Genomic DNA, 144,179 nt, shown 5'->3' on the forward strand with positions numbered 1-144,179 from the left:
CGTCAACTTTATCCTTGTATTTGACTATGTACAGAGCTCCACTGCTTTTTGAATAGGCTTATGCTATGCTATAGAAGTGTGATATACATGCACATACATTTCTTAATTCAGAACAAGGACGGAATGGGGCACGATCAGTCTTGCCAAAAATGAAGTGTTAATCAACTTGGAAGTTTGCTTTTATGGTCCACTCAGGTCTGACCCTTTGGGGACTGTCAAGAGCCTTGGAATTAAAGTGAGGTATTAACTTAAGATGGATGTCCAGGTCTCAGCCGTTGCGTCGGTCTGTGCCTGCCAGATGTATTAATCTTTCTCTAACCCGTTCCTATACCAGATTAGCATCAGATGACAGCCATGGCAGTGCTCAGCTCTTGTCTTATTTACTGCAATGCTTGTTGTTTTGGAACTAACAATGCCCCTTTGCATTGCATTCAGTGTCTTCAAAATCAGCCAGCCAGTCTGGCTACTCTCTCTCCTTGTATATGAGGGATCTTTTTCTCAACTCTGGAACACTTTACTCCTTGGAATTAAGACCAATCTCATCTTAATTTTAGGAAACATAAAAACCTTTTTTGAAAGAATAACTCTGCTCCTGGCTTTTAGCTCTTTCCTTTTTAGGTCTTGCCTGCAACAGCGTGTGTGATGCATGCACTCTCGCTTGAGAGATATTGTATACAACAAGGCCCATTGCTTAACAATAGTTGATTTCATTGACACTCTTATTTACTGCCTTCTAATTGGCCAGCATGTGCATGCTAGCTTCACTTCCTCTTCTTTCTTCTGGAGCATGGGTCAAGTACTAATTGCTTCAGCTTGAATGCAGTTCTTCAGCGACTGCACTGTGATTGACATACAACTTTTATTTTTTCTTCTTCGCTGATTTGTAGCTATGTTTTACAATGATACACACACTTCAAGGTCTTTTTCTCCTTTGAAATGGATGTTTATAGTGACAACAAATGTTGTCTGCTTTTACTGTGACAACAGATGTTATCTGCTTCCAAATGTATTTTCACTAGGACAAGGACAAAGGTATAATCGCTTTCTTTATGTGACAGGATTTTTTGCCAAATGTCATATTTTTTTCTTTTTCAAGCATGGTGAGATTAACTGATTGGCTCAGAATCACAGGGGTGTTGGGTATTGGCAAAGTCAATAGGTCTCGCTTTTGAGACCATTGTCTTCACCATTGCTTTTTGTTCATGCTGTACAGCATGGGAATTGCCAACTATAGCCATACTGTATCACACAGTGGCTGCTGTGTAGCATGGCTAAAAACAATAATAATTGACAAAAGAGGACTATGATGCATCCAGGACTAATAGACTTTATAAACCAAAATGTACATTAGCCCATGCTGTATTTTATGTATGCTAGTTTTAGCCACACTGCACAGCATTAATGCTGATGTACAGCATGGCTACAAAGCATTGGCAAAGCCAATAGTTCTCATAGACGAGACCTATTGCCTATTGACTTTGCCAATGTTTGTTCCTCTTGCTAGGTCCGAGAGTCATTCGGGGATAAGACCACTAAATAAAACTCCAATAACATAACGAAGTAAAAAAAAATACAAAAGCATACATAAAACGGGTGATGGAATAAACAGGACAACTGGGGAAAATTAAAGTGTCAAAGAAGTATGGAGCGAAAAAATAGACAACATTGAGAGGTAAAAAATTTGAAGTAACGCCACTGATTTATGTTTTTCAAGAATATGAGATACATGCATTATAGCAGCCTTGCCCGCTTGAGGCACTGGTACAATGAATAAGTCAGTATCTTCCCGCTTCTTGGCCTCTCGAAGGCACCAACAAGTGCTGATATGTGATTATCTCTGTTCTAGCCATTCTGATGCAACAGTGGCCCTGTCCTACACATGACTGTTTTTTTCTGGCCATAAGAGCCATTTTGAGCACAAAGATTGACCTGTATTGAAATCTACCGCATTTCTACGAAACAATACGAGCCGCTAACCTGGCATGCGAATGACTCTTCTCCTGTCCTACCAGCCTTTTTGGTACTATGGCCTGACGTGTGACTGAATATCAGCAGGAGGCAAGGCTGACATGTGAGATTCCCCACAGCCTTTAGTAGCCCTCGGCATGGTGTGGCAGAGATATCCCCATCCTTACTTTCCAGGCCTAGGCACTAGTTCGCCAGAGATCTCCAGCTGTGCTAACAAGCTTGCCTGGATTTCAGTACTGAATTCGACGAGTCGATATCTTGGTGGTAAAATGTCATTTTGGAAATCAGGTATTCATGCAACTGCTTTCTGTCTTCTGAAGCACACGGAGGAAGACAATCTTGGAAAGGGGAACGTGTTCATCATGTGCTCTCCCTGGTCACGCACCCCACCTATGTATGAAGCTGCATGAAACCCTTCACCCTGCTCTTCTGAAGTGGTGGCCTGGGCCCAAGTGGACAGTGTCACCCTATTATTTATAGAGAGAAGACCTCTTCCCCTCAAGAGCAGAGCCACAGGAGGAGATGACAGTGCGTCCTGTATTGTCAACTGGAGTCTCTTCTTGACCTAGAAGAAAGGAAAAAACATCAAAAAAACTGAGAAAGACTGACGGGGAGCATCCTCCCTATTAAGTCTAACAAAGTATTGTACTGTGAAACACAAATACAAAGGCCATATCTCTATAGCGAAGGCATAAAATATCATATCCCTCCTTGATACAGCCAAGAATAGACCAAAACAACTATTTGAGGTAATAAATCAAGCCAACAACCATCCTCCCCCATTAAAGGCATCGAAGATACTTTGTAATAACTTTGCAGAGTTCTTTGACCAAAAAATCAAATACATCACCTTCTCCCTTCCTTCCAAAGTCAACAATATAACCAATGAGATAGTAACTTGCAAGGCACTATAGCCATAGCCCTCTTTCTCCCCAATCTCTGATGCAGATCTGCTACGAACTCTATGAAAAGTGAAACCCTCTAACCATCTCTTCATCGCCATTCCAACCTCCAACAGCAAATCCCTAGCCAAACTGCTTCCAGGGTTGTCCATTGGGACAACCCTGGTTAGCTCATCATTGGATCAGGGTACATTCCCAGACTGTCGAAAAACTGTCAATTCCTCCTCTTAAAAAAATGCCTACTTTGGACTCTAACAACTTCCACAACTTCCAACCAGTATCTACCCTGCATCTTTTAGGCAAGGTGATTGATAGTTGCCTGGCCTTTCAACTATCATCCCATATTCAGGACAACAACCTCCTCAACTCCCTTCAATCCTGATTCCATCAGGGCCACAGCACTGAGATTGCAATTCTGCAGATTGTGTACAATCCCCGCCTCATCCTAGACATGGGCAATTCCTGTCTACTTGTGCTCATTGACCTCGCTGCGGTGGTTGACACGGTTAACCAACTGGCTTTGTTAAACACCCTGAAGCATCACATTTCTTTTGATCATATGAACCTTAGGTGGTTCACTTTTTACCTAACTAACCACTCCCAAATTCTAAAAATTGGGAATGCCATCTCAGATCGAGTCTGCCTGCAACAAGGGGTACCATAAGGATCAATTATCTCTCCAACCCTTTTCAACCTCTACCACGAACTCCTCTGCACAATCCTCAGTAACTCAGGAATCCTCTACCTATATGCTGATGACTCCCAAATCTACTTGAAGGTCTCTTGCTCAGAAGACTGTACCGACTTATCCAACTCCCTGAATAGAATTTAAACTTGGATGGCTAACAACCACCTCAAACTAAACTCAGTGAAAACAGAATTTCTGCTTATCTCTCCGGAGAAAGCCAACTTGCTGACCCATGACTGGATGGATCTTCTACTGCACATGGATGCCTGCCCTTCAATTATTCAGAAAGTAAAATCTTTGGTATTTGCTCTCGACAGATGTCTGAAACTCCAGAACGATATCTCCTCCATGGCTAAGAGTGCCCGGTTCCAGCTAAGGATTCCTTCAGGAATCAGGAACCTCATTCCAGAAAATGACCTCAAATCTGTTGTCCAGGCGCTTGTGCTCTCCAGAGTCAGCTATGGAATTGCACCGACATTCCCAATGTTCACCTAGGTCTTCTCAAAGCAGTCCTACATTTGGCAGCCCCCTTTGTGATAGGGCACAAGACATTTAACCACAAATCCCTCATTCTACATACCATTCAGTGGCTTCCCACTTGCCTGCATCACTCATAAAGCCTTGCACTCCACTTTACCTTGTACCTCTCAGAGAAACTGAATATCTTGGGCACGGGCCGAGAATCACAAAATGCTAAATTGCTCCTCCTCAACCCCCCACCTACAAGCACGAGTGATACGTGAACGAATCTTTCTCCGGAAGCGGCAAAATAATATGGCACCGCCTTTCCACATGCTTTGTCACCTTCAAAAATGACCTCAAAGCTCTTCTCTTTGAAAGACACCAGGCCTATTCCCGCTTCCACCCCTGCACTTCCCCCAAGGACAGACCAAATTCAACCAGAAGAAACGATTTATGACCCTCCTGGGTAACTTTTCCACCTGTTGGTCATTGCTTTGTTTTACAGTAAATACATGTGAAAGGCTTTCTCTCATGGGTAGGCTAACCTGGTTTTCTTTCCACCTCTATTGTACATACATATTTTATATGCGTTATTTATACATTCTGCTTTATTGTAAAGCTCTCTAATGCCTGTGGGCAACACAGCTATATTCAGCTAGCAATTAGTATGATAACATGTAATGACTCCTCCCCCTGCAAATAATAAACACCCTGCATTAAAGGTCTCTTTTTTGATAATGACAATTAAATTTAGGGAAATGAATCAATGAACCACAACACACATTGCAGGAACCTAAAAAGATACATTGACGGGCAATGCAGCGGAAATTCTCACGCAGTCGAGGCAATGTTTCAGTTTTAGCAGAAATCAGCTGCAGAATCACTTCTGAGGCCCAGGTCTGAAGAAGGTACCTTTGGCACGGGTAGGACTCACAGATGACAGAGGCCAACAGCATCAGCAACATTGCAGGTACTCTTTTGTATCCCTGAGACTTCATAAAACAAGAGGCAAGTCAGCAAGCCCTTGTAGTCACTCTGGGTTCAAGTGAGATGGGTCATGGCCTTGTCCTCACAAGGCAGAGATTGGCAAACAGCAGGGCAGCTCAGCAAAGCAGAGAAGCAGTCACAGCAAAGTGGCAATCCGTAAAGCACAGCAGTCTTTACTCCAGCATAGTTCCCAGGTACAGTAGTGTACTGATTTGGTATGGTCAGCGTCCAGGTACTTATACCCAAAAATGCCTTTGATGTAGGGGGTGACTTCAAAGGAGTTCTCTGAAGTGCACAGGATCCCATTCAACCCTGTCCTTTCTGCCTGGCTATCTATGGGGGGTATTCAGCCCGTTGTGTGAGAACAGGACACAGCCTATACATTTGTAAGTGTGACCCCTCACTCCCCTTCCTGACCAGGAAAGCTATCAGAATGCAGATGAGCCCTCTGTCACACTCAGTCCTTCCTGAGTTTGTGGCTGCCTTGAAGGAATGTACAAAGTGTAGCTATCACCCAGCCCATTGGAGACAGACTGCTGGAATATAGCACCTTACATCGCATGCGTTGATAATGCATGCGATTACAACGCGGTTGTTGCAACGACCGCGTTGTTACATCGCAGTACATTGCAACACAAGTCATTACATCGACTTGCTGTAGGGGGCGCGCTGGATTTAGGAAAAGTATAATTTACTATTCCAACTCCAGTGTGTACAACAGTAGAGAAGGTGTTACAATAGTAAATTATACTATTTCTTAGGTTAGCGCGCCCCCCTACAGCAAGTCGATGTAACAACTTGCGTTGTAATATACTGCGATGTAACAACACTATCGCATTGTAATTGCATGCGTTGTACCGCATGCTGTGTATTGCCTTTTTAACAGCTGCAGGCACGCAGAGCCAAGTTACGAGCTGAGAAATGTCCGCTTTCTAAAAGTGGCATTTCTAAAATGATAATGTCAAATCCAACCTAACCACTAAAGAGGATTTATCACCACCATTTCAAAGATATGAAGTAGGATGTAGCTATTCCTTTCTGATCAGGATTTACAACTTAAAAGTGTTTTAAGGAATCTCAAATGTTAGCCTATGAGAGGAGTAGGCCTCACAGCAGTGAAAAACGAATCAAGCTGTTTGTCACTGCCAGGACATGGAAAACTTAAAAGTCCAAAGTCCTGTCTTTTAGTTAAACAGCACCCTGCCCTTAGGGTCACTTTGAGCCTAACTTAGGAGTGACTTATGTGTACTAAAATGGGAGTTTATTGCTCTGCAAGCGGGTTTGAATGCCAAGCAGTAAACTGTACACACAGGCCCTGCAATGGCAGGTCTGATACAGGTTTGAAAGGCTACTTGTGTGGGTGGCACAACCAGTGCTTCAGGCCAACTAGTAGCATTTAGAACAGGCCCTGGACATATGATATACTAATTTACAAAGGGACTGACAGGTAAACTAAATATGGTGATCAGGTATATATCAATGTCACCATGTTTTATGGAAGAAGCATGTGCATTTTAGCACAGATCAGCAGTGGTAAAGTGCCCTGAGTCCTAAAGCCAACAAAAAGAGGATCAGGAAAAGAGGAAGGGGAGAAGTTTGGGGTAACTCTGCAAAAAGGACAAATTCCAACAGTATCCATCAACACCCTTACTTTACAAAACGCAACATTCCCCAATGATAGACAATGTACATTTGTATGGCTAGGTCACATCATTTTCATTGAAATTATTTTTCGATGTGGTGGTTTTAAATTTGCCACACAAAAACATGAACTATGGGCGTGGAGTTCATTTTCAAATGCAAATATTTCCCTGTGTTTTTCATCCGAAGACCTAAGCATAAGTGATGTAGTAAACGTCGGAGAGTGCACAAAAAATCATTACTCTCAAGTGGAGATTTGCGAAGATCAATTTTTATAGAAACATATTTTTCATGGCACTGAAGCAAAATATATGTTTTACATTTTTATTTAACACTGGTTCATATGCTAAAAATATTAGACACATTTTGTTCCCCTTTTAAGTCTGGCATTAGCCAAGAACTTTTGATTTTACTAACATTTTATATATATGATATACTTACTTTAAGTGCTTTCAGCCAGCACTTTTCTCCATTGGTCTGTTGTTGTACATTCACATTTTACGTCCGTCCCCTGCCAGGGGCAATGAGTCAGCCCACTTAAATCAGTGGCTAACTTCATTGCTAGTGAGGGCAATGTGTGCTTTATAAGACTACGAAATATTTTTGCTGTTAAACAATATTTTCTTTGCATTGTTGAGGGGCCGGTAGGTTCCCTAACAATAAGGTTTTACAAAAAAACATGACATAACAAAATAAGCAATAACAAAACCAAAAGGCTGGAAGCCAATGCAAGTCTTATTAGCTTTTCCAATACTTGTTTTAAAATGGAAGATCATTTTCTTTCAAAATCCTCACCCCCCCCCCCCCCCACTTCCTGTGAAAATTGGGAATTGTACTTCATGTTCTCTCACTTACTATGTCACCCTTTCCAGGATTATTTAGATGTCTGTTTAGAACTGCAGTTAAGTCAGAATTCATCCCAAATATTTGTGAACATGGACAAAGTTGTGACTTTGACTTGCCTTGACTTTGTCTTTGCAATTTTCTTTAAATTATTTAGCGCCTTGAAGCTGGGTTTCCTGCCAGAGCAGGACTTTACAAGTAAATGAACTAAACATCATCTGTAGGTACTTGTCCTATGGCACACGCCTCCGTACTGCACCATACTCTTACTTGATGCTGATAAGTGCTGTGGTATTTCCACAAATAGCAGAAAAACCCTGGTTGTAGACAAAATCTCCACTCAAGGACATACCTAGACAAGTCTGCCAACTGGTCTTGGCCCGCACGGACCTGGTCCTGCGCCTAGAAGCCCCGACTGTGCTGCCCCTGCAACTGCTACCTCGTGAACTGTGCCATGTGCTCCTCTCTCTCACTCTTGCCTTTTTTTCTGCTCCTTTCCTCTCATTCTACGTCATTCTGTCTCTTTTATTCTTTGTGCCCGTTTGTCTCTTTCATTCCTTGTGCATCACACTCGTTGCTCTTTTCCTCCTTTATGCCCGTTCTACACTCACTCCTTTCTGATCGCTTTCCACTCACTCTTCTGCTTCGGTTCTGCTTGATTCCTTTCACCGTTTGCTCCTTTTGCCACCTCTTTTGCAGACTTCCACTCTTTGCTGCTTTTCATTCTCCTTTGCTTCTCTCTCAATGCTCCTTTTGTGCTTTCTGCTTGCTTTTTTTCTGCCCTTTTGCCTCCTTTTCTGACCTTTTGTCTCCTTCTTTGCGGCTCTCAGCCACCCCTTCCTGGGCTTCATTTACTGCCTCCCACCTCCTGCGACCCATTGCTTCTCACCATACCTGTTCTTCAAGTGCTCCAGATAAGCCCGTGTACCACTACTGCGTTCCTCCCTACTCCCAGGACCTACTTAAAAGCAACCACAGTGTTGACAAACAGCTGGCGCGTCAAAAGTGCGGTTGTCTGCTCCCACCCATGCCTGGATGGTGCCTAGCGCCATGCCTCCATGCGCAGCGGCGCTGCACCACTCAGCACAGAAGGGGCTTTCACTTGCACCTACTGTTGCTGTGCATACAAGAGCACAGCTATCACACCAAAGTCACACTCACACACACAATCCACACAAAACACAACCCCCACGCCTGGAAGCAAATACGACAAACTAACATATGCTCCTCAACACCCGTTTACTCAGCAAACATGCCACAAAAATCTGGCACATTCTGAGCAATGAAGTCTCAGACTTCCTCTTCCTCACTTAAACATGGCTCACCACGATTCAGCACCCGATATCGTCAGGGCCATTCTGTAAGGAGACAAGATTGGAATGCAGGATCACAAACATAAGCCATGAGGAGGAATCACGATCATCTACGAAGAAACTTTCAGCTACACAATAGCCACCAAGAACAACATCCCCTACATGGAGTGCCTACACTTTAAACTGCAAATCTTGCCAATGTTCACCATGAATAAAACCCTTGTTTACCACCTGTTGGATCCCAGTGCCAGTTTCATCCTCAACATCACTGACTTTGTTGCTCCTCTCATCCTCTATGGCAATGCCTACATCCTAAATGGAGACCTGAATTTCCACCTGGAGCATCGGGATAACCCCAGCTCCACAACACTCCTCTAAAGCCTTGGGAACCTTCAACTAACTCAACATGTCACTAGACCAACACTGCTGCAGGACACACTCTCAACCTGGTCTTCACAACCTTTGAAGACATCAAAATCACCACAACCATGCCCAGGGCTAGACTGGGAACCCAAAGAAGCCCTGGCAAATTTTGTCAGCCAGACCCGTATGGTGCATAGCGGGTGCAATGAGTGAGTCTGACCAATACAAAATATGGTTTCGGGGAGGGGGGTAGGTGGGTGTTCTTCTCCAAGAAAATGTGAGAAAACATGGTGCATTCGATAACACATTTGTCATTAGATATTCAAGTGTATTAGCTTTTAAGGCATATCAAATGATGAACTCACTGTGCGCCAGGATATGACAATCTTTGTTGGGGCTCTTCAATGATTCCCTTACTATCACACTCCATCAGTGCCTCTCATCTCTCTATAGCCCCTCTCTCAAATGTATTTTATTTGTTTTATAGTACCTCTCATACCAGTGTAGGGTGTCGGAGCACTTTACATCACACACACACATACAGAGATAATGAAACATACATTTGTAAATCCATGTATAGAAAATGTTACATAAGGCAAAGGGGATTACAAGGTGTAGGATTCACATTCCATCCTTTTTGGTCGGCATTTTTGTGTTTTGTGCCTGAACTAGAGAAGCACTAAACCAGGATTCAGAACATAACACATGGTTAGGGTTGACTTTAATAATAAGAATGCACTTCTACCCAAACAAACCTTTCTTAGGAACACCAGGATAATGAAAGACTGGAAAAAAATAGCAGATCTTTGATGACAGTTCATAGCTCACTGTGCAAGATTACAATTGTAACTTATGAACTTCACAGCAACAAAAGAAGCTAAATGCAGTAACCCCCTGAGCTATGCTCATAAAATATTGTTCTTTGATATGCATGGTGCACATTCTTTGCAGCAGGCATATTAACCTTCTGCTCTACCAAAGATGAGTCAAAACTGCCACTAGGCAAAACTTCCATCTCTCTCCAGCAGGTATATTAAGCACCAGAGTTAACTTGACAATTATATTGTCATCCCAAAACTCCTGAATATACAACGTACTTTGCCATTCTTTTAGAACTGCTACACTGCTTCAAAACCAGCCTGCTAAAAAAATTAGCCCTCCACCTTTCCACCCTCCCGGGGAAACGCTTGATGCCCATTACGGCCAGTGTGGCTTTGATCAGGCCGGTCATATGGGCCAACCACGCCACTGCCCATTTCCACATTAACATCCCTTGCTAAATGAAACCCATGACCAGTAACCAGGCCAAACGTAACTGAAGCAAAGTCATGGAATCAAAATGGTCCCATGCCCTGCGCACAAACCAGCCCAACCCCTCCAGCTATGTGACTTGCAATGTCAAACAACTCGACAAATGGATCACAAACTGCAACGATTCCCTGGCACCCCATAAAGACAGAAACAAAAAGAAAACTAGAAAGCAAACAAGTTGGTATGCCAATGAACTATGAGCAACTAAACAACACTGCAAGCAACTAGAGAGAAGGTGGAGAATAAATCACAAAAAAACAAAGACATCTTCAAAGCGTCTTTGAGATGATACCACCAGCAGATCAGAGAAACCAACAAGAAGGCCCTAGCAGAACACATAGAAAACAGCACCAAGAGAGCAAAGAGATCTTCATGATCGTCAAAGTCTTCACTGCACCAAACCCTACCACTAACAGATTCTCCCCCTCACAAGATTTATGCACAGATCAATCGGAAAGCTTCAGCAACAAAACTGAAACCATCTACAATAATTTCAACCCACAGTTGGATATCACCAAACTCACTGTCAGCACACCCATCGAAGACCCCAGAAACACCCTGACAGCTTGGAAAACTGTCATAAGCGCAGAGACACCCAACACCATGATATCCATGCACTCTGGGGCCCCCAAGGACCCATCACCCCAACACATCTTCAGAGTGGGCGCCTCTCCAATCAGCAAAGTTCTCATCCACATCCTGAACTCCTCCGTCACCATGGCAATGCACCAGAGACCTGGAAACATGCAGTGGTAAACAAACTACTGAAGAAAACCTCAGCAGACACTCCCTTGCTAGCAAACTTCCACCTCATCTCCCTTCTTCCTTACCCAGTAAAGGTAATGGAGAAAATTATCAACATGAAACTCACCCAACCACCTCGACATGTACCAGCTCCTAGTTGACACACAATCATGCTTCAGAGCCAACCACAGCACTGAAACAGCCCATATCGCAGTGACCGAGGACATCAGGATGTATACTCGACAGGGGAGAGACAGCGGCTTTCATCCTGCTTGCCCTTTCCGCAGCCTTCGACACAGTCTTCCACTCAAACCACATTATAAGACTTCATGAAGTGAGCACCCAGGGACCTGTCCTGAACTGGATCTGCTCCTTCCTTACCGGAAGAACCCAAAGACTCAGTCTGCCACCATCCAAATCGGAAGCCAAGAACCTCATTAACAGAGTCCCACAAGGATCATCTATCAGCCCGACCCTATTCAACATCTATATGACCCCACTGGCAGACCTCTCCAGATCACATGGCTTTAACATTCTTTCAGTTGCAGGCGATGCTCAACTCTCCCTGTTGGCCAAGAGCCCCGCAACCAAAACCAACTTTATCAGATGAATTTTCACTGTGCCAACCTGGATGAGATCAAACTGCCTAAAGCACAGCAAAGAAGAACAAAGTGGTGATTTTCGGAAAGAAGACCTCTGCATGTGACTCAATATGGTGTCTATTGCCCACTCCAGGAACCTAGCAATCATCCTCGATGACAAACTTGAAATGTCAGCCTAGGTAAATGTGGTGACCTACACCCGCTTCCATATCATGAGACTACTCTCAATTTTTTTTCAAGTGGCTTCCGGAGAACATCAGGAAAGCAGTAACATAGACCCTAATTACTAGCAGACTCATCCATGACAACACACTCTAAGCAGGGAGCACCAAACAGCTCCTCAAGAGGCTCCAAAACACGGGAGCAAGACTCATCCTCAATCTACCTCTCAGCACTCACATCTCCACACACCTCAAAGCACTTCACTGGCTCCCTATACACTAGTGCACTCAATTCAAACTACTCACAAACACAAACAAAGCATTAAACAACATAGGCCTCACCTACCTCAATGGCCGCATACACTTCCACCACCTCACCAGACACATCTGTTTTAGAGGACTCTCTCTAGCACAGGTACCCCGTATACATGAGAACAGAACTTAAGGGCCCACATTCTCCCATAGCACCCCAAAGCCTGGAATGAACTGTCACAGCACATTAGAGCCTCTTCATCACTTCTCGAGTTACTGGCTCTTCGACTAACCACCCACTAGGGGGGCCAGCCTACCTATCTGCAAATCACCTCGATGCTCTCAATGGTGATTGGTGACCTTTACAAATAGGCATTGCATAACATAAAATTTTGAGGTGTATAAAAACTTTAGAAAAGGTGTTAGAAAACGTTTTTTACGCCTGTGGAGCTAAAACCATCCCTGTGGTATGCGTTCTGCTTTCATACTATTCTGAATTCAAGCAGGTGCCATTAAAGTTCAAGTTCTAAAATGCCTTCCCTTGACAGCTAGACAATCCTAAATATAGATGTGCATGAAATAAAGATTAGCAATTTCTAAAGGCAGCAAGTTGGCTCCCTAGCAAGCTGAACTCGTAGGGAGTGATGTCACCCTCCAAGAAAACTCTGCTCCTTCCCTCCAAGCATCAGAGCTCCCTTTCTTCCTATATAATGCTACCTTGGAAACGTTCTATATTTTTATACTTTGCAGTTCTTCTAACATTTCATGACAAGTGCTCATTCAATTCAATTAAAAAATAAGTTTATTATGACCAATTGGTCTTTAAACTACACATACCATCATAACACAACTAAACGTACAATTATTAAAATGTTTTAAAACAATCAATCAATCAATCAATCAAGGAATTTGTAGAGCGCGCTACTCACCCGTTAGGGTCTCAAGGCGCTGGGGGGGGAGGGGGGGGGGTGAGGGGGGGTCGCTATTGCTCGAACAGCCAGGTCTTGAGTTGTTTCCTGAAGGCAAGATGGTCCTGGGTCAGCCGGAGGTGGGTGGGGAGGGAGTTCCATGTCTTGGCTGCCAGATAGGAGAAGGATCTTCCTCCGGCGGTGGCTTTGCGAATACGTGGGACGGTGGCGAGGGCGAGGCTGGCGGAGCGGAGTTGGCGGGTCGGTGTGTAGAATGAGAGGCGGTTGTTGAGGTACATGGGGCCCGCGTTGTGGAGAGCCTTGTGTGCGTGGGTGAGGAGTCGGAATGTGAATTCTCTTGCTGACGGGGAGCCAGTGCAGGTCCTTCAGATGGGCAGAGATGTGGCTGTGGCGGGGGATGTCCAGGATGAGTCTTGCCGAGGCGTTCTGTATGCGCTGTAGTCTTTTCTGGAGCTTGGTTGTGGTTCCGGTGTAGAGGATGTTTCCGTAGTCCAGGCGGCTGGTGAAAAGGGCCTGGGTGACCGTCTTCCTGGTTGCGGTGGGGATCCATTGGAAGATTTTTCAGAGCATGCGCAGGGTGTTGAAACAGGATGATGAGACAGTGTCTAAAACCAAAATTCATTATTTCTCATAAAACTTGTTTTTGTAATATCATGCTGAACTCCAACCAAGATGCCTAAAAATTCAATATTTAAAAAAAATACATATTATAATTCCAATCATTCAATTTGACTCTGATTGTCCCTCCATGGGCCCTTCTTACCATTCCCTTAATTCATGACAAATCTTTTGGCTTCTTGTACAAACTTTGCCAAGACAATTGCTATGTCCAAGAACTGCATGTCCGTAAGAAGCTCAATTGCTTGTATCCTTGATCTTATTCCATATTTTAAAAAAATTGGCCTTAAAATCAATTGTCGCACAGATAGCAATTTTAGGCAATCCATTAAAATATGAACACAAGTACATTGAGAATCAATCCCGCATGTACATTTACCAGTATTATCCATTAATGTATTTTTTATTTTCTCATTTGACCGTGCAGGATTAATGCCTATTCTCACCTTTAGTAATTCCAATCTCAACCAGTGATTCAGTGCGGTATCTAAATACGGATACCAACTATCATTACTCCAGCTATTTAACATAAAATGCACAGACTCTTTTTGTTTCAGGTAATTCATGTCGATTTGTTTAGATTTTTCATTTCCCAAGATTTTTAGAACACTCTTCCGTTCTTCAATACATAGTGACTCTGGGTCAATTTTTACTTTTAAGGATTCACAAATGGAGAGGAGTTTTTTTCTGGAAGCTTTTGCCCAATTTAATTCACTCTGTTGGATCTTCCTTCTGCACCAGCAAGACACTTTCTCCTCCTTTCCTGATCCTAACCGTTTCCAAAATCTACTTAGATTTACCTGGACTTGTATGTTCCATGCTGGCAATCTAGTTCTACCCTAAAGGCCTGTATCATTGATGAGTTGGGTAGAGAGAGAAGGGTTTTTAAACATTTCCCTTCCTCCTTATCCCATGAACATTTCCACCCCAAACACAATATTTCTGCCCCATATTGCATCGGCGGAGGGATAATAGCCTTAAATGCTTTCAACACTGGTCTGTGTGACATTACTCCGTAAATTCTATTAAATTTTTTCAAAACACAAATTCCTGCTAGGCCTTTGGTTTTTTGGGCCTGTAAGTGCATGCCCCAGTTCAACGCTCTATCAAACCATATTCCCAGATATTTATATTCATTAACAGTTTCCAATGTTGTCTGATCAATGAATCAGCTATATTTATGAATTTTCTGTCCGAAACACAATATTTTTGTTTTTCCATATTTACTGTTAATTGTTTGGATAAACAGTATGTCCCAAATGCATTTAGCTTTCTTTGCAGTCCTAGTTCCGTTTGATCAAAAATAACTAGGTCATCTGCATATAATGGGCAAGACAGATGCTTTCCATTTACCTTTGGACTTGCTCCTCTTACAGTATTTAATACATTTGGTAAATCAGCAAGAAAAATAGAAAATAGGAGTGGGGCCAATATGCAGCCCTGTCTTAACCCATTATTGGTTTTTATCTCTTGGGTTAAACCTCCTACTGTGTCTTTAATAACTTGTGCCTAATTTCCACTGTGCAGCCCTTGAATAACTTCTGAGAGGTCCTCAGGGATATTATATCTTTTTAATGTCTCCCATAAACATTCTCTATCAACTAGATCAAATGCTGCCCGGAAGTCAACAAAGCAGCAGTATAATCTTCCCTGCTGTTCCATCGACTTCCGAGCCACAGCCCACAATGCAAAGCAATGATCGAGTGTTGAGTGCCCCTCTTTGAACCCTCCTTGTTCTACCAGGACAATCGCATTTAGTTCAACCCATTCCTTCAATTTTTCCAGAGTTATGTTGGAGAACACTTCCACTCCGATATCTAATAGATTAATTAATCTATAACTCTTTGGGTCCTTCCTGTCCCCTTTTTTATGTAATGGCCTAATTACGGCTCCCCTCCTTGATTTTGGAATTATACCTGAGGTTAATACTGCTGAAAACATCTTTGAGAAGAATTGGGCCCACCAATTTAACTCTGTTTTAATTATTACTACGGGTAAATGATCAGGCCCTGCCGCACAAGTTAAGTTTAACCTCTTAATGGTATTCTTTACATTTTCAAGTGAATATAAAGGAATTAGATTTTTTACTACATGTTGCCTCCATGTTTTCTCCCCAATAATTTCTGGCCCGTTGCTAGATTTATATAATAAATTCAGGTGCTCCTCCCAGGAAGCTTCATCGACTTCACAACTCATAGTCCCCGGAGATCGACCCGCTGTATCTTGGATCAACCTCCAGAAACCTTTAATATTTTTGCTTTCTATAGTTACTAGTAGGGAGACCCAACATTTTTCTTTAAAACTTTTTTTCTTAGATCTCACTAACATTTTGTATTCTTTCCTTGATTTTATAAATTATTATAGCCCTCCAGATCGTATCTTAGCTTTAGCGTTCTTTCTTCCCTCCTCAGTAGCTTTTTTTCTCTCTACATATGGAGTCAAACCTTGCCGGGTTTTGCCCCCTTTTTTCGCCTTTTTTAAATTGTCAGATAAGCATAGTGCTGCCTGTTTGATTTTATCTTCAAACCATGCGACACTCATGCTCCATGCTACCTCAGAATCTAAATTTTGTTGGAGACTAGATAATTTTGCAATATATTCCTCCATCAATTTAGTAGAGAGTCTTTTTGGATAATCCATAGATTGTGGTAGGACTTTTTCACAGACTTTTGGAGGTGCTCTCACTATTTCACAATACAATGGATAATAATCACTTTCTTTACGTTTGATTACCTTAAACTATTTTACTGAAACAAAGTTCGAGGCGTGTACAAAGAGATAATCAATGGGGCACAATTGATTGCCCCTTCTAAATGTTTGTTCTGCTGGTCTGTCAAAATCGGATCTACCATTTAAACTAATTAATCCATGTGACCCTAAACATTTCCCTAACTCTTCATCTTGCTTATTCATTTTACAAATGAGAAAAAGGGCTGCCATTATCTCGTATGCGTCTACAACGTCCTTCATCCAAGGGTCCAACTTATCGGGAGCTAGCTTATGATTAAAATGTCCCGTAATAATTAGAAAATCTTTACCATATTTTTCATTTATAGATATCAGATCTTCTTTAAAGAACCCCATTTCTTTTACATATTCTTCTTGGGAACACCACTGCACATATATGTTAATCACAATCACATATTCCTTTTGCCTTCCCTGGTCCTGTAGACGTACCTCACTGACCAACATCCATTTGCAAGAGGTATTTATCAAGGACACCTTATTTATTGTTTTTGTGGAAATTAGAGTCATGATGCCACCTGATGGGTGACCAAATTTGGCTTTCGTACCCGCTTTATAAATCTGAGTAAAGCCTTCAAATACCAGGGTACTGTCGCATAGCCAAGTCTCTTGCAGACAAATTAAGTCTGCCTGACGTGATACATTTTTTACACAATCCATCTTTATTTGCTCTTTTAGACCATTAATGTTCCACAAGATTATTCTTATTCTGTGCGACGACCCATTTCCCTAATCTAATTCGCTAAAATGGCCAGATTCATTTACAGCCCACCAAGATGCATTTAAGTCTCTATCCTCAATACTCCAATTTCCGCCATTCTTATCCAGCTCGTTGTTTTCCACAACAATTTTAATTTTCTCTCTTGCTCCACATTACCCTGTTATTAGTCTAGCTTGTCTTTTTCCCAAGCCTGCATGACAATTCAAGAAACTACTATCTGGCTGATTTGCCTTTTTTATTTCCACCTCTGTTATTAATCTTATTACTTCTTTTAGTATCTCATTTTCAGCATTTATTATTGCAGATTTAATCATCCCTGAATATACTTCAACTTTTGTCAATTCCATACCCTAGCTACTTGGTAAAAATCCAACCTGCCTTAAATCATTTGATTCAATTTTACGTAGACTTGGACATTTTGAGAAGGAAAATAAAAGTTGCGAGCGATTTAACGGTGTAATTTTCTTTAGATTTTTCCTGCCCTTCAGTGCTTCCTGGGGTTTGAAGTATAACCACTGTTTATCTCTTGACTCTGTAGCTCCTAAATCTCTAAACTTTTCTTCACTTATGTCTCTGTTTGGACCATTTATATTTGCACCCCCCATTTCCCATACTTTTTGGGTTGCTTTTCACACCCATTAAGTTTAATTTTTTTTCTGACCATTTCTCTTCCCATACTTTCTCCCGGGGATTTTTTTGTGGGAACCTATTTTCTCTTATTTTCTTCAAACTTGCATCTTGGGACTTTCTTGCTTCTTCTTCCTTTCCTTTTTAGTAACTATGGAGGGGTCTCTTCCTACTGTTTTTTACATGTGATACAAGTGGTTTATCTTCTTTACACTTTGCTTTTTTACTGCCTGTTTGTTTCCCTTTATACTTCCCTGAATACTGGGTGAGTTTTCTTGACGGGAATCTAAACTTTTGCCCCCTGTAGCTCCACTGTTCATTTCTTCGCCTAATTAACATCGGTTGTTTCGATATATACACATAATGAACATGATTCAGTTGATCCAGGGCCTCTGTGTTTCCTGTGCCCCTTACTGTGGAAGTGTCAGCACAGGTCTAACCACTGCCGGCATTAAACCCCTAATGCTCATTCTCTGAGGTGCAGTGGCGGCTGGCACACCAAATATTTGGTGTGGCAACAAACCACTGCCCAGCATGCCTTTAAGATCAAGCGCCTAAGCTGTCAATCATTGATTGTTATAAACAGTGTTTATAACGAACCACGACTGAGAGTTCTGGCGTTGAGGCTGAAGGCAGGGCGAGTTACAGTGGTTGTCAATGGGAAATACATTAAAAAATTTACTTACCTACTCCGCTTGTTTGCGCGCTCCAGTCCTTTGCTTCAGTCCCATGATGCTTGTCTGAACTTGAACCAATTGAATTCTGTGCATGAATTCAGACATTGCTCTCATGCTACTGATAATGTCCAGCAGCATGAGAGCAGCTCCATGATCGGCTGGAGCGAGCTTCCTCTATGCTCCTGCAGGCACTAGGTGCGTGTGCCTACTCCCCATCCAGCTGTCTGAAACAGCTGAGTCGAGAGGTTCACACAGCGCGTGTCAAGCTAGCTGCCGCAAGACAACAAGCCAAAGTAACATGCAGAGTGTAAACTGGTGGAGTGAGCACCACTCCGCTGCTGCCAATCAGCAGCAGTGGCCCCGCCCCCGCCCCCAAATACCGGCTCGGGCTGGGGAAAGGGAACATTAAAATCATAATAATTTGAATTTATTACCATTTTATTTTTCACCTTTGTGGTGCAGGCAGCAGGGGGGCGATGCTTCTCTGCCCTAATGGAGGGGCCACTGCGGCTGAGGTGGGCCATACTTATTCAAGCCGCGAAACTGTGTGCCTTGCAACTTCTCATTGTGGAGAATCTGCCCCAAGAGCGGAGACTCCCCAAGACAGGGAGGCCTCCGCCACCAGTGCCAACGCCCTTTGTGAATCAGGCCCGGTGATTTCATGTGTACATCTGTGTGAATGTAGCATGTTCTGGATTTCGATTTCACATCCATATTGCAATAGGTATTGGTGACAATTTCTTATAGCATTAATTACCTATCAAAAGTTACTCCAAACACGTTATGGTGGAACTTTTTGTGATTTTCTTGAGGAATTTTACTTCACTTCATTTCCGTCTATAATTGACCATTACTGATGCATCCCTTAATTCCTGAGATGAGGCATACATTGTTCTAAATAAGTCCAGTCCTACCATGCTCCATTATTCTTGGATGTCGATTGGTGTTAGTGGAACACTATGGGTAGTTTGTCTTTTCTCCACTTTGTGTACACTCCGGACAGTGTACTACCCATCCTTTTACCTCTGAGTCGATTCTGGGCCACCGGTAATTCTTATTTAATCATCTTTTTGATAGGATTTTGTCTAAATTGCCTAGTCACTTGATGTGCCACAATTTCTATTGGTGAGCATAGATGCCACCAGTCAGTGTTCTCTTAAGAGCACCCGTTAGTGTATTCTAATTTTGTATTTCACCTTCCAATAGGGTTGTAAGGCGAGCTTTGTGTTTCTCTCCGTGTTCCATCCTTCCTCCATCTTGCTCATGACTAGAGACATGACCTTGTCTGACCATAACTCTTTCTTCCAGTCATCCTTCGCTATTATCGACTCTGCCTTTCCCATGCCATACGTTTTCATATTCCATTTTTTCTCTGTTTTCCAAACATGTATCCGGTAATCTAGAAATGCAGTTCACTAATATATTAATTCGTTCTGGAAGGCATTTCGTTTTTGTACTAACATTCTTGTGATCTTCGCACCATGCAGACTAGTCATTGGGCAACATTGTGTGCACCACCATGTTATATTACTTTCAATAACCGTTACTGTTCTGGCCACACTCTCTGAAGTGTGTTGTAGCCTGTACATATGCATGTGTTTCCCTCTTATTTCATGCCATACGCCCTTTCTATCTTTCTGTCCTGCTGAGTGTGTTTGAGACATGGCCTTTTATTTCTCTACTCAGTTACCTCTTCGTCTTAGAACACACCATGGGTAGTAATTGCATATCTATTGTTAGATACTGTCTTTATTAGGCAAACTGGCATACGATCTCTGCTTCCAGAACTTGTTTATTTTCTATATCAAATGCTGTAGTTTGTTCTTTTCCCCATTTTGAATTGTGTTCTTTGTTAAGCAAGATGTGTTGTGGTTCCATTATTGCGACTGTGTGAAAGGAAAACTGTAAATAGTATTCAGTGAAACCTATAACTGATCATAGCTGCTTTATATGAACTATTCCATTAAACAACTCTTGTTTGACTTGACTCCTTATCCCGAGACTATACTGACAAAGAATTCCTCCTTACCAATGGGGAATTGACACATAGCATTCTTTAGTGTTAATCCTGACTTTCCCAATTTTCAAACAGACTTTAAAGCACTCTATTATGTGAACACTCATTTGAAAATGTATCATCATGGTAATCCAGGAAGCATATTTGCCCATTAATTAGATTTCTCACTAATTTCTGCAGATACTAGCCTGAACGGTAATCTTTGGAACTGATACGCTTCGTCTAATGTTATGAGAGTTTTCACCAGTGTTGAAGTTGGATTTTATGATAGGTTTATTGAAGGTCCAACTTGCTAAAGACTCTTGTTCCCTTGAAGGTCAGCAAATTATTGTATGTGTTTGGTAAGGGTGCCTGTCTAATTAAATGTTCTTGGTGGACCACTATATAGATTTCCACTTGCCTGGCAGATATTGCTGTGCCTTCAGAGGAGTCTCTGAAATCACTCTGTGTTGAACGAGGCCATATTTCATGCAGCCATTCATCAAACTCTTTGTTTTTCAAAAAGCCAAAGATTACAAAATAGGAGCTTGCTTTTGCAAAACAAAAATCTGATGTCCGTCACATCCTGGGATTTCTCTCCCAGGGTGTAGGGATCATTTTTGTTTTAAACTTCCAGGCTTTCCATGGTAGTTCCAAACTGGAAATAAATCATCAGAATGTCTATCCTAAAAAGGATATGTGATCTGAGGTACTTTGACCAATGGCCTGATATTGTTGCAAGAAGAGATAGAGGGAGGGAGACATTAATTTGGTGGACAGGGTACACCACCACGTTTGTGGCAGAGTCCCTTGTCTGCCAAACTTTAAATATAAGCAAAATGATCCTTAGCTATTAAGTCCTTGCATCTTTATCTTGATGAGTCCAAGAAATAAAAAGTGGCCAAAACCCATCAACTTCACTTTTGCGAGGAGTTTGATGAAACGGAATAACAGAGAGAAATTGACTCTTGATTGTTTGAAAGAAGAGAGCTAAATATAATACATTTAATCATTGTGAAAATAAGGGACATTATGAAGACGTTTGAGTGCTGTGCTCTCGTTAAATAAGTACAAGGACTAATTTGGAACTTTACATTTATATTACATTCTTCAAACCATAATCTCAATAAGTAGGAGAACCTTTTAGATATCTAATGAATGATCTTTACAAAAGAATATCTTGAAGGATAAAATCAAATTGTCAATGTTTATGACCAATAGTAGAGCAATATAAAAATTAGGATAATAAATTGACAAAGTAAAAATCAAAAAAAGTTGTATTATAAAACATAAAATCATTAATGGATTACTTCTATTTATAAGCTCCAAATTGATTCCAGTAATCTATTTACATTACAATAGTTGATCACACACAGGTGCATTTGGTGTTACTGACCAGAATCCTATCTTAGCTAGAGATCTTGATCTGGTTATATTTCAGGATAACTGTCTGATCCTTCTTCAAGATGTTTTGCTGAGTATTTTAGTGAAACCAATAGCACAATGCCCTGTATCTGAAGAAATCTTACACAAAACTGAGGTTCCATTGGACAATTCCCTGTGGAATACAATTTCAAATAGGCCAAAAGAACCTTCCCATCACAACAGTGCAGGACATTTAGAAACAATTTAAAGGTTTTGTAGAAAATAGTAATGTCAATTAGGGGGAGGATTCTTCAGAGAGGTACTTGGCTAGAAGCTAAAGACGGAGAAAGCAATTGCATTACAGGGGAGATCAACAGCCTGAGAGGATGTCTCAGCCTTCCATTTAGAAGAGTTTCATATTGCTGCAAGAATGGTCACTAATGAGAGTCTGCTGTATGGACCACGATCCAAGATGCTGAAGCCATATCTGTGGATGGAAAGATGCAAATTACTGATGGTCAAGGGATGCCAAACATTCTGCATTTGTCTATGGTTTTGTGTATTTTGAAGGCATATCTCTGCAATTTATGTAAAAGGTGTGTAATTAGTGGGGCACATCCGAACCTTTTTAAGTTTTGTAACAATTTTAGGTTCTGTATTGCAGCAATTTGGTGTTAATGTATTCACAGCTTGAGGGCATAAGCAGCACAGTGCCTCTGAACAGTTCTACAACACTGATGTTCACATGACCACCGTTTGAAGATAAGGGGGGCGCTCTTTTAAGCATGGATTGATGCCATTTTCAGGGCTACGGTTACAGTACAGGGGAGACAGATATTAAGAACCTATTTAAACATTTGCATAATTGTCTTTTTTGGGGGAATGTCCTGTAGAGGGTGCTGTGGGCAGTGGCAGCAGGGGTCCATGATACTAATCCCACATCTGAGGTTAGAGGTTGGCAAATTTAACAGTTCGGATGTTTAAAGCATGGTGTTCAATCTAAATTCATAAATGCTGCTCGGAAGCCGGGCTGCGATTGGACACCAGTAAGTTGAAGTGCTTGTAGGATATCCTGCTGTTCTCAGAGTCTTAACATTGAATGTTAACGAATTCAACTCTTCATCTTGAAGGTTTCAGGTCATCTGTATTTTGGCTTCTGATAACGCTGAAGTGGTGGTTTTCCAGAAAATGGACTTGATGATGGGATCTTGGTCGAGAAGTTATGGATCTAGACACTACCAAGCCCAATACAATGCTATGACAGACACTAAGACATGTGAGGTAGTCATGGTGGTCCATAACTCCTTTCTCTTCATACTTCTGTGGAATTTTAGTACACGAGCTGAACATCATCTGCGCCAGCTTGTCACCCACGTACAACATGCACGACAGCCATTTTAGGTATCATGGTCTCCCTGTCCACGATCGATCGCCAGCGTGCTCCCCTGACCCTACGAGCATCCTCCGCGCACCCTGGCTTCCCCCCCCTCCCTCACATGGGCAAGTCATAAACCTTCTTCTTCTGCATGACTCTGTCCTTGGGAGTCACGCTCGCGCCTGACCAACACCTCCTTTCCTTTCATGAATACCCCTCTGTTGGTAAACTCTCCCTCTGCGCTTGATTGTCCACGCGGCATGAATACCTCTCCTTTGATGACCCCTTCCACCGAGTCCGATTGTCCACACAGGTCCGAGGCCATCGCCTAAGCCGGGAGATACAGTTTACTGTCCCCTATTGTATGGAGTCGCTCCTCTTCAAAGGGCCCACTATTGATCCTGGCCTCCCCACCCCCTGGGATACGATCAGGCGCACACATCCTAAGAATCGGCGGAACACTCAGCTGCGTGATAGCCCCCTCTTATTATCAGCAGGGTGAGGACCTCTATTGTGGATACATGTGGGGGTGGGTCTGACACGAGGATTACGGGGATGTTTTTTTTTTATGGGTTCACAGAGTTTTTTTTATGCAATAAAGAATGCTCACACGTCATAAACCAGGGTATAAGAGGCCAGACCTCAGAGAGGCTGTTAGAGCACCTCGAGACGATACCTTGTTGTCTGATCTGATGTGTTCTGCTCCGTCGGAATAAAAACTTCTGTTTCCTGCCTTCCAGTCTCCAGCGCCTGCCTCTTTGTTTGGTAACTAGAGTGGTATAGAGGCGGTTAACGCCGGGCAATCTTGAAACAGGCCATCAGCCCCACCCTTTTTCGACAATTGGCGTCCCAAAGCGTGGGGCCCATCAGCGACACGTGGATCCAGTGGGAGAGGTCCCGACGACAGAGTGAACGACTGCAACGATCGGGAGAGCTCCTGTCCGATAGACCCTCGTCTGACAGCCGATCATCCGAACTTCACTAGTTCTGAACAGACCTCTCTCGAGTGATCTACGGTCCTGACTGGGAACCATCAGGAGTGCCGCGAACGTCACGAAGAATAGAGGACGATCAGGCGCTGGATTCGGAAGACAGGAAACTGTCCATGCGGTCCGGGTAAGGTCGTGTAAACGCGACAAAATTACGAAATGATTGTTTGATTTGGATAATACTAGTATTACTCTTTTGTTGGTTCTTCTGGAGATTCACCGTCTGCAAACAGAGAAACAACAGGCTCTCCCTTTGCAAGCAGTGAAGGATAGGTAACGCAGACTTTTGTCCCCGTTGTAATCCGTCGTGCCTATCTTCCTCCCCCACTGTTTTCCCGAACTGTTGTTCGCGGATTGTTGTCTGGAGATTCTCTGTCTGCAAACAGGGAAGAACAAGGTCTCTCTTTGCAGGTAGAGAAAAAGTAGGTAACGCAAACTTTTAACCCGTCGTACCTACCTATTCTCCCCACTGATTGTTTGATTGACCGTACATTAAGTGTTCGGTATTGGTTCTTTTGAGGTATTCACCGCCTGCAAACAACGGAGAATAGAAATATTCTGTCTAGTCTTTGCACGCCGTGATAAGATAGGTAGTGCAGACCTTTGTCCCCGTTGTAACCCATCATGCCTATCTTCTCCCCACTGATTGGTAGCCTGTTTAGCCCGGACCGCTTATTAGAGATGAACCATCCAGCTCCACTGGAGGGCACCCCTAATAAGGACATGATCACTAAGCATGGACTAGTCGCTATAGCTTATACTAAGTTATGGCATAAATATACAAAGAAGGACCCCGAAAGTCAGTGGCCACTGATAGGTTCCTTTGATGATCATAAAATAAAAACATTAGAAATAGCGCTCCAGAAAAATAAGACTACGCCCACTATGCTCGATAGTATCGGCATGTGGCGCAAAGAAACGGAACAACAAAGAAAAAGAGAAGAAGCAAAAATAGGGAAAGAATTACGAAAGGCAGCCCACCTAGCCGCTAAGCAACTAGAAGAAGAAATAAAAGAAAGAAAGGAAGCTACACAAAAACAAGAATCAGGGTTGACAGGTCAATGTCCTGTTAGGACCCCCTCTACGCTCTACCCTGAATTGCCCTCCAAACAACGGGCGAACGATGAGTTACTGCTAGGTCCCCCAATCATCTACATGCCCCCTCCATATGCCCCCTGCCAACAACACCTGCAAGCCCTGAGTGCAAACGAGAGCGACCTTAGCGCTAGTGCACCAGCCTTCACGGCCTCCGCACCAGCCACATTAGCAACACCGCCAGATGACCCCGAGGCTAGCAAGCAACCACCAGCCAGACCAAATAGGTTGAGTAAAGATGAGCGGGATGGGATTGACAAAATAGCAAAGACACTAGTAGAACGGAAGGAGAGCGAAGAATACACAATGAACATGTATAATTCACATGCCGACAGCCACAGACGGCATTTCATTTTACGATTCAGCTACCACACCCTGAACGCATATGAGGATAGGTATAAGAGTAAGGGCCCCGCTAAACTGACAACGCTATATAGAAAGATTGATGTTGGAGATGGGACTGAACGTGATGCGATGGACCTCTTCATGCAAATGCTTGAGGTCTTCCGCCACCTCACGGAACAGAAACCAGAAGTCAAGGTTACAGTCCCTGAAACAACCGAGTCCTCAGTAGAAGTAGCCAACACTATGATGCCCATCAGAGAGGCGGCCCCTTACTGGGTTCCGCCACGTGGCAAGGGAACAAACGACGATATTAACCATGCAGATGCAAAGGGGAGGGTTGTGTACAATTGGATTTACCAACCATGGGACCGACAAGATATCTTAACCTTTAGGCAAACTCTGCCCGATTTAAGAAAGAAGCCGACAGCATTCTATACCGAATTAGGCACAGCCTTGGGTTCGACGATAATGACTTTAGCGGACATTGACTTGTTTTTCGGGTTATGCCTGACAGCTGACGTGTGGAAGCAAATCCGGAAGGCTGACCACACGGATCTGTTCGGACATACCTGGAAGCAACTCAGTGAGCTAGATAGACAGCGAGAGCCCGGAAGGAAACCAGTAAAGGACATATTAGAACTCCCAGACAAATTAGTTCAGAAGTTAAAGACACTGATCCCAGAGAAAAAGGTAGATTGGTCGGTAGTCACGGCCTGTCGTCAGAAACCCCAGGAAGATGTATCGGAATACTTCTCCCGATTCGAGACAGTGTTCTCCGACTACAGTGGCCAAGACATAACCACCGCAACCGGACAACACCTGTTTGTGCAAAATTATGTAAAGGGTCTATCGCAAGAGGTCTCCCAAAAGCTGCAGACGAGTGAGAGTAGTTGGGGGGCCTCCAAACCCGCAGCTATCCTTCAGATGGCTCAGTATTACGAGCACCAGAAGAATGAGAGTGATAGGGCATCCGAGAAAAAGAAGAAAGATTTGAAAGAAAGGGTGATGATAGCCCAGATACAAGGTATAGCAGTCGGACGGGAACCCCACAGGGGGAACTACCAATCGACCACCCCTAGAAATCCACCTCCCAAAGACCACACCCCGACACCCCACATTGGACGTAGAGACATTAGCGGGGACCAGTGTGCCTTCTGCAAAGGATTCGGTCATTGGAAATCCCAGTGTCCGGTTCTGTTAGAGATGAACAGAAATAGGGACCCCAAGGACGTAGCGGGTGGGCCGAGAAATAGGGGACAGGGACGAGGGTACACAAACGACACCAACAATGACAGACCAGGGAGATCGAACACATTTGACCGTCCCCGACAGAACCAGTATCAACTATCCGATGGTGAGAATGCCCCCGATTTTGCATAGGACTGCCAGGGGCAAGGGAGGGATCCAGTCGAGCTCTGTGTTGACCAGCAAGGTCCTTACATCACTGCTAAGGTCCTGGGTACAGAGTCTCCATTTTTGGTAGACACTGGGGCGACACGTAGTGTGTTATCGAAACGACTGATTCCAAGGGCACCCTTGTCTGACTCACACATTACATCGATAGGTTTCGATGGGACGCCCTCCACTAACCCCCTGCCCGTACCTATCTCCTTTGACCTAGATAACAACACCACTGCCACAACATTTTTGCTCTCCTCCAACTTCCCTGACGCCATTATGGGCATTGATTTGCTGAAACATTTTCGAGCTACTATCAGGTGTTCCCCAGATGGAGTCCGAGTCATCCTGTACGACAACCCGAGCGTGCCTAAATCTTACCCAACACGACACATGTACTCCCTGACTGACTGTGATCTGTCCTTGCTCGACGCCCTGCCCCCCGTACCTATGGGCCAAAAATGACTCTGATGTGTGACGAATGATGATTGACCCCATTCATATAACTGTAAGACAGGACGCCATGCTCCCGAAACTCCCACAGTATCGGATATCGCCCGAGGGCGAGAAGGCACTGGTAGCGATCATTCAGTCTCTGGTAGATGCAGGAGTGGTCGAAGAAGTGGTTAGCAATGTCTGCAACAGCTCTATCCTACCCATTGTTAAGAAGTAAGGCGAGGGAGATGAGAAAGCGTACCGCTTCATCATCGACCTGCGAGAGATTAACAAAGTGGTTGTACCCCAATACCCCGTAGTCTCAGACATCACCACCATTCTGACCCTCATCCCGTCCACTGCCACCACCTTCACTGTTATTGATCTCAAAAATGCGTTTTTCTCTATCCCCATCCATCCAGACAGCCGTTATCTCTTCGGCTTCACCCTAAAATCCCGCTCGTACCGATTTTTTAGAGCTCCCCAGGGGTACACTGAAAGTCCCAGCATTTACAGCCAGGCCCTCAAAAGACAGCTGGACGCCGTCCAGCTACCAGATGGAGTGGTGTTGATCCAATATGTCGATGATATCCTTTTGGCGGCTGACACCACCCCACTTGCCATCACAGCCACTGTCCAACTCCTACACTTTCTCGCAGAAAATGGCCACAAAGTCTCCAAAAAGAAATTACAGTTCTGCCAGCCACAAGTGACATACCTAGGCCATCTCCTGTCCAAAGAAGGGAGGAAACTTACGCCCGATCGAATCCAAACCATCCTAGACACCCCCGTCCCAAAAACACAAAAGCAAGTCCGCTCTTTGGTTGGCCTTACCTCTTTTTGCAGACAATGGTTACCAAATTTCAGCCTCATTGTAAAACCTCTACTTGCCTTGCTGGCCAAAGATGCCCCCTTCCCGCTTCCTTGGACCCCTGAGTGTCAAGCATCCTTTAAGGAGTTACGGGATGCCCTTTGTTCAGCCCCCGTCCTGGGAACACCGGATTACTCCAAGCCCTTTTCCCTCTTCACCCACGAAAGGGAGGGGTGTGCATTGTCTGTCCTAACACAGTCTATCGGTCCTAAGCAGCGCCCTTGTGCCTACTTCTCTGCCACTCTTGACCCTGTACCCAGAGCTTTGCCTGCCTGCCTTCGAGCAGTAGCTGCCGCTGCTGTCTCTATCCGTCAGAGCGAGGGAATCGTACTTTCAAACTCCTTCACCGTGTTAGTACCCCATGCGGTCGACACCCTTTTGAACCAAACCAAGACTCAACACCTGACTAGCGCACGACTGACAGGGTACGAATTGACGCTACTTGCACCCCACATCACACTAAAGAGATGCACGACTTTGAATCCTGCCACACTGTTGCCCCTGCCTGAAAATGACCCCGACGTGCCTCCCATACACGACTGTGTGACCCTCACGGACGAACAGACTAGGAGTAGAGTTGACCTCCGAGACACTGCTTTTACAGACCCTGATGGAGAGCTATGGGTAGACGGCTCATACATCAAACTCCCAGATGGCACCACTTCAGCTGCTTATGCAGTAACGACAGCCCGAACAGTAGTTGAGACAGCCCGCATCACACAATGATCTGCACAGGCGGCAGAGCTGATAGCCCTCACACGAGCATGCATCATAGCAACAGGAACCACCGCGAACATATACACGGACAGCCAGTATGCCTTCGGGGTGGTTCACCATTTTGGGCTCCTGTGGAGGGAAAGGGGATTCCTGACGTCCCACGGCACACCCATCCTTCACGGAGATCTGGTTTCTGCTTTGATTGAAGCAGTTCTCCTCCCCAAACGATTAGCGGTGATCAAATGCCAGGCACACAAGAAGGTGACAGACTTAGTCGGACAAGGGAACGCACTGGCTGACATCACTGCATGAACCACAGCTGAGAATAAGACGGTGACACGCATGTACGTGACCAGGTCACAAGCAGAGAAATGGACTGACTCTAGGGAAATGATTAGAGACATCCAGTCGGCCAGCACCCCTCACGAACTGACTGAGTGGGCACGGGTGGGTTTGAAGGACGATGAGGGCTGCTGGCGGACAAAAGATGCAAACAGATGGCTGCTGCCTGACTCATACCTGATCCCGATACTGACTATGGCACATTCCCCCGCACACATAGGATCTGCACCCATGATCGAACTCATTTCAAAGTCTGGTACAACGACAAAATCCCCGACTCAGCCAAACGCCTGGTCCAGCAGTGCCTTATCTGTTTGCAACACAACCCCGGGAAAGGAACTGTGGTGCCCAGGGGGGGGTTTGGGATCCCCGATCACCCCTTTGAGGTCCTCCAGATGGATTACATCCAGCTAGAGAGATGCCAAGGCTTGAAGTATGTACTAGTCATTGTATGTGCCTTTAGCGAATGGGTAGAGGCCTATCCAACCCGTGACAACACTTCCATGACTACTGCCAAAGTACTACTGAAAGAGTTTTTCCCTCGCTATGGCCTTTGTCGAATTTTATGGAGCGACAATGGCCCCCACTTCATAGCTGAGGTTATCCAACTAATCTTGAAAGGGTTGGGGGTGAAGCAGAGATTTCATGCAGTCTTCCACCCCCAATCCGCCGGTTTGGTGGAGCGACATAATGCCACATTGAAGCTGAAACTGTCAAAAATAGTGGCTACCATTGGACTTAAGTGGCCAGATGCCCTCCCACTGGCATTGCTATCGATGCGCTCCACTCCCACCAAACACCATTTGACCCCCTACGAGGTTGTATTCGGGCGACCGATGAACCTCTGGACTGCCCCCAAACCGACCTCCATTCATGACGTCCCGGACGTCCTACTGTCTGATTATTTGGGCAAGTTAACTAAAACGTTGCCTGTCATTCATCAAAGGGTGCAGCAGGCCATCCCCGATGCTTCCAGGGGCCCAGGCCACGACATCCAACCGGGGGACTACGTATTAGTCCGGAACTTTCAACGGGCCAAGAGTCTGGAACCCCGGTGGACGGGCCCCTGGCAAGTACTGATCACCACCCGGACGGCGCTTCGAGTGGAGGGGAAGAGGCACTGGCTGCACGCGCACCACTGCAGGAAGGTCTCCCCGACCCTGGCCACGACAGAAAACGTCAACACCCAAGAAGAGCTCCTGAACAAAGACCGGCCAGCATTGAACTGTTATCCCGATACCGAGACACTTGAACTTACAAAATTCCCTGATCCCACTGTACCATCCAGAGAAGGGTATTTCCTGCGTCGAAAGGAGGGAGCTTCGGCTAAGTAGGCCACGGACTAAGTTAAATCTCAGAACGGTGACCTAAGCACAACTAAGGGTTACCCGGAGAGAAGCTAAACGAAGTCTGTGGTTCTGCCCATTACCGAGCACCTTGAAGATGATGGAAGCGCCAGATAAGAAGATGATGGAAGCGCCAGATAAGAAGATGATGGAAGCAACCGGAAATACCCACTATAGAAACCCAAAGACTGACAATTTGCACAAATCAAAGACAATCGCCCTCTTCATTGTCTTCCTCTTCTGCCTCCTCCTCATGACCTCCTTCTGGATTCTGGAGGAAAGCACACCCGCTCATCAGGCATTTCTGCCCACTGCACAACCGACCCCCATGAAAGAGCATCACCTGATCTCCCTGTCGCCTCAGCTCCGAGAAAGGCGCAGGGAATTCTGGAACAATTCCTTCGTGCAACTGTTGCACCAACACAACCTTGCTGCAAATGCCACGAACTGCTGGATCTGCGGGTTGCTCCCGCATGCCACTGGACACTCCATCCCCTTCATCCCTTCTCCTTTCTCAGTTCACGGTTCCTGCCTCGCCTGGCTGATCCTCATGCAAGAGAGCCACAAGGAAAACGCCTCTTCCGGCCAGACAGTATCGCACTTCTACTATGGGTTTTGGCTGAACAAAACCGGAAGGACCTCTGCTCCCCTGTGTCCTGTGCCCTCGGGTGTCGCCTTCCTTATGAACATCCCAGCCAAAGAACGTGTTGAAGTGCAAGTGCTCCACAATCCAGCTAGACCCACCTTCTCTCATCTGCAGAAACAGACTGCCGCCACTCTGACTGTGGCCCTGTCCGTTATCAATGTCACAGGTCTTGTGTGCCTCGAAGGCCGGGGAACGCAGCTGGTGGGTCACAGTTCCTGCCGCATCACCAGAACATTGGACTCAGTTGATCCCCCTTCCTTTGTTGCTTCTCCAAATATGTACTTTGTTTGTGGCACCAAAGCTTACACCTGGCTCCCGAAAGGTTGGAAGGGTACTTGCTACATCGCCTTCGTTCTCCCTCCCACATATGTAGCCCCTGCTAAACATCACCGGCAGAGGCGCGCAAATGACATTGGACAAGCCGACTCCACTGGAGCACAGTTCCTGGATGCAGCAAAGGGACTTGTTCCTCTGTGGGGCCCAATGGCGAACAGTCGCGCTATCCGACACCTGACCCAGGCAGTGGAAACAACGATCAACATCACGGCTGGCATCCTCGCTAACAACACGGCTGAGCTTCAGGCAGTCCGCCTTGTGGCCCTTCAAAACCGCCTTGTCCTAGATGTGGTTCTAGCCGATCGAGGAGGAGCATGCCGCATCATCGGATCTAGCTGTTGCACCTACGTGCCAGATAACTCGCCCTCAGTCTACAAAGCAATTGAACACCTCCACAGACTTTCCTCGGAGGTTCACCAAGAACAAGAAGGATGGTCGCTTGGGAGCTGGTTCTGGGACACTTTGAAGGACTGGGGTTGGAGGTTGTTTACCTTTTTATTGATACCGATTGTGATACTATGTGTGTGTTGCTTAAGTATCCAATGCTTGCCATCCTTGTGTGCACTCGTTACTAACTGTATGTGCCCAAAGACTTTGGACTTCAGAAATGAGCGCATGAGTCCCCTCTATGAAGTAGAAATACGTGGCCTTATGGGGATAAATCCGAACTGACAAGTTGGCGAGACATGTTAAAAGGAAGGACTGTGGAATTTTAGTACACGAGCTGAACATCATCTGCGCCAGCTTGTCACCCACGTACAACATGCACGACAGCCATTTTAGGTATCATGGTCTCCCTGTCCACGATCGATCGCCAGCGTGCTCCCCTGACCCTACGAGCATCCTCCGCGCACCCTGGCTTCCCCCCCCTCCCTCACATGGGCAAGTCATAAACCTTCTTCTTCTGCATGACTCTGTCCTTGGGAGTCACGCTCGCGCCTGACCAACACCTCCTTTCCTTTCATGTATACCCCTCTGTTGGTAAACTCTCCCTCTGCGCTTGATTGTCCACGCGGCATGAATACCTCTCCTTTGATGACCCCTTCCACCGAGTCCGATTGTCCACACAGGTCCGAGGCCATCGCCTAAGCCGTGAGATACAGTTTACTGCCCCCTATTGTATGGAGTCGCTCCTCTTCAAAGGGCCCACTATTGATCCTGGCCTCCCCACCCCCTGGGATACGATCAGGCGCACACATCCTAAGAATCGGCGGAACACTCAGCTGCGTGATAGCCCCCTCTTATTATCAGCAGGGTGAGGACCTCTATTGTGGATACATGTGGGGGTGGGTCTGACACGAGGATTACGGGGATGTTTTTTTTTTATGGGTTCACAGAGTTTTTTTTATGCAATAAAGAATGCTCACACGTCATAAACCAGGGTATAAGAGGCCAGACCTCAGAGAGGCTGTTAGAGCACCTCGAGACGATACCTTGTTGTCTGATCTGATGTGTTCTGCTCCGTCGGAATAAAAACTTCTGTTTCCTGCCTTCCAGTCTCCAGCGCCTGCCCCTTTGTTTGGTAACTAGAGTGGTATAGAGGCGGTTAACGCCAGGCAATCTTGAAACAGGCCATCAGCCCCACCCTTTTTCGACACTTCAGAAGTTGTTGGATGAAATGGGGAGGTGTAGCCTGGTCATGCAGAAAATGGGGACAAAGATGGAGGCAGAATAAGCACTGAATGAAAGAAAAGATTGATTTCTAATGAAGTTGCTAAGAAATGTCTCTGGGTTTGTTGAAAGGCGCCTCATTCCAGTGGGAGACATTAATCAAGTGATGCGCCCTTACATAGACAGTTCTGAAGGTGGAGCTTCTTCCCCAAAGGTTGTCCTGGCTGGTTTCAAATGCAGACTGATTGCTCTGGAGCTCATCAAAATGTGGTGGGTATGGCACTCAGGTGATAGAGACTATTCATTTCATTCACACAACCACCACCCCTACTAATAGATAGATCATACCTATATCTCTGATGAGGTACAACACAATACACAGAGACCCGAATAAGGTTCCATTTTGGTCTTCAATCATGCATCACTAGTATCAGACATATCTTGAGATGGGATTTTGGAACAGGAAATGCATCCTGGATAGATATCTCCTGCAGTATGTGGCCAATACAACAGAAATACTATACTTCATTTCTTTTTGTATGGAATTCAGAGACACTTGAAATGATTCCTATCCAACACTTTAGGACACCTTTAAAGAAGTGGTAGGTGGCAGGTATATTTCACATGCATCTGGTTGAAGTCAAAAGAGGGTGAAGGGAAATCAGTTATTATATTGACTGCCTCCAAGGTCAGTAATGCTATTACTAAATCAGTGCACCAGCTCTGTTGCTACCTTGTTCTTCTGTCCTAGTAAATAGTTGGTTGTTGTGAAAATTGCATCTGATGGTCTCTTCTGGTATTTACAGCCTGTTGTCTAGGGGAATGTATACGGCTGCCTGGCTTCAATATTACAAAAAAATACTTTGTTAACGGTTTGCTCTAGAGCCATCAATTGTCCTCCAGGGCTTGTTATATATAATACTCCTTTTTGTTATGCACTTCCAACGTATATTGTAACCACCACTGAGAGATTTAAATACTATATTTTAAAAACTGAAGAATGCTAAAAAGTAACATGTTAAAATGTATCCATAGCTGGACTTTCCAAACAGTTATCACTTTACAACTTAAAATCCATTAAACAGATTGAGAGTGCCCATCTATTTTATCTTCCACCATGCGCTCATATCCCACTTTCGTAGAGCTCTATAATGAAGCAGACCAAATTCCTCAGACACTTACCACTGAGAAATATAAGGATTTGCTGCTAATGAGTTTCAATCCCAGAAAGGTTAACCTCCATCCTCCCTAGGACAGTAAATTTATTACATTTAAATTGGATAATGGTCACTCCTTTTAGTTATAGTGTTTAAAATTGCAGAAGCGCAGTAGGACGCGTCACACATAAACCAAGCTATAAAAGTAATGCACATCGATTCTCGCCTGCAGCTGCACTGCTAACTCACTGCTGAGACATCGGCAGAGCTCTCACAATGCACTTGTACTCTGACTTACACTGGCATCACCATAATGACCATTCATAGGGTTGTCATGATGTGCCTCTTTCACATTATGAACCATGAACTTATATTGTGGTACTGAGTCAGTTTACATGGATCTGATGATGCACCTGCCTGCTGACCTGTGCAGTGGAACAGTACCCCAGTATTGAGACATGCACTGAGCTCCCGCAAAACATCTCTAACCTAATTGTGCTGAATGTACTGGTACCTCACTAGTGACAGATGACTAAAGCTCTCCCAAGCTACTTCTGTACACTTTAGGACACATTTAAAGAAGTGGTAGGTGGCAGGTATATTTCACATGCAACTGGTTGAAGTCAAAAGAGGGTGAAGGTAAATCAGTTACAATATTGACTGCCTCCAAGGTCAGTAATGCTATTACTAAATCAATGCACCAGCTCTGTTGCTACCTTGTTCTTCTGTCCTAGTAAATAGTTGGTTGTTGTGAAAATTGCACCTGAGGGTCTCTTCTGGTATTCACAGCCTGTTGTCGAGGGGAATGTATATGGCTGCCTGGCTTCAATATTACAAAAAAAATACTTTGTTAACGGTTTGCTCTAGAGCCATCAGTTGTCCTCCATGGCTTGTTATATATAATACTCCTATTTGTTATGCACTTCCAACGTATATTGTAACCACCACTGAGAGATTTAAATACTATATTTTAAAAACTGAAGAATGCTAAAAAGTAACATGTTAAAATATATCCATAGTTGGACTTTCCAAACAGTTATCACTTTACAACTTAAAATCCATTAAACAGATTGAGAGCGCGCGTCTATTTTGTCTTCCACCATGCGCTCATATCCCACTTTCATAGAGCTCTATAATGAAGCAGACCAAATTCCTCAGACACTTGCCGCTGAGGAATATAAGGATTTGCTGCTAATGAGTTTCAATCCCAGAAAGGTTAACCTCCATCCTCCCTAGGACAGTAAATGTATTACATTTAAATTTGATAATGGTCACTCCTTTTAGTTATAGTGTTTAAAATGGCAGAAGTGCAGTAGGACGCGTCACACATAAAACAAGCCCTAATAGTAATGCACATCGATTCTCGCCTGCAGCTGCACCGCTAACTCACTGCTGAGACATCGGCAGAGCTAAACAATAAGAGAAGGACCTGCACAGCTGGATAATACAATGGTTTTCTCGCAGTGCTAATTTGTGGCGTGCCAACAGGGTTAAACGCTGTCCGTGCCTCACAGCGATCAACTGAAAACTAATACAAAGCTCCCCCCGCTCGGGTGGAGACACCCTGTTGCACAGCGTGTAACGTAGACTGTTGTCTATAGACAGTTCATCAATGATTTCATCTCATGTTGGGGTTCCAAAATGTTTAATGCTTCATCAAAGGTTCAAAAATAATTCAAAGTTCAAATATTTCATCCATGGTTAACATCATCCAATCATATAACTTCCCCAATGCATTTCGGGCTGATTACTGAGCCCTTCCTCAGGGGGTTACTAGCTTGTTTTGAATGGTGTGCGTCGCGTTATATAAAGAGAGATTGTAGCGGCGTATCGTCACCTCAGTGTCAGGAACCTGACACTGAGGTGACGATACGCCGCTACAATCTGTCTTTATATAACGCGACGCACACCATTCAAAACAAGCTAGTAACCCCCTGAGGAAGGGCTCAGTAATCAGCCCGAAATGCATTGGGGAAGTTATATGATTGGATGATGTTAACCATGGATGAAATATTTGAACTTTGAATTATTTTTGAACCTTTGATGAAGCATTAAACATTTTGGAACCCCAACATGAGATGAAATCATTGATGAACTGTCTATAGACAACAGTCTACGTTACACGCTGTGCAACAGGGTGTCTCCACATCGGCAGAGCTCTCACAATGCACTTGTACTCTGACTTACACTGGCATCACCATAATGACCATTCATAGGGTTGTCATGATGTGCCTCTTTCACATTATGAACCATGAACTTATATTGTGGTACTGAGTCAGTTTACAGGGATCTGAAGATGCACCTACCTGCTGACCTGTGCAGTGGAACAGTACCCCAGTGTTGAGACATGCACTGAGCTCCCACAAAACATCTCTAACCTAATTGTGCTGAATGTACTGGTACCCCACTAATGACAGATGACTAAAGCTCTCCCAAGCTACTTCTGTTTTGAGTTACAGCACTTGTCAGGGTTTTAATACTAATGAACCGAGAGAACATTAGAGAATGAATTGAATCAATTCGACTCTTGAGCTGAAGTAGATCTTTCTGGTAAGATAGTTAACTGGTCACCATGTCTGTTGGAGGGATCGTGAGACCTGCAGGTTCAGAACTCCGAATTGTGAACTACAAAAACAATCTTTTATCCTTTCCGTGTAGGAAAAAACCCATTTATCCATAAGTCGTTTACAACAACTTTACTTCATAAGTGATGTGCAAATAGTGCCCATTTCATTTGCTTAATTCAAGCACTTTGATAAATCATTGTATTGAATAGGATAAATGAAAGATTGTCATTTAAAGTGAATTTGCATCGAGTTTTCTGTGTATTTTAAAAAAAGAGCTGGCTATCAAAACTTGGTTTGAGCACATGGCATAGAAACGGCAACCTTCAGGCTCCGATTTCAATTCAAACAGATAGAGAGTATACTGCTATGATCTTTAGTTAACCTGCAAGACACAATGACCGTAAGATAGCTGGGTGTCTAAATGCACTAAAAAGATAATGGGGTGGGGAGAGAAGCAGAGATTCATTCAGCTTCCTAAGTTAATAACTCTGTAATCAAAGGGGGGGGGGGGAATAAATTACCTACGTCAATGTGCCAGAGTCCCAGAAAAATTGTATCGGAGACCCTCAACCACACTTTCACAGTATGCCGTGTATGTTTTATCTCCACTCCAGTGGTTTGGTGGATAGTGTCATCATTGGGTCTGTCACTTGAATGTTCCGTTCTCCAAGTGATCTATTGTCCTCCACCAGGAGGGAGACTGTCTGGATAACGACAGAAGTGAGAGGTTAAAATAAACTTTTGTCCTGATTTCAACTGTTTGTTTGGCAAGGAGAGGGTTAAGGTGAAAAGAAACAGTAGTATTATGGTGGATGAATTATTGGTCCACATCACCTAGTGGTTAGGTTGAAATGTTTCGGCCAGGGAACGCTGTAATAGGTCTAGTGGCCTTCATCAGGACCAGTATGGGAGAGGGCTAGAATTTAGACACTCTGGGGAATATTTACAAGGGCACTGCGCAACCTGAGCATCACTTTTTACGATGCTTCAGTGGCATAATGATCTGCTCCATATTTTCAATGCGGTATTAAGCCACTTTGCGTGGCTTAATGGCGCATTGTAAATTTCATACCCTTTCACTCAGTTTTCTACATCAAAGGGGTACGCAATGGGTGTTGCTATGAGCGTTCCTCTGCAACACCCATTGTTTTTAAATGCTGCCCCAGATTTACAGGGATATGTAAATCTGAGGCAGCGTCAAAAACTAATGCCATTGAAATGCAGGCATCAGAGTGGTGCAGCGAGGAGAAATACTTATATTTCTCCTAGTTTTTTGCTCCTAGCGTTCTACAGCACACATAGAAGGAGCAAATCACCATAAACAATCAGCTCTGCAATACAGATACCCTTGCACCATTGTGCAAGGGTGTTGCACCATTGTACAAGGGTGTCTGAGTTGGCGCTATGCAGCTTTTTTAGTGCAGGCACAAGGGAAAACTCATGGGTGTGGCGTATTCTTGTGAATATGGTGCATCCTTGGATTTTTTAAATGACACAGCACAGCGCTGCTAACTTGCTTGCAGCGCTGCACCATTTCTTTGTAAATATGCCCCTCTGTACGTAATGTAGGGAAGTACCCCATGTGACACAGGAAGAAATAGATGATACGAAAACACCTTGTTTTTAGTGGTCTCTGCCAGAACTCCTGCCAGTTTTACTCGCCTCGAAGGCGTCTCATGGGGCATAGTAAACCCCTATTTGAAAGTTATGGGCCAAAGCCTGTGCCTATAACATTAGTCAGGCACAAGCAAATGTGCCCACTGACATCGAGCGGTAAATGAGTCAACTTACCTACACTACGTACAGAGTACCTACATTCTAGCCCTCTTCCTGAGCTCCATTTAATTAAGTGATTTTGAGGGTTCATTCATATAAAGGTTGCGATTATTCCTTAAATTGGGTAGTCTCCCACTGCAATAATACTCCAATTTCATACAAATATAACTGCAAAAGCGCCAGACAGCACCCACTACAATTAGGTTTTACATTGTATATTTTTATACTACTCCTATTTACAGTTTGACGTAGAGGAATTAAGTTATTTGCAGAAAATCCCACAGGTTTTAGGTGCATGCCAACACAGGATTAAAATGTAGGTCTGCAATTTCCAAGGTCAAGGTTAGGACATTTTAGAATACGGTGACAACATAAGAAATTTCTCGAATTCTGCTGTCATATCAAGGAGACTGTAGGTAATAACTGAATTCTGTGTTCCACTGCTCCACTCTCGAACAATAATGAAATATACTAACAACGTTTGTTAGAATCGATTTTTAAGACGATTAAAAGTACAATACACAATCAATCTTACTGCATAAAGGACTTGCGACTCGCCAATTGACTCAAGCCTTGAGGAACGGGGAGTCCATTCACATTGCATCACTTGAATATTAAATCTCCCCTGTTTAAAACTACATAAATAATAAGGGAAGTCCAGTGGGAAAACCAATGTAGTTAAACCAATGTACTATGGTAGGTTTTGTTTTGAGCAGTTCTTCAATGCATGAGCCTGATAAATATTATGCTGCCTGTTCATGTCTGCTTCTTTTACCCTGACTTGACACAGAGAGAAACAAAGGAGGAGTTAGTCAAAACAAACTCTAAAAAATGTTGTGACACAGGCGCCTGTACCATGAGTGATGCTCATACCAAATGATAACAATTGGAACAGGTGCTGCCACCTTGAACTTCAAGTCCCTGGATCTGGGTAAAAGGAGAGTGCCCCCTGGGAACACGGGAAAGAGCCCTCCCACCCAGAAGACGCACCACAGCCTCTAGGCAGGAAGGTTCAGAGATGTGCAATGTAGGTATTCGATGGTTGATGTCTCCTTGGGACTCCATATGTGTGTATTGAACAAGATAGTGCTGCATTTTGTTTATAGGTCACACAACCGCTTGCTTGTCTCTTTGCTTTGGGTACCGTCTCCAAAACTGGAATGGTCCAGTGGGTTTGAGTAAAATCTACATCACGCTGCTTTGTAATAGCTGTCTCTGATCCACAGTGAAGCCGATCCATTTCTCTTTCCTGTGTTGCAGGCTGTCTCTCTCCTGTACCGTCTATGTGTAATCAACCACTGGTTCTGATGGGCCTGAGCTATATGCTATACCTAACTGGAAAATTGTGCACATGTCAAGACAAAAACCATAGGTGTGCTTTTTCATGACTGGAGGAAGATGTCAAACTTTAAGCCACACATGTGATTGGGTGCAGGTTTTTGCCAACGCCACCTACCAGGAATGATTTCCGCCCCTCGAGTTGGTAACTAGTACTGGATTGGACCTCCCTGGATTGTGCACACCAGTGCTAAGACATTTGCCAGAATCAGGACCCTCCCAGTTGCTGCCTTCTTTCTGGGCATGAAACAAGTCATCTTGCTGCTATGACCTAGGAGGAAGAAGACAGACTAGATTACCTAGCAATAGTTACTGACCCTTGACTGGAAAGAAGATCTTCAAAAGGCCCATGTACCTAACAAATTTGTACGTGTGTCACTGCTAAAGATTTAATCGCCCATATACCTTGTTATCCCTAAAGCCAAACTGGCTCAGACCAATGGAAAATGAATGATAATCACCCGAGACAGAAATCCTGATTTTCCAATAAAGCCCAAGAGGTACAGCAAGGTTTTTGCTCTTCACCCCACCTTTGGGGCTGGTCAATTCTATTGGGCAGTGGGTGCCCATGTGCCAGCTGGTGCTCTTGACAACCAGAAGTCTTGCGGCCTGAATAGGGATGTACGAAACTAAGGTTTGGCATGTTTGAGGGATATTTGTGTGGCTTCTAATGCATTTGCTGCTTTTTTCCTCAATTTAAAACATTAAAACAGTGACTTTGAGCCCTGCTGGCTCCTTAGCTGAAAGGTGCCCCAATAGATACCAGTTAGAATCCTCTTGTAGAATTGTTAACTGGAAATTGAGACTCAGAAAACTTGCCCTTACCATCCCTTACATGAGAATGTGTAATGATGTTCTAATACCACATCTGGTAATTAGATGTTCCATTTGGTATTGGCAATTCCAGGCGTGGTATCAGTGCACCAAGTTCCACACACAAGTTTTTTATGAGTGCCTACGTACTGTGATGTTATTACAGGATACGTGGACATATTATGTAGTCTCTCTTCTTTCTTTATTTTGTACATCACTTGGTACAACTCAAATACTCCTGCCTCCCTGGGCAGGAAGTTATTAACACAAATAAAGGACATCCAGACCTATAAATAGCAGTGGTCCCTACACCATCTCCTGTTTACTTGCTCCTAGACATGAGCACATTATAAAATGCTGTTTACTAGCATTGGATTTCTGATTTACAGTAGATGTATTCACTGTGTGTTTGATGTTCAAACTGAAGTTTTGATTTCTTCAGGTTAATTTGACACAAATGCCTGCTTTTAAGGCTCTGTGCGAAACTTTTTCTTTGTTTTGAGACAATTTCACATGGGCCCTTGTTAAATTGTTTCTTTGTTTCAATCTGTAAAGGTTTGTTTGTTTTTTGAAGGTGGAATTCAGCTGTTTTCAAGGCTCATGTGTGAAAGATGACATTGAAGCCAATCAACGCTGCTGGGGAGTTTTGCCTATATTTAGTTCATAGTAAGATACACTGTATTAATTGTTGGAAGGCAGACTTTGCCTGGGGAAGTGTTTATGCAAGCAGCTGCCTGGATGTATGGGAATGCCATATAAAGGCATTGCTTGTTTTAATATACTTGATATAACTTGTTCATCAAAGGAACTATTGTGCAGGTTCAATTCCCTGTTGTTTGCTGATTAAAATGGTTGACTACAATGTTGATAATGAGGAGGATGAGTGTAAAAAAAAGTTTGTGAATTTTTGGACAATTCAGTTTCTAATTTTATTGGTAAAGTGTTACTTCATCATTTAAAAGTGTGGCGAATGATATATAAAATTCCATGACATATGCCATTACAAGCTCTTGAATTCCAATGGATGGCAGATTAAAATCCCAGAATGAGAAATTATGTAGCCATGGTGGCAAAAGGATGATGAAGAAAAATGATGCTTCACCTCCTGGCTATGAGGGAGATTAATTTGGTGGTGGTTCAAATGAGCAGGGATATAATGACGATGTCAATTTGGCAAAACCCTATTGTGGGTAATATGAGGGGCCCATGTGAGAGGTCCTATGATGATTTAAGTTCACAGAACGTCAATGAATACTAGTATAGCAAAAAGTAAAACAATTATTACAATGGTGTTGATGAAGGTACTAATGTCCTGGAAAAGATGAATACTCGGGACAAATCTCAAATATTTGTTTTGGACTAGGGTGGTACTTTCAAGTGTGTGCCTGGGTTCTTTCAGCATCAAAATTCCACAGACATGGCTCCTCCACTGATTATTGATGGATACATTAGGTCCAAGATAAAAGGGTGGATAGGAGTACTTGAACTAAAATGAGGGCAGAGTGCCAGAGGCTACTTATTCCTGAAAAAGCAGCTATAACTCTGTGTTGGAACTGGGGTCACCAGTCCCCTAGGGTAGCATGGCACGAGCAGGTAGGCATCAGAAAGCATACGTGTTAAGCAACCATGCAGCACACGCAACCACTGAGTCAGAAACCTGGGCACACAATTAGTGACACCACTCCAGTGAGTTTGTGTAAAAACTCAAGTTAACTTTATTAAGATAGAGCTGGGTCAGGGTATTAGGAATTCATCATAAAATTAGCTTATTAACTTTCCACTAAAATACATGTGTGAGAACACTTGGCAATAAATACTGGATGAATAAATAATAAATATTAAATATTAAATAACCACAGGCCTGACCTTGGCCTGGTTTCTCATCATCACCTGTAAGAAATACATTGTAAGGTCATGAATACAACACTGCGTTAAGTAATGAGGAAACATTACACTAAAGGTGTGACATCCTATTAGCCTCAGCCTTAGGCTCCTCCTCCCCTATTAGGGGTTAAACTTAGGAAGGCATAAATGACGTATCATAAATAACTGTAGATCAGAGTTATCATTCTTCTTACGCCTATGAAGAACTTCCTGTGAAGTCAACGTAAAACATTTCATTAGGTCAGTATTACCTATCTTATCAAGTAAGAATTTCCTTCAATCAGGGTAGCCTTTCTCTTAGCAGAAGTAAACATTTAATAATAGATCAACCATTTCATGCCTCAGACCTGCACATTCCATTGGGCCTATGCAGAGCATTCCCCTAAATAAGGCAGTAATAACTAGGCCTATTGTAATATGTGCATTTCATTAGTAGCACAAACACTGCATTTCTCAGCAATAACATTTCCTAAAACGCAGGAATAAACAGTGCCTCAAATGAGGGTAAAGCATTCAATTGGCAGGAGCGACCCCTTCCTTAACCAGGAATGACATTTCAGCGGATAAGGGCAACATTTCCTTATTCAGTGCCCAACAGTTCAATAATCCCAAAATAAGTCAGGCTTCAAGCATTAGTGAACATTTACTAATAGGTAAACCTTTCATAAGGCCTAGGCTGAACAGGACTCTAGGCGGAATATGGAAAATCCCTGGGTTTGGGTCTATCACTCGCTATTTCTCTTCATCAGGGAATGGTAGGCTTTCCATTACAGCCCCTAAACAGGGGGGGGGGGTTACCCTATTAGGAATTGAGGCCTATAAACTATAGGCCTTGGGACCTCTCAACCAGTCCAATACCAGGGTAAACATTTCCTGCAGTAAAGATAAGCAGTTCAACAACACAGTTCCTTGGGTTAGAGTAAAGGAAGCAATTCACCAATGCATCAACATTCAATAAAGGCATCACCTTTCATTATTTTCCAATAAACATTTCAGTATAACAACCCCAGCATTTCATTAACCCAGCATGGAACATCTCCTCATTTACTGGTGGGTAATTAATCACCATCTTCCTATGGAAGAATAACCATTTCCTTAGACATAGAGAACCAGGCCCTAGTTAGGGAAGAACTTTCCATTAGACAAGTTAAGCATTTCGTTTAGCAAGAATGAGCTTAAAGAACTTGGCTTGCACATATAAAACCTTCCCTTATGCATATAGAAACATCTCCTTAAGCCCGGATAATCTATGCATCAGGCTAAGATGAACAATACATTAGTCTAGGCTTAGCCATACCTAAGGCCTAAATAAGCATTCCATAATGGCTAAGCTGTCCCAGGCCTCAGACAACAAGAAGTCAGGTTCCCCTAGCCAGGGGTTAACTTTTAAGGGCCCACCAGACAATCCGGGCCTCCGCCCAGTTCAGGGAGTGCTGGAGGCACAATGGTGGCCAATGGGGCCCAGTAACAGCTTTTCCCAGGACGTGGCAGGTGAGCGCTTGAGGGGGGTTTCACGGCGCTTCTCTCCCTCATCACATTTCACAGGGGGGCAGCCTCGTGGGGACAAGCGGTGCTTCAGCCCCAGCCATCTCCTGGCATACAGCGCTTCCACGGGCACCCCAGTTCTGGGAGCTTGCGCTCAAACAGCAGTTCCCGGGCAGTATAGCGCTTCAGCAGGCAGTCCTAGCACTTGGGGCACTTCACAGCCCTTTACAGGGGGGCAACTTCCACAGCCCTGCAGGCAATTCACAGCGCTCCCACAGGACACAGCAATTCTTCACCAGTCAAGCGCTTGGAGGGCAATGTAGCGCTTAGGCAGTTTCTAGGTTGGCGCTTCATCAGCAGTTGCTTTAAAATAGAGGCAGCTCACAGGACATGCCAAACAGCAGCAGTAGGTTAGCGCAGGGACCCCAGGTGGCGTCAGGGGGCACAGGGAGCAACACAGCGCCAATACCTGGGTGGCTCTTCAAATGTCCTGTGGAGATTCAGTCTCTTCTTGGCGCTTTATGTTCCCTGCGCCTTTGTAAGTTTCTTGGTTACTGGTTCCTTGATTTCTTCTTGGCGCAGCTGTTTCTTGCGCCCTTGTAAATAGCAGTTGGGTTCTTGTTTCCTTTGGTTTCTTATTCCTTGAAGGGGGTTAAGTTGGTGGCTGGTGTTGGATCTCCTCAGCCAATCCCCTCAAGTGGTCCCTGGGGGTTTGGGGGTTCCCTGCCGCGGGGCTAGGTCAGTGGGGGTGGGGAACAGGATACCTCAACACTTGTAAAGCAGCACACTAGGCCCTGTCATTCCAGCATCATAAGACCCTGCCCTGACCCCCCACTGCCTATCCTCCTGCGTAGGTACTTCCCCAGGTCTTCCCCTCAGCTTCTCTCCTCAGGAAAGTTCCCTCCCTTTCCTTTTATAGTGCCAGTTGACAGTTGGTAGTGTCAGTTGGTGTCACCTCACCTCTCCCAGAAGGTTCCAGAGGCTTCCAGGAGGTTCCACCATTCTACCTGTGGACAGGCTGGCAGGCTAAGATGGATACATTGCCTGAGGGTTCCAGCCAGCCCCTGGCTACTAGAATGCGCCCTCTAAACCACGCTGCTGCAGCAGTGGTCTGTGGCGGCCATGTTAGGGGTAGGAAGTACCTGTACTTTAACACTAGTTTTACACTACACAGGCCCTTCTCCACCACACAAGGCCTACACACTGTAGTTTCAATAGGGGCATTCTAAATTAACAGGGGATAAAAAGCGAAAAATTTCTGGGGAAAGGGCCAAGTCTCACACATCTCCCCCCCAGCCAAAAGCCAGGGTAGACTGATCATTCCCTTGACGGGCTTCCCTGCTTGGGGCGGAAAAAGGTGGACGCAGGCCCAATACCACCATGACATCCTCGCTAATCCAACCACCCCACTGGTGTTCCTAGTGGGATGCGGCCAGGACAGACCTCCACTCCAGATGTCTCTGGCCCTTACTCTCTCTCAGAGTGGGGGGCAGTCGCCCCAGGCCTGTGGTACCTTTTTCCACTCTCCTCCTCAACCTAGGGTCTAAACCCTTAAGTTGAATTGGTGACAGGGGCGAGACCTACCTCTCCCTGCACCCCCTCCCAGGGTTCCGCACCCTCCCTCCTGGATGACACATCGGGACAGCCTAGTCTCCCAACCTGGGGTTCTCTTAAAGAACACTCCAGGCCCAGTGACCACAGCTGGGGCACCTCGGGACACCCCTGAGAGTCACATCCGGAGGAACTCTGAATACAGAGATTCCTCCCGCCAGGTCAGGCAACCCCTGAACCTGGCCACCCAACCCAGGATCTTAACCCCGTGGCTGGACCGGTGCCAGAGGAGAGTCCTTCCTCCCTCTGCACCCCCTTCCAGGGTTCCGCACCCTCCTCCCCGGATAGGTACCCCTGGGAGTCACACCGGTAGGGTCCTTAGTTACCGGTACCCCACCCTCCAGGTCAGGCAATTCCTGATCCTGAAACCCCAGTCCAGGTCCTACACTCTGTGACTGGTCTAAACTCCGAACCTCGGGTACGCTGCCACCATTGGAAGCACCTGGTACACATAATTCCAAGGCCTTCAGCTCTAACTCTTCTCGCTGAAGCCTGTGCACCAGCTTCCTCTCATCCATTGCAAGGCTCTCACTCTCCCTCTCATGCTCTATCATCTTAGACAACGCACACCCCCAGTTACTCTACTCCCTGCCCCAGAACATCCTCCCGGTAGCACCTTGTCAGACACAACAATTTTGAGTAGGTCTGGGTCTTCTGGTGTGCCCGCCTCCCTGGGTGTGACCTGCCCCTCCTGTTCCCCATCCCCTCTCCCCTCTGGGTGGGCTCCTACCCGTGCCCCCAAAGTGGTACGGAGTTCCTTCTTCCCTCCGCCCAACAGGCACCCCCATCCCCTGACAACACTCCATTATGCCAGGTGGGGACTCAGATAAATCTGGGAAAAGATACCAGGACGTGGGTGACAGGATTAGGTCTAACAGATCTTGATACACTCACAGGCTAGACAGTGGAGGGGTCAATTACTTTGGCTTGCACACACAATAATTGTGCAGCCCAATTGCTGTGCACCCTGTCCCAATGGAGGGTGCTGCATGGTCACAAGTCCTGGATCCCACCGCTCGACACCAATATGTTGGAACTGGGGTCACCAGTCCCCTAGGGTAGCATGGCACGAGCGGGTAGGCATCAGAAAGCATACGTGTTAAGCAACCATGCAGCACACGCAACCACTGAGTCAGAAACCTGGGCACGCAATTAGTGACACCACTCCAGTGAGTTTGTGTAAAAACTCAAGTTAACTTTATTAAGATAGAGCTGGGTCAGGGTATTAGGAATTCATCAAAAAATTAGCTTATTAACTTTCCACTAAAATACATGTGTGAGAACACTTGGCAATAAATACTGGATGAATAAATAATAAATATGAAATAACCACAGGCCTGACCTTGGCCTGGTTTCTCATCATCACCTGTAAGAAATACATTGTAAGGTCATGAATACAACACTGCGTTAAGTAATGAGGAAACATTTCACTAAAGGTGTGACATCCTATTAGCCTCAGCCTTAGGCTCCTCCTCCCCTATTAGGGGTAAAACTTAGGAAGGCATAAATGACGTATCATAAATAACTGTAGATCAGAGTTATCATTCTTCTTACGCCTATGAAGAACTTCCTGTGAAGTCAACGTAAAACATTTCATTAGGTCAGTATTACCTATCTTATCAAGTAAGAATTTCCTTCAATCAGGGTAGCCTTTCTCTTAGCAGAAGTAAACATTTAATAATAGATCAACCATTTCATGCCTCAGACCTGCACATTCCATTGGGCCTATGCAGAGCATTCCCCTAAATAAGGCAGTAATAACTAGGCCTATTGTAATATGTGCATTTCATTAGTAGCACAAACACTGCATTTCTCAGCAATAACATTTCCTAAAACGCAGGAATAAACAGTGCCTCAAATGAGGGTAAAGCATTCAATTGGCAGGAGCGACCCCTTCCTTAACCTGGAATGACATTTCAGCGGATACGGGCAACATTTCCTTATTCAGTGCCCAACAGTTCAATAATCCCAAAATAAGTCAGGCTTCAAGCATTAGTTAACATTTACTAATAGGTAAACCTTTCATAAGGCCTAGGCTGAACAGGACTCTAGGCAGAATATGGAAAATCCCTGGGTTTGGGTCTATCACTCGCTATTTCTCTTCATCAGGGAATGGTAGGCTTTCCATTACAGCCCCTAAACAGGGGGGGGGGGTTACCCTATTAGGAATTGAGGCCTATAAACTATGGGCCTTGGGACCTCTCAACCAGTCCAATACCAGGGTAAACATTTCCTGCAGTAAAGATAAGCAGTTCAACAACACAGTTCCTTGGGTTAGAGTAAAGGAAGCAATTCACCAATGCATCAACATTCAATAAAGGCATCACCTTTCATTATTTTCCAATAAACATTTCAGTATAACAACCCCAGCATTTCATTAACCCAGCATGGAACATCTCCTCATTTACTGGTGGGTAATTAATCACCATCTTCCTATGGAAGAATAACCATTTCCTTAGACATAGAGAACCAGGCCCTAGTTAGGGAAGAACTTTCCATTAGACAAGTTAAGCATTTCGTTTAGCAAGAATGAGCTTAAAGAACTTGGCTTGCACATATAAAACCTTCCCTTATGCATATAGAAACATCTCCTTAAGCCCGGATAATCTATGCATCAGGCTAAGATGAACAATACATTAGTCTAGGCTTAGCCATACCTAAGGCCTAAATAAGCATTCCATAATGGCTAAGCTGTCCCAGGCCTCAGACAACAAGAAGTCAGGTTCCCCTAGCCAGGGGTTAACTTTTAAGGGCCCACCAGACAATCCGGGCGTCCGCCCAGTTCAGGGAGTGCTGGAGGCACAATGGTGGCCAATGGGGCCCAGTAACAGCTTTTTCCAGGACGTGGCAGGTGAGCGCTTGAGGGGGGTTTCACGGCGCTTCTCTCCCTCATCACATTTCACAGGGGGGCAGCCTCGTGGGGACAAGCGGTGCTTCAGCCCCAGCCATCTCCTGGCATACAGCGCTTCCACGGGCACCCCAGTTCTGGGAGCTTGCGCTCAAACAGCAGTTCCCGGGCAGTATAGCGCTTCAGCAGGCAGTCCTAGCACTTGGGGCACTTCACAGCCCTTTACAGGGGGGCAACTTCCACAGCCCTGCAGGCAATTCACAGCGCTCCCACAGGACACAGCAATTCTTCACCAGTCAAGCGCTTGGAGGGCAATGTAGCGCTTAGGCAGTTTCTAGGTTGGCGCTTCATCAGCAGTTGCTTTAAAATAGAGGCAGCTCACAGGACATGCCAAACAGCAGCGGTAGGTTAGCGCAGGGACCCCAGGTGGCGTCAGGGGGCACAGGGAGCAACACAGCGCCAATACCTGGGTGGCTCTTTAAATGTCCTGTGGAGATTCAGTCTCTTCTTGGCGCTTTATGTTCCTTGCGCCTTTGTAAGTTTCTTGGTTACTGGTTCCTTGATTTCTTCTTGGCGCAGCTGTTTCTTGCGCCCTTGTAAATAGCAGTTGGGTTCTTGTTTCCTTTGGTTTCTTATTCCTTGAAGGGGGTTAAGTTGGTGGCTGGTGTTGGATCTCCTCAGCCAATCCCCTCAAGTGGTCCCTGGGGGTTTGGGGGTTCCCTGCCGCGGGGCTAGGTCAGTGGGGGGGGGGGGAACAGGATACCTCAACACTTGTAAAGCAGCACACTAGGCCCTGTCATTCCAGCATCATAAGACCCTGCCCTGACCCCCACTGCCTATCCTCCTGCGTAGGTACTTCCCCAGGTCTTCCCCTCAGCTTCTCTCCTCAGGAAAGTTCCCTCCCTTTCCTTTTATAGTGCCAGTTGACAGTTGGTAGTGTCAGTTGGTCTCACCTCACCTCTCCCAGAAGGTTCCAGAGGCTTCCAGGAGGTTCCACCATTCTACCTGTGGACAGGCTGGCAGGCTAAGATGGATACATTGCCTGAGGGTTCCAGCCAGCCCCTGGCTACTAGAATGCGCCCTCTAAACCACGCTGCTGCAGCAGTGGTCTGTGGCGGCCATGTTAGGGGTAGGAAGTACCTGTTTTACACTACACAGGCCCTTCTCCACCACACAAGGCCTACACACTGTAGTTTCAATAGGGGCATTCTAAATTAACAGGGGATAAAAAGCGAAAAATTTCTGGGGAAAGGGCCAAGTCTCACACTCTGGGATTGGATGCTAAAATTGTAGCTTTTTTAAGCAAGTATGGTCCTCGTATCAAGATAACTTATTGAATACCCTGGGTCCTGTTTCCCATATTTTGTGTGCTGCTGAAGAGGCAAAGAAGTCAGAGTTTAATATGACCTCTAAACAATATATGGTTGGACACTAAGGGCGATCTGTTTTCTCAGGAACACAAACTGGCTTTTGTTTAGAGAGACTGTTGTATATTGATCACAAACTTGGGGAACTAGACGGCTCGAACATAGGGAGTCAATTCTCAGGGGTCTCTGTTTGGGGATGAATATATTAAAGAAATTGGGCAATATGTTCAGACTTTTGCCTCTAAGAACAAATCACAATCATCTCTGGCCCTTGTTTTTAGGATGAGGCCTTTTACCAGCCAAGGGACCTTCTATAGAAACTTCTACTGCCAGCAGTGTGGATACTCAAGGCTAACATTCTTCTCATGACAAAGAAGAAGAGGTCTAGCGGTGGCTGAAATTTAGATTATGCCGGGATAATTATACAACACTCCTATTTTGCATAATAATTTGCCATTTGCAATACAAATTCAGATTTTCCACAGTCTGGTGGGTAGAAAATCATGATTTTATTAAAGACACGGAGGCTGATATTATGCATATTGCTTTAATTGCCAACTCACAGCAGCAACACCAAACAATGTAAAGAATTTAGAACATATGTTTAAAATTCCAATCTAATTTAGAACATATGTTTAAAATTCCAATCTGAATAAAATCCTGTGAAAGGAAGCCATATTCCTTCTTAAAGCTGCAAACAAGTCCAAAAGTTCAATCCATGTCAAACATGTAAAACAGCAATAAACTTCCAAGAAACCAAGAGCTATCTCCATGTGGATTACTTCAAAAGCAATATTAATGGGTGGGAAAATAACAGAGAGGGATAATATCAGCCTCCGTGTCTTTAATAAAATCATGATTTTCTACCCACCAGACTGTGGAAATTCTGAATTTTATGGCAAGGCACAGAGGCCAATATTATGCATGTTCAAAATGTTTGATACTGGACAGTTCACAGGTTTAAAATACAATTTCTTAAACACAGATTCAGAAGACCAATCAGCCGCAGATAAGATGGCTGATAAACCACCTCCCAGAAAGAAGGCTTTAGAAGCCATAGCCCCTCTAGCAGAATGAGCACCAAACTTAGTTAAATCAATCCCTGCTCTAGACATGGCCTCTTTGACGCAACAAGCCAAGGTAGGAGGGGAGACTGCCCTATGAGGGTGTCTGAATGAAATAATCAGCTGTGCATTTCTTAGACATTCAGTTCTCCTTTCATACTCATGTATGCATCTCACCACACACAACTTTCTACAATCATCAAAATAAGGATAAAAAATCGTCATAGACATAGTCTTAGTTCTCCTAAAAATAGTGAAACAAACACCCTCAGGAAAGAATCTACGTCCTGTAATCTCCAAAGCTTTCATTTCCGAAACTCTCCGGAAGGAAATCAAGCACAACAACATAACTCGTTTGAAAGATAGATCCCTCAGACCTAAAATCTCATTTTCATTCCAAGTCAAAAGTTCCTTCAAAACAATATCCAAATCCCGGGAGTTGTGGCTACACGCTGTACATGGCGGTCGTCTGATCGACGAGCTCCGGCCCTGGGCTGAAATTATCCTACAGTAATCCTGCCAATACCACTTACTTGAGCTCAAACTCGACTCCAAGCCTGTAGGAGAGGTATCGGGATCCAGACATATCTCTGTAGATACGGTGCACAGCTGAGAACCATAGATCGGGGCGGGATCCTGACACCACCACCTTTGGAACCCGCCATTTCCTGCCGCACAGAAGTGCGTAGATGTGGACCCTCGCTACGACGCTGTGAAGACTGGTGGAACCAGGCCCGGACTGGCCATAGCGGGCACCGGGAGTTTCCCCGGTAGGCCGCTAGGGTGGGGGCCGGTTTTGGGCCCCCGGGGGCCGTTTTTGTTACCGGGGGTCGGCAGTATCGGTCCCCAGTAACAAAATTGGCCCTCGCAAACTGCTCGGCTGCCCTCCCCCTTACCCCGGGGGAAGGGCAGCTAAGCTGTTTGCCAGGGCTGGTTTCTGTTCCCAGTCCGGCCCTGGGTGGAACTGTGGTCTGGGGGCGGACTGGCGCCTGCTCGCAGTGCGTGTCGGTGGAGCGGACGCCGAGCCGCGGGCTGCTGCTGCGGAGGAGGGCACCTACGCAGCGCCTGACATGAGGAGGGAGACTAGAGCGGCGGTAAGGCCTTCGCTTTCCGCCCCCCGCCCTCGCCCTCTGCGGTGGTGTGCCGAGGCCCTGAGACGCGGAGGCCTCTGAGTGGGGGCGGTCAGCCGCAGGTCCGGCTGTTTGTGTGGTGCAGTGAGGTGGATGTGTAGCGCCTTCAGCTCTGGGCCCCCGATTGCTCTTGGCCTGCTCTCCCAGTGCAAGCACAGGCGTAAATCTGGGACCCGGTGTGGCGGCTGAGCCTGGTGCGGAGGGGTGTCTACGCCCTAGGAAGTGCGCTTCTGAGGATTTCCCCCCTGGCAGGGGCAACGTTATACTGCCAGGTACTCCTGATTTCCCCGTGACGGAATAGATACTGGGGACAGTGTGGGTGGCCGCCTACCACGAGGCCTTTGGTCTGGCGGGTCCTGGGCTCGGAGTCGTCTCTGCGGGGTGCAATAGAGCTGGGTGAACCTTGCAGGTTCTCGAGGGGGAATATCTCGGACTGGAGCACACAGGGAGTCTTTTGCCTAACCCTGACATGCCTGTGGCCTGCCCCCTGCACCGGGTAAAGCGATGAACTCTTGATTCCTTGGACTCATATCCAGCCTTATATGGGTGGCTCATTGATGGGCATAGGCGGTGGAGAGTCCTGAGCCCAGGCAGCCATTCCAGGATACCAGCTGAGGAGAGTGACGTCACTTTATGTACTGTTGCGCAGCACTGTGATGGAGTGCAGTGCCTGCCTGAGGCCGCGCCATGGCGCCTGAAGGGGTACGAACAGTAAGGGTACCTACGATGCACACACACTAACTGGAACTGTGTTCTTCGAGTCACTGGGCTACGTACACAGGTGTGGACAATGAGTTTAATCTCTGACGCTTCCGAGGTCACAGTGGAGCAGACTTCACAGTGGAAAATGTGGAGAATACGGAAGGCAAAACTGAGCCTAGCTGCAGCCCGCCTATGGCTGTCGCGGAGCCAATGGACAAGGTGGACCTGATCCTGAAAGAGGTCCGAAGTTCCAGGAAGGCGATAGAGCTCCTGATTGGAGCCCTTGCTACTGGCCTGGACCTGCTCCGGGCAGACCATGCTAAAACATTGGACAGGGTGAAGGACCATACAACGACGCTCGCCGAGGTGGTGCCGAAGCAGAAACAACTTGAGACTGATGTGAAACAACTGTAAACGCAGTTGGCCAGCCTGCTTGACCGTGTAGTAGATGCGGAGGGCCAGGCGCGAAGAAATAATATACGCGTGATTGGTATGCCAGAGAAAAACAAAGGTACTGATGCACCACGCTATATTGAACAATGGCTTTGAGAACACATCACGTCAGAGGGCCTCTCTGAACAATATTGTATAGAACGTGCACACCGGATACCAATGGGGTGCCCGAGGCCAGGGGCACCGCCGTGACCACTTATCATCAAACTGTTGATATACCAGGACAGGGACATGCTACTACAGAAAGCAAGGGACCTGGCACCAATACGTTTTGAAAATGCACGTATCTCGCTATACCCGGATTACACAATGCTAGTACAGCGAGTCTTTAAAACTACAAGAGGCTGCTGGATCTGGAACTGAAATATGCTTTACTTTATCCTGCATGGCTAGAAATAATGTACGAGCAGAAAACCTACTTCTTTGAAAGCCCGGGAGACGTCGAGGACTGGCTAGAGGTGATGGAACTGACCAGCGCTGCAGCGAATCCCACACAGGCCAAAGACAGGAACCGATCCGCCATCAGCACTACAGAGGACCGTGGGGGTGGGAGACCATGCCGTACACCGGCGCGGAAATTCATCACATCGCAACAGATACGACTAAACAAATCCCAAGCGATTATCGCTATGGTTACCTTCACAAACACACCCAGATTGGACGTTAATTCTTCCTCTGAAGATGATACACAACGAGAATCGGACTCTGGAGGCAGTGTGGCTCTGTTTCCCTCGGCCACTTTCATCTCATTACAATTGTAAAATGTAATTAATGATTGACGCATTGTAGGCATTAATGTCAGAGCAGTGGTAGGCGTACTGGTATTATGGCCCAGGATACTGTTGAAGCTTTAACGTTATAGAGGCGACTTGTACCACCCGCATGCAGAGCGCCAGCGAGATCCCCCGCAAGAGGAAGGCTCTTTTTCTGATTCTTATGTTCGTATTGGTTATGTTAGCAATTGTTGTGGTCCGGTATAGTTCTACGACTGGACCGAGTTTTGGGGAAGTTGGGAAGGGGATCGGTCTCAAGCTGTCTGTTTTTAATGATCTGTTGGCCAGCCCGTATGACACACTGTATAGCTCTTTACCATGGTTAATATCGCGATGCATACACTGGGAAAGTAAACAATTATAACTTGGAACATAAGGGGTATGGGCACTAGACACAAATGCTGCAGTATACATGCGCACCTACAGCGCCGTAAGGCACAGATCGTATATCTGCAGGAATCGCACATGGTGGAAAGTGAAGTTGTAAAACTCCGAAAGAAATGGAGAGGACAGGTATTCTTCACCCTTTACTTTAATTATGCGAGGGGGCCACAATCTGGATCAGACATGGGGTACCCTTTGTTTCACAAAACAGAGAATTGATAACCTGGGCAGATATGTACTAGTTAAAGGGACATTAGATGGTCAGTTGGTGGTATTGGGCAATATCTATGCCCCTAACTATGATCAGGATCAATATTGGGATGTATTGAGTGGGGCGTTGGCAGGCACACCCATGGATAGTGGGGGGAGACAACAACGTAGTGTTAGATGTATCCTTGGACAGATTGCACCCACCCTTGTATGGCGCCGGGGTATTCAAACAGGCCGAAGCACTAAGAAGGTGGGCGGACAGATGGGGGTTGCACGACGTGTGGCGGTTACGACATCCAACACATAGGGAATACTCATGCTACTCTGCAGTGCACGATCTTCACACTAGAATAGATAGTGTTCTGCTCTGATAGGATAGCAATGCAGGTGATTTAATCCACATATCTACCTAAGACATTCTCGGATCCCAACCCACTAGAGTTACTCATCACATGGGGCAGGTTGCCCACACAGGTTCCAACATGGCGCCTTTGGCCGCAGCTCCTTGAAGAGCAAGTATTCCGCAGGGCCCTCTCTGATACTATAGACCATTACTTTATAGAAAACAGAAACACGGCCACGAGTAGATTGGTGGAGTGGGACGCCTTTAATGCGGTAATAAGGGGGAAAGCAATTAGTACAACAGGGGGGCGCGATAGGTACTACATAAGTCTCTGTTGGACATCGAGGAGAGAATGGGTAGGGTGGAGCAAGACGCGATAACTAATGCAGAGCAGAAGGGACCTCTACAGGAGGCACAAATTCGACATGCTGAATTATTAGAGTCTCTAAGGGTTATAGACTACGCGACATATACGCAACGTGCACATAGCGAGGCAGACCAAGCGGGAGCATTACTTGCTCGTCTCATACGCGACACCCCTCCACCTGTGGTTATACCCCGGATCGCCAAAGAAAATGGGGATATAGTCACCAGCCAAGGAGAGATTAATGCGGCATTCAGAGACTACTACGCCATATTATATGGGGGGGTCTGACTCCTCCACTGAGGAACAAACAGAGGCTTTCCTGTCCACCCTAACTTTCCCAGAAATCCCAGCATCGCTCCGAAAGGGCCTTATAGGACACATCACGCCACATGAGATTAAGGTTGCAATGAAGGGGCTACCACGCAATAAAACTCCAGGTCTGGATGGGCTCCCCATTGAGTTGTACGACACGTATGCCGAGGCCCTAGTCCTCCAATTAGTGAAGCTATAGAAAACAATAAGGGAGAAGGGCTCTTTACCTGTCATGACAGCCCAGGCTTTGGTTATTTCACTGCCAAAGCCGGAAAGAGACCATACTGACATGGCAAACTATCGGCCACTTCATTATTACCCACTGAATACAAAATATTGAGTAAAGTGTTGGCTAATAGACTACTCCCGCATTTATCGAAATTGATCCACATAGATCAAACTGGATTTTTACCGGCTCGCAGTACCTCACTCAACATCAGGAAACTGCACTACCTGATGACAGAGGCCCCGAAGCGCTACCCACGTGCAGGTTGTATCTCGGTGGATCTCCGGCAGGCATTCGACTCAATTCACTGGGGATACATGTTTCAGGCATGACCGAAGTTTGGGATACTGGAAGAGTACATAACATGGTTACGATTATTGTATAACACCCCAACAAGACGCACTAGAATGGGAGGACACATCTCAGAGGAATACACCATACTCAAAGGGACAAGACAGGGATGCCCCCCATCGCCTCTCATTTTTATCCTGGCACTAGAGCCGTTAGCCGTAAAGCTAAGACATGACTTCCTAGACTGGGGGATGAAAATAGGGAATATGACCCACTTATTTTCGTCTCATGCCGATGACATCCTCATGTACATATCTGATCTCCGCAGACCGCTGACCCCACTGTTTGAGACATATCGACACTTCACACTCCTGTCGGGCCTGGCTTTAAACACCACCAAAATGCATGCATTTTTCTTTGCGGCTCAGGGGGCACTACTGACATGAAAGTCGTGGGCACCAGCATTCAAGTTACGCAGTCGACGTTGCGTTATCTGGTCATCCAAATCTATAGAATGCATGAAGACCTGCTAGAAGGTAACTTGAATAAAACAATTAGGGCTTTGAGGTCTAGTGTCACATTTTGGACAGCACTACCACTCTCTGTCACTGGCAGAGCAGCAATAGCAAAAATGGTTGTCTTACCAAGACTACTATATTATTTTATGAATTTGCCGCTGCTGGTGCCACAGACCACTTTTAAATTACTGAACACTCTGGTCATGGACCTTATCTGGGGAAAGGGCAGGAGACGTATTAGTCTTTAAAACTACAAGTGGGTACCCGGACGGGAGGCCTAGGAGTACCGGATTTTCATGCTTATTATTACGCCTTTCAATTGCAATGGTTGTCATTTTGGACGGCGGGACGTAATTTGCAGGAAATTGACTACACAGACACGGACATTGATAATGGGGCATTGCATGCCTTGCTCCTGCCAGGCGGTAGAACCCCGAAAGTCCTCCCCGCCTTATTGCAGACTGCATTGAGATGCTGGAAAGCAAAGCTACAGTACACAAATACACCCCATGCAAGCAACATACGATTATTAGGTATCCCACTGGCCAGCGGTAGGCTCACAAAATGCAAGCTGACGCCTTGGGTGGAGGTGGGTGTTAGTACAGTGGCGGACCTGTTTGGAGAGGAGACGCTGATGGATCATGCCACATTCATAAATGAGACTAGCGCCCCGGCACAACTATATCTAATACATGCAGCATTGACTCGGTACATCAAAACACACTAGGCTCATCAGAGGAGAGCCCCCCCAACAACAAATTGGTCAAAATGGTATATTACATGGGAAGAGTGTGCCACTTCCGCTCCCCAGCAATCCCCCTCCAATGCGGAGTGCGGCAGGGCTCTTCACTAAGCCCGACATTATTTAATGTCTACATGTCCCCATTGGAGGAGGTAGTCACCCCGTTTGGAGTGAAAATCATCAGCTACGCGGATGACACCCAGTTAGTGGTGTCCCTATCCCATCCCAACCAAGAACCATCCAACCTCCACAGCTGCCTTTCCAAAATCCAGGGGTGGATGAACAATTCAGCTTTGAAACTCAACGGATCCAAGACGGAAATCTTGCTCCTTGGTCAAAAAGGGCTCTCCCTTCCCCCTAACATCTGGCCCTCCTGTCTGGGTGAACCCCTGGTCCCCAAAACCGAGATCAAGAGCCTGGGAATCTGGCTAGAGAAAGACCTGTCCTTCAAAACCCAAGCCAAAAAAACTGCTGCGATTTGTTTCGGGCTCCTCAGATCAGTCAGGAAAATTCTGCCCTTACTCCCTCCCATCTCCTAGAAACTGCTTATCCAAGGCCTCATTCTTTCTAGGCTGGATTACAGCAATGCCATCTATCTGGGAGCCCCCGAAGCCACCTTCAATAAACTACAAAGGATTCAGAACGCCGCAGCCCGGCTTCTCACCAACACTCCGGCGAGATCCTCGGCCAAACCAGCTCTGAAGCACCTTCGCTGGCTCCCAGTAAGAGAAAGAGTTAAATTCAAGGCTCTCTGCCTGGCCCATAAACTCCTGCAGGATAAAGGCCCCCCCATCCTTAAAAACTTTATCAGGCCTTACAAAGCCACAAGATCCCTCCGCTCTGACCATGAACACCTCATCACAGTTCACAGAGTGAAGAAGGCGCGTACAGGCGGACGGCGATTCTCTGTGAACGCAGCCTGCCTCTGGAACACCCTCCCCCATAATCTAAGGATGGAATCAGATCACCTCCGGTTCAGGAAACTTCTGAAAACACACCTCTTCCCTTGATCCCCCTTCCCCCCTTTTCTCCCCGACAATCTACCCTCTCGACTGTGCTGGTCTCAGCTCTGGGATGCTTCCGGGTTACTATGCGCTCTACAAAACCCTAATAATAATAATAATAATAATAATACTTGATTAGATGGTTATATGCTGGTATTAGCTCCCACACGAGAGCACCCTTGCATGCGCTGAAGGCTCTTTGGGAGTAAGACATGGGTAAAAACCTGTCAGATAAGGAATGGTCCATAATACTTGAACACCCCCGGAAAGTCTCAAGGAACGCCAAGTTCAAATTTATCCAAACAATGGTACTACATCGCGCATACTTAACGCCGAACAGGCTGGATAAGATGTTTCCCCAAACGCAACATGCGGCCGCACATCGTGCCATTACTGACACACTGGGGGAATGCATTGTAGGTCTCCATACTCACATATCTAAACACAAGGTACAATACCGGTTAATAGACCTTGCACTACTACTGGCTATTAGGACCATCACCATGAGATGGAAATCACGTAAACCCCCTGAAGTGCATGCTTGGAATACAGAAATGCTGCGTTGGGGTAGCGCAGAGGACGCTGCACTGCGTAGACAAGAGATTAGAGGACTACGTAAGACGCCGATTTCTCTTGAATGGGAAGTCATGTTGGAAGGGTTGAGGTCCCATAACTCGGATTCAGAAGATTAAAGTATGGTATACTACATGGAGTTGAGGCCCGGACCACGAGAATGCTGCAGGTCATGTGTGACTTTTACACCTTTGTATGCGCAGAATATGTACGTGTAACGGCGGAACTGGCCAATGTGTGTGTGTGTGTATATATATATATATATATATATATATATATATATATATATATATATATATATATATATATATATATATATATATATATATATATATATATATATATATATTCAATGAAAAAAACATAGGTTATAGTCCATATATAGTTAGGAATTAGCATTTACAAAACCTTATTTTACTCGCATAAAACCATTGAAATTCCATATATAGTTAGATGCGCTAACTATATATCGCGCACCCGCAATCCACTGCTGATGATGTCACATATTACATCATTCATGACATGGTCAGTGACATCACTGATGACATCACTGATAACAACTCAAATGACATCACTGATGACATCTCAAATGACATCACTGATGACATCACTGATGACAACTCAAATGACATCACTGACAACATCACAGATGACATCATTCATGTGTTAATACGATGAACCTCTACAGACTCTGATATATCCTTAGATACACTCAGTGAAAACAGACACTCACAGATTGTCACTCATCCATGGAGTTACTCATACACCTAGACAGTCATGCAAAGAATCAATCACACCTCCAATTCCTCAACTATACAGTTATACACACCTTACTTATTGAAGCATATTCTAACACATATTTACTCTCTTATATAATCCCTAATAAAAGTTCACAATGATCCATACAGCCATTCACACATTCACTGGCTCTAATGCACAGTTATTTATATATGTTAACTCTCACATGTACTGTGTTTTACATATGTACTTACTTTGACATGTAGCACTGAGATATCCATTCACTCACCAATACACTCATGCACACAGTCAACCGCCCATACAGCTGTTTCCACATGCACTTTTGAAACCATACATCTAGTGAATCAACTGCTCACACATCTATGCACAGTCACACACCTCCCAGCCACTCACACATATACTCAGTCTCCCATACAAATACTTGAGCAACCAATCAATAACCCATATAGTTATTCATATAGCTACTGATCAACACATGCAGCAGTTTACAGAACAACAGATATAATGATGCACAAACTAATATAGTTTATTCACTAACCCATGCACTCAGTGAGACACATTTAATCACTCCCTCATACAATCAGTCATGCACCTACTAAATCCTTCATCCAGACATTTATACATCCACTCATTCTTTAATATGTAAGACATATTTTAACTTTACAGAAACATACAGTCACTGGATGTTGTGATCAGTGATGTCATCAGTGATGTCACTGACCATGTCATGAATGATGTAATATGTGACATCATCAGCAGTGGATTGCGGGTGCGCGATATATAGTTAGCGCATCTAACTATATATGGAATTTCAATGGTTTTATGCGAGTAAAATAAGGTTTTGTAAATGCTAATTCCTAACTATATATGGACTATAACCTATGGTTTTTTCATTGAATTTCAATGGTTTTTTGAAAGCTAATATTTGTATCTGTAAAATGTATTCTTCTTTAAATCATAAAATATATTGTACATGTTTTTTATACATTTGAAAAAAAAAAAAAATTTGTTCCGCTCCTAGTCCGCGAACTGGTCAGCTTCCCGTTAGCTGAATTCAAAGCCGCGACTTGGTGCGCGAGCCGGTAATCGTTCCTTAAGCGTAACTGTTACGTTATCATGACGTTTTGCGTTGTCGCGTAATACGTTATCCGACGCGCCAAGTTAGCGGACCCGGAAGCGGATTGGATAGTGGCGCAAAGCGCGAAACGTAAAGACAGCAGGTCATGTGACTCGATAATAACACTTTTCATTAGTTCATTTCACTTTTGGTTTCCTAATGATGTAATACTAGGTCATGTGACCTAAAAATAACACTTTTCATTGGTTCAGAACTTTTGCTTTTCCCAAATCATGTAAACCCCTCCTTCTTTCCTCACTCTGACTTTCATCTTGGTGAGAGAAAGACCATTTACCTGAAGTTCAACAATGGCTTCCATTCTTGCTGCAGCTGGTACACCCCCACCACCACCTCCACCTCCTCATAAGAAGAGAGGACCACCAAGTCAATTTACCTCCAACAGAGAGCAGGAAGAGGAGGAAGAAGAAGAAGAGGATCCAGATCAACAACAATTTATCCCAGAGTTGCCCCGTGTTTCAAAGAGAAAAACTAGTTTCATCTGGCAGTTTTTTTCCATCCCTCCAGGGGAGAAGAAGGTGAATGCGAAATATGTCACCTGCCTCATCTGTGATTACAGATTGTCAAGAGGCACAGAGAAGAAATATAGTATGGGCAACTATACTATGCATCGACATATGACCAGGTGGCATCCCTTGAACTACAGCCGGGCTGAGTTAAGGGACCTACAAGACAATCCCCCGACAACTCCTGTGGCCAGATCTACCTCATCAATGTCTTTGTCAGGAAGAGAGGCACAGGAAACTGTGCCAAATATTCAACCAAATTTCCAACATATGAGGTTTACTTGTATATATTGCGGTGCAATGTTGTCGTATGGGAACATGAGCATCAATTTGATTAATATGGTGTTCGAAAACCATAAGTGCCCTAATGCACCCAAGAAGTAATTTTTTTTTTGCTCCTGTTGAGCCGTTTTCAATGCCTGTTTTTTTGTTGTTTCCCCTCCATAAAAAACACAAAAAAAACATAAAACTGTTCTAAAAATACAAAAAAATCAAAAAATGTTCAGAAAAAAAATATATATATAAAACAACAAAAACAAAAAAAAAAGTTCTTTTCAGAACTACCTCCCCTTTCAAATAAAATTGCTAGAATGTTTATCACTCTGGCAAGCTCTATTTCTTTTGGCTCGCTTCAAGTTCGCTGACCGGTTCGCGAACTTTAAGCGAACTAAAAAAATATTTTTTTTAAAAAAAGAAGAGTTAGTATAAGGGAAGTAAACAGAGAATAATGTAAAAAGAAAGACAGCTATAGAGAGTAAATGAGAGATAGTGTCAGTGACATCATTAGCAGTGCATTGCGGGTAAAAAGAGTAGAAAACATTTACCTTATAATTCTTGTTACCTTTTTAAAATATTTTTTCATACTTTCAATCTGTAAAACAGAGAACAAACATTTCCAAAAATATTAAAACATGTACTTAAAAATTAGAAAAGACAAGGGAAAAGGTTCAAGAACAAACAGTTTTTCAACAACTTTGACATTTACAGAAGTCTCTGCTTCTCTACGTCCCCTACACAATCCTAAATATATATATTTTACAAAAAACTGTATCTTGATGTTGAAGATGTAAAGCCATCATAAAATTGTCTCTAATATTTTAAATGATAGTTTCAGGATGCAAATAAGATGTCTGCTTTGAAGAGCTTTCTTTGAGGTGAGGCCTATTCCTTTTAAAAAAAACAGTACCCGGAAATACAGCACTATAAGCATTAAAATTGACACTTACAAAAGACTCAGTTTTTCCATATCTACCTCACATTTCTAAATGTATATCATAAGTACAAACAGAAGAACATTAATTATACATGTTAAATGGTTTATTTTTGCTGTTCTCAGAATGTATCAAATTTCACTTAAATCAGTGACTTGAAGATATTCATCATGTAACAGCGGGGAAAAAAAAACACAATCAAAATGACTGTGTTTAAAAAACCCATACAACCCAAGAAATCTGATTTCAAAACTCCTTAAAATTAACTTACTTTCAATGACGTCGAAGGATCTCCTATGAACAGCATCCACTCTGTTGTGCTATAAATATTTTCAGCCCGCCACTTTCTGAAAGAAAACCTCCATCGATACGAAAAATATGTTACATAGAAAAAAAGACTTCTCTCATTCTATCACATGTTTCCACTAGGCCAAATCATGTTGCCGCGATTCGCAAGTCTTGTAATTCTTCCAATCAAATCCCGACATTTTCTATTTTCGCAACTTGCAAAAAGAAAACATTTGAGATTATTTTCACAATCCTGGACTACTAATATCTTACTCTTCTTTGTCACTCATGTTCTCCTTTTCCTATGACACTGATACTGCTTACTATGAAGCAGACTTACTTGCATCAGGTTTATATAGTCGGATTTTACAAAATAACATTATAATTAAAAGTTTTGGACCAATAATCTAGACAGCATTGCAGATTTACATTCCCTCAACTTGATGAACCTTTTCCAATTCTTCACAGGAAATCTCGAGATTCTTTTTTTAAAATTTTGGTTTTAAAAACACCAGGTAAGAATTTTTAAGGTCAAACGGCAATTTTTTTTTTAAACTTACAACGGAATCATTGCAGAATGACCAGCCGTTTCGAGACTTTAAATAAGCTGTATAATGTCCTGAAGTTGTTGAAGGACCATCGTGATAGATAATTGCTACAGTTACAAAAGTCCTTCCTGATATTGAAAGCTGAGAAGCCACAACATTTTTTATTAAAGTTGACAATTTTGATCCATCAGGCCTACATCGTTGGATCATTAAAATGACATACTGTCCATATCTACGTATAAGTAATGTTGACATCATTTCAGATTTACATTGGCTACACTCCATGTTGTGATCCGCTGCATTTACTAGCTTATTAAAGGAGACTGATTTACTGTCTGGCAAAGTTAAATATATAAATCTTTCTGAGTCTACACTAGTAGTACTTGATACCCTACAATTCTCGCAGTCATGCTGCCATTGATAAGAAAGCCCAAACAGGTGATCTACATCTACACCCTCAACTTGCAATATATCAAGCATATACATTAAAAACTCCTGACAATCTTGCTGATTATTTTCAGAGAAGTCTGTTTGACCTGAACATTCATCTAACAGATAACGAACTTCAGACACACTTTCTACTTTTGTTCGATCAGTGCTACATTTCTCGAAAACAGAATTCAACAAACAGCATAAAATTTGTTCAGAATTCAACAGAATCTGTTCTTTTAAACTCTCTAGTGAAAAGAGAACATTAACCACTACATTTGCATAGCAGTTGACACCAGAACTGTTTTCAAATTGAAAACCGACAACATCTTCAACAGAATCCACTTTCTTTCTGCTAACAATTTTCGGTTCATTGACTTTTAGTCTTTTTGCAACAACCTCCCTACTATTACTGCTATTTCTACGTTTGCGGCCTACCACACGTTTCTCAAACAAAGGATATTGAGGCAAATGTGGCGCATACTCTCTTCTTAACCTATTGTATTCCTTAACACAATCTAGATCCGCACAAATGTTTGTGACATCACAGTCAATCAAGTACAATCCCGATAAAGTTCTAACTCGTGACAATGCCACATATGCCATACCCTCCTTGAACACAGAACTGCCAATATTCACCAATGCACAGTCTACACTTAAACCTTGCGATTTATGGATTGTCACCGCATATGCCAAGCAAACAGGAAACTGTTTACGGCGAACATATAAATCTTTAACAAGCAAAAACCTAGCAGAACAACGACCAATTTGCTTTACTTCCTCAATGCCATCAAATTTAATTCTTAAAAATTCTATTCCATCTCTATTTCTGTATTTCTCAAAATCAACAACATTACCCATTGATCCATTTACCAGACCTCTTTCTACATGTAAATTCCTTCTCAAAATAATTCGGCAATTTAAACACACATTCAAAGTCTTTTCAAAACCCGCTGTTTTAGATATAGTCTTCTCTAATGAATCCAATTTTGATTTCAAATTGTCTGACAAAATAATTGTTGATCCCATATGCTCTAATTTGTCGATAGCTTCAAGTTTCACAATCTCTTGCTTTTCTAAATTCAACATTTTGTTGTTGAAGATGGCACATTCTGCAAGAGTTGGTATGAGACATATCCCGGATTTCTTCTCAGTAATTTTCTGAAAAATATTCTCAGGCACAATCTCTTGTTTGGGATATAAATTTGACAGTAATCGTGCATTTAAAGCTTCTTTCCCATGCTCAGTCACTTTTCCAATTCTAATATCTTGTAGAATATTCTTGTAATCTTCATCCTTTGCCTGACGCATATTTTGATGCAGTTCTGCATAATTGAAGTTTAACCATATATTGACGTTGCCAATGCTCCCTAGGCACTTCCTGGTATCTTCATGCATGAGTATTTTGAACACAGGTTGACCTTTTACTGGTGTCAGCTGCAGAAGATCTCCGAAAACAATGATGTGTTTCCCACCAAATAACACATCATATTCAGTTTTAAGTACTTCTTGCATTCTCAAATGCACAAAGGCAAGCATGACATTGGAAACCATGCTTACTTCGTCAATGATAAGTAGTTTCATTTTCCTCAAGACTCTTGAAACTTCACAGCAAGCATCTCCAGATAACTTGTTGTATTGTAATTTGTTGTCATGCTCCACCGGCAGCATCAGTAGACAATGCAAAGTAATACCTTTAATGTTATGTGCTGCCAGTCCAGTAGGAGCGGTGACAACACAAGACAGCGATGACTCAGTCCTTTCCTGCAAATAACAAGAGATTGCTTTAATGAGGAAACTTTTTCCAGTTCCCGCTTCTCCACTCACGTACAGTCGGACAGGCTTCAACGATGTACATGAGCACTTGTTCTTCTCATGACTTAATCCGTGCTCAATTTCCGTGGTAACTTCATCATATATTTTCCTCTGCTCAACGTTGAGTTGTTTTTCCAAGTCTTCTAAGTTAACTGAATCCTCCTGAGCATGTGCCATGGCTCTTTCCACTTCATTCATAGCAGTGGCAGCTTCATTTTCGATAATAGGTCCTCCAAGTGGATCTTGACTCAATGAAACAGAACTCTGACTGTCCTGAGAACTGTCTCTGGCAATCTCGGCTGCAATCGTTGCTTCCTGCTCAATTTCCAAAGTTAGCATTTCTTGATATTTAGAAAAAGCAGGACATTCTATGGACTCCTTGGCTGCATGGAAAGAGTCTTCGTAACAGAGGAAATCTCCAAGCAGTTCCTCTTCTGCACGCCAAGGCTTGAAAAGTTGCAAAAGTGCTAAATAAAAAAACTCCTTTTTTGCTGGAGATTCACCACTCAATTTTCGATGGTTTACTAATTGGCATTTTCTTTGCTTGACCAGGCATCCCTCACTTCCAATTACAGCATACACTCCTTTCTCAATATCTTCTTTGATGTTCCTCTTGAATATATAATTTTGGAGATCCTCATATAGACAAACATTCTCAAGGTGACTGCTTCGATTTGGATAATATGTATCCAACATGTTGGTCTTCAAAATGTCGGTACTGTTTGGTTCCTTTTCTGCCAAATACTCAATTTCCCGGACAGGTTTTAGAACTCGATTTCGCGTTGCAGCAAGACCAAGACTCGCCCAAATGAGACTCCTGGATTTGGCATAGAGACTTGCTGAAGACAACCGGTCAGAACATTCGTAAGCTCCGATTTCTCGATGCGACAACATCTTCAGACTGAAACTGTACAACTTCTTGCTGAGGCTCTTTTCATGAGAAATATCCTCCCACATATCCTTCAGTTCGGTCTTTTCTTTTTTGGTGATGTAAGATGTCACATACCGAGCCACAGCCATACAGTTGTCAGCCACAAACTGTATATCCATGTTAGCATTCCACATGGACAAAATCACTGGGTTGTAGTCATTGATGTACTTGGACTCTTCGTTCCTTTTCAAATTGTATGTATTCTTGGGTGATTTCCTCGTCACATTATGTCGCAGCGAAGACATCAAACTGTTCACTCTTCCTTTAGAAATCACCGGTCGTGGAAAGTTGAAACGACATTTGGTGTAGAACTTGTCCTTGTTTCTGAATTTACGACGACAGTACTTTCCACAACGATGGCTTTGGAAACGTAGAACTTGTTCTCTTAGACTTTTCTTCTCCGTTGCGTTTGGAACAGCACACGTAGAATACTGTTCGATGAAATTCATCACTAAGTCATCCGGATCTGTTCCAAATTTAGGTGCATCCTTGATCCACAACAACATATGTATATGAGGGGCACCTCTTGCTTGGTACTCCTTTCTCCAGAAGAAATCCAACACCTCTCCAAGAGGTGGATTCTTTTTATTTGTGATGAAAGACATCATAGCTTCAAATCTATGATTGAAGTACCTGCATACATTCACTGGATCCAAAGAACACAGTTCTCCAGGTGTCTTGAATTCAATGTTTTCAATATTTCCATTTGCCTCTCGTAGAAATTCAAGTAAGTCTTCCCAGCCATACTCGGCACAGCTCAGAGTGAGGAACCATGTTGGAGTTCCTAAGTTCCTCAGCATACATTTTAAATCACCATGACGACGGTACCAGTACTCATTAGTACCACGCTGACACGCCATGAGATTAATTAAGTGAGAATCCAAAATACTGTCTTGGACATTGACTTTATGCATAAAGTCACTTGCCGAGATGTTTCGCATCTGTATACCACTTTTTAAGATGTGGTTCACTGCATATGACAGTCCAGACAGATCGCTTTCAAACAGGAGATGAAACAAATAGGGAATGCATTGCCGAAACCTAGGATCTGCTGCATACAATCGTAAAGTCCGGTATTCAGACGCAGGAATTTGATGAGGTCGCTCATCATATCTTCCTCCTTGACCTGTGGGAAATAGCTGTGGGAAACACCGAGCTTCCAAACTTTCCTCCCAAACACTAATGGGACTCCCTTTGGCTTGTTTCATTTGAAACAACTCAATAGCATTCCCCATGACTTCCTTGGAATGCAAAGGATGAACACTATAATGCTCATATATTTCTTCACTTTTAGAGGCCTCTACTTTCTCAATTTGGCCAGCACACAAATCGCTATCCTCTTCATCACTTACTTCCTCTTCTGCAACATATACATTCTTATAGTACTTATTATTTTTCTTCAAATACACTGTTGCCTTTTTGACTTTCCTAACATCCACTAAATCTTGCCATATTTTCTTATTCTTTGTCGGAACCCCATTAACCAAGATAACCAGAGGTTCCTCTTCCACTTCTTCTATTCCAATTGTATTAATGTTTTTGTTCAAATCTAGAGGCAAATAAACAACTCTTCCCTTTAATCCTCTCTGTAAATCTGCTGGAGGCAACTTCCCTGTCTTTGGCTCCATTCTTACAATAGCCTGAAAGGGATGGATACTTTGAATCAAAATAGATTCATAAGTATTTAAATCCTTCAATTCAGAAGGAATCTCAACCAATTCCAGATTATTATGAACTGCCCTAGCAGGCATCTGGTTTTGGTTTAATTTATTACAACAATAAGTACACACACGTTGATCCGATCCCAAATCAAAATAATTTTCTACCATCAAGTATGTGGCAAAATCCTTCCATTCACTATTATTTTCCCTTTCACTTTTTGCATATAAATCCACTACCTTAGTCTGATTCTTATAATAAGTGCGTCGACAACATACACAAGTGAAATTAGGCCTCTCACTTGATTTCATCTGAAACGTGGCAATTTCCTTCTGAAAATTATCTGTACTGGAAACCTGTACATTATCTTCCACATTACCCTCTACTTCTGGGTCAATTTGAACATTCTCATCTTTACTACCAAAGTAACAAAACTCAATTTCTTCACAAATATTCTTCACATCTATTTCAGAACCATGCAAAAGAGCAGCACATAATTGTTTAAGCATAATTGCTGGACTCTTAGCATAATACAACATTCTCACTAATTTTCTCACTTTATTATGATGCACTGCTAGCATCCTGAAATGATGAAAAACACTCTGGCATACTCTCCTGGAAAGACAAGCCAGTGAATGACCACGCAAACCTGTCATTTGTCTCACTCTGCAAGGATCTAAATCTTGCAACAACTTCATTTTCTGCTTCAAACTTTTCTTATTAAATGTCCGTATAAAATCACAAAGCAAATTGATGGAAACCTGTCGCACACTGCAAATAGAACTACACTTCCAAATGTACACAGGACCCTTAGGACGTCTTCCTAAAACCTCATCACTTAGCGCCTCTTCTGTCTCTGTTGTCACAAGTTGTTCTTTTTCAACTGGACAACCATCCTTCACTTCATAAGCTCGACCACTGATGTCAACTGCATGCACCAAATCATTATCCTGAAAATAAGTCTCCTCATTAAAAAATGCCTCAGAACTTGAACTATGCATCCATTCTCCGGAAAAAACTTCACAAAAGTTAGTACGATTTACTACTCTCTTCCATCTACTTTTTGTTTTGAAATCAGAAATTACCTTGCTTAGTTTCCTAATTCTATTGATTACCAAAATAAACAACTTTCGCTTAATTTCAAAAGCATGATCAATAATTTTCTCTACATTTTTCTTCTTCTTATAAAATGCCGCTTTCTGTTGGCCTTTCTTTTTAATATTTTTCAATAAATTAACTAATATCCTATTACGGAACATTCGATTTCGAATGTCCCTAAACTGTTGTTTCCTTCTACTATCATGCACAGAGTTATCTCTTCCTCTACCAGTAACATTTGTGATGGGTCTCTCCTTTCCATTTAAATTACTTTTCTTTTTGTGAACTGAAACATTTTTTTGAGAAAAACTTTTTTTACTACAAATATTTCTTAAGAATGATTTCGTGCTCTTACCCGGACCTTTCTTGGTGTTTTGACAAGTATTTGGGGAAGAGGACTGCTGCAATAAAACATCATCCTGCTGTCTTTGACGTTTTCTAGCCTTTCTTATTCTACTTTTGGAAGGCATTTTACAAACTATGAAAGAATCTGCAGTTGAATCTGTGGAAAAATATAATATAAAATGTTATTAACCACTATTACCAAACAGTAAATAAATAACAGTCATCTAAAACTTAATGCCGTACTAATTATTTAACATAGCAAATATTTTCCACCAGCACTGCATCACAAAAATGACACTCAATGGTACAAAACAGGCATACAACACTCATAAATCACTCCCTAATATTTTAAATCATTAATTCAGGATGACGATAAGATGTAGCCTATCTAAAGATTTGTTTAGGCCCAGATCTTTAGACTGGGGTGAATGTGTGTCATTGATCCACATTCAGTCCATCACCTGTTTTGTTTATTTGAGGTGAGGCCAACACATGGTTGCAGATAAGATTATCACTGAAAAAAAACAAGGTAAAAAAACATGTGAAGGCCTACCAATGAAGTAAATCATTAAATGAAAACCAATACATTTCTGGAAATATGCACTACTAGTGCTTCATAAGATGTTTTGGGTCATATTTATAAGGCATTTGAGTGTCTAGTATGCTATTTTACGTTGTTCATGGTGCAAATTTATTGTAAATACGCTCCCACCTGCGGTTGGCAAATTTAGATTTTGATTATGGGAGTTAGATAGGCATGTTAATAATTTCCCAAAAATGGTGTATAATCCCAAACAACCTTTGAAGCAAATGCTCTTAGCCATGTTATCCACCTCCCATTGGATAACATGGCTAAGAAGTGCTTGCAAATGTGAAAAAAAACGGCCGCAATGCATGAATATCGCAGAAAAATCAGCGATATTCATACATTTTCCAGCAAATGCTCTTAGCCATGTTATCCACTTCCTATTAAATAACATGGCTAAGAACTGCTCAGGGCCCCATGAGAAACGCTTTCCATTTAAAAAGGGAAAAATAACATCAAAGACACTAAAATGCCTTCTAAATATGACCCCAAACAACCTATGAAGCTCTAACAGTACATATCCTGAAATTTAATTGATTTCAAAATTCGTTTTTAAACACAGCATATAAATCAATTGTATACCTGCATTCATGAAGAAATGACTAAAAATGTCCTTGAGACACATGAAAGTGTTTTCTGGAATGCCCTAGCACCATTTTTGGGACACTATTAACATGGCTAGGTAACTCCCATAATCAAAATCTAAATTTGCCAAGCGCAAATGGGAGCGTATTTACAAGACACTTGCCCCAAGAGGAACACTTTCCATTTAAAAAGGTAAACATAACATCGCAGAAAAGTCAGCAATATTCATGCATTATCCAGCAAATGCTCTTAGCCATGTTATCCACCTTCCATTGGATAACAGAAAGCTGATTGGCTCTCCGGTGTCTGTCAACATTCTAAATAGTCCGGAGCGGCCGCCATCTTATCTCTCGGTAGGATTGAGAGAGAAGAAGAGGTGAAAAACGAAGGGGGAATTTATTGAAAGGGGGCAAGGTATACCCCTCTTGACCCCCTAGGAATGTTGTTGGGGTTATTAAAGGGTCCCGTGGGGAAAATAAAAAAAAAATGATTTTTCACGGTAGAAGCGCTTCACGGGCCGCAAACTGGGCCGCAAACTGGTAGCGAAACGGGAATTCGCCATTTTGTGCTTCGTTTTAATTGTTTAGAGACAAAAATTATCGCCGCACATCGGCCACAATGCATGAATATCGCTGAAAAGTCAGCGATATTCATGCATTATCCAGCAAATGCTCTTAGCCATGTTATCCACCTTCCATTGGATAACATGGCTAAAAACCGCTCTGTGCGTGAGCTTTTTTTTTTTTTTTTTTGCTGCGTGACGTTTGTTAACGTTCGATTCGATGGAAATCAGGAAGTGTTGAACACCATTTTGTCACTGCGAGTAAATATTTTATTATAAATGAATCCTTATTGATAAACATTGTCTGCGCCATCTTGCGTTTTTGTCCAATGCCACAATTTTGTCGTGCACGGCAGCCATTTTAGATGCCTTGACCAGGGCCACTCTCTGCACGCCGCCGATTCTCAGCATGGCTCCCCACCCTCGCACGCATCTCCCCCACGCAATGGTCACCCCCGCTCTCTCTCTCATGCATGGGCCATATACTTCCCCCATCTGCGCTGCTCTTCTCTGAGAATCACACCCTGTGCCCGCTCGACACCTCCCTTTCACCCTATTCACTACCGCACCCTCTGACACTTCTCTTCCTCTGTGTCCGATTGTCCAGGCCGGACCTAGGCTATCACCTAGCCCTGCGGATGTAGTTTATGGCTCAAGCTGTAGAGTATCCAGACATGCCAACCCTCCCGATTCAGGTGTGAGACTACTGATTTCAGTGCTAGTCTTTCGCTTCCCGATTCCTGCAAGGAAAAACCCGGGGGCATATTTCCAACAACTAGCGGTAATTTTTGTCTCTAACTTGTTTAGAGACAATAATTATCGCCGCACTTCGGCGAATTTTATCGCACATAAATTGATTTCTTAAATCGTTTTTAAAAACAACATATCTGTTTCAGCTTACATAACAAACCATGGAATGGGCTCCATGTACCACAATAACTTGTGTTACTGCATGCCAGAATGTTACACAAAATATGCAATTACAATTTCTCTATAAAACTAATTCTATTACTATATCACTAGAGACAAAACCACATTTTAAAAACACAGCTTTCTTCATCATTTTCTCCTTAAATCATACTATTCTCTATCTAAATTAAATAAATCTTTTCTCACCTTAGCAAATATTGTTTGAGTTTTGAAAACAGTCTCAGAAATACACCAAATTGTCTTCAGCAGAAGAAAAAGGATGCACTCCAAAGGCTGCAGCTATTGAAAGCACAGAAATACAGATATTCATTTCACATATCTCTCATATTAGCCAATCATACCTCTTCCCTCACTTTTTTCAAATCAAAACCCTTCCCCCCTCTGCCCTCTCTCCCTTGTTTCCATAGCAACCACCTCCTGGAAGACCTCTCATGTTTGCAAATTCACACAACAATGTTTCAATTGAACTCTGAACTCTCAGTGCACCTGCGTATCCAGAGCAATCTTTCAATAAATGTTTCTTCCTTGACCATTCAAATTACATCTTTCAAAGAACACATCCATGCACCCTAACTTTCTGTTTTCAGAAATGGAAATGCACCAATCACTGCTAATGAATCATTAGCATTGTAAATCCACAGTTTTTTTTCTTTAGAAACTCCTACTGTTTCAACTGCCCTTTCATTACCACACTTCATCTGACTGCAGAACAACCTTCTCCCACCATGTTTAAGGTCTGGATTGTTGGACATAGTTACATCCACTGGGCTCAAAGGTATGCTGAGAGCAGAAATTTACCTAACCTCAATTTACAAGATGTGGAAATTAAGTGGTTGGGCCAAAGAGGATTAAAATGTCACCAATTGATACCATTGGTGAAAACCTTTATGCATTTGCCAAAACCTGACCTGTTAATAGTGCACTGTGGAGGTAATGATTTGGGCACTTTGACAGGGGTAGGTCTGGAAATGCTTTTAAAGGACACCTTTGAGCAATTAATGGCACTTTTTCCTCAAACTGCCTTGGTATATTCCAATATATGCCAAAGACAGAAATGGAGGTGGTCCAACCAATTTTGTCCACAAATTGAGAAAGCGAGGAAGCATGTAAACAAATCTGTTTCAGCTTACATGAGAGACCATGGAATGGGCTCTCTGTACAACAATAACTTGCGTTACTACATGCAAGATATCTACAGAGGAGATGGAGTTCACTTCTCAGATGAGGGCAACAGAATTTTCATTCTGAATTTAAGACTGTGCATTGGTACCTACTTATAAGTACCTAAATGTACCATAAACCCAAAAGCTCTTCTCAGAGCTACCCTACATCTGATCACTCACAATTATTATTTTCCTCTAACTTTTTTCACTAATTTTCCACAAAATTCGCTCCCCGGAGCGCTACCCGGTTCGCTAACCGAAAGCTAACCTCGCGGATTTTTTTTAAAAAAGTTTTTTTTCCTCACATATAAGCCTCCTCAGCCACGCTCAGAAAACCTAGGGGGTCAAGATAAGTCTACCATGACCCCTTCTACCCATTCTAAACATTATTTGCCCTCCATCTTGTATCTTAATGCGACCGAAACACAAAATGGTGGACTCCCGTGACGCTTAAGGTTCGCTAACCGGGCCGCTTTCCGGAAAGCGGTCCTAAAAAAAGGCGGGAAAGTAATTTACAGAAAAACGACTAGAGACACTCTCACCAAATATAGATTAGCTCATACTACATAACAATCCCTTCCATTCTCACAAATTTCATTGAAATTCCATTTAGCCATTTAGCCTGTAGACCTCTCCAAGTACCGTGAGGTAAATTACTTCACAAAACACATCTGAATTGTTGGCATTGACAACCAATGAAAATGTTACTTTCATTTTCTACTTTTATTACCTGACATTTGATTGGTTATATACCTGTATATATATAAAGGGAGAGAAGGAAACACAGCCATTTTGACTACTACTTCTTGTTGTACCTCCTATTTCAATAGCTTCAAAAAACTTCAACTTCTTTGTGAAGGTAAGTTATAATTTAATATATTGTGCACTATGACTTAATATAGTAGACTTTTTTTGCTAGATATACACTATCCCTCTGTAGTAGTAATGTATTTAGATAGACTTCTCTGTTATAGTTATCAATGGAGTAAGGCTTGTCTTGGTTAAATCACATACACTTTTTTATAGTCCTATTTCCACTCTCATACTATACACTGCCAAAAGATAAATTCACTGATAAAAACTGCCTATCTAAAATTAATCCCAACAGTGCCCTATCTCTACTAATATATATTTTTTTAATCCAAATTTCAGGCAAAATGGAAGGCGAGCAGCAAGTTTCTTTTGAGATGGACCTGCAAGAGAGCAGCCAGGAATTAATTGAACAAATTGACATGGAATTTATGGATGAAAGCTTGGATAATGAACTGCTGCAATGTGTCCAAGCAGTAGATGTCCTCCTTGCAAATGAGGACATTTTGCAACCTCACAGATTGCAAACAATATATCAAGAAAATAATGACATTTCAGACACTGAAATGTTAGAAAATTTAATAAATTATGAAAAAGAATCAAAATAAAAAAAACACTTTAAAAAAAAGAAAACAAAAAAAAACAAGAAAAACAACAAACAATTAACATACAGCATTAGAAAAGTCTTTCATTCTTTTATCCATAAAGTTCGCTGCCCAGAACGCTTTCCGGTTCGCGAACTTGGCGCTTATCACGCAAAAAAATTTATTTTTTTTTTCTTTTGGACCCTCCTAGGCCCTTTCAAAACCTCCACATAAAACCTAGGGGGTCAACGAGGATCTACTATGCCCCCTTATGGTAATTTCCCCCTTTGTTTTGCCCTCCTCTTGTCTCTCGATCCTACCGAGAGACAAGATGGCGGCCGCTCCGGACTGTTTAGAATGTTGACAGACACCGGAGGGCCAATCAGCTTCTCATCGCAAAGTTCCGTTACGCGAAAGGTTCGCTAACCGGATAGCTGCCCGGAGCGCTGTTACAGATATATATCTTGATTTAAACGTTAATTTCTCAAAATCCACTGAAGCACATATATTGAGACCTAGCAAAGGCACATCGGGCTAACAGTCCCTACAATTTTGCCAAGTTTCGTGAAAATCCATTCAGCCGTTCGGGCTAAAAGTGAGTCCAACCGCCCTATGGAAATTAACATGGGAAAAACGCGTTTTGGGACCCCCCTTTTTTCTCGGCCCCCCCTCCACAAAACCCCCCCAAATTTTCAAGGGCTGCTCAGAAACAAAATGTGCCATTTTCCTGAAAATTTCAGCCAATTCCGTCCACAAACGCCAAAGTTATTAGGCATAGAATTTTCAGAAATCCCATAGGGAAAAAATCCTAACTATATATACCTACTGGCGACCGCCAGTAGGTAATATATATATATATATATATATATATATATATATATATATATATATATATCCTGATTCTTGCCTCTAGCACACAGGAATCGATTCTCCCGTATATATATATATATATATATATACATATATATATATATATATATATATATATATATATATATATATGTATTACCTACTGGCGGTTGCCAGTAGGTAGTTATAGTTAGGATTTTTTTCAATGCAAAATCTAAAAATTCTATTTGGAATAACTTTGGCGCCGGTTGACGAATCTGCCTGAAAATTTCCTCAAATTTGCCTCGCGGAGCTCCGGTTCTTCCTTGAAAGTTTCGGGGGAATTCGTCAAGCGGGGCCAAGATAAAAGGGGGGTCCCAAAACGTGTTTTCCCCATGTTAATTTCCATAGGGCGGTCGAACTCACTTTTAGACCGAACGGCTGAATGGTTTTCCACCAAACTTGACAAAATTGTAGGGACTGGTAGCCCGATGTGCCTTTGCTATGTCTCAAGATATGTGCTGCAGTGGATTTTGAGTAATTTAGGTTAAAAAAAATATATATCTAAAGGCGCGCCCCGGTACGCGCACCGGGCGTGCTACGCGACTTGCGCACGGAAAGCTGATTGGCTCACGGGTGTCTGTAAACATTCGAAACAGTCCAGAGCGGCCGCCATCTTGTGTCTCGGTAGGATCGAGACACAAGAGGTGGCAAAAAAAAGGGGGAAATGACCATAAGGGGGCAGGGTAGACCCCCCCTGACACCCTAGGTTTGATGTGGTGGCTATAATAGGTCCCGCGGGGCAAAAAAAAAAAAATCGATTTGCGTGTGGGGAGCGCCCGGTACGCGCTCCGGGGAGCGGACCGGGGAGCGTAGCATGGGGAAAACCCAGTTTATTCACTGTGTCACCTCTACGACCCTTTCTTGCATCAATACGTCCCTTTTGCATACATTACACCTGACGTAGGTATAATGTGGCGCAGGGGCAAACAAAGTGACACATCTACCTAGATGCGTCACTTTGTAAGTATGACTGAATAAGGTGCATTATTTACAGCACTGGTGCGTCACAAAAAGTGACGCCCCAGTGGCGTTAAAGTGACGCATGGCCTCATAAATGAGGCCTTCAGTCTTCTAGTCATGCGTCATATTAAATATATGTCATATTATGTCGGAAGTACTTACAGATACGTATTTGTAAGCGCAAAAGTGATGCATTGCTGGAGTGTGTCTCAAAAATGATGCAACTCCAGCAATGCATCCTTTCACATGGGGCCAGGCCCCATGTGAAAGGGCCTGCACGCCTGCTGAGAAACAGGCGTAAGATTTGGACGCAACAGCGCCATAAAAGTGACGCAGTGATATCTCATAGATTTCACTGCGTCACCTCTACGACCCTTTCTTGCGTCAATACGTCCCTTTTGCATACATTACACCTGACGTAGGTATAATGTGGCGCAGGGGCTAACAAAGTGGCACATCTACCTAGATGCGTCACTTTGTAAATATGACTGAATAAGGTGCATTATTTACAGCACTGGTGTGTCACAAAATGTGACGCACCGGTGGGGTTAAAGTGACACATGGCCTCATAAATGAGGCCTTCAGTCTTCTACTCATGTGTCATATTAAATTTATGACGTATTATGTCAGAAGTTCTTACAGATACGTCAGTATTTCAGATGTATCTGTAAGCGCAAAAGTGATGCATTGCTGGAGTGTGTCTCAAAAATGATGCAACTCCAGCAATGCATCCTTTCACATGGGGCCAGGCCCCATGTGAAAGGGCCTGCACGCCTGCTAGGAAACAGGCGTAAGATGTGGACGCAACAGCGTCATAAAAGTGACGCAGTGATATCTCATAGATTTCACTGCGTCACCTCTACGACCCTTTCTTGCGTCAATACGTCCCTTTTGCATACATTACACCTGACGTAGGTATAATGTGGCGCAGGGACTAACAAAGTGACACATCTACCTAGATGCGTCACTTTGTAAATATGACTGAATAAGGTGCATTATTTACAGCACTGGTGCGTCACAAAAAGTGACGCACCGGTGGCGTTAAAGTGACGCATGGCCTCATAAATGAGGCCTTCAGTCTTCTACTCATGCATCATATTAAATATATGACATATTATGTCGGAAGTACTTACAGATACGTCAGTATTTCAGACGTATCTGTAAGCGCAAAAGTGATGCATTGCTGGAGTCTGTCACACAAATGATGCAACTCCAGCAATGCATCTTTTCTTACCCTTCCACACCCCCGTTCCTTTTCAACATTTTCTTTGAATATCCACATTCCCCATATTCACTCTCCTTCTCCTTACTTTCCTTCCCAACACTCACCTTCTTTCAGTCCCCCTACTTCACTTCCTTTCTCCTCTCATACCTTTCTGTTCTTTCTTACTCATTTTCCATTATCAATGCACTCCACTTCACTTACTCTTTTTCATTTTTTTAAGAATATAGCTCTTTGATGAGAATTGGAGGTAGTTCTGAAAAGAACTTTTTTTTTTCTTCTTTTTTCTTTTTTAAGAACAGAAACAAAAACAGGGAATGGAAACTGCTCAACAGGAGCAAAAAAAACAAAACAAATTAGGGCTGGGAACGGCAGCGATGGTTCTCCAATGCTCGAACCATGAGCAGGACACTTTGCTCCCCAAAGGTAAGGAGTTGATCGCAGTATCTGCATTTCAGGACACCTTTGTTGAATGCAGGTTGTATATTTGGAACCAGCTCCTGCGATCGCCCCCTCACAGAAGTAGTTGCTCCTCCGGTGAATGTAGAGGCCCCTTCACTGGGAACCTCTTGTGCCAGAGCCCTGACACTTTCCCGGGCAAAATTCTGGGGGTGCCTCCTCTCCACATTGCGTATCATTGTGAAGTTCCCAAAAGAATATTTCTTTTTGGGGTCACCCCGTGACAGGACTTTTTTGCAGATCCTGCACTCCACTTTTGGAGCATTCACCATTTTCTGTCCATCTGGTATGGAAAATTTTTTCCAGATGAAATGCTCTTTCACCTTTGGCTGAGGAGGCTCTTCATCGATGAATTCAGGCTCATCTTCACTGCTGGATGGTCTGGCAGCCATGATTAACCAAGCAAGATCGAAGAGAAAAAAAGGCAGGTCTTTCAGTCACAAAGTGAAAGAAGAAGTGAAGGAAATGGGTGGGGATTTCATTCTTTGTAAAAAAAACTGTTAGCAACCAATGAAAAGTGTTATTTTAAGGTCACATGACTTGACGCGCTGACGCTGCGCGCACTGGAGCGTTTCCGGGTGCGCATACGCGGCACGAACGTAGGCGCTTCCGGGGCGCACACGCGGCGCGAACGTAGGCGCATACGCGGCGCGAACGTAGGCACTTCCGGGGCGCATACGCGGCGCGAACATAGGCGCTTCCGAGGGGCATACGCGGCGCGAACGTAGGCGCTTCCGCGGCGCGCCGAAGTGACGTTTTGATAGTTTCACGGAAATGCAAAATTATTTTCATTTCCTTATTCAAAAAAACTGCTTTTATATGTATGGTACTAAATGTCTTGCGTTATTATTTACTTTTTATTCATTTTTTTTACACGAACGCAAGTAGCGCTCTGGGTGCGCTTTCCGGAGAGCTTACCGGTGAGCGGACCCAGAGCGCCCCAAAAATAAAATGATAAAAAATAAAAAAAATGTTATTATAAAAAAAATAATACTAATTAATACTCACACAAATCAGCAAATTAAAAAAAAAATCGTAGGTTACAAACTCAATATAGAAAGGAATTAGCATTTAAAAAACCTATGAAATTCACTGAAAAAACCATAGGTTTCACAGCAGTTATAGTTAGGAATTAGCATTTCCCTCCTTACCCAAAACTCAACATACTGTGCAACATGTTTTATGCGTTCCCACTCAGGGGAAAGAGGGTGCTGGATGGATTTTGGGTCAAACATCTGTTCCCCTAAAGAGTCCAAAACGTGATCCAAGGTATCATCCATCGGTCTCTTAATCAATTTACCCTTAACCTCCTCTTCCTCCTCCGAGGATTCAAAGTCAGGGGAACATGAAATGAGAATGCCGCCACTGCTTGATGATTCATCGCAAATAAGTCCTTTGCGATCACCCTTTTTGGCCTTCATAGCATGTCCGTTATTCTCTTTACGAGAAGATTTCTCTGTGCCTTTTATTATACAGACCCCATTACCTTGAGCTTCTCTTTCTGTACTCAGATGTTTTCTCTTCTGACTGGCTTTCACACCCCTACGAGAAGTTACGGTACCAACCGTGCCTTCCTCCACGGACCAAAACTGTCCCTCAGTATTTTTATCCCTTAAAAACCTTTCCTCCATCCTATCAATGCAATCTTCCAGCTTTGTACCAAGTTGAGAAGCCAGCGCTGAAACCGCCTTATCAACAGACTCTTTAATTCTGTCATCAACAGAATCCCCACTCAAAGTGATTTGGTCCATTTCCCAATTTCAAGTGATAATTGAGTCTAAGAACATAAAGTAATCGAGCCTTCCAAGGTGAGGACTCTTTTACAGTGAGTTTAACAACCTAATTTTAAACTACCTATATAGTCTTTTACACCCTTAGCAGTTAACCTCAAGCAACAGAGGAAACACCACTAAAAAGTAGTTAACCTCAAGCAACAGTGCAAACACCATTAAAAATCGCCAAACGCAGACCACCTCACTGAAATCCCAATGACAGATGTCTGTTACTTCATATTCATGAAAGAAAACTGTCAACCGGCTCTTTGCGTGTCCAACAGATGGCCGCCAGAAATCTCTTCACATGGAGCCAGAAAGACCAATCCAAGATGGCCGCTGGATCACCTGATGTGAGTACGGCGGCCTCAAGGGGCCAAGAAATCTTCAAAATCATCAAAATTGTCCTCGGAGTGAAGGGTGAGTGAAAGAACCTGATTTGACAGCAAACAGCTAACAATATACTTTCTTAATGTAGCGTGCATTCGCCTCCTAGGTCGTAACATCCAAGCGTATGTTTTTAAAAAACCTCTCGGATAGGTTTGGAGCATTCGCGTCTGCACGTGAGTCAAAACCGAACAAACCCTTGGGTGGGATCCGCTAAAAGGGAAATGGAGCTATTAGGCATTAGCGGCTAATTCTGGTAACACATTACGTAAACTCTGGAAGGGTAGGTAAGGATCAGCAGGGAAAGGAACCTAAAAAGCGAAGAACAACACCATGAAATTATGCAAACACAATTGCTACTCTCACTAAATAAACCCACTCTTCCTTTGTCATTGACGAAAGACACAACCAATCTTCAATTCACCAAGAAAGTTAATCTTCCGTCATGTTGTATAATTCGACAAGGCACAAAACAACTGATTAAACAGAAACCTTCTTCCAATACATTTGACACTTCAACACATCATGTGACCCAGATACATACTGGTTCCTATGTAAAAAATATTGTGAAGAAGAGACGTCCAACTCAAAAAATGGACAGAAAATAACCAAAGTCGTATTCCAAGGTTGCATTCAAGTCTCAAACACAAAGTTCCCCGGTTAGGAGAAAAAAGAGCAACAATTGTATCTTATCTTCTGGTAACAAAAAGCAACTCCTTTTTAGCTCTTTCCTCATAGCTACAACAATGCTGATCCAAAATTATACTGTATTCTCAGCCTGTAGCAAGTACATCTTTTACTCCCAGCCTGGAAGTAATAGAGAACAAAAAATGGTGTGAGAGAAATGTCTGGAAACAAAAAGAAATGCAAGTTGAGGCAATAGTTCCTACCTTATGAGAATTGGGAATGCGTGGTTCAGCTTCACAACCACACCCACGACTGCCCTCAGAACGCTTCACTCACCACAGATTGAAAGAGGGAGCACTTGATTCCAAAACAGCATCTCAGCGGAAACGATTCGCCGCTGGACACACAACGACTGCAGCAAGTTCGGCAGTCAGGAAATCCAAGTCCCAATTTGCGCGCCAACAGAGTACGGCAAGGCGGTATCTCCTAACTGCAGACCTCCGATTAATAAACAGCAAACAACAGGAAATAATCTATAGCCAATACAAAGCAACACAAGGGCTTCATCCACTAGACCAGATCTCTCTCAGCCGAGAGGAGTTCTCTGACATGAGAATTACGCACACTAGCCAGCTGTCGTCAGGGCTTTATATAGCTGTGCCTCCCCTTCACACCAGCTTCCTGGGAGATGTAGTACCAGCTAATTAACTACCAGGAAGGCGCTAACTGACCCGATTCCTGACAGGAATAGCAGAGTAAGAGCAGCTGTTATTTGAGGTGCTTTATTTAAATGCTTCCTTGTACCAACATCCAATGCATTTTGTGCTAAAATATAGCATGAAATTATGGATTTGCCAACATCTTGCTTATTTATGACAAAGCAAATTACGTGATTTTCCCACATCACTAGTGAGAACATTTTATTATCAGTAGAGGCCAAACATGGGCAGAAGTAAGTATAGTGCCCACTCCCCTTGTGAAAGTGGCAAATAGGTTGGCCCATTTTGTACAACAGTGGGGTTTAATATCAAAAGACCCAAAGCTTTTACAGATGGTGGAAAGGTTTCAAACAGAATTCTATGCAGAACTCTATGCAACCCCTATGTAGACCAGGTGGGCTTCACCAATATATTTTTCTCAGGAAAGTCAGGATCTCGTCACCACAGAGATACGGGAGTTATTGCAGAATGAGGCTATCTAAGTATATAGCTCAGATGCCACGGGTTTTGTCAAAGAAGGACAAAAAATATCGGCCAATAATACATTTGAGGGAGTTCAACTAAATCATTCTGTTCTGCCAATTCTAAATTAAAACTATCATATGCCTGAGAGTCGTCCTTCTTCTGGAGCACAGAAAGGTGTGCCTGGATTAAAAAGATACCAATCTGACAGTGCCAATATGTCAAGGGCACAGGATGTACTTCCATCTTCAGTGACAAATGACAGGTATTGTGATTCATATCCATTCCATTCAATCTATCCTATGCTCCTTAGTACTTTACTAAGTTGATGAGGGCTCTGGCAGTGGCCCAAAGAGCATAGGGACTAAGGATGGTGGTGCACCTAGACAATATCATATTCCTTGGACAGAAGAGAGCGAGGTTGGTGAAGCAATTTCAGGTTGATTCAGTCATTGAGTTTCGTTATCAGTGTGGAAAAATCAGAGTTGGTGCCCCCAAGTAGGATGGAATTCCTTGGTTTCTGGTGGATTCCAAAAATGCGATTTGTCTGTTGCCAGAAAAAGAATAAATGGAAGTTAATAAAGAATGAGTTGAGGGTGATGCTGTCACAACATCAGCTTTCTCTATGCAAGATGGCGAGGCTGGTGGGTCTGCTCTTGTCCTCAATTCAGGTAATGTTTCCAGGACCCCTTTATTACAGAGCTCTCAAGCACCTTCAGACAGGTCTAGAATACTCAAAAACAGTCCCTTTAGATCAGGAGTGAAACAGGAGATAAGATTGTGGAGAAGTCATGTTGACACATGGATGGGCGAGTTCTCTTCTGTACATCCCCAGAGTTTGTGCTAGAGTCAGATGCAAGTCTAGAGGGCTGAAGTGCAAGCTGTGACAGTTACTTAAATTGGGGAGGATTGTCCAAGAAGAATCCTTAATACATGCACATAAATTGTTTAGAGCTTCTTACAGGCTCCTTTGCAATTCAGAGTTTTGCAAAAAACAGAGAAAAATGTGCAATCCTTTTTCGTATGGACAACATTACAGGAGTCAGGTACATAAATAGACTGGAAGGAAAATAGTCAAAGCTATTGGCAGGTCCAATCCTGTTCCTTTTGGGAATTTTGTCTGCAGAGGAAAATATGTTTGTTGGAGGAACACCTTTTGGGACTGAACAATGCAGTAGCAGATTGGTATTCAGGGACCACATTTGACAGCAGCAACTGGAGTCTGAATCTACAGACATTTCAGACTTCGAAAAACACATGGGTTCCTTTCAGTGTAGACCTCTTTCCATCCCACTTGACAGCTCAGTTAGGAAGATTTTACACCTGGAGCACAGATACCAAAGCTCTAGCAACACATTCTTTTCTTCAGGATTGATTCAGTGCAGATCTTAATGCTTTTCTGTCATTTATTATAATTCCAAGATGTGTTTCCTAGATCCACCGACATTTATCAAGGGGTCACATTGTAAGCTTCACTGTGGAGGGCGAGTCTTCTTTCCCTTCACTTCTAGAATCGTTGGTTGGTTGCCCAATTCTTATTACAACCTCTCCTCAGCTGTTGAGGAAGCTTTGGGACAGTTGCACGATCTGGTTTTCTGAAGGCAGGCTCACTCTGGTGGCATATAGCCTTTTTGGAGTGCTCACAAGCATACTGGGCATTTCAGAATCAGCTTCCACTTATATCAGAGCATCCTGGGCGAAAGGTACAACTGCCTATAAGACAGCCCGGGCATCTGCAGTTGCTGGTGTGTAAGAGGTGTGCATCCCGTTGTCTCTGATGTCAGAGTCACAGGTGTTGTAAATTTCCTGGCACCCTTAGTAGCAGGGCAGATGGCTTATAGAACTATTAATGGATATAGGTCAGCTATTTCAGCAGGACAGTTAAAGGTAAAATGTTTGGGGAGAACCCACTGATCTGTAAATTATTGCAGGGTATCAGGTATGCACCGCAACCTAAGCCTAGGTATTCTACTATATTGACCGTAGAGGTGGTTCAACAGTTTTTCTGTCATGTCAATGCCAGGTAATACTTAAAACTGCTGGCAGCAAAATTGGTAATGCTGTTATGTTTGGTTTCCTTTAGAAAATTATCAGACGTTAAAGTGCTAGATATTTTTGTCATGCATTTTTCTCCTGTGTGGGTTCATTTTACAATATCAATGCATTCCAAACATGTTTCTACTTTAAACACGTTTCTTGCTTTCCTGTACAACCTGAGTTGGGTGTGGTCAGATGTCTCAACACGTACGTACGCGTAATAGAGAGTTTGAAGACATCTGACCCCCAACTTTTGATAGCTTTGCACAAGCCTGTGTCTTCTACTACCTTTAGTTAGTGAGTTAAAAGTACAATAGTCATGGCAGGGGTAGAGAGTGGACGGGTTGTTTTGGCTCTCAGATGCCAAGGAGTACAATGACTTCTCAGGCTTTTTGTGCCAGGGCAAGGTTGATATTTTGACAACTGCTGATTGGCCAAACTATCTAAAAAAATGTATTACAAACCTATAGACATGCAACTTTAGCAGTTATGCAAAGGCTTTGAACCTGCATAACAGAGCTTCCTGATTTAAAATATAATTCTAGATTCTTTGAGATAATATTGAAGCAGAGTCCTAAAGATAAAGGAGTTGAATATTATACCACCTCTGTTATTTGTTAGTCCTTCCTATGGCTGATGGTAATATATCCGTTAAATTACTTCGAAAGTCAATCTGAACTCGCCAAGCAACAAGTCCAAGCATCTAACCATACTCTTACTGGACAGTGGTATGCAATGGAAGCTTACCATCCATCCTGGGAGGAGGATAGCCAAAGGAAAGAAGTTATTTGGCTGCTTCTTGATTTTCTGTTGCTGTTTGCGATGTTTTCATTTTTTCATGGCTATTGAAAGGACAGAAAGAAGAAAGGATTTATGGATTGCTGCCGTTTATAGGAGGGGATATCCTTTGTTTGTGTTAATAGCTTCCTGCCCAGGGGATAGGATTAGGGGAGTTGCATTGTTCTTTTTAGTGCTATGCAAAATAAACCAAGAAGAGAGACTTCATAATACTCACCTCCTTTGTCTTTGATAAAGTCAAGACTCCCCTTAAATATTGTTTAAGAGAATCAGCAATTTCATTTTACAAATGTTTTTCTTCATGTTTTTTAATACAATTTGTTCAATTGAAGTAAGCAATTTAAGTCTTCAATTTAAGACCAAAATGGGATACGTGGGCACTCACATTGAGTACCACAGGAATACCGATATTGGGTTAAAGGACTGTGGGGAATATGTACAAAGAGTTAACGCCACCGCGGCATACATTTTTTGACGTTACATGGCTCTTTTTTAACGCCTTATTTACAAGTTGCCGCTAACCTCAGTTAGCAGCAACTTTCTGGGAAAACGTGAACGTTTAAGATCGCCACTTCTGTTAGCGAGAGTTTACGAAAATGAGATGCAAGGTAGGCATTCCCGTGCAAAAACTGCTGTTAGCCCCATTTCACAATATTTACAAGGAATTCCTTGTAAGGTGCAACACCAAAAAAACTGCCTCTAACTGCAGTTAGAGGCAGTTTTATAAGACCAGAAAACAACTGGTCTTAAAAATATTGCAAACACTTGGGGCCTCATTTCAGATGGTTTTGTTGCTGGACAGCGCTGCAAGAAATGTTGCCCTGCAACAAAACTACAGGGCAGGAATGTGCACCATCAATAAGATAGGGTGCATTCCTGGACCTCATTAATGAAAAGTGTTGCATCGCTGCGACAAAACAGCATTGCACCACTTTTCACTACGCCCTTCTTGCGACACCATGGATTAGTTGTATTCACTGTACAGCTCTCCATGTCGCAAAAAATAACAGATACATTTAGAATCCTTACATATCTGTCAGCACTAAAGTCATGCATTGCTGCAGTTGTATCACAAGCATGGCACAACTCCAGTAATCAAACAATTAATGCCTCACCTAAATGCAACTACATCCATGTAAAAGACCAACAAGGTAGGGACTACTTGTCATTAATACTCCCCGGAATATGTCCAATAACATAAATCCTTAGGTCAGGATGCGTACTTCATCAATATAAAATCACACAGGACCACATACAATTCACCCAAAAAAAGTGTGAAAGATAGAGAGAGTACCTCACGGTAGAACAACCCGAGGGGGTTCCTGGTTAGCAATTGCCGGTATACCCACTTCTCATCATTGGCCACTCTCTCTATGTGAAAAGACAAAAGTGCACTAGAAAGAATAATAGTGAGGACGTGAGAATAGTGGTGAAAAGCACAAATAGTGACAAACGTATCAACACTGACACCCACTTATAGTGTGCAGAAACATATAAATAGACCCCTAACCATCCACAAAAAGATGATTGTGTAGTGGGGCTTTGCTTGCTTTACCGTTTTATTCTGACGCAGCAAACCCCACTTGTTTAAAAATGGTTACTTGTATACCATAGTAATTTATGTCCTCAAGCCGACATGTTTCATCGTTCCACTTTTTAGCGATTTCATCAGGGCATAAGAGGGGTTGTCTATTCATATATGGATTTAGGCCCAGATCTCTGTACTGGGGTGAATGTATGACATTGTTCTGAATTCTGTTCATCAATTGTTGTTTTTGCATTTGGCACCCCAAGTGGGAAGAGTATGCTCAAAAGCGAGTCCCGTGCTCTCCACACCACTGGAGTCAAGCTATCCTGGCTGAAGACGGCTGATAGCCAGAAACTGGTCCTAGGATGCTTGATTCCGGTCCAGGGAAGACATGGCTTGGCAGTTCGGGCTGGACTGTTCCCATTAGGCACAGGGTCAAGGCTGATTTGCATATGGCCATGTCTGAACTGGGGTGGTGTGGAGTGCAAAAAAACGATGGATTTAGGCCCAGATCTCTGTACTGGGGTGAATGTATGACATTGTTCTGCATTCTGGTATGCTCAGACGTGAGTCCCGTGCTCTCCACACCACTGGAGTCAAGCTATCCTGGCTGAAGACGGCTGATAGCCAGAAACCGGTCCTAGGATGCTTGATTCCGGTCCAGGGAAGACATGGCTTGGCAGTTCGGGCTGAACTGTTCCCATGAGGCACAGGGTCAAGTCTGATTTACATATGGCCATGTCTGAACTGGGGTGGTGTGGAGTGCAAAACAACGATGGATTTAGGCCCAGATCTCTGTACTGGGGTGAATGTATGACATTGTTCTGCATTCTGTCCATCAATTGTTGTTTTAGTATTTGTCACTCCGAGTGGGAAAGGGTATACTTAGATGTGAGTCCCCTGCTCTCCACACCACTGGAGTCAAGCTATCCTGGCTGAAGACGGCCGATAGCCAGAAACCGGTCCTAGGATGCTTGATTCCGGTCGAGGGACGACAAGGCTTGGCAGTTCGGGCTGGACTGTTCCCATGTGGCACAGGGTCAAGGCTGATTTGCATATGGTCATGTCTGAACTGGGGTGGTGTGGAGTGCAAAAAAACGATGGATTTAGGGGTGAACAACCTTTACAACGAAACTTTTACAACGCACTACCATTGCAACGCGGTCAATATAACGCAAACCATTACAACGCATTGCGCTGGGGGGCGCTCTAGGATAGGGAATAAGTTTAATTTACTATCCAACACCTTCCCTAGTTTCCACGGGGACTGGAGTTGGAATAGTAAATTAAACTTTTCGCTATCCAGCACCCCAAAGCGCTATGCGTTGTAATGGATTGCGATGTAAAAACCGCGTTGTAAAGTCAGGCGTTGTAATAGCCTGCGTTGTAACGTCATACATCCAGATTTAGGCCCAGATCTCTGTACTGGGGTGAATGTATGACATTGTTCTGCATTCTGTTCATCAATTGTTGTTTTTGCATTTGTCACCCCGAGTGGGAAGGGTATGCTCAGACATGAGTCCCGTGCTCTCCACACCACTGGAGTCAAGCTATCCTGGCTGAAGACAGCTGATAGCCAGAAACCGGTCCTAGGATGCTTGATTCTGGTAAGGGAAGACATGCCTTGGCAGTTCAGGCTGGACTGTTCCCATGAGGCACAGGGTCAAGGCTGATTTGCATATGGCCATGTCTGAACAGGGTGGTGTGGGGTGCAAAAAAACGACGGATTTAGGCCCAGATCTCTGTACTGGGGTTAATGTATGATATTGTTCTGCATTCTGTCCATCAATTGTTGTTTTTGCATTTGTCACCCGAGTGGGAAGGGTATGCTCAGACGTGAGACCCGTGCTCTCCACACCACTTGAGTCAAGCTATCCTGGCTGAAGACGGCTGATAGCCAGAAATGGGTCCTAGGATGCTTGATTCCGGTCCAGGGAAGACATGGCTTGGCAGTTCGGGCTGGACTGGTCCCATGAGGCACAGGGTCAAGGCTGATTTGCATATGGCCATGTCTGAACTGGGGTGGTGTGGAGTGCAAAAAAATGATGGATGTCGGCCCAGATCTTTGTACTGGGGTGAATATATGACATTGTTCTGCATTCTGTCCACCAATTGTTGTTTTTGCGGTACCCAGAAAGTAACAGCAGATCAACCTCCATACCCAAAGGCCCGGGCCAGAACCGGCCCCGTGCCCCTGGCACTCACTGCCACCAATGGCCAATCTTAGCGAATTGAGCGAGCTAGTGGAGTCCCCCACCAGTCTTGTGCGGTGCCCACAGTGATGTAGGTCAGCCGTAGTGCAGGGATTGCTCAGGGCACGGTGTGCATCACCCGTAGGAGCTAGGCCTGGGCCCGACTCTCCCCCTGGTCTCCTCCACTACGCATCCCACCTTCTCCTGACCTGGAAATTGACACTGGGGGCTCAATGCGCTGCACTATCTCTAAATCTGTGACTCAGCCTGCAGGATCCTCAGCCAGGTGGGATTTCACAAGCCTGGGTAAAGCAGTCGCTACCAAGTCCGTTGATGAACCTCCCAATGCAGGTGTGGCAAGAGGTCCCCCTTAGCCGCAAAGTTGCAGCACTCCCAACCACACAAGGTTGGTACAGCTCAGGGGCCTCACCCTCCACAGCGTCCGGTCAGCACAACGTCCTGTGTCCTGTGATACAGAGAGGCGCGGCACACCATTGATAATCTCCTCCGTGCACCCCGTGAAAGTAGTGGATCGTAGTATGCGATGCAGACCTCCCTATGTTGGTGCGCAGGAGCACCTCTACCATTCACAGCTCCACGGGGCGCAAGCTGGTCTTCTCACACAGGTCAGCAACGTGTCTCCATGTGACCTACCAGATGTCACACCTGGTAAGGGCGATCGCTGCGCCTCAATGTCTACCGCCATGGCCCAGCGACTCAACAGCACCTCCACATCCCACTCCGGGTCCCAGACGCAGGCCCAGCGAGGTCTCCGGGCCCCGGGGACTGTCTGTGCTTTCAAGATTTTGGATGCCACAGTTTTGCAAAGAGTGCGCAATGAAAACTGATGCATCACTGGTTTGGCACAGCGATGCACCTCTTTTCATGATTGTAGCCCTGAATTTCCTCTTCCAATGGGACTCTGGCTGGTGATCCTGGCTGTTGGGAGGCTGGGGTGGGGATGTTGATCTGTGCTGCATTTGTCCCTGGCTGCTCCATTCTGCATGGCATTTTTTTAATTTCCTATTTTTTATTGTGGGTGGATTTATAGGCTATATTTGCCTCTAGGGACAAAATAAAGTCACATTGGGCTAACGTGAGTTTTTTTGCAGCTAATTGCCCTTTCGTCAGTTTTTGCCGGCTAACGTCAGAATGTGTATCGCCTTCACGCTAGTGTTACCAGCAGTTCTCACTGCAGCTACCTGAAACTACCTCATGTAGTGGCGTATTGTAAATACATCGCTAACAGGGCGATAGTTTTTGGTTATAGGCCGCGTTAAGAAAACTGCCGTTCTTGTACATATGCCTCTGTGTATCCCAATAATCTGAGCTCTGTGGTAATTTGACACTCAAAATTTTGGAGTACATAGTCCTCTGATGACATCTACAGGGGGAAACCTAAATTCAGCGTTGAAAGATGTGTGTAAATTTGCTGTGGTAACTGTGGGACCATATGTTATTTCTCATTCAGGGTTAAATTGTAAGGCGCCGTAATAATACCCTCCAGATCTCCAGCATTTTTTTACATGGAAATGTACTTACAGCGTAAAAACTCCCCTTTTGAAGGGAGAATTCTGTATTTCAGAGAGACCAACGGTGCTTATTGTAGGAGCTGCGTCGGCGAAGTCAGCAAAGCTGCGAAATGTCATTAGCATTTTAAAGCAATATGTTGTCCTACGCTTGAATGACAACATGCAGCAGGAATCCGGCTAGAATTGGCTGGGCTGTATGCCTCTTTTGTGCACTTTAATTGGTTCACACCACAGTTTTCTGCTACTGTTGGTTAGTCAGTCTTGCTGGTTTACAATTAGACCCATCAGAATTTGCGAGCTTAGATTTGGCGATAAGATTTTATCTTCAGGAGGAGTTAAGTGCTTTTCAGCCATTGAGTTTAATGCCATATTCTTATCCCTCTAGCTCCCTCTTGTGGTTCTAGAGATGGATTCTTTAGGAACTAGGACCTCCAAGGTCCTGATTATGAGTGGGTTGGTTTTAATTCCGACCCGTGCGTTAACCCCTGTTTAGGCATGAGTTGGAATTACAAGTTTGAAGGTATTTAACGCATCAGGGGCCAGATGTAGGTGGCCGTTTGAGGCCATTTGCCGAGCGGTAATGGCCGATTTTGGCCGTTACCGATCGGTAAATGGGTGACAGGTATGTAGGGGGCATTATTTTTCCGAATCGGTAAAATTACCGATTCGGTAATTTTACCGATTCGGTAAAGTAAAAATTCGGTAATTTTACCGATTCTGAGGCACCCAGATGTAGGTGGGACTCTTCAGGGTCCCAGAGGCCTTACCGAATCGGTATTTTACCATCAAATCCAATTTGATGGTAAAATACCGATTCCGGTGTGCATGCACATGTGTGCATGCACACCTATGCCATGTGACAGGCAGACCTGCCCTTAGGGCATGTATGCCTGCCACATGGCACCCGAGTCTGTTTTGGGGGTGCCAGAGGGTGTCAAAGTGACACCCCCTGCACCCTTGTAAAAATCGGTATTTACCGATTCGGTAAATACCGAATCGGTAATGCCCATTCATTCCTATGGGCTTCAAAGCCCATAGGAATGAATGGGCATTACCGATTCGGTATTTACCGAATACGTAAATATCGAATTCTTCCGAATCGGTATTCCAGCACATTTGGAATACCTACATATCCACACCTTAGATTTACCGATTTTTAATTACCGAATCGGGAACATTCGGTAATTAAAAATCGGTAAATCTATTTCACCTACATCTGGCCCCAGATGCGTTAAATAACTCAACCTTCATTAATATTTGAGCAGGCCAAACCTGCCAAAAATTCCTGGAGAAAAAGAATATGGTATCATTTACCGTATCATGTGGATTTTGGCATGTATTGTTAAACACTAAACTCCGCATTTTGGGCCATATTATCAAGAAAGGGCGATACATTATCGCCGCTTTTATCGGCAGGAAACTGCCGCTAAAGCAGCGATAATGGGCTTGATAATATGCCCTTGTGATTTCCCATAGAAGCCCAGGTTCTGGTGTTAACCTGGGCTTCTATGGGAATTCACAAGGACATATTATCAAGCCCATTATCGCTGCTTTAGCGGCAGTTTCCTGACGATAAAAGCAGCGATAATGTATCGCCCTTTCTTGATAATATTTCCCTTTATTCCTCAACAACTTGTAATAGAGGTTATTTATCGCACCCAATAAATAACTTACTCCATGGTTTCATAATTTATCAAGTGCGATGAATAGCACCTACACCCATAATCATGCCCTGAGTGTTAAATTCTTTAATTAAGTGTTTCCTCAGTGAAAACTATGATTACAATGAAAGCCAAATTCAACCCTAAAAAATGTTTTAACATTGCCTTCATATTTCAGGACTGTTAAATCGGCCCCAATGGGGTTTGTGGAGGTTCTAATAAGTTTATTTCAACAAAAATGGAGCCAACATAAGTCTCATTTAAAAACCAATTGGGGCAGACATGTCATTTATTTATTATGACATTTTTTATGCTCAGCTAATGCCAGTGGCCCAGCTTCTAAGAAGAGTTTATAATTCTATAGGGAAATAAACAATGCAGTATGAAATAAAATAAACATTGTCATCTAAAAATACAATTCAGAGTACAGTATGGAAAATCAGTTAAAGGGGTAGGATAGATAAATAAAAAAAAAATAGAAAAGAGTGCGGGGAAGATGCTGCGGAGGGGGAGCGAAGGGTGCTGAGGTAAGGAGAGAGGGGAGGAGTAAGCCAAAGCAGTGCAATGCCTCTTTCTCATGGTAGATTTGAGTGGTCATGAAATCTGAGGATGAGATGTCCATTGAGCAGGAGAGCCAATGGAGAGTTCTTGAAGACTACAAGGGTGGACTTGGTTAGATATTCTTAGGGTTTTTACTTATGGTACATCCATCCGAATATCTTTGTCTCATGAATAACTGTTGTTTCAGAGAGTTTTTGAAGCTTGCGATGCAGAATGACCTGAAATCCTTGGTTCCAAAGATTCCCTCCTGCCGCTTTTAGGGTTTTGCCTCCAAATCTCGCTAGTTTCCATTCTGTCATGACCAGTTTGTGTCCAGAGCTGGAACATAGGATAGTTATTGGTTTATGGAATTTGAAAAGGTCTGATAAGTATTTGGATGAGTTTGTATTCATGGCTCTTTGTTTTATTTTGTGCTCAAAGGTTGACCAGAACGATTGTGAACCAAAAGATGAAATGTGATCATGTTTTTTTATACATTTTGTACATTTTATTTGGTGCAAGTGACAGTTCTGCAATGGTTTTGGTGGGAAGGCTTAGATATATTGCTTTGTATTAATGTGCCCTGGACAGGATGACTGTTTGGATGAGAAGTTTACTGTGTTAGATTGTTAGAAGAGGGTTTAGCTTGGATATTGCATAAAGGTGATAGTTTGTATGTTTTTCCCCATTGGAGTTGTTGCTTGGGTCAACTAGATGTTGGGTGTCACCAGTGTGCAGCTCACATTCAAGGCTTTTCTTAATGATCAGGTGAGCCAGCGAGCATATAAACTCTAAAGGAGTTGGATGCCGCATAGAAAGATAGCTGGTTTTGAATCTTTTTTTTTTTACAAGTCTTTTTATTGAACACACATCAGTGGTAATGTACAGTATTACTTTAACAAATGTCAGAAAATACATATACATCCCCCTTACATCATAGTCTGCAATCTTTTATTGCGGCAAGCACAACGGATCAAAAGTCTTTCCTTCTAGCATCCCGGGACAGCTAACCCCCTTTCGTCTTAGTGACCTTTCCCCCCTCCCTCACTCACCTCCCTCAAGGATTCCTGTATGTCTCCCATTGATTCCAGACTTTTTTCCACTTTTTGGGGCAGCCCATTCTTTCGTATATTGTCTTTTCAGCTGCACAACACCGGTCTAGGTCTGTTTTCAATTGACCTACCTTTGGGGTTGGGCAGACCCTCATGCCCTGTCAATGTTCCTCTTGGCCACCATTGCTGCCACCAGTAGCCAGATTTTCGGATATTTCGGCCAAGTCTGGTTCGCCGATACACAGAGTATGTGCCATCTGGCCTCCATGGAGACAGTCTGTCCAATCACGTCCGACATTACCCGTACCACCCTCCCCCAAAGCTGTTGTGTAGCAGAACACTCCCAAACTATGTGGAACAAGCATTTGCAATGCAATAGGTCTCGCATTTGCAAGAGTTTAAGCTATTGGCATTGTAAATGACAATGCCTTTTATTTATCTGTTTTGCTACTTAACACATAAATAGAAGGCATTGTCATTTACATTTACAATGCCAATCGCTCAAATACTTGTAAATGCGAGACCTGTTCAAAGAAGCGGCCGCCATTGACCCTGCTGCTCAAAAAGTTAAAATGTGCATGGCGCGCTGAATGTTGCAGGAAAGCATGCCGTGCCTGCAGTAGGAGAAACTCATTAAAGAAAACAGTGCTCACAAACAAAAAAAGAATTAGGCAAAAGCAGGAGAGAGCAAAGAAGCAACACGGGAGAGCTGGGTAATCTGAAACTTTACAGCTATTGCAGATTCTGCAACGTTCGGAGTTTGAGAATTATGGTATAGTCCAATGAACAAAACATGTACGCAAATGTTAGCAAAGCCATTTGGGTATTGCGATGTATATGAACGGAAGTGACTGGCTACAAATTAACTATAGTGTCACTGAAGAAGCTGGCAGCCCTCTGCTTGAAAGGTGTTCACACATGCAAGATGTTTTAACCAAAATATAAGGGGATGTGTGAGGAAACCACATAGTGAACAAATCATGTAATATGTGGTTTGTTAAATGCTATTTCAGGGAATACATTGATCAAATATAGCACCTTTGCTATCCTTATTAATATAATACTTTATATGGTGTAATTTCATTGATGAAGTTGCCCAGAATCTGTAAAAAAATATTTGTCCCGTAACGCAGGTCGTTTTGCATGGCCGATCCTCGGCATGTTTCACCTCATGGTGCTGCGCCTTTCTTTTTAAACCTGTCCTGTTTCCTGCTCTCCTACCGTCAGCATAGGCAGGACAGCTGACTGTGCGGGGTATGCAGGGATGCGTGATCATCTACACAAACAGCTTCACATTCACAGGCGCCATGGTGAGCTCGTTCTGTGGTGGGTTACATGTTTACAGCAACAGCATTCTTTCAGAGGAGCATCAAACAATTTTGCGAAGATTACTGTTTGAACGCAGCAGCCTATTCCACCAGAAGCAACATATCTTCACAAAAGCCATTAGATCTGCACTGACTGTAGCAGCCCAGGAATGCCATGATAAGCAATTAGCAGCATTTAAGGTGGAAGGGGGGAAAGCCACTAATAAAAGCACAGACAAAACGCCTACCATTAATTTAAAAACAAGAACGTTTGCAATCCACATTAGGAAGTCATTTCCTGCTACATAAGAAATACTACAACAAATTGAAGAAGAACCTCCAAATTGCAGCATGTATGCCAAAATAGCAAATGGGGAGAAAAAAGTGTAGCCTCATTAACCGATGTGGAAAGACAGACATTGGTAGTAACAGCCATAATGAAGGTGGCATTATTATCAAAGAAATTGTCCGGTGAAGTCCATTACAAGTGTGAAGAAGCGTGAATGAGAAAGGTGCATTTAGTAATTTCTCCAACAAAGTCAGTAGAAAATTATAAATATGAAATAACCCATTCACCTGAAAGCTGCATTGACCCCAAGGCCTGTGGTCTGAAAAAATGGAAGACACCAATGTGATATGTAAATGTGATCTCTACTTTTAACACAAAGGTAAAGTGCCCCAAGTAAATCATTCCAAACACTACAAACTGAAAACTTTTTTCATTTTATGTGTATTTTCTTAATTTTATGTAGCACTCATGTTGAACAAGAAGCACTTAATATCACAGGTAAAGAAAGATATAAAAAATACCGTACAATATGAAAGCCAGCAAAGGTCTTACTGAAGCTGCAAAAGAAAAACAAGATGACGCACTCCATTCTACGTCTTCCGGAGACGAGCACACGCACACAAGCTGTTCCAATGTGAAGCGCGGGAAGCGCGTTCACGGATTCCAATGTGAAGCGCGGGAAGCGCGTTCACGGATGTGAATCGGCTCGTGCACCGAACTGTAGCTGGTCTATACTCCCTTCCCAGCCAACGTAGCAGCTATAATACTCGCTGCCGGCAGCAGCGCTTCGCGCTGCGAACGGCAGCGAGCCCTAAAAAGGTGCCTCTCTGATTGCAGCCCTGTAGACAACAGTCCGTGGGAGTGTGCCCTAGTTTATGCATGAGCATGCTGGTGGAATATGACCTATGGAGAATTCTTAACTGTACTAGTCTGAATCTCGCCCTAATTGCTACTTCTCTTGGGCTCTGTATGGCCTCTGCCCAGTCGTCATCTTCTAGTAAACCAATGTCTGTTTCCCAGGACTCCGGCAAAGTCCTTAGCAAATCAGGGGAGTTGTTGATAATCTTTCTGTAGGTACAGGATAGTGCCTTACTGGTTTAGAATCTTGAAGATCAATTTCATTTTCTGTTTTCATCATTGCAGGAAAGATCTGAACAGTCCTATGTTATTCTGGTAATGTCAAATAAGAGTTTCTGATGGTTTAGGAGTGTATCGTGGTCCACTGTGTCGAAAGTCGCAAGAGGCCTCGTAGAATTAGTGCAACTGGGTAAGTTTGGTCTCTCTGGTTTAACACTTTTTTTCTGTTCCCCCACCACTGTTTCTCTGCTTCCTCAACCACACCAGCCAGCGGGTGACATTTCTGCCGTAAATAATTTTACTTATAGTGGAGGAAACACAATCATACCATCGGATGATGGTCTGCTTTATTCAGAGGTGCCACCAAGGTGAGAACCACCCCCAGTAAAATCTTTGCAATGGTAACTCTTCCCGGTATGCAGGGCGTAGCTACCAATAATACAGCAAGTGCAATGGCATGGGCCCAAAGATCTAAGGAACCCATTCCATATAGATTATGGCTGTCTGTACAACGTCACTAGGGATTAAGAGGCCCCATTTTCCCGAACTGCATTAGGGTCCGCATCATACTGTCTATGGCTGGTGTGCTAGGTGGACCCTTGATGGTACTGGGAATGTACCCTTTAAATAGGGGTACATTACCATCATTAAAGGAATGAGTGACCATGACAGGGAAACAATTCTTTCATGGTGTTGACAATGTCGAAAATAGTGACAGATCGGTTAGCATAATTAAAGCGCTGACTATGGGACCTTAATGCAAATTAAGTCAACGTCACACTTTGAATGTAGTTGAGGGCACACAGAACTTCCTCCAAATGTGGTAGAAGTTTTATATGTCAATATGTAGTTCTGAAGAGGGCAACATACCCAGGAGCACTGTCGTTCTGCACCCAAAAATCATGTATGTCCTAAGAAAACACATGGCCTACCTTATAAGCACCTCATTAAATCCCTATTATATGGTCTTTTAAAAATTTCCATTATTCAGGTTCAGGTGATTCCAGGAGCACGAAAATAATGGCAAATAACATGCAGTAATATATGTTTTATCACTGATCCTTGCATTTGTTTTGTAGTGTAACACAAATAAATGTTATCTGCTTTCAGTATCTGAAATGCCTGTGTGAAAAACCAAAATGTGTAATTCTAGTAAGTTCAGAATCTCCAGGCCATTGGAGACACAGGCCGCTTGAAATGAGGACATACATGTGCTCACTTAATTTACCAGTCTTACAGTCCATTCAGTTCTGAAAGAGTCTCTCTACCTCCAGCCTGTCATCATTTTCTCCTGTATCTTGTATGGTGAATCCAGCCCCAAAACAAATGGACTAGGAGCCGCATTTAGAGTTTGGCGGACAGGGTACTCTATCTAAAACTTGACAAAGTACCCTATCTGCCAAACCTTTTTGAGATGGGTGGACCATTTGTTTTCCATCAACGAAGTCCCCATTGGCTCTGTGAACAGAAAGGTTGCACTGATGGCCCATCAAAGATGGGGCCATTGGATGAAATATATTACACCACCAGCCCTATTGAGGGTCAACATTGAAGTTTATTATTTGTGTCCATGAAACACCTTGCAATGAGAGACAGAAAAATAACAAGTAATGGTCCCCAAACTGTGGGAGATGGCTGCCAGAGTGTGTGGGGGTGGGGGGAGGGAAGGCATTTTGAAACAAATTCCATATTCCAAACTTTGGAAAAGGTTGGTGAGCAGCTGTCAAAGCCAACGACTACCACCCACCAACCTTATTACACACCGAAAGGAACTGCAGTGCAGTGATGAAGGATATTTTTAATGTAGAAAGATGACAGATGAGCTAGCACTAATCTCTAAACTTAGAGGACAATAGTCTGTTATTGGTTGTGGGGATAATATCTGTCACCATCCCGACGAACGGAAAACCTTCTGCCAAACATTAAATCAGGCTCTAGATTTAAGTCTGTTGATTATCTGTATTCACACCTAAGGCACTTTTTCATGTTTAATTTATTCAGCAGATGCTTGTTTCTGTTGCTTTGTGTCTCAGTCTATACTGGACAATCGCACGTAGTCTTTCATGTCCCTCTACCAAGTTTTGTGAATGAGTATAGCCTGTAAAAGAGAGGCATCCCCAACGAGTGGAGGGGTCATATTGAGTGTGAGCACCAATCACGTCTTAATGCAATTCTGCTATAGTTCATCTTTGTGTTCCATTCCACAAAAGTTGTAGCCTTCACAATATTGAGATAACTTAGATGATTGTTTCCAGCATTTCAGTCTGTGAATGGATTGCAATCAACCACAAGTTTGCTGCCAATTGATGATTCTAGACACACAATCCCCTGCCTCTAGGTCAATGGGGGAAACACTTTACATAGAAAATGGGATATTCAACAATATAAATGCAATATGAGATAACAAAGAAAAACCAAGACACTTCTGCAATGCTTGCGAAGGCCTGCTCTATCAAACAATCTTTTCACTACAATTGTTTAGAAAATTCCCAGAATATGTTAAAGTTGACAATTACTGCTGCTCTCCAAAAGGGAAGAGGGAAACATAGTAGAATAACTAGAAAGCAGTGCCCTCCACTCAAGTTACCCTAGAAACAGAGGAGAAAGATTACAACAGCCAATGGTAGAAATTAACCAAGTGGCAACCGCTTTCAATGCTACTGCATACTAGCAAACCCCACTAGTTGGCATTTAGTCTGTTAGGCACAATAACTGACAGTTGTCATAAAGAAAATAGAAATATCAGAGTGTTCAGAAGCATGTTCACAAGTCACCATAAATTTCAATCCTTCCCACAGAAAACGCTTGAAGTTGGAACTTCAGCCCTCTGTCAGATTGGCCACCTTGCATGGGGCCCACACCCCAACCGAAATGCCACATAAAGAGCTTAGGCATTTGGCTGGACTCCAACCTTAGCTTTATGCAGCAGGCTACCACTCTTTCTGCCACATGCTTTGGGCTAATGCGCATGCTGAGAAAAGTGCTGCCTCTTCTTCCTTTTGAAGCCCGCAGAATAATGGTCCAAGCCATTATCCTGTCCCGTCTGGATTACGGGAACTCGCTATATCTAGGTGCCCCCGCATTCACAATCAAAAAGCTACAGGTGATCCAGAATGCTGCAGCTCGCCTCCTGCTGGGCCTCAACAAACGAGAGTCAGCCACCACTGCCCTGAGGAAACTGCACTGGCTCCCTGTCAAGGCTAGAGTGCTATTTAAATCTCTTTGCTTTATGCACAAAGCTATGTGGAAGAACGCCCCTACTATGATCTGTTCCTTGGCAAAACCCTATCTTCCTCACAGATCCCTAAGATCCAGCACTGCTTTTCTGGCTACTGTCAGTAAAGTCAGACGGACAAGATGGGGCGGACGCTCCTTCTCCTGGAATGCCGCGAAGGAATGGAACTCCCTGCCCACTTCCCTTCGCAGTGAACCTAGCCTTCTAATATTCCGGAAGGCTCTGAAAACGCATCTGTTCATTTAATCTCTTTCCTTTTCAGTATGACGGTACTTAGCGCTACGAGGCCTCCGGGTTGTTTGCGCTCTACAAAACCCGATTAATAATAATAATAATAAAAGTGAAAGATTTGAGTAGGGTTGGTCCACTGGGGCCCATTGAGGCCACATTTCTCTTGCGTATCAGGAGTCTTGTGGAGCGCACACTAAATACCATGCACCTACTTGAAATTTTAATTGAATTGGATGGCTTCCTACCTTTCAAATGTATGCAAATGACCATCAATTGTGTCGTGTAGCTCCAGAATTTTGCATTGACTGTTTTAACACCTTCCATGCTATGGCTTTTCCCGTCCTGTGCTTGAAAGGCATTATTTCATGACAAGCTCACCTTGTCATAAGCACAGCTCCAGTGTGCCTTATGACGAGCTGAGCTCGTCATGAGCATGGAAGGGGTTAATGACTGTAGAACTCTCTGCACTTCAACCCTGTTAACAGTAAAGTAAACTGCCTGTTCTCCCCCTTTCAACATAATGAAATTGACAGATCCATAAATGACATAATTGACCTATCTATATGTTCCTAGCCTATGATGTTAAGTGTACCCAGGTCCCATAAGCTGTAAGTTGAATGTCACTTGTGACTGTAGCACCCATTGTGCCATCCAGTACAGTGACAGTGTGACGGTCTGCCTTGTGTAGTTTACTCTGCTGTTTTAAACTGCACATTTGACCTGAAAAATTAACCCCTCTTGACAGGCATAGACCTTCCTTTTCAATTATTAAGTCATCCCTTAAGTTGGCCTTACTGCCCATAAGACAGGGTGTAGGATATTTAAAGGCAGGGTATGTAAATGTTTAATATTGAACATATGCTTACATTGAAAAGGCTCCAAAAGCAATTTTCACTGTAGCTGTTTCAAAGAAAAACTTTGGGATAATATAGCAAGTTTAATATATTTACCTCTAGCTAGGAAGCAACTACAAATTGCATTCCCTGGTGAAGCCAGATTTGTAATAATATTTAGGAAACACAGTTTTAGAAAGGGTCATTTTCCCTGCCTACTGCCTCTGAGTGTCCATGTGCATGAGCTCCATCTGTCTACTGGTTGATAAATAGCTCCCTTGATGAGGTGTGCCCTTGCTTGGAGAGTTGAGACAAAGGCCTTGAGTAAGGGGAGGTGTTCTGTTCCTCTAGAAGGATGGCCATCTGGGCTGTTGTCAGAAACTTGACTACCTTCAAAGAAGCCTACCCTATCACAGGCAAATGTTAACTGACACCTGGGCAGGGACTTTATTTGTTCACCCAGGCAGGCAGGTAGGCAGGCAAGGGAATTTTTTGTAACTTATTGTGAAACAGGAGGTTGATCAATCTTGACTGAGAAAAACTTAGGACCAACTTAAAACAATTAAAACCTGTTTCTCATATAATTTAACACTTGATTATTCAACAAAGGGGTAACAACTCACTATAGAAAAAGCTACACGGGAAGTAGATTTCATGAAAAAAAAATTTATGTATCAAATTCTCATTTTATAGGGTACAGTTTCTTTAAAAACAGTGAAAAATAATCAACAATGTAGAAGTGGACAAAAAGACGTAGATTAGTTCTTTAAAATCCACTTGCGTTGTAGTCCACTCTTTTAGGTTGTATCACAACGAAACGTATTCACTGTATGCAAAGATAACGTTGCATGGAATTAATCTGACAACAAAAGATGTGGACTGATATGTCCACGTTTAGGCCTTATCATTGACAAATCCTCAAGGCCATCCTCAGGACCTTCAATCTTTTGTACAGTATGACCACCCTGATTCTTCACCTGATCGGCTCCAATTGTGTGTTTAGTACGGGATTGGAGCCGATCAGGTGAAGATTCAGGGGGTCATACTGTACAAAAGATTGAAGGTGCTGAGGATGGACTTGAGGATTTGTCAATGATAAGGCCGAAACGAAGCGCCCTTTCTACAGATGAAGAGAAGCTGGGTGTCATCAGCGTATGATATGATCTGGGCCCCAAAAGACTCCGTCAGTACCGCCAAGGGAGTCATAAAGATGTTTAAAAGGGTCGGGCTAAGCACCGACCCTTGAGGAACTCTGACCTCCAAAGGCGGCACTTCGGCAGAGTACGGGGGGGCCCAGACCACCTGTCGACGACCCGCTAGATAAGATCTAAGCCAGCTCAACACCGTCCCTCTCAGACCGATCTCATAAAGTCTGCTGAGGAGACCCTCATGAGGGACAGTGTCAAAGGCCGCCGACAGATCTAACATCACCCGCATAGCTCTTCCACCTGAGTCAAGTACTTCCTTAATGGCTTCATTTACCTCCAGGAGAGCAGTCTCGGTACTCAGATTGGAGCGAAAGCCTGACTGGGTAGAATGAAGTAGGCCATGAGTTTCAAGAAAAGTGGAGAGCACAGAGTGGACGTGCTTTTCCACGATCTTTGCTAAACCCGGTAAAAGCGAAATTGGCTTATAGTTGGCATGATTCTCAGGATCAAGGCCAGGTTTTTTAAGAAGTGGGACAACCATTGCCTGTTTCCAAGCCAGAGGGACAATGCCACTCGCCAGCGATAGATTGAGAACTGGATTGATCAAAGGGTTCAGAATCTTCGCGGAAGTGGCCAAGAAGGTAGCAGGACAAGGGTCCAAAGGGGAGCCTGACTTGATCTTGAGAAGGAGGTCAAGAGAGGTGGAAACAGACATAGCTGGAAACTCCGAGAGAACAGGACTGGACTCAGTTGATAGAGTAGATGGATTACTCGAGTTGGAAACTGCGCTCAGGCCAGAGGGAAAGTGTGGTAAATGCTTCTATGTATTTTCCCTCTCTACCACTTTATGAGAATGTCCTGTGACATCATGGAATGTTAGTGTGCCTCTCTGTGTAAAGATTGTCAGTTGGTCATCTGAGGCTGGTGGGGTTTTCTCCTTATAACTTCCTATGCTGTAACCTGCCACCTTACTACCTGTCAATAAAGAGGGATCTTCCACTACACCTGGACTACGCATCCTTGTTTGTGTACCACAGAAAGGAGTCTTGAATCTTTTTAATTTTTGTTGTAAAGAAGTTTGCCAGCGAGATAACCCATGGCTCAGAAAACTCATGAGAGACTGCACTAGCTTTAGGGGAGACAAACTCCTTGACAATGGTAAAAATTTCCCTACAAGAGTTGGACGCCGACTAAACTCTGGCGGAAAAATGGCTCTTTTTTGCAGCCAGAATATCAGCATGATATATCTTAATAGAGGCCTTGTAGGCGGCCTTGTCTTCCGCATCATATTGCTTTCGCCAAAGCCTATCGGCTACCTTACAGTTGCGTCGAGATAGAGCCAAAGACTCCAAAAACCATGGCGCCGAGCTCCGTTTAATAGATGAGCGGGGCGTGGAAAGTGGAGCAAGTTCATCTAGCCGCTCAACCAGCCACTTCTGTAGCGTGTCTAGGTCACTGTCTAAGTCACCTGATAAATTACAGGGATGTTCCAGACAGGCCTGAGCCAAACTTTCAGGAGTGACCCGGTGATAAGGCCGGCTGGGGTGCCTAAGATGGTTAGATTTTACACAAGGTGATTTGCTCATTCCCTGAATTTGAAAACAGATCAAAAAATGGTCCGACCAAAGAACAGGGACGGGACAGGCCATGACAAGAGGGATGGTGGAAAACACTTGATCAAGAGTGTGGCCCTTATCATGGGTCGAACCCGACAGATAGGGAGAAAGACCCAGAGGGGCGGTGATGTCATTGATTTTAATTGCATCACCGTCCGTCTCAGCGTCCATATGTATATTAAAATCCCCCAACACTATGCAGTGTTCTGTCTTCAGACAAAGTGTTGTAATTACTGTCTGTAACTCATCAAAAAAGGGACCCCGCAGGCCAGGAGGTCTATATATCAAGAGCCCTGAGAAAGATTGGTGGGGGGACAAAACAATAGAAAAAACAAGGGACTCACAACCTGAAATGGGCGTCGACAGCACGACCACACATCTATCCTGTCTATAAAGTACATAGTCCGGCGGGATAGCTGTAGCAATATCCGGATTAGAGGACTCACCTAACCAAGTTTCGGTGAGCATTAAACATAGGGGTTTTTCCGTCGTTAACAGCTCGAAGATGTCCAAAGGGTGTCTACACAAGGACCGGGTGTTAAGTAACAGGCATTTATAGTTGGCAGTGGGGATGGGGCAAGATGCTTCAGGCACTGAAAATATATTCGGATGCCACCCACAGCCGGGACAACGGCATTTGCCTTTATACCGCCCAGGAAAGACCTGCCGACACATGGCTATACTTGGCCTGTGAGACTGCAGATCAGCTGCGGTGTATGTGAGCCTAAGGCCAGTACCTCCCGCCGCACCGTCCGCTTCCGAGACGCGGACGAGCGCAGACGGGCAGGACTCTGCCATGACTCCGGCGCAGGTCCGGCGCGTCCGCGTCCGCTGCGTGGAGTCATCACCGTCTATTTATGTAGCGCTGCCAGAGCGCGTAACCAGCCCAACTCACCCCCAGATGGCCTCCGAAACCGGAACCCTGCCTAAGGCGTCTACACTCAACCGAGAGCCGGTCCGGAGGTGAAGGGAGGGGGGAGAAGGAGCATAAAGCGCCAAGAAGCGCTGGGGAGTCTCTACACACCTCTTAAAATCAAGTGTGCACAAATCCCATCAAGTATGCAGGTTACGATTTTCGCACAAGTTAAAAGCAGCTAAATAAAAAGAAAAGGTAGGAGACCTCCCGGCTTCCGCCTCAGGAGGGGAGAAATAGCTGTTGTCAAATGAGAATTTGATACATAACATTTTTTTATCATAAAATCTACTTCCTGCGTAGCTTTTTCTATAGTGAGTTGTTACCACTTTGTTGAATAATCAAGTGTTAAATTAGATGAGAAACAGGTTTTAACTGTTTTAAGTTGGTCCTAAGTTTTTCTCAGTCAAGATTGATCAACCTCCTGTTTCACAATAAGTTACAAAAAATTCCCTTGTAAGCAATTTTGCCTATATCATATTTCAGCCCAAGCTCGCAAGGGTTTATTGGGTCACCCACTTTCAGTATAACTGTAGGTAGGCAGGCAGGCACCAATTGTAGTAGGAGTGGAGCTGCCACCTGAACTAGTTTAGTGTGACCAGAGATGAGAGAATGTAGTCGACCTTCGAGCTGCAGAACCGGGTTTGAGTCTTGGCAGGGACGCTCATCATTCTGTGATTCTGGGCAAATCACTTATTCTCCCCGTGCCCAAAAAATGAATCTGTCAGCCTGTAACATACGTGGTGCTCATGTAAAGGGATTTGATACCTCAGGGTCTAGTTCACACAATATAAATCACCACAAAAAAAAAGATTTCTAATTTCCCTGCTGGGGCCTGTTGTCAGTGACCTGAAAGGAGCCTAGAGGACTGGAACTTTTCTCCAACTGGAGCCCATGGCAAAGATGTGGCCTTCAAGGGTCATAAGGCTGACTTTCTGTTCAAGCTACAGGGACACAACAAGCTATAGGTGGCCTTTCTTACAACCGGCCAGCTCACCAGTTCCAATAAGATATGCCCTGGACACTGCTCCTGGTCTCTGCTGGAGGGAATCCTGATCCCCAAGCTCTGTTCCCAAAGCCCTGGACCCCTGGCTAGTACTCCTAATATTTTCAGAGGCTTGGGACTTAGAAACTATTTGGCTTCAAGAACCTCCGCAGAACCAGTACCATATGTAGGTGCATTGCCTCTTACCAAAGATTCAGGTTGCTCTCACTCAGAGCTTTTCTACATCAGCAAATCTGATTCAGTTGGATCTTGTAGAAAGGTTTTCCTGCCTCTTGGAGCCATCTTTGACTACAGCCTGTAGCATTTCCCTGCTAAAAAGAATCCAAGCTACAAAAAAGTGAATAAGTCAACACTAAGTAATGGTGCCAAACATCTCCAGCTGGGAAGGGGCCTTCTCTGGGTGTGAAATTCAAATCTCTCCCACTCTGAGTTTTCCCGCTAAAAGTCAATGGCTTCTGCGAGAAATCCTCCAGTGGCTATCCGACATTGTGGAGCTTTCTTCGGTTACAGCCGGCTGCCTTTCTCCTCTGAGGAGTTTTGAATTCCTCTCCAGAGACTAAGTCCGAACATAAAACTCCCAACCGGGATGAACCTAGTTTCTGTATCTGACCCACACTCCATCGTAGTTGGCCTTAACTTTCCCCTAGGTACCAGTCAAGTGCAACCAGATGAACGTGGTTGATGCTTAACACATTTTGGGGCTATTTTGAACATGAAACTTTTAAAATTCTGAACTTGTGTTCCCTTTATACGATTTTTTGTCATTTTGGTGTTATTTTATTTATTAAAATCTACTTTATTTTATTAAACAGGTGATGCATATATTCTCGGCCTGCGGGCCCGTTGCGATGCGCAAGATGGCGCCTTGATGCGATGATCCGGTTGCGATGCGAGAAGATGGCGCCCTTGATTCGGCGATGCGATGGCGATGCGAAGACACCCTGGCAGCCTTGCGACGACTCTGTACTTTGGAGCCGCTACAGGCCCTGCGACACGCTTCTCCGGTGGTGCGATGGCGACTCTCTCCATGGCGTCACGCTTCTCCGGTGATGCGGCAGCAGGCAGCTTCGATGGACACACGCTTCCAGGGAGATGCAGCGAAGGCTCGCTTCTCCGGCGTTGCATTGTGATGATTTCAGCTGCAGCAGCGACACGCTTCTTCTCAATGCGTCGCGCTTCCAGCTCCCAGCGGTACGCAAGTGACTGGAGTTAGAATTCCCAGCAAGGAAATTCAAGAGGGAGCTGGGGTGAAGTATTTTGTCCCTGAGACTTCAGCAGGAGGCAAGCACAGTTCAAGCCCTTGGAGAATATTCTGTAGATGAAAGTCCTTCTCCTTTCTCTTGGCAATGAAGCAACCACTGCAGGCAAACCCAGCAAACAGAACACTGGCAGAGGGGCAGTACGACTCCTGCAGCTACCTAGGTTCTTCTCCTTGGCAGAAAGGTTTCTTGTTCCATAAGTGATCTAATTTCTTGGGATCAGGGTCCCAATATTTATACCCTAAAATCCTTTGTTCTCTGAAGGCAGAGAGACCTCTGCCTAGTCCAAACCAGATCCTGAGCACTTTGTTTACATGACTATCCTCTTCCTTTCACTGTGCAGGGCAGAGACATCAGCCGCCCCACAGGAGGTGAAGCCAGCACAGGGGAGGGAAGATACAGCTCTCGAGCTCTCTGTTGACATGATTCCTCCTCTTTTTTCACAGTGCAGGGCAGAGACATCAGACAAGCTACAGGAGGTGGAGCCAGCATTATAGAGGGAAGGCCCAGCCCTATTCAGGTCCCAGGTGCAACTCCTCCCTCCCATCTAGATGCAGATGTTTCTATTCACCACTGAGCTGCCCCAGCCTGTCTCCTGGAATCGCTCAGCCCTGTCACTCACAAACCCAGACAAGGAATACACAACCCAGCAGAGGCAGGCCTGGATGGTTAGACAAGCAAATGCATATTTTCTAAAAGTGGTATTTGCAAACACAAAATATTGAAATAAACCTTACTAAAAGATGTTCAGGCGTACTAAATTTGAATTTCTACCATGTTCCCTGAGTCAGTTAGGATTATAAGAATGTAATAATCTAATTGCCCATGCTGGCCTATGAGAACAGGTAGCTTTCAATAGTGAAACACGAAAATGGCTGTAATTCACTATTAGAACATGCTACACACATCAGAGCATGTCCTGCCTTATACTTACAATGCACCCTGCCCTTGGGCCTACCATAGGGGTGTCTAGTATGAAGCAAAGGGAAGGTTTAGGAACTGGCAAGTGGGTGCACTTGGCCAAGTCGACATGGCAGTGCTAGACTGCACATAGGCCTTGCAATGGCAGGTTTGAGACACACTTTACAAGCTGCTTCTGTGGGTTGCACAACCAGTGCTGCAAGCCCACCAGCAGCATTTGATTTACAAGCCCTGAGCACACATGGTGCACTGTACTAGGGGCTGACAGATACATCAAATAACCCAATCATTGAATCCAATTAGTATCAATTTAACATAGGGAGCACTTGCACTGTGGCACTGATTGGCAGTGGCACAGTGCCCAAAGCATAAAGCCAGCAAAAAGGAGGCAATCCGTCAAAAATGGAAGGGAGACTCACGCCAATGACGTCAGGTCTAACAGGGTCTCTAGTTGGCAATGGTTTGCACCTTTGTCCAAATAGGGACCCTTGCTTCTAGTCAGGGAAAGGCGGATACACTCCAAAAATAAACCTTACTCACCCCCTTGGTAGCTTGGCACGAGCAGACAGGCTTATCTCAGAGGCAGTGTGTAAAGCATTTGTGAACACATACAATAATACAGTGAAAACACTGCAAATGGACACCACACCAGTTTAGCAAAATAAGTAATCTTTACTAGACTGAACACAAGACCAAACGACAAAAATCCACATTACAATATCAAGAATATGACTTTAAAATGGTAGAAATACCTTAGTTCAATGTAAATGGTAAATGCAACACTTTACTCTCAAAGTACCTTAGATGCGTAACGCAAAATAAACAAAAGGGTCACAGGGAAGGTGAAGCATCAATTCCTTGCTTTGGGAGAGGTGATGCGTTGGTTCTTTACTGCAGGGCAGGGGCAGTGATGCGTCTGTTCCTTACCGGAGAGGAGGTGATGCATCTGTTTCTTACAGCATTCTGGTTACGATGCGACAAGATGGCGCCACGATGCGATGCGACGATCCGGTGCGATGCGACAAAATGGTGTCTTTGATGCGATGCGACAACTTGGATGCGATGTGTGCATTCCCGACGGCCGTGCTGCGAACTCGGTGGACTCTTGAGCCGCGACAGGGCCTGCGTCACGCTACTCCTTTGATGCGATAGCAACCTCTGCGGCGGCTATACGCTTCTTTGGCGATGCATTGGCAAAGAGCTGCAGTGGCGGCTTGTTTCTTTGGTGATGCGACGGCAACAGCTGCGGCGGCGACATGCTTCTTCCTTGTTGCGTCGCCCTTTCAGCTCCCAGCAACACACAGTCTCTAGAGGTCCCAAAAACAGCAGCAGGCACCTCTCTGCTGGTAGAATACCCAGCAAGGAAATTCAGGGGAGCTGGTGGTGAAGTCTTTGTGTTCCTGAGACTTCAGAACAGGAGGCAAGCTCAGCTTCAAGCCCTTGGAGATCTTCCTCAAGATGAAAAAGTACACACATAGCTCGATTTCTCCTTTCCTTGGCAATAAGTAACCATTGCAGGCCAACCCCAAACAGCACACAGTACAGGGGCAGTCTACTCCTTCAGCTTTCTTGGTTTCTCTCCTTGGCAAAGATTTGTCTTGATTCCCAGAAGTGATCTAAAGTTCTGGGGTCTGGACCCCAATATTTATACTTCTAAATCCTTTGTTTTCTGAAGGCAGAGAGTGTCTGTACCTAGTCAAAACCAGTTCTGTTCTCCCTGGTGCAGCTTTCTGGCAGGAGGTGGAGACATCATTGTTGAAAGCAGACCAGGCCTAGGTAGCTGAAAAGAAATCTCCTCCCCTACTCTCTATTCTATGTAGGCTTAGGCAAATAAAAGGAAATCTCCTCCCCCTACTCTCTAGTCAACCCAGGTCCTATTCAGCCCAGCCCTGACTCATCAGACTGCTGACGCCAAAGTCCTCTCCAGCTCCCTGTCACTCACAAACCAGACATGGAATACATAAACCTAGCAGAGGCATGCTGGATGATTAGGCAAGAAAATACCTGCTTTCTAAAGGTGGTATTTTCAAACACAGTATGTAAAAATTACTAAAAGATGTATTTTAACATTCTGAGTTCAGGCATACTGAACTCATTTCTCTGCCGTGTTCCCTGAGTCAGTTAGGATTATAAGATGTTATAATCAAACTGCCCATTCTGGCCTATGGGAACAGGTAGCCTTGCAATAGTGAAAAACAAAATTGGCTGTAATTCACTGTCAGGACATGCCACACACACCAGGGCATGTCCTACCTTTCACATACAATGCACCCTGTCCATAGGGGTACCTTGGGCCTAACTTAGGGGTGACATGTAGAAAAGGTAAGGTTTAGGGACTGGCAAGTTGGTGAACTTGCCAAGTCGCCAAGTCGACAGACTGCACACAGGCTCTGCAATGACAGGCCTGAGCCATATTTTACAAGCTGCTTCTGTGGGTTGCACAACCAGTGCGGCAAGCCCACCAGCAGCATTTGATTATCAGGCCCTGGGCACACATGGCGCACTGTACTAGGGTCTGACAAGTAAACCAAATAAGCCAATCATGGAGTCACTAATCCATTACAACAATTTACAGTAGGAAGCACTTGCGCTTTGGCACTGAATAGCAGTGGCAAAGTGCCCAAAACATCTAGACCAGCAAAAAACATAGCAAGAACACAGGAGGCAACAGCAAAAAATGGAAAGGAGACCTAGGCCAATGGTGCCAGGTCTAACATACATTTATTTGGCTAACTCGTATTTTAGATTGCTTGCTTTTAAGACTACCTATGCCCATACCGCAGGTAGGTGAAATAGATCTTTTCCATCACAGGCATGGGCAGGTGAGTGCTATTTCTGGGTCACTTGAGTAAAGGGCATTAACACTGCCTTTTATAGGCAGGATAGATGCTTATTTGTGCTACCAATGGTACGATAGACTGTTGAGTAGGCTTTCATGGTATTATGCACAGAGGGAATGTGTGGATGGGCAGGAGATAGATGGGCATGCTGTAAGTCTATCTGGGTGAGAATGTTCAGTGAAAGAGAGAAGGGTCAACTCAGATGAGCTGAAGTGTGTGGGTCTATTAAGAGGCTGGTGCTCGGCCCCATTTGGAATACTGCGCCTGGGTAAGAATAACCATAAATGTTGTCAAACTGTGCCTGGTGGTGTAGGCAGTAGGATCTGTTGAACAGGAACATTTGTTGATGTGGGTAATGAGAAAATAGAAGGATAGCAATGGAAGAGAGGTAGAACATAGTGGAGAGCTAGAGTTCAGGAGGGAAGACATTAGAGTGGATACTCTTTGAACTTTCTTAATTCTGTTTTCTTTGGTGGAGTCATTTAACAGTCCAATGCCTCCTAGTTCAGCAAAAGTGCACATGTAAAATCCCACCAAGAGGCCTATGGGGTATCATTACAAAAACAAGTTCTGGAAATGTGAGAACTCATGAACAAATTAGTGGAACTATTTAGGAGAAGTTCGATGTGATTCTTATTAATCACACGCTCCACATGCCAGGCATCTAGACTTGTTACCCACTGGCTCCCATTGTGTCCACGCAAGGTTGAGGTCCAACTGCATTTGTTATCAGGGGCCTTATTTATGACTCCACAGACAATCCAAGCATTCTTTTACCAAAAAAGGATCGACGGATGCCCAAAGAAATGCATAAAACTGTATTCAGATTGATTGTACTTTGAGACAGTCCTCAGACCCGAATCTGTAACTGTGCTCCTGGACGAAGTGTTTAGTTAAACCACTGTTCCTGTTTTGCTAAACACCTCCTAACTTTTGTTTTTTCAAGATAAATTCATATTCGAGCAACATAAGGTTTTCACCTATCAGTGCATACACTGTGAGATTGGTCTCCGTTTCTCTGTGGCAGTGCTTAATTTGAGCCTGTGGTTCCTGGTGCTCTGCACTGGCACTTAATTGTTAACACCAGCACCTATGACAGTACACCGCATGGTGGTGCTGTTTTACTATTTTAGAGATGAGCACAACAACTGTTGTTTACTAATTTGATATACATTAAAATGTTCTAATACGTGCCACCCAAGCCATTCCTATAGCTTTGGGGGCCTTGAATAATCTGAATTGTCACACTTGTAGCACTGTGAGGGTTGTTAGTTGTGCTGGTACAGTCACTGAGAGAAATGGTAGGGGCAATGGGTGGTGCAAGCAGCAGTAGCCTCCAGATGAGGGCCCAGACACTTTTTTTTGTTTTACAAATCAAGCACTGCTCTGTGGTGATGCCTAATGTGGTTTAGATGCCTGTCCACAAGTCTGTTCACACACCTACTACCAGTGTTTGGCATGATTGAAACTTACACTATACCTGGCAAATAAACCCATGGAGAGTAATGAGTTAAAAAAGATTGCCAAAGAACACGCAACTCAGTCACATGTGACAAAGGGAGGTTAGGATTAAAAACAATGAGATCATTAAGAGTAAATTGAAGAAAATTGGTGTTCTGAGTGGTCATATCTTGGGGCATTAGCAGAGCCCAGTGCATTGCAGGGCTTCCTGGGCGAACTGTTATAGAGGGGGGAGGAGGAGACCATATGTCGCCAAAGGACTCATTCCGACAATGGTTTATGAAAAGATCAGTTGTTTTAAATCAATCATTTGGGTCTCATTAAGGGCATTCCTACTTAGCAGAATTTTATTTTAAATTTGGTATATTTTGTCCTACAGTTTCTGTCGGTACCCCAGACATCTCTCCGCATTCGTTGAGAGGTTTGACTTTCATTCTTCTGCAACTCGTCTCACAGGTGAACCAATGAAGTTAACATGCCTTGTTGGCCCTATTCAGCAGTGGTGGAAGAAACTGGTTATCACTGCATGTATTGTGTTTTGTGGTCTGATTGGCAGTGCGTTTCTAACTTCATGTGGCATCTGACTTTATGACGTTTTTGGGAATGAGTGTACCCCTCTGGCCATGTGTGCTTCTTTGGGGCCAACCTCCTTGGGCCACTGTGGTGTTGCTGCACCTATCTGTGGGATTGATCTTAATTTGCTGTTCTCGCATTTCTCTGCCATCTACGTGTCACCCCACTTGTGACCTATCAATCATTAACCTCAAGCCTAGGTCTCAGAGTCTCCCTGACCATGTATTTCTGAGTCAGGGTTGATGGAGAGTTTATGACTGGGAAATTAGATAATAATGATGCAATCTTGTTCTTATACATACATGTATCATTGTGTGCATCAACATCAACTTTTCCAATATTAACACTTACAGGCCTAGGTCAAGACGCCCTGCATTGCAGTCTCGGTCCTGCATGACCAAATGAGTAGATCTTAGACAAACCATGGTCACCCTATGTCTTTGTCTTTTTACCTCCTATAATGTGAGATCTTCATGCCAGGCTCAATGCAGGGGCTGAGCACCAATGAAATATATCCAGGACGGGCCCCATGCACAACATTCATTCATGCATGATCAAATAATATTTCATGGCAAAATGGGTATAACTAACAGATGTCAACTCGGACTGCCCCTGTCCCTGGAATACGAAGCCTCCTATTTAGTAAGTATTGTATTTGCTGTTACACTAAAATCACAATAAAGACGTGTGAAAAAGACCAAATTCAAACACCTTCGCAGACTGATTGAAAATTGCCTTTAAAAACTTCCTGTAGTCACAAAGTTGTATTTCCAGGTTTTTTTTCACATAAAGGAAAATGATGGGCATATTTACAAGCGCATTGCACCACAGTAACATCACTTTTAACTACGCTCCTGTGGTGCAATGCCCTGCTCCATATTCACAAGATGGCATTAAGCCACCCTGTAAATATGCCCTTTACCGCAGCAGTCCGCTGCGGTAAAGGGGGACAATGGCTGTTGCTGTAGGGATTCCACCGCAACACCCATTGCTTTTTGATTCTGCCCTCTCTTTACAAGGGTGGCGTAAATAAGGGTCAGCACTAAAAATAAGACCAGGGGAAACCTGGTCTTAAACAGGCACAATGAGGAGAAATTAATAATTTCTCCGCATTTTTGCTGTTTCTTTGTGTGCTGCATTCTGCAGCACACATAGAAACAGCAAATCACCATTAGTATTTGTTCATGTTCAGGAAGTTGTCGCTTCCCGCACATAAACAATCATTACAAACTGACATTTTGCAACTTCTATATGTGCTGCATTCTGCAGCACACATTGAAGTTACAAATCCCCAATATTGATTGTTTATGTGTAGGAAGAGGACACCTTCCTGCACATGAACAATTCTATGGCAGGACAGGAGGCTGAGATTATGCTTTCTCGATTTCTTTACTACAAACAGCAGCCAATAGGAACACAGTAAAGAAAAAGAAAAACTACAAATCCCATGAGCACTTAGGCAACCATAGAGACTACATCCCTATATAAACAACCATAGAGGGCAAGACTTCCTCTTTCTTTGCTGCTTCGCAGCCAGTTAAGTCCTTTAACTATACTTCATTGTATTATTGTTGCATGTTTAAAGGCTTTGTGTAATTGCTTACTTTTTCACTGTTGCGCCGCTTCTTTGCCGTCTTCCGACGCATTGTCTAATTGTTTCCGGCGCACGTCTGGACTTTGTAGTCCCGGTTGTTGCGGCTGCTTGCTTTGCCGGCTTTGTTCGTGGAGAGCGCGAGTCGCCTCTCCTTATACTCGGGCGCTTTGCGCCCGCGTTTGTTTGTGGAGTGGGACCGGGGACTCGGGAGGTCGCACGCTGCAGTTGTGCGTCGCTCCGCTTCCGGGATTTCAGGCGGGCTTCTGCGCATGCGCGTTAGCCCTATTGATGCTCCGTGTCTCTCACGAAGCCCCAACACGCTAGGAGGCGGCGTTTTCCTCACAGTCTTTGCCCACCGCCTGCCGGAGAGTCCTCAGTTTACGCCATTTCCTCTATTTAGGGTTTGGGATGGATAAATATTAGAGGCGTAGCCTAGAGTGGCTGACATTTGCAAGCCTGTCCCTCCACATTTAATTTATTTATTTGTTTGGGTGGAGTGTTGCTCTACCTGCCTGGCTTGCTTGGGGTTGTCACTCCCCCTGACAGGGTCATTTTCTTTGGTGCCTGACCTTTAGTTTATTCCTCTGTGGGTATTTTTTCCTCACATTGTTTTGCCATTTATTCAGACATGGCTGGTTACGAGGAATCTGAGGATTACTATTATGATGAGGAACCTGAGGAGTCCTTTGAATATGATTTGGTTGACGCCCTTGACCAGGGGGTGCAACATTCGGTCAATACTGCGCTGGTCCGCGCCATTGGACCATTAAAACGTCATTTGACCGATTATGCTCAACAACAAGGTTGGATACCTTCTTCATCTGGCAAACAATCCTCTAAATCACCTAAAAACCCTCATAAATCTGATTTTGTTAAATTGGCTAAGTCCTTATCTGCATCCATTGTTTCCAAGAAGTCTCGTCTGCCTCCTTCAGACACTGATGATACCTCCTCCTCGTCATCTTCTTCAGGTCCCACTGGTCCTCCCCCTGCTAAAAAGTCTAGGAAGGAGCATTTTGTTGACGCCTCTTCCCATCCACCTGTCCTTATCTTCGAGCCATCAGACATAGTTCACCCTAATTCGAAATCTTGGCTCCCTGCTCCTGAGGTCGCGGAGTACATCCAGGCATACGTTCTCGTCTCCGTTCCGAGTGTCCTCGCCCGGAGTTGGCGGACAAACTCTCAGACACTCCAGAGGTGGATCCCACTATTCTTACCTACCTGAAAAAATTCACTAAAGACCCTAAAAAGGGCATTGATAGGTCTTGGCACCTGTGCCAGGATAAATTGCTGGATCTCCTTGTCCCGCTTACCAAAATTTTAGATTTGGGTTACCAGGCTCAAGGGTCTGCATCTGGCATCGATCCAGATGAACTGATTGGTTGGGCCCAGCGGGCTATTTACCAACTGGGGAACGCAAATTGTGCTCTATCCACTGAGCGTCGTCGTTCCATTCTGTTAAAGATGGACCCCAGATTGACGGAGTTGGCCTCGTCGGAGTCGGGCCCCTTGCTCAGGGTCTCCTTTTTGATCAACCCTTCCTTAAGGAGTTGACCAAATTTGTTGCCACCTTTAGCGGCCTGGACAAGGCGCAATCTTCACTCCGTAGGGCATTCCGCCCGGTTTTTGGCAGGGCCGGACGTTCCAGGGGACGTTCGTCCGGCCGTGGTTCTGGCCAGCAACGTGGCCATCAGTCCCAGCAAGGAGGAGGAGGTCAGCATTCAACCTATTCCGGATCCAAGTCTAATTTCTACCCCTCCCGCAAAGGTCGTGGACAGGCCAACAAAGGAGGCTATGGAGGAAACCAGGGAAGACGTCAGGGTTTCTCCAATACAGGTGAGATTGATTCCCTACGACAGCGTTGTTCTGGGGGGGCAGGGTGCAATATTTTCTTCAAAATTGGCGCACGATCTCCAACGATGCATGGGTGTTACAGACTGTTCAAGGGTATCGAATCGAGTTTTGCCATCCTCCCCTTCAAAGTCATGTCCCTTCTCCCCTTGTTTTTTCCCAACTAGATCAGGACGTGATCTCCACAGAAATCGAATCCCTTCTAGTCAAAGGGGCCATTGTGCGGACCTCCCTGCATCCTCAGGGGTTCGTCAGCAATGTCTTCCTGGTGGAGAAGAAGGGGGGAGGCTCTCGCTTAGTGCTCAACCTCAAGGAGTTCAACAACGGAGTCGTTTATCGCCACTTCAAGATGGAGGGCATCCATCTTCTCAGGGATCTCCTTCGCGAGGGCGATTGGATGGTTCGCCTGGATTTGAAGGACGCTTATTTGTCGGTCCCGATCTTCCAACCTCATGGCCGTTTCCTCCAATTCCAATGGTTGGGAACATGGTTCGAGTACACGGTTCTCCCGTTCGGCCTCTCGTCCGCTCTGTGGTGTTTCACGAAGCTTCTGCGGCCGGTAGTGGAGTCGCTGAGGGCACGCGGGGTTCGTCTAATAGTGCATCTCGACGACATGCTCTTTTTGGCTCAGTGCCCTGCCCGGTTACAGACCCATTTGTCCTGGACGATCGAGCTCTTACAATCTCTAGGATTTCTAGTGAATCCTCAAAAATCTCTTTTGCATCCCTCTCAGTCGATAGAGTTCTTGGGCTTCCTGGTCGACTCAGTCTCTTGCCAACTGCTCTTGCCTTCCCAGAAGATCAGGTCTATCAAGCGGGAGTTGACATTACTGTTATCCAAACAGAGTGTGTCTTTGAGGTCGATCGCTCGGATTGTCGGCCTCTTGGCTTCGTCCATTCAATCGATCTTTCCGGGGCCCTAACACTATCGGGCCCTTCAACGTCTGAAAATCAGACATTTACAGAAAGGTCTTCGCTATTCCGATCTTGTTCCTCTGTCGACTGACGCCAGGTCGGAGATGATGTGGTGGCTCAACCACATGGAGGCTTGGAACGGGAAAGCCCTGTTCGGGTGTACCCCGGATGTGGTGCTGGAATCGGATGCCAGTCTTTGGGGCTGGGGAGCCCGGTGCGGGTCCGTGACGACAGGCAGCCGTTGGTCACGGGAAGAACTGAGTCTTCACATTAATTGTCTGGAGCTCCTGGCGGGCTCGTTTGCGATCCGCAGTCTTGCTCCTTAGGCTACCAAGTGTTGCATACTCCTCCTCATGGACAACGTCTCTGCGGTACGGTATGTGAACAAACTGGGAGGGACGAGGTCGAAACTCTTGGCCGAAATTGCGAAGGACTTCTGGCACTTCTGCCTCCAGAAGAAGATCACTCTTATTACAGAGTATCTCCCGGGTCGCCAGAATCAGGTGGCCGATTGGAACTCTCACCATCTGCTGGACTTCAGCGATGGGCGGCTTCACCCCAGGATATTTCGGAGTCTCTCTCGCATTTGGGGTCCACCTTGGATGGACCTGTTCGCCTCTCGCCTCAATGCCCAATTACCCAAGTTTTACAGCTCCCAGGCTTATCTGGAGACTCTGCACGATTTATCGGTGAAGCATGGGCCCCCAACACGCACAAGCGTTATGCATCAGCTTGGCGGCGATGGTGTAGTTGGTGTTCTGAACGGGACTTGGATCCCGCTTCAGCAGATGTTACTTTAGTGGTTAATTTTCTGGCTTCCATCGCCTCTTCTGGTTCTGCCTATAGGACGGTCAATTCCTTTCGCTCCGCAGTTTCTGCTGGCCACGATTTTGTCGACGGAAAGCCTGTTGGGGAACATCCTTTGGTTTCAAAATTACTTTGTGGCATTCGGCTGGTAAAACCGCCTTGTCCTAAGTATGTTGCTCTTTGGGATGTCTCCAATGTCTTACGTTTTCTGGAGGCTTGGCCTCCCAATTCCTCTCTGTCTCGCAAACAGCTTTCAGCAAAGTTGACGATGTTACTTTGTTTGGTGTCCTGCAAACGCATTTCGGATGTGCGGGCGTTGGATCTTGCAGGGCGTTCGTTCTTGCTGGACGGGGTAACTTTTACCATTTCCCGGCGCACCAAATGTAATATGTCTTCTGTGACATATCCATCTTTTCCCCAGAATCCGCAATTATGTGTGGTCCAATGCATAATGGATTATGAGGTAAGTACTGCTCCTTTTCGGCATAATTTGTCTGGTCAATTGCTAATTGCTTTGCAGAAGCCTTTTAAGCTTGTGGCGCCGGCTACCCTGGCACGCTGGGTGCGTTGGCTTATGTCTGAGGCTGGAATTGATGTCTCCATTTTTGGGGCCCATTCCGCTCGGGGAGCCATGGCTTCTAAGGCTTTTACTGTTGGGGTGAGTCTGACAGACATCATTAAGGCCGCAGATTGGCCTTCCGACTCTGTGTTTAATACGTTTTATTTCAAACCCATTGTAGATATTGCTTCTGTTGTGGTGGGTCAGCTTTGAACAAGCATAATCTGAGCCTCCAGTCCTGCCATAGAATTAAAAATGTGCAAACATTTGTGACAAGAATTTTCAATTCTATTAAGGACATGGAGGCGAGGATTATCCCACCCAAATGTATTATACTGCATTGCTTATGTATTTTGCCATTGCTATGACATGGCTCTAGAATGTTTTCTTGCACTGTTTTCCCTACCCTTTGTACTTTTACCTTCCATGGTACTGGGATGGTGTATTACCGCTCTGATTTTCTTTCAGGCTCTGACCAGAAGTGAGTTTTCATCGCTGCTCTCCTGCCTCGGTTCCAGCATTTTGGATTCTGGCTCTGCAGTGTTTTCCTGCTCCGGTCTCCTGGTCCTTGGTTCGTTGGGATGTCTCCTGTTGGTCGTTTCGCTGTTGCCTTCGGATGTTTCCTCCAGGCTGTTCTTCGGTACCTCTTGAATTTACTTTTGACTGATTAACTTTACTGGACAAAGAAAGAGGAAGTCTTGCCCTCTATGGTTGTTTATATAGGGATGTAGTCTTTATGGTTGCCTAAGTGCTCATGGGATTTGTAGTTTTTCTTTTTCTTTACTGTGTTCCTATTGGCTGCTGTTTGTAGTAAAGAACTCGAGAAAGCATAATCCTCGCCTTCGTGTCCTTAATTGAATTGAAAATTCTTGTCACGAATGTTTGCAAATTTTTAATTATTCCCTGCAATACAGGCACCCTTGCACTATGGTGCAAGGGTGCCTGTGTTAGCGCTAGGCAGCTAAATTAAGTGCCAGTGTTAAGGGAAAAGCAGGGGTGCGCCGCATTCTTGTAAATACGGCGCATCCCTGTATTTTGAAACTGTCGGAGCTCGGCGTTAGCAATTTTGACTCAACACCACGCTTCGACATTTTCCTTGTACATACGCCCCTTAGTCTCCTGTGGCATGTTGTCCATCATCTCCAACTGGCAAATCCTCATCCATCTACATTAAAGCTCTCCTGCTGGCCTGCGGCCGTTTCAATGGAGGGGTTCACAATCCTCCTTGTTAGAATCTCTAATGGTAAAAACTTATTTCCAACTCTGCCATACTGGGGCAGAGAAAGTCACATGTTGGGCACAAAGCCATGCGACGAATCTTCCCCAGCACTGCTAGTCTTTCAGAAAAAAACTGCCTTGACTCTGCATTTCCTCGTGCGCTGGCTGAATCTGTAAATAAAGACACATCAGCTCATAATGTAAAAGGTGTGGCCAGCAGTACAGATCGAAACACAAACGCAAGATGTTGTTTTGTACACAATTTAGTAGTGAATTACACTAAGTGTCGTTAAAGGCGAACAGACTTTGTTGAAGCTGATTACACACAGCTTAGGTTAGTATATTACCATCATGCACAAGTAAGTACTGTTTCACGTTCACACTCAGTCCTGGGGTAGGCAGAGAAATAATACGTGCAGGAGTTTTTCGTCCAGTTGGAGGAAGTGAGACTGGGGGTGTACTTTACAAGTATTTCTATTAATAAACCAAATATCCATCAGACGTTGTTTCGCAACGTTTCTATTAGTGCGGGGCTTGGCAGGGCCGGGCGCGAGCACCAACAGTTCTCACGAGAGCTCTCAACTGTGAGACTGTTCTGAGGAGACTGCTGCAGGCACGCGGCATGAAGAAGGCGAAAGAACTCAACTTGATTAGGTTACAGAGCTGATTTCTGTCCTCATCCCAGAAGACTACATGAATGCCTGACTTTTGCTGTGAGGGATACGTTAGTCCTGTAGACCTCACGACAGCTGTTTTCCATTGCCAACTAAAAGCAGCCCAGTGCAAAAATGATGCTATGTTTGGAGCCGCATTCCGTCTGGACAGGCCGCCGCGAAAACGCGAAGCCAAACTGACCCGCATGAGCAATTATACGTAATGACAATTATACTTAATACCCAGTGGTCGAAGTGGGGAAAAAAAAGTAGGGGAACTGTGGGTGGAGAATCAGTGGGCAGGAATAAACTGAAGATTGCATCCGTGGGCGGAGTAGGAGGTGTGGCTAGAAATAGCAAAACATATCAATTTTTATAATGTTTGACATTTCACTGACCAGTTACAGCTCATAATGTTATTTAATTCAAACAATGGATAAACATGTTTATTTGAGGTTTAACCCGTTTAGCGCGTCGAAAATTCCGCCCCAGTGCGGACGTTCGATCGCGCTAACGGGATTCGGACGTCTAACGGTCGTGCGCAGCACTAGCGATGTAGTGCACGCGACAACCGTTGGACGTTCGCAGCACTGAAAGGGTTAATATATAAGTTGTTTACATTTAATACATTTACAATCTGGGACATGTTTCCAATCACAGAATGTTCCAAATACGCTTATAAGGGAAATCATAAGCCATTTGATACATGTGTTGCCGCCTCTTTGAACACAGGTGTGGAACAAAACTGTAGAATATTAGAGAAATCACAAAGCAGGTTGACGTTTTACAGCGCATGCATTCCCACAGTGATGCATGACGCCGACGTTGCTTTAGATGACTCACATGTTGTAGTTTAGGTGTCCCCTCATGTTTAGCAACACCCCCTCTTATGACCTACGCAGACTAACACAAAACCCTAATGTATTTCTGCACAGAAACCTACAGGCACTTTGCGTGCAGAATGCCAGCATTTGTCAACCATGTACACAGCTGAACGGAGGAGCAGGCGCGTACAGTCCAATCTGGAGTGTCTCTTATGAAGAGAATTCAAGTATACGTACAGTACCGGATAAAGCTTGATGAATAGATGTAGGTTTCATGTACACTTTATGCACAGTAAAAAGAATTCGAAGTAGAGAACAGCAAAATGCTGGTGCCTATACAGTCATTGGCCTCTCCTTGGTACATCCTTTCACATCTAGTAGTCAAAGGTCATAAAGTGGAGGAACATTTTTTAGAACTGGGGGAAGAAACTGTCACCATGAACAGCAGGTGCTAGCCTTGGGTTATCTTGTAGTTTGTGTTTCTATCACTCGGTCCTGTTTGATTCTTACTCAAAACTCTCTCTCATTCTTTGAGGGCTTCCCATATGCTTCCTGTCAAATCTGAACTTCCGTTTAAGATTACTTTGTTAGGTGTGGCGAATCGGAGTGTCAAAAGGATTACTGAGTGATGTGAACTTTAGAAAAAGAAAATAACTCTGTTGTTTTTTTAAATGTTGCCTGTGTCATCCTGTTTCAGTAAGGACTCACTACCAAGCAATATGTAACCTGGGACAGTTTGAAACTGGTCCTTGAGCAAGAGGGATGGAATCCAAAGGAAGACTTGGGGTAATGCAGACTTTCATTCCTGCATTGGGGCGCTGGTACATTTAATACTCAACGAAGCCCATTTTCAGAGAAGGAGTAGAATATCAATGCCCATTCCGTCCTTGGCCTCTTATAGTAGAAATCCCTAGCACGGCGTGATAGAAGGCTATGCTGCAAGCTGAAATTTCTGGGACCCCAAATGATTTCCCTTGGCTCCAAGATGCAAAGAAAATAGGCTGGTGCCACATAACTCCTCCATCAAATCTTACATAAAGTACACATCGTTTGCGTTGGACAGTCCTGTCAGAGATTGGAATGGTTGTTGGCGAGTTCCCCATGGCCTACCCTCCTGGTTAAACACACAACTGAAAACATATGGCTTGGAATACTAATGGCTTCACCACCATATAAGCATATATATCAAAATAGAGAAATTACAAGTAAATAACCCACACCAAGCGTAAATAAGCATTTGCAATGCAATTGGTCTCGCATTTACGCGAGTTTAAGCTATTGGCATTGTAAATGATAATGCTTTTTATTTATGTTTCAAAAACATAAATAAAAGGCATTGTCATTTACAATGCCAATAGCTAAAACTCGCGTAAATGCGAGACCTGCTGCATTGCAAATGCTTGTTGTTTCCTGGTGGCGACCGGCAGTCTGTGTGGTCCTAAAATAAAGGACAGAGCAGATCAAGGGCGGGGAAGCTAAAGTATCCTGATTAGATCAATGTATTTGTCACAGTGGGTGCAGGCAAGTAGCGGCCCCACTAAATGAGGTGTGACTCACGGCAGCAGCAGGGCCATCACAGTTAGCAGTTTTCGTGCTAACCTAAGACTGATGCCCCTTTTGGTGTTGTTTTGCAGGCCCCTAGACACAGAGGGGAAGGGGGAGGAGGTTGTGGTGGGCACTGCAGAGGCATTTCTCGATGAGCACCACACAGGCTGAAAGATATAGTTGAAATTTTAAAAGTAGAGCTATTCCTGCAGTGCCGGGACGCTTTTTAAAAACAAAGAAGTAGGGGAACGGACTGACAACATTTTTATAAGTAGGGGCACACCGTGCCCTTCCGATCCCGCCCACTTCTAACACTGTTAATACCACTTGGGACGGTCTGCCTGTTGAAATTCTTACAGTTCGTTATTACTGGAGTTAATTAATATATTTGACAGTACAGTAGTGTCCTCTTGTGGTTAAAGTTTGTACTGCAACAAGACATAATTGACTAAAGGCATTGTTGAGATTGCTGTGATGGGAGTGGTGCACGTTGGAAAAAGTACTGTGTTTTCAGTCCTGGCTTTAATGTGACAACCACATTTATTCAGGGTGTGGTAGTTTTGGTGCCATACAGCCTTATTCATGAAGGGGCCGTTTTGCGAGCCCCTAATAGCGAATCATAGCGATTCGCTATTAAGGACTCGCAAAACGGTAATCATGTAGGAATCGCATAATAAAATGCGATTCCTACTGATTCCTTATTTGCGATTAGCAAATTGCTAATCGCAAATAAGGAATAACTCGCCATTCATTCCTATGGGCCAAAAGGCCCATGTGAATGAATGGGGAGTATTCCTTATTTGCGATTAGCAATTTGCTAATCGCAAATAAGATTGCGATTTGAAGGGTGCCAGGGGTGTCCACAGGACACCCTGTAGCACCCCTCAAATGAAATTTCACACAGGTGTTGCACACACACATGTCCAAAGGACGTGTGTGTGTGTAACATGCAACTCAGAAAAATGCATTTAAATGCATTTTTCTGAGTTATCGCAATTTACCGCGAGGTCTGACCTCGCGGTAAATTGCGGCAAGAAATTGCGAATTCGCAAATTTAAATTGGATGTTGAATTGCATTTAAGGAATCTCTAATAGAGATTCCTTAAATGTAATTCCTCGCACATTTGCGACATCGCAATTAGCGATTTTTGCATTTGGGATGCTGAATCCCAAATGCAAAAATCGCACTCGCAAAGGGCCGGATTCTCAGAATCCGGCCCTTTGCGAGCCGATTTAGCCTTCATGAATAAGGCTGATAATGTTTATCTAATTAGTGCGAAACACCGAATCGCAATGAATTGGAGGTTAAATGACATCTGCAGGGCCGTTTCCAGGTGTTTTGCCGCCCTAGGCGAGAATTGAAAAATGCCGCACCTCCCTTTTAACAACGCTACTCGAATTAAAAGGAAGAAGTACATTCAAGCAAGCTCTTAGCTCAAAAGACAATTTTGTTCACAACAGGCTGTATTTTGTTTTGTTTATTTTTACAATACTCATTCACTTCTTAAGATCAGGAGAAGATGGTGCTGTTTAAGGTTGCACCATCTCAGCAATTAGGCTTTCGTCTCGAGGGATACATTTTCATTGTTTAGGATTGTTGGCACAATTTGTATGAACTTTGTTTTACTCTTATTTATGTATGTATTCATAAAGGCTCGGATATCAGTTCCTTAAACTCCTTTCAAAATTATTAATATTTGATACAAACGTGTTTAATTACTTATGTGATGAAAAAGTTACCCGTGCTATTTTTATTTGCATTTGTTCAATATAACTTTGCCAAATTTCTTTTCAGAAAAAATGTGCTCTCTGCTTTCCAGCAAATTCACTTTAAATACTTAGGGGCAGATTTATGTTAACTGGCGCATCCCGAGGGATGCGCCAGTTAACGTGCGCCACAGCTACGGCACCCATGGTGCGCCGCATTTATAATGCGGCGCACCATGATGCAAAAACGGCACAGATACGTGACGCATCTGTGCCGGAAATGTGGCGCATTGCTGGAGTTGCATCGCAAGCGGGACGCAGCTCCAGCAAGGCTCGGGGGTACACCATGTGCACAATGCTGCGTCAAGACTAACGCCTGCTTCAAGCAGGCGCAGGGTTTTGACGCAGCATTGCCCTGAAAGTGACTGAGTGAAATCTCATAGATTTCACTCAGCCACTTTCAGGAGGCGTTCCTGCGCAGGAACGCCCCACCCCCCGCGCAGGAACTCCTCCTTATGGCGCAGTGCTTTACAACGTGACGCATCTCCTAGATGCGTCACGTTGTAAATAGGGCGCATTGTTTGCGCCACAGTTGCGTCAAATAAAGTGACGCAATTGCGGCGCAAAGAGGCGCAACGGCCTCATAAATCTGCCCCTAACTTGCAATACATAAATACTTACTTGCAATACTTATTTAAACAGGTTTTGAACAGTTGAGTTAGCTTTTTAGGATCCATTTACTCCAGGCTGACACTCCCATTCACATTGTAAACATTTCCTGAAAAAATTGTGTCTAAAGGTGGTGCTGCTGTTGTCACGTACTTGACGGCCTCGACATGAAAAGCAGTAATTGTAGTGCATTATGGGCGCCATTGTTTACTGCCACAGCGCTAGTCTAGTTTTCTGCCGTAAAAAAAAATAATGAATACAACATTAAACAAAATGTCAGCAATAGGCTACTTTTTTACATGTATTCATTTTTATTGTTAAATGCATTTGTTAGGAAATTCTTGGTACAGAACCGCAGCACTCCACCTAGTGACTATCTGAGTTGCTACACTTGTATATCTATTACTGCTCTTCAGAATTTTATGACGAGCTCTACTTAGAAAACTACATTTTGTCGACGTCCCCCAAACGCAATTAGCAGGTCAAATGTTTAAAAGTGAACACAGAATACTGCTGGCCTAGCATGTAAGAAGTTAGGGGAAATTTGTAGGTAAAATCAAAGCTAGCAGAACAAATATGATATTTAATGGTACAAGCCCACCCCGCATCCACCAAATAGTAATGCTATAGAACAGACATCGCAGCTCACTGCAAGCTTCCTGCATAACCGCAACGAATAGATGATGGTTAGTTGGTTATTGGGAAACTTCACTAACACACAACGTGCAGGGAGAGCACATACAGCAGCAATGCAAGATTTCCCTCACAGACAGGTAATAAATAGGTAGAAGAAGTGCAAGCTTTTTGTAGGATTCAAACAGTTTTAAATTGGGCAACAGGGCGATTCCCAAACTCATGTTTTTTGCCACCCTTGCCCTTTTGCCTCCCTAGGCGGGCACCTAGTCTTGCTTAATGGTAGAAACGCCCCTGCATCTGTTCTAGCATTAGGTGGTTATCCTAAACCATGCAGAGCTCCAGCAACAGCAATGGACACTGGTGTGTTACTCACTTGGACTGCCCTGTTGAAGGTGGACTGACCACCTTTATTGAACAACAGCGTCATGGATTGACCCATATGCTGACAGTTATTACTGATGAGGGATGGCTTTAATGTCTCCCTTAGTCAGAGCCACTGGAATTATGATGCAGGGGATGACCAAATTGTACCGAATGGTTGGCTAAACTCTGCAGCAAGAAAATACAGGGGCATATTATCAAGGGGGTTTATCTCCGCTTTTTTGGCTTTAAAAGCCAAGAAAGCGGAGATAAAATTATCTCCCTATTACCAAGCTGTCGCTAACACCAGTTAGCGACAGCTAGTAGGAGATAGCGACCATCTTGGGCCCCACTTTGCATGTCAGTGATATTTATCACTAATGAGATGCAAAGTGGGCGTGCCAAGATGTTAGAGACTGAAAACAGTCGCTAACATCGCTATCTCCTATTACCAACTTTTGGAGATATTCGCGCTAAGCGGGAATATCTCCAAAAGCTAACACCTGCCCTGAGCAGTTCTTAGCCATGTTATCCAATGGGAGGTGGATAACATGGCTAAGAGCATTTGCTCGATAATGCATGAATATCGCTGACTTTTCAGCGATATTCATGCATTTCGGCCGTTTTTTATCACATTTGCGATAAACCTTGTTAATAGCAAGGTTTATCTGCGATAAAAATCGCCGATGTGCGGCGATAATTTTTGTCTCTAAACAAGTTAGAGACAAAAATTATCGCTAGTTGTTGGTAATATGCCCCACAATTCTGTGTCACATTTTGTCAAAGAAGCACTTCATAATGTTGTAATTTCTTTCACCTTAACATTATCTGGCAAAAGGTTTCATCTCAGTAGTACCAATTCAACATCTAAATACAGTAATAAGCAACTGAAAGATGATCTATAAAACTTTGCATAGGGCTTTCTGTTGTGTTGGCATTCTATTGTGGCAGGAGACATAGAATGTGGAAGGGATTCTTTCAGTAAGGTTCCACTGCTCGGCATTCCCTGTATTTATTTTTTTTTAAATGTATTTTTTTGTTGTTGAAGGTTTTATATAGCGCGAACAAGACTCTTGCGAGTATCAGAGCGCTTCACAAGTCAAGTAGAAGGAATGATATAGTATACCACTAAGTAAGTGAGTAGGTTATGGTATACAACCATTACAACGCAACTTTTACAACTACCTACCATTACAACGCAACTTTTACAACGCAAACTATTACAACGCATTGCGCTGGGGGGCGCTCTAGGATAGGGAATAGGTTAATTTACTATCCAATAACCTTCCCTACTATCCACGGGGACTGGAGTTGGAATATTAAATTAAACTATTCACTATCCAGCGCCTAAAAGCATTATGCGTTGTAATGGTATGCGTTGTAAAAACCGCGTTGTAAAGGTAGGCGTTGTAAAAGTATGCGTTGTAACGTCATACATCCGTAGGTTATACATAGTTCTAAATCAATAGAAGGCAGTGCTAAACTAATGCAAAAAAAAGTTAAACAGAAGGATGAATATGAGTGCAAGAAAAAGCAAGTAATACAGTGTAGTGAGTAGATAAAGAGTTCACATGAATTTAGCCATGAGGATAGCTTTCACTTCTCTTTTGAAGGAGGCAGAGGAAGGGTTCATTCTAGTTTCACTGGGCAAAAGCACTGGAGGCTGAGGCAGTGGAAGCTAGCCCGACCTTCTCACCTGTATCTGTACTGTACTTAATAAAGGAGAATTATCTGAAACGCTGTCTTCGTGTATGAAGAGGAAACCACTTAACAATTGGCAACGACAGAGAAACTATATGTGCAGTAAGGAGAAAGGAACTATGCAGTGAGAGAAGGAGCATTAGAGGGAACGACTCTAGACGGCTACATTTTAGTTTAAGTGGCTCAACCTCACTGTATGCTGTGACTTCAAAAGAATTGTGGATTTTCAGTGCAAGCAAAACACTAGAGAATCAGCTGACGATTACGTAGTAGAATTAAAAACATTAGCTATAGACTGCAAGTTTGGGAACCTACATGATGATTTCATAAGAGATCAGTTAGTCATGCATGCAAATAATGCTACAATTCAAGAATGCTTATTGATAAATGGTGGTGCACCACTTGAGGAGGTGTTGGCAATAGTGCATAAAGCAGAATCATCAGGAAGATGTGCGACAGAGCGTAAGCATTCGGAGAACGTCACAGCAAATGTTTATAAGATAAAAAGTAGCAACTATAAAGCACAAACCAAGGAGCAGAAGGGTGCATCGGAGGCATATGGAAGGATACATTTGCTGGTAAGATTGGTTCTCATTTAACACCAATGGACATTATATGTTGGGAAACAGGGTTCATCAGTTTTGGGGTGGGCTGACCAGAAGAACTTACATATCTTGATCCGAACAGTGACAAGAAAGTGTTGATTGTGGATTATTGCAACGTGATGGGTAAAGTCATGGCACAAGAGTTTCTCAGTATGTTCAAGGAAGAACTGGGAGAATTGAAAGGGTTTGAACACACCGTTATGCTCAAGATGGAGGTTATTCCAAAGGTGCACAGGGTGAAACCAATTCCTATAATGATTAGGGGTGCAGTTCAGAAGGAGTTGGAGAATTTGATGGAGAAGGGTGTAATTGAAGAAGTAAAGGGCTCGTAGTGGGTTTCACCAGTGGTAGTAGTGCGCAAGAGCAATGGAAAGATCCATCTATGCATTGAGTTGCGCCATGTCAACAATAATATTGTGATTGAACAGTTTCCCTTATCAAAGATAAATGAGATGATGTCATCCCTCAAGGGGGCTACTTGGTTCTCTACCATAGATTTATCTAGGGTGCATCATCAAGTGGCCCTCAAGCCAGAGTCAAGGAAACTCAAGGCATTCATCACGCCTTTTGGATATTATTAAATCAAATGGATGCCATGTGCGATAGCATGGGCTGCGCCTGTGTTGCAACGGCTGATGCATAGATTGTTTGGAAAGGTATGGGGAGTGAAAATTTTCCAGGACGATATCCTAATTTTTACAGCATACAAAGAAAGTCATAACAAGAGATTGAAAAAAGTTTTGAGTGTCTTTAACCCCTTCGATGCTGATGACGAGCTCAGCTCGTCATCAGATACGGCGCTCGTATGCTGATGACGAGCTGAGCTCGTCATGTTACTCGGGTTTTTCAAAATCCCAGCACACAGCGGGAAAACCGCTAGCAGTCAAGGTGTTAAAAAGCATGGGGTTGACTGTCGAGCTCAGCAAATGCAGGTTTGCAAAGAGAAGTGTGACATATCTTGGGGCATGTGGTCAGCGAGGAAGGAGTGAAGCTGAAGTCAGGGTTGGTGAGTGCCATCGTTGGTAGTTCTGCCCCGGGTAATAACAATGAGGTGAGGTCGTTTTTAGGAATGGCATAATATTGAGTGAAATTCATTCGAAATTTTGCAAATAAAGTGTATAATATACGCCTTTTGCTGAAAAATAATGCTTAAAATGTGAAGCTGATTTTAACCTAGTCAAGAATGATTTAAGCAAGGCGTCGGCTTTAATCATTTTTGATCCTGAACTGGAGTGTTCACTTACTACTGATGCCAGTAATAAGGGTCTGGGAAAGGTGTTATCGCAGAAAGACTCAATGGGTAAGAAAAAAATGATCCTTTTCGTGTCAAGATCGCTGTCACCTGCAGAAGAAAGGTAACCTATAATAGAGAAAGAAGCGTTGGCATGTGCCTGGGAATTAAAGTTTTTTTGAACTTTTGGTTGGGGTAAGTCAGTGACCATCCACACTGATAATAGGCCTTTGGTAAAGTTATTGACTTCTGAAGGGAGTGTGTTTGTTTCTGCCAGGTCGGCGAGGTTATCCATGCGGATGAAGGATTATCTGTACAAGATGGTATATGTACCAGGCAGAGAGAATGTGGTGGCGGACTGCTTATCCAGAATGCCTGCCCTTTTGGAGGAGTGTCTCGATGATCCTTGGGGAGATTTCGAAATTGCGTTGGTTCATGATACAGGAGAACCAGCAATAAAAAAAGTGGAATGGGAGGAAGAGCGAAAGAAGGATGTGGTATTACAATTGGTTGGTGATTATGTGGTAAAGGTGTGGCCAAGGAAGGAACGTATTACAGAATTATGAAGACCTTATTGGGAGGTTAGAATGGAATTGTCAATGGATAAGGATGTAATTTTGAGGGGGGGGGGTCATAATTGCGCCACCTGAGGGTCTGAGAGAGAACATTTTTCAACTCTGCCATGAATGGTGTAGTGAGAACTAAGGTGATGGTCTAGGGTGTGTTTTTGTGGCTGAGAGTGGATAAAGTGGTGAAAAGATTCATAAGGACATGTTCTCTGTGTAGCATGTAGCAGGGGCAATGCAAGTAGTAATTTGGTTCAAAGTAGTGCACAGCATTCTGGGGAACGGTGGGTGGCCCTGGGGAATACAAAGTGGCCTCTCAGCACCAAGCTCCGTGCTGCAGATGTCATGCAAAAATGACCCACAACACCAGTCCCACCAGGACTTCAGTCGAGGGTAGACACCATCTATCCACTATTTTCAGAGGGTAGACACCATCTACTGTGCTGCAAAGCTGGCCACTCTCAGCGGAGTGTCAGGTTGCTTTCCTACTTCTCTCAGAATTCACAGAAATATGCTGAATTCGTCCAGGTGTCATTTTCTGACACTGAGACACTTTCAGCAGCACCTGCACAGTGTCTGCTTATGTTCAGAGCAACAACGTGCAGACAGAGAAGGGGCTTATCAGATTCCAGCATCGCCCCTAAGAAAGACCGGAGCTAAGGGGTCATTAGGCCTCTTTTTGTTGGAGTTATCCTGGCTGGGAGCTATCGGGAGTCTCACACCTAGATGCAGTGGAGGGGAATCAAAGGCTCACTTCTCATCACTTCAAGGTACTTAAGAGAGACATGTTTTTGACTTTGTTCAGTCCCTGTATATAAGAAATATGCATCACTGTGAGAATGTCAGATGTGTTTGTCACTCCAGTATTTACACCATTTAAATGCCACTATTTTGTTTTATTTCTTTTATGGTGGTTTAGCACTACTTATTCCTGTGCAGTGTGTCAGAGTGCTTTACATCACATGTACAGATCATACATTGACAGTAGATCATATGTGTGTACATCATTATAATGGATGTGTTACATAAGACAGTGAGAGTTACAAGCTGTAGGAGCCACGTGCCCTTCATACCTCACTGTGCTATATTAGAAGCATTACAATGTATCAACTGCTTGTAACACAAGGATTTCTGTCTTAAAGCAGTATCCCACTTACCCATTTATATAAAATAAAAATCTGTAATCAGCATGTTACATAATCTGCTTTTCAGAAGATATAGTAACCCTTTAGGGTACTTTGATTCAAAACTAGGACTAGGCAAACCACAGATCTCTCCAGCAAATACGTAAACCTCCAGAGTTATTTTACCATTATTATTATTCCCTGAGATTTAGTGGCACACAAACATCTCTGCAGCACATGCCTTAACCCTATAAGATATTGTAAAATACAGACATTGCAACCAATTAAGCAGAACAGATTTACTGCCACGTTTTTCTTTGTTGCTAATTTGTTTATGGCAGGGTTTAAAAAAAAGAAATGTATAACCGGAGGCCCAAATTTTGAATTTGGTTTGCGTCAATATTTTGACGTAACTCCAGTGCAAAATCTAATTTGTTAAATATTGTAATGCTCTCAAATGTACTCATGATAGACCTGCTAAACATGTGTGAGGTCTTAAGAACTGATGTCACTTCCTGTGAGGTCATAGGTTGTAATGCCTGTTATGTCTCACACACAGTGATGTCACACTTTGGGATGTCACACCCATTCTGCCTAACTTTTTCAGTCCTCCACTTATGATTTTAGGACTTTAGCCCTGAATCCACTAACTTTCTTAGGCCAAGGTTGAGAGATGAAGTAACAATGAGTTCTAATTGAGGGCAGCTGGGGATATGTACCCATTCATCAGAGCACAAGGATTCATCACAGTCTATTGTAGCACTATTCTCTTCGTGAGGACTCGGGTGTCGATGTTGCTCATGATTTCTCGACAAGCCCTCTGTCTAAGCAGCCCCTTCCCAATTGTAACTACTGCTGGGCTCTCCTGTCGGCAGACTCATCCTGCCAGCTCAGTAGCACCAAAGTACATCATTAGCTACTGTAGTAAAATGTTGCAGACTTCCCATGTGATGGGACTTCACCTGACTGGGAAACTGATTGTCACCAACACTAGATCGGGATCTCAGAAGCTTCTCCAGTACCCTGTGAGGTGTCGCCTAGTACTTATCAGTGAGAAGTCCGGGAACAATGGCTTGGTGTTTCAGTCCCCTTCTGATACTCTATTTGCTGACAGGTTTTGATAATTCTAAAAGCTTCATCTTTGTCTTCAAGAATACTAGTTTTAGGAATGTTTATATAAGCCACTTTTCAGGCAGGCTGAACCCAACCACCACTTTATACATCATTTAGATAGAGGTGATCCCAAAATGCATTCCACTGTGCCCTCAGTCACCCATGAGATACACTCTCCTGATATGTACTGCTATACACATTCTGTGCTGCGCTCTTATGTAATATCCTGGCAAAGGGGATGCAGTGAAGGACGCGGGCGCCAAAGACCAAACCGAATTTACACAGCCAAGGATAGAAGGTCATTCATCATCTGTTGATAGGAGGAAAAAGGCCTGTCCCGCTGGTTATGATTCAATGCTGTCACCGCGGTTAGTCTAGGGCTACCCAAAAGGAGTCATGCTTACTATGTAAGGTATGTGTGGTATTTGGGCCCTAGGCCCTCATACTGCTAAATGCGGTGACACAGACACAGGAATGATAGTTGGTTAACTGGCCCTGAGCACATGCGCTCAGCCCCTTTTATTTGCAGGGTCGTCTGACTGATGACGCCTGTGGTGGGTGGGTGTTCAGTGTGTGATACAACATGCTGGAACACTAGAACGTATCCCACAATACTACAGTATGCAAGGTGTGCCCTCTGGACCACCCAGTCCCGCTCTGGGTTGCAAACCATAACTACAACTTTTTCTGCACCAAGGGGCGTGAAAAGATTTTCCTGCTTGGAACACTCATGTTAAGAGGGGAGTCAGTGAAACATATGTATGGTGTATTTTAAATAAATGTTGTCTCCTAAAAACACGATAACATAGGAATTTAAGTTACGTCTGTAGGAAGTCACAGGCTAACAGCTAAATGTTTTGGGCAGAAGAATGGTGATGAAGGAAAAAGTTGGCAGGGCCAGCTTTAGGGCGGTGTGACTGGTGTAGCTGCAACTGGTGATGAGTTTGGAGGGCTCTGAGTTCCAAGAGCGTTATTTTAGGATACAATTAATGGGTTTGAAAAAAACTGCTACAGAGTTCCTTGCGTGTCCAGCATTTTTCAGGCAACAATAAAAATGTCAAGATGACTCTGGTGATTAATGTTCCTGCTGGAGAGAGAGATTAAGGGGCATATTTACTAGGACGGTGATAAATAAACGCAAAGCGCACTTAGCGCTTGTTTATTTATCGCCGTCCATCGCAGGAATTTATCGCCCTGGTAACGCGTTATTAACAACGCATTACTCCAGGGCGATAATATTCCAGAGAAATGGGCCAACATCGCTGGAAAACCAGCGAAGTTGCACCCAAAACTGAGATAACCTTGGTGATAAGACCCTGTGGTCGTATCACCATAATCCACCACCCATGTTAGCTATGCCTTAGTCAGGAATTTAACAGACATTAAATTCCTGCGTTAAGGCTTAGTTAACAGGATTTAAAATATCGCTACCCCTCGTTGATGATATCACGAAACTGGGGTAGCGATATTTTCCCATGGTGTTTTGTTAGGCATGCCTCCTTTGCATCTTATTAGAGATAAAAAGCAAGGTGTGAACAAAATGGGAGCTGAAGCAAGGAAACACGCGCTACCTTGTCCTTGCAAATAATGCGATATAATTATCGCCGCTTTTCGCCCAAAAACGGATGCTAAAGCAGCGATAATTATATCTTCAGGTCCTTGATGATATGCCCCACAGTTTTTTTCTAGTGGCAATTTTGACTCATCATAAAGTAGTGCAGAGGGTTATATGCATAAATCTGGTTGTCTTGTCCCCTTGCTTTACCTCCCTCCATCTCTCCTTGTGTCTGGTCTGATCACTCTATTATTTCCTTTTCTGTTCACTTAGGTGTGGTTGTCAAACCCTCTCCCCCAAAAAACCTTCTAGCCCGCAACTGGAACCAAACCGACCTTGATTCCCTTTCACTCTCTTTGGTATCCTCCGCTCCTGATCTTACTTGTCTCCCCCTTGAATCCCAGGCCAAAGCCATAAGCACATGGCTTGCTGCTTCGTGTGACCGTGTGGCCCCGCTTAAAAAGATCAAAGCGGTTCGTCCATACGACGCGCACAAATGGTTCTCCACTGAGCTCAAAGCACTAAAACTTGATCTCAGGCGGGCGGAACGCCTCTGGACACGTCAGTATTCCCCTCCTCTGCGAGTTCAGTACAGACAACTCCTTACCAACTACAAAAAAGCAGTCCTTAATGCCAAAACCTCTTATTTCACGGAGAGAGTATCGCTCTCCGTGAATAAACCCCGCGAAATCTTCTCTTTGGTTCGCAATCTTGCCAATTCTGATCGCTCCTCCCCTGGCTTGGTTCCCTCCCAACCCCTCTGTCTTTCACTCAATAACTTTTTTATCGACAAGATTGCGAAAATTAAAGCTGACATTCCTACTGTGCCTCAGCCTATCCTCACCAGCCCTGCCACTCCCCCTTCTTCTTCCCTCGACACTTTCCCCCTTATCTCCCCTGACTTGTTTCACAACTACCTGTCTAAAGTTAAATCTGGTTCTCCTTTGGACGGTGTTCCTACGCGTATCCTCAAAATCCTCTTCACTAATTGTCCTGGTCCTCCCCTCTCTCTTCTCAACTCCTCACTGGCCTCCGGTGCTGTCCCCTCTTCCTTTAAATCTGCTGTTGTTCTCCCTATTCTAAAAAAACCTGGTCTAGATCCTTCCCTCCCCGCTAATTTCCGTCCCATTTCCCTTCTCCCCTACTTGGGTAAGATCCTAGAGACCCACGTCACCTCCTGCCTCTCCTCATACATCGAGGACAATGGCCTTTTAGCTTCCCACCAGGCGGGCTTCCGCCCTGGCCATTCTACAGAAGCGGTGGTTCTAGCGGTCTTGGATGAACTCAAGGGCAAGGCAGATGTTAACCTTCCCCAAGCCTTGGTGCTTCTCGACTTGTCCGCTGCGTTTGACACGGTCGACCATTCCATTCTTTTCGACCGTGTCTGCGCAGCGGGCATTCGGGGCGCGGCCTTCTCCTGGCTAGCATCCTTTCTTCAGGATAGGCATCAGGCTGTTCATCTCTCTGGTTTCTCTGCCCCTTCCTGTCCGGTCACTTGTGGTGTTCCTCAGGGCTCCTCTCTTTCCCCTCTCCTCTTTAATCTGTACATCTGTCCCCTTGTTTCTTCTCTTCTCAAGCTGGGGGTCTCTGTATATAATTACGCAGATGACCTCCAGCTTGTCTTTGATCTGTCTTCTTCTCCCGATTCTATTCCCAAGTTCAGTTCCACCCTTATCTTTATCTCTGAGTGGATGAGCACCAACCATCTTAAGCTCAACCCCGATAAGACGGAACTTGTCCTGACGGGTGGCCCTTCTAACCCTTGGTCCCCTGCACATTGGCCCCCTTCTTTTGGCCCCCCCCACGCCCTCTTCCTCTGTTCGCACCCTTGGCATTAAAGTCAGCTCTGACTTAACCATGCACAGCCAGATCAGCTCTGTTGTGTCTTCATGTTTCCTCTCCCTCCGTCTTATTCGGAAAATATCTCGCTTTTTCACCATCGACGCGCTAAAAAAACCATAGTCTTGGCTTTAGTCATCTCACGCCTCGACTATGGCAATGGCCTGTACGTGGGCATCCCCTCCCACGAATCCCGACGTTTACAGGCCATTCAAAACCAGGCTGCCCGTCTCATTCTCTCCCTCCCCAAATCCTCTCACATTACCCCGGCTTTGAAATCCCTTCACTGGCTCCCCATCCGCTTCAGATCCCTTTTCAAACTTGCTTGCTTTGCCTTTCGCGCCCACTCTCGCTCTGCCCCTGCTTACATCACTTCCCTCATTTCTTCCTATGTTCCCAGTCGCACCCTCCGCTCTTCCTCTCTCTCCCTTCTTCACATTCCCCGCTTCCGCAAATCCAGATCCGGGGGCACTCGTCTTTCCGTCTTGGCTCCCCAGTTCTGGAATAGTCTCCCACTTCATCTTCGCTCCATTCCTATTTTTAGCCACTTCCGTAAAGCCTTAAAAACTTTTCTTTTTTCTTTGGCTTTCCCTTCTTAGGTCCCCTTGTGTCCCCCTCTGTGAGTTCTGACCCAGGTCCCCCAGCGCCAGGAAGCCGCTTGGCAGCAGTGCGCTTTATTAAATATTGTTTTCATTTCATTTCATTTCATTTCAAAGAACATTTACAGTGAAGATCACACAGCTGTATTTATGTAAATAGCTCAGTGAGTTATTGCTATTGTCATCAAGATTGTGAGAAATTGGGTTGTTGGTTGACTGGGGTGCAAGCCCTGGTTAAGCAACAGCCACAATCCCTTGCAAGGTGAACCAAAAAAAATCGCTAAATTAATCTGCGCTTAATCCAGGATATCGTGGCACAAACAGCAGTCTGGTTCAATTTAGAGGCAATGTGTAAAGTATTTCTGCAGCACAAAAAGAGTAATAAAGTGTAAACACAACACACAGAAAATCCCAAACCAATTAAAAAAAATAAAGTAAAGTTTAATAAATTATTTGACCCAAACCAACAAAAATCCAATCAGTAGAACCATAGTTATGCATTTTTTAGATAATAAACATCAATATGGTGCCTAAAAGCATAAAGCTCCAACTGCAGCCATCTGGTTGCACTAGACCGGGTCAAAGTCAACAGTTCAAGCTAACCGCGATGGAGTGCATAGGTACCCCCCATGTGCAACTCCCACTCCCCCAACACTCTGGGGGACTGCAACGGGTCCCCACATGCAACACTGAATGCCTTTCCATGGAAAGGCACATCCCCGCCTGCATTATAATATGGATGGCGGTGTCTGCAGAGACTGCCACCATATTATACCCCTTTTCCGCCCGGTCGACTTGTCGACGGCCGGAAAACCGTCGGACTGTCTTTCCGTTCGCAGAGATTCCCTCGCCATCGTGATATGGCAGGGGGAAATGGTAGGCTGGCGGGGAGGAATGGGGGCGGATTGCCACCTGCTATTCTAATAGACCCCTTAAGGTTAGTGACACCCAGTCATATGACCAGAGAAGGCTGCAAGCACAAAATGGCTAAGACAAGAAAATGCCAACTTTCTAAAATGGCATTTTCAAAATTGCAATTTAAAATCCGACTTCACCATAAGTTAGGATTTCAAATTGTGATTCCAGAGACACCAAACATGAACTGGTTATATCTTACCATTTGGATATGAGACATAAAATGTAGGCAAATCCAATGTTATCCTATGGGAGACATAGGGTCTTGCAGTAGTGAAAAACTAATGTAAGAGTTTTTCCCTACCAGGACATAAAAAACTTAAAAGTACATGTCCAACTTTTTAAATAAATTGCACCATTTCCTCTGGGCTGTCCAGGGTCTACCCTAGGGGTAACTTATATGTATTAAAAATGAAGGTTTGAGCCTGGTGTAGCCTGCTGCCAGCCTGCACACTCGCAAATAAGTATGCCACATATGGAGAGTAATTTTACCTGTCTTTATTCTGCTCTGTGTAAGTTAGAACATTCTAAGCCTGACTTCCACTCATCCCTCCAACACTTACGTCACATACCTACTCTGCACAGTGGGAATTAAAAGAGTGCCAGCGTTCTTGTATTACAAGACACTACATCTCCCACTTTGCTACATAAAAAGTCACAACTTTCAAAAATAGATAGATAAACAAATGCATGAATAAATATATTAACAAATATATGAATAAATACATAGATACACAAGCGATTACAATTCTTCAATTAAGCGCCATGGTGTCTGAATTAAGCGTGGGCGGAAAATCCGTTCCGCTCGCGGATTTTGCGGATTTTCGGGAAATCTGCAATCCGCGAGATTTGCGGATTTCCCGCAAAATCCGCAAATTCGCACGCAGCGGATTTTTTTGGCGGCGCGCGGCGTTGGTGATACAATTTTTGCGGCGCGCGGCGTTTATCATCGTTTGCCGAGTTGTTTTTTTCGATAGTTTGCGAGTGCTGCGCCATTTTGGATCTTGCTGTGTGATCCCGCGGGAATTGGCGAGCGCGATTACGTCATCGCGGCTTGCCAGCGATAGTTTGTCAACGCCAGTACGGCGAGATCACGTCTCGCGGTACTTCGCAATTGCGAGATTTGAGATGCGGCGAGCGAAAATATAAATTTGCAATTCTGCACAAGAAATCCACCAGCAAGCAGCATAAACCTTCTAGAAATGATGATTTTTATGTGAATAACTCCTTAGTTTGACATTTGCCTGCACTTTTTTAGCGAGGAGTCCATTTTGGGGAGGGGGGCAGGGGGGTGGGAGGAAGGAAGTGCCCCATAGTCTTCAACTTCCTGTTCCTGTTCAGCAGGCTCCTCCCAGTGCTTTGTCCATCTCCTGGTCACTTTTCATTCGGATGTGGACCTGGAAGGATTACTTTTTGTGGATGCTGCTGGATCTTTGGATTTGAGGCCTTTTTGACTTTCTTTGGATCACTGTTGGATTAGAAATTTTACAAGTAAGTTTGTTTGGGGCATTACAGTTGCTGCAACTAAAATTTTGGGATTTTCGATTTTTGGGCTGTTTTGGGGCCTTTTCCCCAGGGGTACTCAGTGGTGGGTGGACTGATTCTTTCTGTGGGTTGTCTTGAACTTAAACATCATGGAGGCCATAGATGAATTGGGATTGTGCTGATTTTTCTGTGTTTTTCGATTTTTTTTTTTTGTAAAATTTTGTGTTTTTCGATTTTTGACCTGTTGTTGGGGCCTTGACCAGGGGTAGTGAGTGGTGCATGGGCCTAGTCTTTCTGTGGGCTGTCTTGAATTTAAACATCATGGAGGCCATGGATGGAATGGGATTGTGCTGATTTTGCAGTGTTTTTCGATTTTTGGGCCTGTACTTGTGGCCTTTTCACCAGGGGTATTTGAGTCTAGCATGGGCCTAGTCTTTCTGTGGGCTGTCTTGAATTTAAACATCATGGAGGCCATGGATGGAATGGGATTGTGCTGATTTTGCAGTGTTTTTCGATTTTTGGGCCTGTACTTGTGGCCTTTTCACCAGGGGTATTTGAGTCTAGCATGGGCCTAGTCTTTCTGTGGGCTGTCTTGAATTTAAACATCATGGAGGCCATGGATGGAATGGGATTGTGCTGATTTTGCAGTGTTTTTCGATTTTTGGGGGTGTTCATGGGGAGGGACATGCCATGTGGCTGGTGGCCATTTTGAGTGCAGCTATAGGCACTGGCCATGTGCTGGCAGGCAAGTGGCCATTTTGAATGCAGGCTTTGTTGTTAGGCCTCCAACCATTTTGTCTACTTTTCAACCTTTATTTATGCCCAGGGGTAGTGAGTCTTGCATGGGCCTAGTATTTCTGTGGGTTGTCTTGAATTTAAACATCATGGAGGCCATGGATTGAATGAGATTGTGCTGATTTTGCAGTGTTTTTCGATTTTTGGGCCTGTACTTGTGGCCTTTTCACCAGGGGTATTTGAGTCTAGCATGGGCCTAGTCTTTCTGTGGGCTGTCTTGAATTTAAACATCATGGAGGCCATGGATGGAATGGGATTGTGCTGATTTTGCAGTGTTTTTCGATTTTTGGGCCTGTACTTGTGGCCTTTTCACCAGGGGTATTTGAGTCTAGCATGGGCCTAGTCTTTCTGTGGGCTGTCTTGAATTTAAACATCATGGAGGCCATGGATGGAATGGGATTGTGCTGATTTTGCAGTGTTTTTCGATTTTTGGGGGTGTTCATGGGGAGGGACATGCCATGTGGCTGGTGGCCATTTTGAGTGCAGCTACAGGCACTGGCCATGTGCTGGCAGGCAAGTGGCCATTTTGAATGCAGGCTTTGTTGTTAGGCCTCCAACCATTTTGCCTACTTTTCAACCTTTATTTATGCCCAGGGGTAGTGAGTCTTGCATGGGCCTAGTATTTCTGTGGGTTGTCTTGAATTTAAACATCATGGAGGCCATGGATTGAATGGGATTGTGCTGATTTTGCAGTGTTTTTCGATTTTTGGGCCTGTACTTGTGGCCTTTTCACCAGGGGTATTTGAGTCTAGCATGGGCCTAGTCTTTCTGTGGGCTGTCTTGAATTTAAACATCATGGAGGCCATGGATGGAATGGGATTGTGCTGATTTTGCAGTGTTTTTCGATTTTTGGGCCTGTACTTGTGGCCTTTTCACCAGGGGTATTTGAGTCTAGCATGGGCCTAGTCTTTCTGTGGGCTGTCTTGAATTTAAACATCATGGAGGCCATGGATGGAATGGGATTGTGCTGATTTTGCAGTGTTTTTCGATTTTTGGGGGTGTTCATGGGGAGGGACATGCCATGTGGCTGGTGGCCATTTTGAGTGCAGCTACAGGCACTGGCCATGTGCTGGCAGGCAAGTGGCCATTTTGAATGCAGGCTTTGTTGTTAGGCCTCCAACCATTTTGCCTACTTTTCAACCTTTATTTATGCCCAGGGGTAGTGAGTCTTGCATGGGCCTAGTATTTCTGTGGGTTGTCTTGAATTTAAACATCATGGAGGCCATGGATTAAATGGGATTGTGCTGATTTTGCAGTGTTTTTCGATTTTTGGGGGTGTTCATGGGGAGGGACATGCCATGTGGCTGGTGGCCATTTTGAGTGCAGCTACAGGCACTGGCCATGTGCTGGCAGGCAAGTGGCCATTTTAAATGCAGGCTTTGTTGTTAGGCCTCCAACCATTTTGCCTACTTTTCAACCTTTATTTATGCCCAGGGGTAGTGAGTCTTGCATGGGCCTAGTCTTTCTGTGGGTTGTCTTGAATTTAAACATTATGGAGGGCATGGATGGATTGGGATTGTGCTGATTTTGCAGTGTTTTTCGATTTTTTTGTGCTCTATAACTGAACTGATGTTCCTCTGTCTTCCATTTTTTTTAGGTGCACAAGACTCAAGAGAACCACCAGTGCCAGGAAGAAGTCCTGCAGCGGTGTGTGTGTGCAGCATAACGTCACGCGACGTCACGTCTGGCCTCAGACAACTCTACAATTCGTGCAACTGCTGCCTGCTGTCTGACCTGCTCTGAAGAAGATGGCCTCGCCCCCAAAGAAAGTTCTCCGTAGCTCCTCTAGCAAGAAAGTTGCTAGTAAGGAGCAGAAGAAGCAAGTTACCAAGGAGGCTGGTGTGCCACCCGCCACTTTTTTTGGGAGCAAAAAAAAAAGTACGCCTGCAGCAGCAGGATCTGCTGGGGACCAAGCTGAGAGCAGCACCCCTGCTCCATTGGGTTCAGTGCCTCCACCACCACGCCAACTTAAGTCAAAGCCCTTGAGTGCTTCAGAGGCAGTCAGTGTACTTCTCCAATCACCATCGACCAGTGATGTTGGCTCATCGCAAGAAAGTAGCAGCAATGTCCCTGAATCAACACAGGTTGTTGTAACTCATCTGACAAGTGTTGAACAACCACAGCCGCAACAACAACACCATGTGCAAGTACACGCCCAAGTACATGTGGAAGGAGAGGCAGCAAAAGGAGATGCGCAAGCAAAGGTGCATGGAGGTTCACAAGTGCCCACAATAGTTGTTCCTCCCGAAGTAGGGGCACATTTGGAAATCGACAATGAAGCTGAGGTATCATTGGAAGCCACTCCTCCTGATGATCATTCATAGTCTTCCACATCCCTAGCAAGGAAAAGATCAAGGGGGGTGTCTACATCTTCTTCAAGCCCACCTCGTTCTGATGCAAGTGATCTGTCTTGGGAACCACAACTGCGGTCTGACAGTGAGGCACACCATGATCTGACACCGGTACCTAAGCGTAAAAGGAAGGTCGTCCAAAAACTCAAACCTATGGAGTGTGATGAGGCTCAACAAGAAGTGACAGATACTGCTGGTGATGAAGCCTCTCACGATGACGACGAGCCAGTCATCACAAAGGTCACTGCAGCCCCACCGGGCATGCAGCAAAGAGACATTTTGACCCTATCCCGAGAAGCTGCTGAGCGTGATGATGATGTCGGCGAGGAGGCAATGGAAATGGAATCATTAGATTTGGAGTTAAGTAGTACACCAAAACCTACCGCTTCCATATTTCTTCGCAAGAAGGTACCCACCTCGTCCTCGACCTCAATTCGTGGTGGTGAAAGTGCAAAACGTACTGAAGTTCGGCAATCCACATCCTCCACTTCATCTGTCATTAGCAGCAGGACCACCACCACCAGTATCGCCGCCTCCTCCGGCCCCCGAAGACATTTCAAGTCTCCAGTTTGGGACTTCTTTAGTGTTTGCCCAAAAAAGGAAAACGTAGCCATTTGTAGCCTTTGTAAGCTTCGATTTAGTCGTGGTAAGCTTGGTTCTAACTATGGTACCGGAGGCCAGAGAGGTCATCTTGAGAGAAGGCACGCTGTCCAATGGTTTCCGCACCTAGAGGCGGTCAAGAAAGCCGGAATTGCACGTAATGAAAACGTTGATTTGTCATCTGCTGATGACGAGGAGGTAGAAGAAGACGATTCAAACACTTCACTTACACCCAGTTCCCATGTCAGCAGCACACCCCATGGGAGCCACACTAAGAGTGTGGGAGAGAGTGAGACATCAATGCGGGAAAGTTCATCAGCGAGCGTAACTGGGTCGAAGAGATCATCATCATCCCGTAAATCATTGGTCCAGGGCAACATTAAAAAGATGTTGTTTACAGAAGCGCAATATGAACGCAACCACCCAATGACCCGTCTGTATAACACTAAGCTGGCTAAAATGCTAGCTCTGGACCTTCTCCCTTTTTCTTTTGTAGAAGGGGTTGGTTTTCTAGAATTAGTGACAGCGCTCTGCCCTAAATGGAAGGTTCCTAGCCGGTTCTATTTTGCCCGAGTTGCGGTTCCAGCACTACATGAAGATGTTCTGAAGGTGATTGGGGCAGCTTTGCAGAAGAGTGCTGTTCACACTATACATCTGACAACAGACATGTGGACCAGTGGCGCAGGCGCTGATTACATGTGCATCACTGCACACTGGGTCTCTTTTTCAGGGGCTAAAGCAAAGCTAAACTCAGGTGTTGACACTAACATTGTTTTTAAAGGTGCTCGGAAACATGCAACACTAGCCATGTTTGGTTTGGAGAAACGTCACACAGCAGAAAACATTTTGGATGTCTTTAACACAAAGGTCCTTAACTGTCTGTCCCCACTAAAACGCAAGGTTGGTTATGTTTCCACGGACAATGGCTCCAATATAGTTAAGGCCATGAGGGACGGTTACTATTTCAGAGTGCCGTGTTTGGCGCACTGTATAAACCTGGTTGTCCAAAAATTCTTGGGTAATAAACGCAGTGCAGCGTACAGTGTATTGGAGAACTGCCGAAAAATTTGCAAGCATTTCAGGCATTCTTTTAAGGCCCGGAAGCAGCTGAGGAGCATGCTATATCAATGTCAAATGCCAGTGAAAGCACTCATCCAGGAGGTGGTAACACGTTGGAACTCAACCTTCTACATGCTTGAGCGTCTGTATGAGCAGTATACGCAACTCGATCAATATTTCTTGAAAGAGGGTATAGAGGAGCTGAGGATGGGTGGGCCGCAATGGAACATAGTTGAAAGCCTAACACGCATGCTTCGTCCTTTTGAGGTCTTCACGCGTGCAGTCAGCAAGGAGGACTCTAATTTGGGAAAAGCTATCCCATTGTTGTACATGCTGGAGGACCAACTGAAGGAGGTGTGTTCTGTGTTTGGAAAAGATGACAAAAAGAAAGACTCTTTGCTTCTGGCTGAGCAATTATTAGAGCTCCTACAAGGTGATGAACGTCTTAAAAAG

The sequence above is a fragment of the Lissotriton vulgaris genome, unplaced genomic scaffold, assembly GCF_964263255.1.
Source record: "Lissotriton vulgaris unplaced genomic scaffold, aLisVul1.2 SCAFFOLD_2755, whole genome shotgun sequence".
Taxonomy (NCBI): Eukaryota; Metazoa; Chordata; class Amphibia; order Caudata; family Salamandridae; genus Lissotriton; species Lissotriton vulgaris.